Genomic DNA, 144,179 nt, shown 5'->3' with positions numbered 1-144,179 from the left:
GTTTGGTGGTGATGAACTCCTTTAGCTTTTCCTTATCTGTGAAGCTCTTTATCTGACCTTCAATTCTGAATGATAGCTTTGCTGGATAAAGTAATCTTGGTTGTAGGTTCTTGGTATTCATCACTTGGAATATTTCTTGCCACTCCCTTCTGGCCTGCAAAGTTTCTGTTGAGAAATCAGCTGACAGTCGTATGGGTATTCCCTTGTAGGTAACTGAGTTTCTTTCTCTTGCTGTTTTTAAGATTCTCTCTTTATCTTTTGCTCTTGGCATTTTAATTATGATGTGTCTTGGTGTGGTCCTCTTTGGATTCCTTTTGTTTGGGGTTCTCCGCGCTTCTTGGACCTGTAAGTCCATTTCTTTCACCAGGTGGGGGAAGTTTTCTGTCATTATTTCTTCAAATAGGTTTTCAATATCTTGCTCTCTCTCATCTTCTGGCACCCCTATAATTCTGATGTTGGTACGCTTGAAGCTGTCCCAGAGGCTCCTTACACTATCCTCGCATTTTTGGATTCTTTTTTCATTTTGCTTTTCCGGTTGGATGTTTTTTGCTTCCTCGCATTTCAAATCATTGACTTGATTCTTGCGCTCCTCTGGTCTGCTGTCGGGCGTCTGTATAATATTTGTTATTTCAGTCCGTGTGTGCTTAATTTCTAGTTGGTTCCCCAATATAAGATCGAGGGTCTTATTAGTTTTCGTGTAGATCTCATTAAGTTTATCGGCAGCTTCTAAACAGTTCTTGAGAGACCTTAAAAGTGTGGTTCTGAACTCTATTTCTTCCATTGACAATTTTGTCCTGTTTCTTTGTCTCCGCATTTTGTTACACTTCCTTGGTGCACCCCCTAGTGGTCTTTGTTCGCAGTCTTATAGATAAATCTTGATTGTTGTAGCTAATTCCAGGGAGGGTTTGACCTCCAGGCCAAGTGGCTATGAGAATCAGCTGTGTCAGCAGTGAGAGAACTTCTGTCCTCTAGGGAGGTGCTAATCTAGCCTTTGCCTGAGGCTATCCGGCAAATGCCTCTGTGCAGGGCTTGGGCGGGGCGGGTCACACAGGATCAACAGGGTGGGCCGGAGAGAGCAGTTATGGCGGCTCTCAGTCCTGTCCCAAGGGGCTCTGCCTCTCTGAGTCCCAGCACCCGCTGCAAAGCTCGGAGAGAAAGCTGCACTCACTCTGACCGAAGCCAGACAGTCCCACTTCTCCCGTTTGAGTCTGGGTCCCTAAAGACTCGCCCGGATCTGGTGCTCAGAGTCTGTGACTCCCTCCCGATTGAAAACAACAACCGCGCCCTCGGCCGCCAGCCCGCTCCGCGCACTCCGCGCCTCAGAATTTGACTTCAGCACTGCGCCTCCTCTGAGTGTCCGTATGCGTTTCTCTTTCCTCCTAGTTGTAGGACTTCCACTCAGCCAGCGTTCCTGTGGTTCTGGGTGATGTCCCTTCCGTTTTTTGGTTTCACTTTTGAAGTAGTTGTTCAAAGCAGCAAACTCCGGCGTTAACCTATGCCGCCATCTTGGTTCTCCTGTCCTGATTATTTCTGAATGGATGAGGGAACAAGAGAATATACTAAAAGTGACACAGAAAGTAGTAAAAAGTTTATGAAAAAAAGAATCTTGAGAAAAAATGTTATGTGTGAGAAAAAATGTTACCTGAATAAGACTGAAATGTAATCAAGTAAGTTTAAATATCAAAAGTAAGCTGATACAAAATTAGAATCTGGTTCTCTGTCTGCTAAAAGGACTATTGGTCTGCTAGTGATACAATGTAAAGGTTTTTCTGCCTAGAAAGCAAAGATTTTGTGTTTTATCAAAATAATTGTGTTTTATGTTGTCAATAATGTGATTACTTAATACAGCTGTATCTCTTCAATAGTAAGAACTAAGCTTTGCTAACAATTATGTAAACTTCTGTATTTATGTTTGAAATCTCCCAATGTCACTTTGTTTAAAAAGATAATTAAGTATAGCTTCATAATGATTATTTAGTCAAATGTCCAAACCTTTTGATACATTTTTACAAACTTCCCAAAATTTAAATGACTAATAATCTCGACTTGGGAATGACTGTTGGGTATTCTAGAAAAGCCCTTAAAACACCTCAAAACATTTGTTTTCTCTTTTTACCAAAGAGAAATATTTAACTAGAGGCCTGGTGCACAAAATTCTGGCACTCGTGGGGGGGGGGGTCCCTCAGCCTGGTCTGCGCACTCTCACAGTCTGGGAGCCCTTGGGGCATGTCCAACTGATGGCTTAGGCCCGCCTCCTGCATTCAGACATCCTTAGCACTGCCGTGGAGGCAGGAGAGGCTCCCTCCACCACACTGTGCTCGCCAACCATGAGCCCAGCTCAGGGCTTCTGGCTGAGGAGCACACCCCCTGTGGGAGCACATTGACCACCAGGGGGCAGCTCCTGCATTAAGCATCTTCCTCCCTGGTGGTCAGTGCACATGATAGTGACTGGTCGACCAGTCGACCCTCTGCCCCCTGGTGGTCAGTGCACGAGCAGTTGTGTGGCCTTAGTATATCATTAGCATATTACTCCTTGACTGGTTGAATGGCCGACTGGATGACCAGACACTTAGCATACTAGTATTAGGCTTTTATTATATAGGACTAGTAGCCCAGTGCACGAAATTCGTGCACTGGGGTGGGGTGGGGGAAGGACCCCTCAGTCTGGCCTTCACCCTCTCCAATCTGAGACCCCTCAGGGAATGTCCAACTACTTGTTTGTGCCCACACTTTTAGCAGATAACAGCTCCATTGTTGTTTCTTTCTTATGCTTAAAAACCATTGGAATTAGTAGGTATTCAAACTGTGTATACATTTTGGGGGGACACCCTGTATATCTCTAGTCAGTGGTGAAAGAAACCAACAGCAGATTTGGAACCCCCAGATAGGGAACCTCACCACATGTCTCCCCACTTCACTTTTCACCATCGTGGGCAGCAGGAGAATCAGCGTTTTCTCTCATTAATAAGCATGTCCTGTCACCCGCTGCCCGGCAGGAGTGCACTAGGCCCCAAGCAAGCAAGGCTCAGTCAGGGCAGCCTTCGCTCATGGGTGCTGGCATCCAAAGTGCACATTCCTCCTCTACAGTTGCCCCGACTATCCCACTGTTTCACTGAGAGGACGGAATTCCTCTCCACCTCTGGGTTCTTGATCTTAAACGCCGACCAAAGGCACCTCAGCGAGGGCTGCCCGCGCCCACCAGGTGTGTCTGTCTGCATCTGCTCCCGCCTCAGCCCCTGCATTAACCCCCTAGAGATGATCTCGTAGCTACACTGGCCTCCGTGGGAACAGGGCATCACCACTCCGCCCTCTCACTGTCATCTCACAGGCACCCAACCTCAGCACCCAGAACATCCAGACACTCTCCAAAGGACGTGAGCGCATCAGAGGGGATGTGTGCACATCCTGTGGGGGTGTTAGGCATGCTGGGTTGATGGAATTGCGGTGGAGAGGCAGGGTGGGAGCTTGTTCACACCTTGGTTTGCAACTGTTGCAGGCGGGGGAGGGTGACAGTGTGCTGGGGGATGTTCACACGCCGGGGGTGATGTGCACACCAGAGGCCTCTGGCTTTGCAGATCTGCAAACCCCCATGGTGTGGCCAGGAGAATGTCAGTCTGGCCCACCACGGTGGCTGTCCCTGCGATCCTGCACCTTCTGGGCCAGGAGGTGGATCTTGCGCAGCCACTCCTGGGCGCTGATGGCCTGCAGGTGCTACTTCAGCTCAGCCTGCAGGCTCCGCTTGGTGCACTCACAGCTGTCACCACCGCCATGTGGGGAGTACAGGCCGCCCTGCGCCAGCCTGCCTCCCCTGTCCAGAAGCTCTCTGAGCTGCTCACCTTCCCAGAGTGACTGGGGCTGGGTGGAAGCCAGGCGTCCTGCCCTGCCCATCCCCGGCCGATCTGCCTCTGTGCGAGCTGCCGCCCTGCCAGGAAGGGTCACGGATCTGGGTCCCGGGACTGCGGACAGGCTCAAGTGCTGCCCCCCACCTGGCAGGGTCACAGATCCGGGTCCCAGGACAGCGGACAGCCTCAAGCACTGCCCCCGCCTGCCAGGTCACAGATCCGGTCCCAGACTGCGGACAACCTTGCCTGCTGCCGCCCACCTTCCGTGTGCAAATTAGCCGCCATCTCATTGCTTAGGGTGGGGGTCCCCATTGGGGTGCCTGGACAGTCTGGGTGAGGGGCTAAGGGCTGTTTTCAGGCTGGCGGGCAACTAAAGCTCTCAACCTCTCCTTTTTTTCTTTTTCTTTTTTATTCTGGGATTTATTTACCTTCTATGGCTGTCACTGGAGCTGAGAGCCGGCTTTAGCTCTGAGGCCCGGCTGCAGCTCTAAGACCTTGGCTGCTGAAAGCAGGGATCTGGGTTTGTTTGGATTCTATAATTGAAACACTGTTGTGATCCTGCTGGCTGAAGCCCAGCTGGCCAAAAGCAGGTTTCTGGGTTTTGTTTAGGTTCTATAATTGTAACATTGTTTCTTAGAGTGCAAGCTCAGAGGCTGGCAGCAGCAGGCGGGGAACCTTGGCTTCCTTCATCACTGGAGCAAGCAAGCCTCCTGTTCACTTCAGCTGCCTGGCTGCTGGCCGCCATCTTGGTTGGCAGTTAATTTGCATATTGCCCTGATTAGCCAGTGGGAAGCGTGTCAGAGCTATGGTTAATTACCAAGTTTGTCTATTATTATATAGGATTAGGTCTATTTGTAACCGGACAATCAATGGGTCCATGCTGCCTGTCACTACTTGAGCCAATTAAGCAGAGACAGGGTTGAATCATATATGAGCGTTTATTCCAGTACTGCTGGAAGTATGGGAGAGCAGCAGGTCATCCACAGAAATCTGTTCTACAGCCCCCCATAAGCAAGATGCTTATATAGGGTAAGACAAAAATTACATGGGGAAATACGAATTATAGGTATGGGGAAGTAGGGATTACTGGCATGGAGAAGTAGGAGGTTGTGGTAGGATATATTTTTCTACCAAACATATCCTATGTTCCTTGTATGCCCATTGTTTGAGCAACAAAGTTGTTAATCTTTCCATGAGAATGGATCACATTCCAAGGTTGACTCCCAGGTCCAAGGTCGACTCCCAGGTCCCAGGGGCATACAACTCCCAGCCAGGTCAGAATGTCCTTTCTTTAACCAACACAAGGCAAACATGATTAACAGAGCATGATTAATATTTCCCATAACTATAGCTAGTCCCCAATATTCTATTTTTGCCCCTAAGATATTGATATATGAAAATTACATAGAAAAGTTTTACAACTAAAGAAATAATTATGTTGTACTTGTATATGTTACAAATGTTTTAGAAATATATGTGAATTGCTGGAAATCTTGAGATGTTCTGACATATGATGTCTGTCATCAAGATTGAGGGACACACTAAAACAAATGAACCTTTTGGCACATGTGAATGAACTCTATTTTGTTTTTGCAAAAATGACCCCATATTGCCAGACTTTTGTCATCCTGATGTCCCAACATGGCCACAATCTGCTCCTAAATCAGAGAAATTAAGATGGATAAACAGTGACTATAAACTACCCGAAGAGTTGAGACTATTGGAAACCAAAAAGGCTGCTTGGTTCTTCCAAGTTCCCTAGCATGTTCTCAGTTTTGGCATTTCTTCATCCACCATAGTATACCAGGACTGGTCTTCATTCAACTGTCACTTAGTTTAGATTTTTAATATGTTCTTGTTGTGTATACGTTTTCTGGGTGAGCTGAAGCTTTCCCCTGTCACAAGGCTGATGTCCTTATAATGGCGAAGAAACTGTTAGAAAGTGTTTCCCACTTGGGGTATACTTTCCAAAATATCTAGTGATAGAGGCACCCATTTCACTGAGCCTTGATGGAGATAGCCTTGCAAACTTCTTGGAATTATCACTGACCCTATTTTCCTCAATCATCAGGCAAGGTTGAGAGAACTACTGGGAAAACTGGATTCAAATAGAACAAGTTTAATTACACAGGACTGAATAAAATAATAAGAAGGGTTATAATTCTATGATTTTTAAATTTGAAATATTGCTTATCTCTAAAATCTTTTTGTTTTCCAGATATAAGGATTTTTTCTTTCTCTTAAAATACCTGTGACTTAGAGCAAGTTGGTAAATTACACCTTTGTAAGCAGTATTAAAGTATTTATTTGTTTCTCTCTAATTGATCCCTTCAGATTTTGTAAGTTCTCAATGCATGATTATTTTTTTGTTTCCTGGCAATCTGTTTGTTTGCATAAGTTCAATAAGAATCTTTTCTCTATATTATCAGGACACTAGTAGCCCAGTGCACAAAATTAGTGCACATTAAAAGCGAATTAATTGCCCTAACTGGTTCGGCTCAGTGGATAGAGCATCGGTCTGCAGACTCAAGGGTCCCAGGTTCAATTCCGGTCAAGGGCATGTACCTTGGTTGCGGGCACATCCCCAGTGGGGAGTGTGCAGGAGGCAGCTGATCGATGTTTCTAACTCTCTATCGCTCTCCCTTCCTCTTTGTAAAAAAATCAATAAAATATATATTTTTTTAAAAGGGAATTAATTAGCAGAGATATTTTAATATTGCTACTTGCCCTTTCTCTATAATGGAAGTGTGAGAGATGAAAGGAAATTAGTAAAATGTATATGAAAATAATATATAAATTAATTAATAAATAAACAGTAACAAAAGGATATAACAACAACAGAGGCATGATATAAAAACGACAAAAACATGATATGAAAACAACAAAAGCATGATATAAAAACAACAGTGATGCAAACAATGACTGATAAAGTGATTAAACTTATTCTAATATCTCCCTGTACACCACATTAAGAGTGAAAACACTTTCAGAGTGCTTGGCTAATTTCCCTTGTGATGAAGTACTTAGAACTTTAACTGTAACATCGCATGCTCTTCAAACTCAAGAGAAAGCAACATATAACTGATCATGTGCAAAAACGGGTTCAGGTAGGAACATGCCTATTCTGTCTAGAGTTTGTCCTTGTGATTTGTTAATAGTCATCACAAATGCTGGCATCACGGGAAACTGTCATCAAATCAACTTAAATGGGAGGCCAGTGTCAGATGGGGACAAATTAATTCTTGGAATCAGAACAGCCTCTCCTTCTGCAGATCTTGTTAATACTTCAGCTTTGATCATGTTAGGTCGTAATCTTTTGATAATAAATCTGGTACCATTACAAAGACCCCATTTACTATTGAGATTTCTCAATAGCATGATGATTGCACCCACTTTCAATTTTAATTTATGACACGGCATTCCCAAAGGAGTAATACTACTCAGAAATTCGATGGGGAAATTTTCCTTTGTTTCTTTGTTATGGGGTGGGGCCACAACGTTAGTAACAAAGAAACAGAATAAAAACTTTATTATGGGGAGCCGCTACAGTGTTTTGGACAGGTTCAAGCCTTGGACTGATGAGAGGGCACAGTCCTCTCATTGCCACGTGCAAGTCCCAGCTTGGAGGGCAAGGCCCTCCCAGCACCATTATAGCCAACAGCTGTAGTTGTAAGCTTGAACCTGAGTGATGTGGGCTTGATAGAGTTCAGGTGCATGTAGTTGAGTAGGATTGAAACCCAGGAGAATGTAAACATCTTGGTCACGCCCTTACTTTGCTTCGTAGCATCTCCTATAAACTAAAGGCATGGCTGTGGGTGTGGTCGCTGTCTCTCAGAGAAGCAGCGTCCCACCGAGACCTGGCTTTCATTCTCTTGTCTGTCTTTTCTAAGCCTTTCAGCCGCCCCACTCAGGTTCACCTCATGCTGGCGCGGCACACTTTAGAAAGATCTGCCTCCATGGTCCCAGGGCGGGTTCCTGCCTCAAACTCCGCCCTTACAGGAAACAGCTCCGGGAAACAGCTTGGGGGAGGGCGCAGCCATTGCCAAGACAACCCCTGTAGGACTGACTTCCTTCCCCTTGGTCGCTGTTCGTCTGTATGTGATGAACACCACCCATGGTTTTTATATAAGTAGATAAATGGAAAATAGCTATACTCCAAGGCTTTGACTGGAATATCGTATTTGAGATGCAGATACATAGATTCAGATATAATCAAAAACCTTTAAGGAATTAAGATTGACTTTGAAATTTACACAACAAAAAGATTGACTTGAAAACCAATAAAAACCCCTTGAAAAAACAGCCTGGTACCATACCAGTTGGCACATGGTTCAGAGCAGTCTTTCCAGGTAAGGAACAAAGCTTACTTACTGGGAGATGCAAAGAAAGAATTTCAGAATATGTTGGGGGACCTCAAGAAGAGAGGGATTAACCCCAAATTTATAGCAAAGTCTGATGGTAAGTATTCAGCTTAGCTTTTAGCCTCAAGAGTCTTTAAAGTTCAATCTGAAGATTCCTTATTAAAAAATTTCAACAAAGCAAACTTAAAAGCCTATGTGGCTAATTACCTTTCTTGCTGGACTTATACAAATAATCAGGCCATGTTTACAGAAACTAGACTTATTTTACAAATAAATTCATCTTAAGTTGAGTATCTTTGGTAAAAAAAATAGGGGTGATTTCAGGGAGAAAATTTGTTTTGATAGAAACCATAGTATACCCTGGTGGATATTAAATTCTAGTGCTGTTCATTGTTTTTTGAGTTTTAAATTTTTCTACCTATAAACTGGACTGGATCCTGAAATTTTCTAGTTTTCTTAAATATTTGACTGCAACCCTCAAAACTAAAATTTTCATTTTCCCATTGTTTGACTTAAAATTACTGAGAACTGAAAGTGCCCATTTCCCCAAGTTAAAGCAGGACAATCCTATCTAATAAAAGAGAAACATGGTAGTTAGCGTACGACCACTACCCTTCCCATTGGCTAATCAGGGCAATATGCAAATTAACTGCCAGCCAAGATGGCGGCCAGCAGCCAGGCAGCTTAAAGCGAACATGAGGCTTGCGTGCTTCAGTGATGGAGAACTCCAACGTTCCCCGCCTGCCACTGCTGGCCTCTGAGCTGCAACTCTAAGCAACTATGTTACAAATATAGAAGATAAACAAAACCCCAGAAACCTGCTTTAGTCCGCCAGGCTTCAGCCAGCAGGATCGCAACATGGTTTCAAATACAGAAGGTAAACAAAGGCCAGAAACCTGCTTTCAGCAGCGGAGTCCTAAGAGCTGGAGCCAAGCCTCAAAGCTAAAGCTGGCCCAGAATTAAAAAAAAGAAAAAAGGAGCAGTTGGGAGCTACAGTCACCCGCCAGCCTGAAAACAGCCCTCAGCCCCTCACCCAGACTGACCAGGCACCCCAGTCCCCAGTGGGGACCCCCACCCTGAAGGGTGTGTGACCAGCTGCAAACAGCCATCATCCCCTCACCCAGACTGGCCAGGCACCCCAGTGGGGACCCCCACCGTGATCCAGGACACCCTTCAGGGCAAACCAGCTGGCCCCACCTGTGCACCAGGCCTCTATCCTATATAGTAAAAGGGTAATATGCCTCCCAGCACCGGGATCAGCGGAGCCGAGAGGCTTCCCGGCACCGGGATCAGTGTGACAGGGGACAGCGCCCAAACCCCCTGATTGCCCTGTGGCTCTGTGTGTGACAGGGGGCAGGGCCACAACCTCCCTATCCGCCCTGCTCTGTTCGTGACAGGGGAAGATGCCCCAACCCCCTGATCAGCCCTGCTCAGTGCCTATAGGGGGAGCTCTCCAACCCCCCGATTGCCCCTCGGCTCTGTGTGTGACATGGTGCAGCGCCCAACCCCCTGATCGGCCCTGCTCTGTGTGTGACAGGGTAGAGCCATAACCTCCCCATTGGCCCTGCCCTGAGTGTGACAGTGGTGGCGCCCCAACCCCCGATCCACCCTGCTCTGTGTGTGACAGGAGGCAATGCCCCAACTCCCCTATCGGCCCTACTCTGTGCATGACAGGGGGCAGCGCCCCAACTCCCCAATCGGCCCTGCTCTGAGCCCGACCAGGGGCTGCACCTAGGGATTGGGCCTGCCTTCTGCCACCCAGGAGCAGGCCTAAGCCAGCAGGTCGTTATCTCCCGAGGGGTCCCAGACTGCGAGAGGGCACAGGCCAGGCTGAGGGACCCCCCCCCCCCCGTGCACAAATTTTTGTGCTTCGAGAAGGCACAGGCCAGGCTGAGGGACCCCCCCCCCCCCGTGCACAAATTTTTGTGCACCGGGCCTCTAGTTTAGTATAAACTTCAGAAAAATCACCACAACAGCTCATCTATGAACAATCTTCATGCCTGCTACAAAAAAGATGTCTAGAGACATTCAAGCTGCAGATCAGGAGAATCTATCAGACCATCACTGCCTGCTTTCACACCATTTCACTCCATCTGAAAATGATTTGAGACAGGCTTCTAGAAATCTTTTTGACTGCCTGCCTTCATAACTCAGAAACCAAGATTATTGTTTGCTCCAATTTTCTTCTATTTCCATATAAATAACTGATTACTTGCACCATAAGCTTAACTTTGGGATCCCACTGACATCACAGCCTCCTGAAATGAGACAACTGTTTAACTAGACTTTTCTCAAGACTAAAACTGGTTTAATGATAAAATGATCTATCAGCCCAACTTCTATAATGTGAAACTTCCAGGGAAGTTTCAGAGGAGGGAACTGTGGGGGTTCAGAATGAGCCACCCAAAGATGTGCCTCAGAAGTATACAGATTGTTTTGAGATCAAGCCAATTTAAGCTGCAGGCTAAAGAGAAACTTCTGCCCCTCCCTTTGCCTATAGCTTGAATTAGGGGCCTTGCCTATGATAAGAGATTACCAGTGATAACCTTTTTGACCTAGCTATATGGCAGGGATAACTTTTATATACTAAACATCTGATATTCTTCTCATCTTGCAATGAACCTTTAAAGCCTCCAAAGCACCAACCTCATCTCTGGCTCAGGATGTCCTATATATTCATATCCCCTTTCTATCTCTGAAGCTCTACCTGTGGGGTAGCTGACTCTCTCATATATGCAGGGTTCCCATACGTATGTATGTATAAAATTTGGTTATTTTCTCTGGCTAATCTGTTTTATATCAATTTGATTATTAGACCAGCCAGAAGAACAGTGTGAGGGTAGTTTGTTTTTCCCCCACAGTGGTAACAACATATCACCAGAAATGACAGGAGACACTTTTGGAGACATAAGCCAGACATGATGGAATAGTCCTTTGTACCTTGCTAAAGAGAGTGAAAAGGGAGAATAAAATGGAAAACACATTGATCCATCTGCTGTGGGTTTTATAGTGTAAGAGAGATGTGAGTTCAAACCCTATTTTCCCAAGGTGTAATAGCTATGTGGCCTTGGGTCCTTTACCTAGCAAGTCTAATTTTATCTCTAAATTAGGAGGATAATATTTATCAGATAGAATTATCACAAGGCGTAAATAAGATAATAAAAGTAAAAGCAATTACCAGAACAATTATTTAAAATAGAGTGACATTTGTAAGATTAAATTTGAATTTAAAAAGATCACTCATGTAGTGGTATGCAGGACAGATAGACGGATGCTGGGGTGGGGACAATGGTTCACCAGAGGTACAAGGGCAATTAAGAGCTACTATAGAACTAATTCATAAAGAAGAAAACCAATGAGCTATTGTGGGAGCCCAGAGAGAGCTGAATGTTAATGATTACAGAGGCCAGGCCTAGGGATGGTTGAAGGGGGGCCGAGGGCAGGGGAGTGGTGTTCATGGGGGGATGAGGGAAGAACAGTAGGGGGAACAAGGTGAAGACTGAGGGAGAAGTGTGTGAAATTATTTTAGGTTCTCCTTTTTGAGTATATATGTTCTTTTTTAAATTTATTTTTATTGATTTCAGAGAGGAAGGGAGAGGGAGAGAGGGATAGAAACATCAAGATGAGAGAGAATCATTGATTAGCTGCCTCCTGCACGCCCCACATTGGGGATCGAGCCGACAACCTGGGCATGTGCCCTGACCGGGAATTGAACCATGATCTCCTCCTGATTTATAGGTCAATGCTCAACCACTGAGCAACGCTGGCCAGGCATAGAGATCTTAACTGAGTTGGCAGATACAGAAGAAAATATGGGTTTGAGGAAATTGTCTTTAAATTTGGCCAAAGGAGTTTGAGGGTTCTGCAGAATGCCACAGGAAGAAGGCCTAAGGGAACTGGAGAGACATCAGTAACTCCAGAGAAGGGGTCTGGATATTCAGAACTGAACTGTGGACATGCAGGAGGGGAGCCTAGTTCTTAGAGACCAAGCTAAGTCTGTCAATGGAGGTGAGAGGGTTAATTTGAAATACAGACAGATAGGCAGGAGTCTAGTGGAAAATAAAGGCAGGTGGAACATACGCAGGGGCAGACACAACCATTTGAGCAGCCTAATCACAGGAACCAACCAAGCTGAAATAATAAAATGTTTCTGGACTTAAAGTGGGAGGGATAGGAAAACAAGGGAGGGCCTGGGGCAACAAGGTGTACGAATGCATAGAAAAAGAGGAAGTTCACCATAGGAACAGAGAGAAAATACATAGAAACAGGGAAAGTTCAAGAACAATTGAGGGAATCAATCAGGTGATGACACAGGTAGACATGGAGCAGACTTGTAGCAAATATATACCCCTGGACTACAAGGCTTGAGTGGAGAAGCCCATTATTTGGCTCCACCTCCCCGTGAAGGGAGTCTGAATCTGCTTGTAATAAATTTTCCACACTTTTGCTTAAATCTTCTGGTCTGCGGAGCTCATTCTTTGGAATCATGAGACACAAGCCCGGGGTGCAAAATCTCGGCTTGCCATTCCAGTTATCAGCTTTGGGGGCTCTGTCCAGGATCCAAGCTCTCCACATCAAATGGTAAGCCTATGGGCCCTATCGCTTCTTTTGATGTTTCCTTTGTAATTTTGGAGACATTGCCAGGTGCCCGTTAGCCACTTAATCAGGCATTTTTCTCTTTCACTTTCCAAATGCGGTCTCCGACCTTTGGGCCATTTAAAAGCGGGCATGGTCAGAACTGGTTGTCGGACTGAGTTAGACAGCAGTAGGCTTCCTGCCAGTTGCAAGATAAAGTCTGACCAAGGACTAAATGGGTGCTTGAATCCCTACCCAGGCTCCAGAGATCAAAGAGGCAAATTCCTTCCTCTGGTTTAAGAATATCAAATGTCCTTACGTGAGTAAGGACCTCACAGAGATGTCTTGGGTTGAACCCTAAGATGTGCAGGTGCCTCATAGGGACTCCAGAATGCAATGTAATTAAACTCTGACCCATCCAGGGAGTGCACATAAGAGCTGGTCAATCAGTGCTCCGGGTCCTTTCAGCTATTATAGATAGTTGGGGAGAGAAACTGAGGCACATAAGAAGAGGAAAATGACCAGCGGTTTCACCGCCTCTGGGAGTTCCTTCCACAAGCAGCACACTTTGACCCACTATATACAGCCCAATCCCAGCCTATTCCCTTATTAGGATTTCTATTACCAGAGATTTGCTCAAACTCCCCTGCCTTTTCCTCCTGCCTGAGGTTGGGAGTAGATAGAAGCTAAGTTTTTCAGATCCTGGCCCAGCTTGGTTAATCTGCCATTCTTGGTGTCCCTACCCACAGATGGACACAGCCATGTGTGAGTGGAGGATTCCCTCATCCCTCAATAACTACCTGGACCTGACCCCCTCAGACCTGATTTCTTCCAGCTCCTTGGAGTGGCCTTGTGGAAATCAGAGGGGATTTGAGTCTTCAATATAATGTTAGGGGAGCCAGAGAGGGAATGCCCTTGCCTGGGGTGTACATCCTGCCCCTGGTGTTCACACCACATCATGTGCTGGCAAGCATTTAAAGTAGGATGGGGATGTAGATCAGAGCATTTTCAATACATTAGGGCATTAGATCACCAGACAGAATGGAGGGGGGAAGGAGAAAGGCAAAAAGGGTGGGGAGCTGTTTTACTCCCTAGGCAGAGAGGCTAGCAGTCTCAAGGCTTGGCAAGGTAAAGTTGCCAGGTGCTTCTCATGAGTTCTGAAAAGACTACAACAAAATAACAAGAAATCTTAAGAATTGATCTGTACCAGAATATCCAAAAGAGCAATTTTAGGATCTACAGCCCAGAGTCTGTATAATAAATAGCCTTGGACCCCCACCCAGACTGCTCTTTGGATTGGCTGGGGGCCCACCTATACTTCATGAACAAGATGTATAGGTTTACTTGCTTTGCTTTTTCAATGGTGATACATACTTTAATTTCTTGGCTTTTCACAATACAGTCAAGGTCTCCCATATAAATTCACTTATGTGAGAAGACAAAATTCAGGTTTTGTGACTTGTGTTAAAAAGTATTCCTAATGGAGATCCAAGATGGTGGCCGATGGGACAGCAGGCTGCAAGATAGTATGTGAGTAAGAGAGCTAAAGGAAAGTGTGTGGACATTCAGGGAGTGTCTATATTTGTGAGTGAGGGAGAGTTATATTCCACAGGATTGTTGGGAACTGGTGGACCAGGCTCACCTGGCTGGGCAGCCTCTACTACTGCTGAAATCTCTCCCAGAGCAGCTGGCTCTACCACAGAGATTGTGACATCTTGAAGGGGAGAGCGGCTGTGATTGGAAGCCCAGCCTTACCTGAAAACCGGGAAGTCCTTGGATACCTCCTGGGTCCCTACAACCACAACATCCAGGAACCAGCTGCCTCGGCTGCAAACCCACAATCACTGAGATTCCAGCCTCCACTCCCGCAGGCACCTAAAAGGTTTTTCAAGGGGGAGACAAGATGGAGGCTGAATATATGGACAGGTCCTGTGCCTTCTCACAGAGAAGATAGAAGGAACAGCTGAATCAAATAACACCCACCCGGAATTGATGAATTAAACACAGCTGGTGAGGCAATCCATGGATGGGAAGGTTAGAGATCACCTAGAGCAGCAGTTCTCAACCTGTGGGTCGCGACCCCTGTGGCGGTCGAACGACCCTTTCACAGGGGTCGCCTAAGACCATCCTGCACATCAGATATTTACATTACGATTCATAACAGTAGCAACATTGCAGTTATGAAGTAGCAACAAAATAATTTTATGGTTGGGTCACAACATGAGGAACTGTATTCAAAGGGCCAGAAGGTTGAGAACCACTAGCCTAGAGAGACGTGAGATCTTGGATCCAGGCTGGAGGGAGAAACACATGCAGCAGGGACTAGAGTCTCAGAGGTAGACTGCGCTCTACCAAATCCGCGGCCTTTGGGGTCAGTGTAGCCTTCAAATGTGGAAGGGGGTCCACAGGCCTGCTGGCAGAGGGGGACTCTAGATCTAAGCCCATAGCCATGGGAGACTGTGCCCAAAAAGGCAGCCTGAAGTTCTATACTGGTCACGCAGTGCTGAGGGGGAGGAGGGGGCGGTGAGAAAGATGTGAGTCGGCATGGTTGCTTTCTTTTACTTACATCCTTTTGCTTGCTAAGCCCAGTAAATAAGATCCTCCAATTAAAAACACTCACCGACACTGCAGGGGAAAGTTGTTGTGGAAACTGGGGATCAGAATAAGGAGAGACAAGCAGGAAACCACCTCTGGCTCAGTCTGTCCCTCCAACCCAGTATTAAGTGCAGCAGGGAAAGAAAAGTCTAAACCCTGGGTTGAGGGGCCATTTGGTCCCAGAAACTAATACAGAAACACTGCCACCCAGGGGTTGTATCAAAAATTGACTCTTGTGAAACTAGAACTGAAGGCACGGAGAGAAACAAAGTGAGCAGAAAAATCCCGACTGCTTGAAAACAAAGTTGTGGCTTATGACATAGAGGAGCTTCATTGTGCTTACTACCTGGCAGGAAATAGACATACCAGTCAGAACAGTAGAGAGGGGTCTTAAACCAGACCCCAATGGGTCATTGAAGCCCCAGTGAAGTGAACGACCTTCACTACTTCACTTTTTTATTTTTTATCGTTTACTTAAGAAACTAAAATTTTTTCTCACTTTATTATTATATTTTTATTTTTTATTACTATTATTATTATTTTACCTTTTGTTTTAAAGTTTTATTTTTTTATTTATTTTATTTTAGTTTAGTTTTGGATTAGTGTTCTACATTATATTTTTATTTTTATTTTAGCATTATTTTACTCTATCTCAATTTTTCCTTTGTGCCAACACTCTCTTCCCCACTCTTCCCCTTTTTCATCCTGTTTTTCTTACCCTGTTCCTGCTTTAGTTTTTCTCTATGCTTTCTTTTGACTCGCTGTTAAAAATTGATTTTACTCATATATCTAGTTTCCTCTCCCCTGCTCCAAGCCCATGCACATTTCTCTCTTCTCTTTCTTCACTAGCCAATTTTTTTCTTTCCCTTTTTCCCTTTTTCTTTATTGCTGTCTTCTTGTTGTTTGTTTGTTTGACTGTTAGTTGTTTTTTTTTAAGTTGTTTATTTTTTTTTTTTTTTGCTTCTATTTTTCCTCTCCTCACTTGTTCTCTTCTTCTAATAGCCTAATTAGTTTCAATCACCAACTCAGGCTTATCTACTCTCTATTCTCCTTTTTCAAAAATAGTTGAATACATAGATAGACTAAAGAAAGGGATAGGATTTTCTTACATATAAATTTTCTTTTATAAATATATTTTTAATATATATATATATTTTCTCTTTTTTGTATTTTGTTTTTTACTTTTCTTCTTATACACTCATTCTCTTTCTCTCTCCTCTATACTGAATTGTGGCCATTTCCTCATTCATTCAATTCCTTTCCTTACCTTCTAGAAATAAGCTCTGCCTCTTCAAATTCATCTAAATCAGTGATGGTGAACCTATGACACGCATGTCAGAGGTGACATGCGAACTCAGTTTTTTGGTTGATTTTTCTTTGTTAAATGGCATTTAAATATATAAAATAAATATCAAAAATATAAGTCTTTGTTTTACTATGGTTGCAAATATCAAAAAATTTCTATATTTGACATGGCACCAGAGTTAAGTTAGGGTTTTACAAAATGCTGACACGCCGAGCTCAAAATGTTCACCATCACTGATCTAGATATTTGTTGTTTGGGTGTTTGTTGCTTTCATTTTTTGGATTAGTTATTGTTTGTTGTTTGCATCCTTCTCTGGGCATTTGTTGTTGCATTTTTTGGATTGGTTGATGGTTTTTTGGAGTTTTTCACCATATACATACATTTTCCCCCTTCCTTTTTCTTCTCTTTCTTTCCTCCCTTACATTTTTTCCTTTCCTCAATGTAATTTTTCAGTCTTTTTCTCCCCTAATTCTCTTTTCTCTGGTGGTCACCTCTATTTGGGGTTATTGGTATTGTGAATACATTTGTGTTTGGTGCCCTCTGTGTTGTGTCTTGTTGTGTTGTATTTTGTGCCCTTAAGTCAATGCAGTAGAGAGAGAGCTACATAACCAGACACCCTGAGAGTAGTGAACATGGGGAGACAAAGAAACAGCTCCCATATGAAAGAAATGAAGTAAAGAAAATGGAGGCAAGCAATTTGTCACAGGAAGAATTCAGAGCAATGGTCATAGGACACTGAAAAGGATGGAAGACAAATTCAACAATATGTGTAAGAACCAAGAGAAAATGAAGAAGAACCAAGAAGAATGACATCACTGCAATAAAGAACACAATAGAAAGCATCAACAGTAGACTAAAAGAAGCAGAGGACCACATCAGTGAGCTAGAAGACAAGGTAGGGAAAAACACCCAAGCAGAGCAGCAACTGGAGAAAAAAAACCAAAAAACAGGAGAAGAGCCTAAGGGAATTTTGGAACAACAGGAAACAAAACAACATCCGCATAATAGGGGAGCCAGAAGAAGAGGAAACTGAGCAAGGGATAGAAAACCTGTTTGAAGAAGTAATGACAGAAAGCTTCCCTGATATTGGGAAGAAAAAACTCACACAAGTCCAAGAAGCTCGCAGAGTCCCAAACAAGATGAACTCAATAAGACCAATACCAAGACACATTATCATTAAACTAGAGGCCTGATGCACCAAATTGATGCAAGAGTACACCTTCTTTCCCTGGGCTGTCGAAACAAGCTTCCCTCTGGCACCCAGGACCTGAGCTTCCCTTTGGCCGCCAGCAGGCACTTGGGACCCGGGCTTCCCTCACAGCCCTGGCTTTGTCTGGAAGGATGTCCGGTCTAATTAGCAGACTATGCTTTTATTATTATAGACTAGAGGCCTGGTGCACAAATTTCATGCAGGGGTGGGGGTACCTCAGTCCAGCCTGCACCCTCTCCAATCTGAAGAGAGGAATGTCCCTTAAGGAATGTCTGACTGCTGGTTTGTGCCTGTTCTTTTAACAGATAACAGCTCCATTGTTGTTTCTTTCTTCTCATGATTAAACCCACTGGAATTAGTGGGTGTTCAAAGTGTGTATACATTTGGCGGGGGGGGGGGGAACACCCTGTATATCTCTAGTAATCAGTGAAAGGAACCAATGGCAGATTTGGAACCCTCAGACAGGGAACCTCGCTCACTCCCCACATGTCTCCCCACTCCACTTTCCGCCTTCGTGGGCAGCAGGAGAATCAATGTTTTCTCTCATTAACTGGGAAAAGCAAGTCCTGTCACCCACTACCTGGCAGGAGTGTGCTAGGCCCCAAGCGAGCAAGGCTCAGTCAGGGCAGCCTTTGCTCATGGGTGCCAGCACCCAAAGTGCACATTCCTCCTCTGGAATTACCCTGACTATCCCACTGTTTCACTGAGAGGATGGAACTCCTCACCTCTTCTGGATTCCCGATCTTGAACACTGACCAAGGGCACCTCAGTGAGGGGTGCCCGTGCCCACCAGGTATATCTGTCTGCACCTGCTCTCACCTCAGCACCTGCATTAGCCCCACAAAGGTGATCTCGTCGCTGCAGTGGCCTCAGCGGGAACAGGGCATCATCACTCCACTCTCTCACTGTCATCTCACAGGCACCCACCCGCAGCATCCAGAACACCCAGACACTCTCCAAAGGACGTGAGCACATGTCCTGTAGGGGATGTAGGCATGCTGGGATTGATGGAAGTGCAGTGGCAGGGTGGGGAGGAACTTGTGCATGCCATGGTCTGGGACTTTTGCAGGCACGTGTGGGTGACAGCATGCTGGGGGACAACCGCATGCCAGGGAGGGAGGAGAGGATGTGCACACCGGAGGCCTGCAGCTATGCAGATCTGCAAACCCCCGTGGCACCTCCAGGACCCACCATCGTAGTTGTCCCTGCGATCATGCACCTTCTGGGCCAGGAGGTGGGACTTGCACAGCCACTCCTCAGCACTGATGGCCTGATGGCGCTACTTCAGCTTGGCCTGCAGGCTCCACTTGGTGCACTCATGGCTGCCACCACCACCATATCGGGAGTACAGGCCGCCCTCCACTGGTGTGCCTCCCATGCTCAGAGGCTCTCCACACCTGCTGAGCACCAGCCCGGAGCATGTTGCCCACCAGCCACTCCGCACCTGTGCATGCTGCCCACCAGCTGCTCCATGCCTGTGTGCACTGCCCACCAGCTGCTCCATGCCTGTGCACTGCCCTCTGGCCCAGAGCGGCTGGGGCAGGGTGGGACACCTGCCTTCATCACCTTGGCGATCAATCCAGGTATCCCGCCTTACCCCAGCCACTCCGCACCTACACGCCTGTGTGCTTCCCACAGACCCTCCATGGACGGGGTGGGGTAGGGTGGAACGCCTGCATCGTCACCGTGGTGACCATGCAAGCGTCCTGGCCTGGCCGCCACCATCTTTGTCACTGAGTGACCCTCAATTTGCATATTCCCTCCTTATTGTCTGTGGGCGCCACCATCATTTGTCACAGGGTGATGGTCAATTTGCATATTACTCTTTTATTAGATAGGATTGTCAAACACCAAAGACAAAGTAAGTGCTGGAAACTACCCATTGTCTACACTCCTGGTCGGCAAACTGCGGCTCACGAGCCACATGCAGCTCTTTGGCCCCTTGAGTGTGGCTCTTCCACAAAATACCACGTGCAGGCTCGCACATACAGTGTGATTGAAACTTCGTGGTCCATGCGCAGAAGTCGGTATTTTCTAGAAGAGCCACACTCAAAGGGACAAAGAGCTGCATGTGGCTCGCGAACTGCAGTTTGCCGACCACTGGTCTACACTATCATGAAAGTGCAGCAGGGAACACAGAAGGCTGGTGGACCTTGGGCATTAGCAAGGGCTAAAAGCTATGCACCAATTGTTCTGTCGAGACAATGGTGGCTCAAGGCAATCCCCTTACCTGCTAATCTTTTTCCGTTTTACCAAACCTTACTTTTGATATGCATGTTTGGTTTGCTAAAGGGCAAGTGTATATTCTAGTAAATAAAAAGCTATGGGTCCAGAGATTTGAAGAGCCACTCCACTAGAGAGTAGGTATCTGCCTGCTTCCCCCATGCCTTCAAAATTTATATTTCTTGTCTAGTATATCTATTTGTGCATGCCCCTTCTCCAGATCCTGAATCCTCACTGCAAAAGGTTACAGCAAGTAAGAATCTTAAAGGCTGCCAGAGAGAGACACAAAATTACCTACAAGGAATCTTCCATGAGACTATTGATGGATTACTCAACAGAAACACATCAGGCCAGAAGGGAATGGAATGAAATATACAAAGTCATTCAAAACAAGGGTCTGAATCCAAGAATACTGTACCCAGCAAGGCTATCAATCAAAGTTGAGGGTGAAAACAGGAGCTTTGAAGACAAAAAAAGAACCAAGGGAGTTTATTAACACCAAACCAGGAATGAAAGAAATACTAAAGGGTCTGCTGTAAAAAGAAGAAATTAGGAATGGAAGAAGGAACACAAGCATAAAAATTAAAAATGGCAGCAAAAAAGTACCTATCAATAATAACTTTAAATGTAAATGGATTAAATGCCCCAATCCTATCTAATAATAGACAAACATGGTAATTGACCATACCTTTGCTACACCTCCCATTGGCTAATCAGCACAATATGCAAATTAACCGCCAACAAAGATGGCAGCTAATTTGCATACTGCAGGTAAGGTGGGACAGCATGAGCCCCCAGCACGAGCCACCATCCAGGCCCTTGTATGTGACCCCAGAAGCCGCCTGCCTGCCGCCCGTGACCGGATCCAATCCCAGGCCGCAAGCTGGCCCCGGAAGCCCCAGAAGCCGCCTGCCTGATGCCCATGATTGGATCTGATCCTGGGCTGCAGGCTGCCCCCAGAAGCCCCAGAAGCCGCCTGCCTGCTGCCCATGACTGGATCTGATCCCAGGCAGCAAACCAGCCCCAGAAGCCCCAGAATCCACCTGGTATGGTAGTAACTCTATCAGTAAGCACTCTGAAAGTCAGTGGCATAAATGTACTAATTAAAAGACAGATTATGAGGGTGAATCAAAAACAAAACCCACTTTAAATATAAAGAGACATATAGATGAAAAGTAAATGAATTAAGCTGCAGCCTGTTTTGCTCAGTGGATAGAGCATTAGCCCATGGACTGAAGGGTCCCAGGTTCAATTCTAATCAAGAGCATGTACCTCAGTTGCTGGCTTGATCCCCAGTCCCTATCAGAGCATGTGCAGGAGGCAACCAATCAATGTGTCTCTTCTTTTCCCTTCACTCTCTCTAAAATTTAATGGAAAAATATCCTTGGGTGAAGATTAACAAAAACAAAGTAAATGGATTAAGAAACATTAAAGAGATTATAAGAAAAATATATTCCAAATTTTGTTAGTTGTATAATGGTTATGTTTAAATCATTAACACCTAAGAAATTGGGTGAAGGGTACATATAATATGCTGTAGTATTTTACAGATTTTTTTTACATGTATGAGATTATTTCAACTTAAAATATTAAAAAATTAAAAATTAAGAAAATATTAATTGAAATGTATCTGCATTACATGAAAAATCTCCTAATTGCTTCTAGCATAATTTATTAAATTGTGCTACAATTTACAGGGGTTCGATTAAAAAATATCTTAATTCTAAATGATATAATACAAAATATATAATAGTGCAGTTATAAGCACTAATCTGAAAATAAAAATTTAAAGAAGTGAATTTAAAGAAGGGATTAGCCAAAGAAAATATATGCACAACCCATGGACACAGACAACAGTATGGTGATGGCCAGAGAGAAGTCAGGGGGCAAGAGCTGGGTAGAGGGGGCAAAGGGGGGAAATAGGGACATCCTATATAATAATAATAAAAGGCTAATATGCACATTGACTGAACGGCAGAATGACCAGTAGCTATGATGCGCACTGGCCACCAGGGGGTAGATGCTCAATGCAGGAGCTGCCCCCTGGTGGTCAGTGCACTTCCATATGGGGAGTGCCACTCAGCCAGAACCTGGCTCATGGCTGGCCAGTGCAGTGGTGGTGGCAGAAGCCTCTCCCACCTCCGTGGCAGCACTAAGAATGTCCAACTAATGGTTTAGTCCCAATCCCTTGGGGGCCTAAGCCTTTAGTCGGACATTCCCCGAGGGCTCCCTGGCTGCCAGAAGGATGTCTGACTGTAAGCTTAGGCCTGATACCCCGGGGAGTGGGCCTAAGTCGACAGGTGGACATCCCTCAAGGGGTTCTGGACTGCAAATGGGTGCAGGCCAGGCTGAGGGACCCCCTCCACCCCCCGCTGAGTGCACAAATTTTTGAGCACCAGGCCTCTAGTCAAAAGACATAGGGTAGCAGAGTGGATAAGAAAACATGACCCATATATCTGCTATCTACAGGATACCCACCTCAGAAAAAAGGACTCATACTGACTGATGGTGAAGGGATGGAAAAATACCTTTCAGGCAAATGGAAATGAAAAAAAAAAAGCTGAAGTAGCAATACTTATATCTGACAAATTAGACCCCAAAACGAAGGTCATAACAAGAGATAAGGAAGGCCACTTCATAATACTAAAGGGAGCAATTCAACGAGAAGATATAACTCTGATAAACATATATACATCCAATACAGGAGCAGCCAAATACATTAAAAAAAAAACTTCTGGAAGATATCAATGGAGAGATTGACAGCAATACAGTCATAGTAGGGGACTTCACTACCCCACTAACACCACTAAACAAAATCTCTAAACAAAATATCAGCAAAGAAACATCAATCCTAAATTATTCACTAGGCCAGATGGAATTAATTGACGTCTTCAGAATATTTCAATCCAGAGTCACAAAATATATATTCTTCTCAAGTGCACATGGGACATTTTCAAAGAGAGACCAAATATTGGGGCACAGGCAAATACTCTTCAAATTTAAGAATATAGAAACCATATCAAGCATCTTCTCAGATCACAATGGCATAATACTAGAAATCAACTACAATAAAAACAATGAAAAAAATCAAATATCTGGAAGCTAAATAGCATGCTATGAAACAATGATTGGGTTATCAAAGAGATCAAAGGAGAAATAAAAAGCATCATGTCAACAAACGACAATAAAAACACCACAACCCAAAATCTATGAGACACAGGGAAAGCAGTCTTCAGAGAGAAGTTCATAGCTCTACAGGTCTACCTCAAAAGGAAAAAGAAAAAATTGTAATAAATTGTCTAACCCTACAACTCAAAGAGTTAGAAAGGGAGAAACAAGAAAAGCCCAGCATAAGCAGAAGGAAGGAGATAATAAAGATCAGAGCAGAAAAAAATGACATAGAAACCAAAAAAAAAAAATCAACAAAACCAAGAGCTGGTTATTTGAAAGTATAAACAAGATTGATGAACCTCTAGCCAGGCTCACCAAGAAGCAAAGAGAGAGGAACCAAATATATAAAATCAGAAATGAAAGAGGTGAAGTAACAACTGATCCCACAGAAACACAAAGGAGTATGAAAAAAATACCATGAACAACTCTATTCCAAGTAAAGGGACAACCTAGATGAAATGGACACATTCTTAGAAAAAGACAAGCTTACAAAACTCAATCAGGAAGAATCAAAAAATCTGAATAGGCCGATAACCACCAAAGAAATTGAAGCAGTGATAAAAAACCTTCCAGAAAACAAAAGCCCTGGTTTGAACGGCTTTACAGGGGAGTTCTACCAAGAAATCAAAGAACTAAAACCTATCCTCCTCAGACTATTCCAAAAAATTCAAAAGTAAGTCAGATTTCCAAGCTATGAAGCCAACATTACCCTAATTCCAAAACCAAATAAAGACACCAAAAAAAAAAAAAGAGAGAATTATAGGCCAATATCCTTGATGAACATAGATGCTAAAACCCTCAACAAAATTCTAGCAAATCGGACCCAGCATTGCATTAGAAATATAATACACCATGACCAAGTGAGATTTATTCCGGAGATGCAAGGATTGTACAATAACCAGAAATCAATAAATGTGATACATCACATAAACAAATTAAGAGACAAAAATCACATAATCATATAATCAATGCAGAAAAAACATTTGACAAAATCCAACACCCATTCTTGATAAAAACTCTCAGCAAAGTAGGAATAGAGGGATCATATCTCCACATAATAAAAACCTCACATGAAAAACCTACAGCCAACATCATACTCAACTGGAAAAAACTAAACTCATTTCCCCTAAGACCGGATACAAGATAGGGATGTCCACTTTCACCACTCCTGTTTGATATAGTACTGGAAGTGATAGCCATAGCAATCAGACAAGAAGGAGAAATAAAAGGCATCCAAATTGGAAAAGAAGAAGTAAAACTGTCCTTATTCGCAGATGACATGACACTGTACATAGAAATGCCAAAGAATCCAGCAAAAAACTACTAGAGCTAATAAGTGAATTCAGCAACGTAGTAGAATACAAAATTAACACCCAGAAATATATGGCCAATAATGAACTCACAGAAAGAGAAACTTAAAAAAACCCAATCCATTTACCATTGCACCAAAAAAAAAAAAAAAATGAAGATACCCAGGAATAAACTTAACTAAGGAGGTAAAAGACCTGTACTCAGAAAATTATAGGACATTGAAAAAAGACATAGAAGAAGACATAAACAAATGGAAGAACATACCATGTTTGTGGATTGGTCGAATCAACATCATTAAAATGTCCATACTACCCAAAGCAATCTAGAGATTCAATGCAATCCCCATTAAAATACCAACAGCATATTTCAAAGATATAGAACAAACTCTCCAAAAATTCATCTGAAATAAAAAAAGACCCCGTATAGGCACAGAAATCCTGAGAAAGAAGAACAAAGTTGGAGGGATCACAATACCAGATATCAAGCTATATTACCAAGCCACGGTTCTTAAAACTGCCTGGTACTGGCACAAGAACAGACCTATAGACCAATGGAACAGAACAGAGACTCAGAAATCAACCCAACCCATCACACGCAATTAATATTTCACAAAGAAGGCAAGAGGATACAATGGAGACAAGACAGTCTCTTCAATAAATGGTGCTGAGAAATTTGGTCACATACATGCAAAAAAAAAATGAAACTAGATCACCAACTTACACCATACACAAAAACAAACTCAAAATGGCTAAAGGACTTAAATTTAAGATGGGAAACCATAAAAATCCTACAAGAATCCGTAGGCACCAAAACAGCAGACATATGTCAAAGCAATCCTTTTTTTAAAAAAAAAAAAAATTACATCTTTACTGTTCAGATTATTACAGTTGTTCCTCCTTTTTCCCCCCATAGCTCTCCTCCACCCAGTTCCCGCCCTACCCTCTGCCCTTACCCCTCCCACTGTCCTCATCCATAGGTGTACAATTTTTGTTCAGCCTCTTCCTGCACCCCACACCCCTTTCCCCCCAAGAATTGTCAGTCCACTCCCGTTCTATGCCCCTGGTTCTATTATATTCACCAGTTTACTCTGTTCATCAGATTTTTTATTCACTTGATTTTTAGATTCACTTGTTGATAGATATGTATTTGCTGTTCATAATTTTTATCTTTACCTTTTTCTTCTTCCTCTTCTTAAAGAATACCTTTCAGCATTTCATATAATGCTGGTTTGGTGGTGATTAACTCCTTTAGCTTTTTCTTATCTGTGAAGCTCTTTATCTGACCTTCAATTCTGAATGATAGCTTTGCTGGATAAAGTAATCTTGGTTGTAGGTTCTTGGTATTCATCACTTTGAATATTTCTTGCTCAATTAATATTTGAACATACAATGGAGCCAAGATAGTCTCTTCAATAAATGGTGTTGGGAAAATTAGACAGATATATGCAAGAAAATGAAACCAGACCACCAACTTACACCATACACAAAAATAAACTCAAAATGGATAAAGGACTTAAATGTACGACAGGAAACCATATAAATTCTAGAAGAATCCAAAGGCAACAAAATCTCAGACATATGCCGAAGCAATTTCTTCACCGATACAGCTCCTAGGGCATTGGCAACTAAAGAGAAAATAAACAAATGGGACTACATCAAAATAAAAAGCTTCTGCACAGCAAAAGAAACCATCAACAAAACAACGAGAAAACCCACTGTGTGGGAAAACATATTTGCCAATGTCATATCTGATAAGGGCCTAATCTCCAAAATTTATAGGGAACTCATACAACTTAACAAAAGGAAGATAAACAATCCAATCAAAAAATGGGCAAAGGACCTAAATAGACACCTTTCAAAAGAGGACATTCAGAAAGCCAAGAGACATATGAAAACATGCTCAAAGTCACTAATCATCTGAGAAATGCAAATCAAAACAACAATGAGGTATCATCTCACACCTGTCAGAATGGTTGTCATCAACAAATCAACGAACGACAAGTGCTGGAGAGGATGTGGAGAAAAGGGAACACTCGTGCACTGCTGGTGAGAATGCAGACTGGTGCAGCCACTATGGAAGACAGTATGGAGTGTCCTCAAAAAGTTAAAAATGGAACTCCCATTTGCCCCACTGATCCCACTTCTAGGAATATATCCCAAGAAACCAGAAACACCAATCAGAAAGGATATATGCACCCCTATGTTCATAGCAGCACAATTCACCATAGCTAAGATCTGGAAACAGCCTAAGTGCCCATCAGTAGATGAATGGATTAGAAAACTGTGGTACATCTACACGATGGAATACTATGCTACTGTAAAAAAGAAGGAACTCTTACCATTTGTAACGGCATGGATGGAACTGGAGAGCATTATGCTAAGTGAAATAAGCCAGTCAATGAAAGAAAAATACCACATGATTTCACTCATTCATGAATAATAGAGACCATTATAAACTTTTGAACAATAATAGATACAGAGGCAGAGCTGCCTCAAACAGATTGTCAAACTTCAGCGGGAAGGCCAGGGAAGTTTGGGGGGCAGGGGGGAGGGGGGTAAGAGATCAAGTGAAGGACTTCAATGCATGCATATAAGCATAGCCAATGGACATAAGACCCTGGGGTTTAGGGGAGGCCAGGGTATTGTCAAGGGCGGGGGAAAAAAAAGGACACATATGTAATACCCTTTGTAATACTTTTAGCAATAAAAAATAAAAATAAAAAATAAAATAAAATAAGAAATAAAGTGAGGAAGGTAAATATGGCAGGCACCTGGGGGTTTGAGGATAGGCAGGGAGAGGGGAAAGCTATCAGTGTGCTCCCAGGAGGGAGAACATGATGGGTTCTTGTCTTAGGGGTTTTAAGGTTGGAGAGCCCAGAGGAAAATCTAAATAAAATAATCAGGAGCTTCCCCGATGTGTCCTTTCAGGGTTCCCAGTCTTCACTGATTATTTGGTCGGTGCCAGGGCAGGTGGTCATTCATCAATGTAGCTGGCCTGAGGTCACAGTGACACTTGTCTGGTTTTGCTGCTTTTCTGGGCCTAGAGCTAAAATACAATTGAGGCCTAGGTGTTATCTCTAGGGAGGAAAGGTCAGGTGGTCTAAACTGAATAACCATCAATATGAAAGGTCAAGGAATCCAAACCTCATGACCAGCGATATACTAGGGGGGAAAGGTCACCCTGGGGATGAGATCCCACCATACTTTTGTCCATTACTAGGCACCTGGGTCTTTCTGCCCTGATGACCTTCGGTACTTGGCCCATGGTCCTTTGTCTGCTCCTGTCTGCCTATCTGCCTACCATTAGTCCAGATGGTGCTTGAGTGGTGGGCACTCTGGAAGGTCCCTAAGGATCCAGTTTTTAGATCAGGTGGGGATTATCCAAGACATTAATCACACAGAACTTTAGAGTTTATTAGAAACCACATATGTTTTAGTTATTTTGATCCAGACCCAGAGATTCTGAGCTAGAAGAGATTATCTAGTTTTTGCTTTATTCAGCACCTTGTAGGCCTGGCACTGTGAATAGATATGAGAACAGAAGAGAAAGCTTCTTCCTGAGAGCAGAATGCCCATTAATAAATGTAGAAGGAATGACAAAATTATAAAATCACAGCAGCACAGTGAGGACACAATCAATCCACACTTGTCCCCCTTCCTCTCCCATCCTCCTGCCATTTTCAGTGGTAAGATGGTGGTCTAGAGACATTAAATGGTTTAGAAGGTGATGCAGAAGAGATTGGCTGGAAAAAATAGAATAGAATGGGGGTTTTCATAGAACCCAGACAAAATTTTTTCTGTATGAGATTATTGTATGTCAACATCCTTTTGAGGTGTATATAGGGCAGATTAAAATCCCTGTTATTTTTTTATTTGATTTTTTTTATTGCTTATAGTATTACAAAGAGTATTACATATGTGTCCATTTTTCCCCCCCGCCCTAGACAGTCCCCTAGCCTCCCCTATCCCCCGGTGTCTTATGTCCATTGGTTATGCTTATATGCATACATACAAGTCCTTTAGTTGATCTCTTACCCCCCTACCTCCTGCCCCACAACCCGCCCCAGCCTTCCCGCTGCAGTTTGACAATCTGTTTGAGGCAGCTCTGCCTCTGTATCTATTATTGTTCAAAAGTTTATAATGGTCTCTATTATCCATGAATGAGTGAGATCATGTGGTATTTTTCTTTCATTGACTGGCTTATTTCACTTAGCATAATGCTCTCCAGTTCCATCCATGCCATTGCAAATGGTAAGAGTTCCTTCCTTTTTAGAGCAGCATAGTATTCCGTCGTGTAGATGTTCCACAGTTTTCTAATCCATTCATCTACTGATGGGCACTTAGGCTGTTTCCAGATCTTAGCTATGGTGAATTGTGCTGCTATGAACATAGGGGTGCATATATCCTTTCTGATTGGTGTTTCTGGTTTCTTGGGATATATTCCGTGAAGTGGGATCACAGGGTCAAATGGGAGTTCCATTTTCAGTTTTTTGAGGAAAATCCATACTGTCTTCCATAGTGGCTGCACCAGTCTGCATTCCCACCAGCAGTGCACAAGTGTTCCTTTTTCTCCACATCCTCTCCAGCACTTGTCATTTGTTGATTTGTTGATAATAGCCAGTCTGACAGGTGTGAGATGGTACATCATTGTTGTTTTGATTTGCATCTCTTGGATGATTAGTGACTTTGAGCATGTTTTCATATGTCTCTTGGCTTTCTGAATGTCCTCTTTTGAAAGGTGTCTATTTAGGTCCTTTGCCCATTTTTTGATTGGATTGTTTATCTTCCTTTTGTTAAGTTGTATGAGTTCCCTATAAATTTTGGAGATTAGGCCCTTATCAGATATGACATTGGCAAATATGTTTTCCCACACAGTGGGTTTTCTCGTTGTTTTGTTGATGGTTTCTTTTGCTGTGCAGAAGCTTTTTATTTTGATGTAGTCCCATTTGTTCATTTTTTCTTTAGTTTCAAGTGCCCTAGGAGCTGTATCAGTGAAGAAATTGCTTCGGCATATGTCTGAGATTTTCTTGCCTTTGGATTCTTCTAGAATTTTTATGGTTTCCTGTCGTACATTTAAGTCCTTTATCCATTTTGAGTTTATTTTTGTGTATGGTGTAAGTTGGTGGTCTAGTTTCATTTTCTTGCATATATCTGTCCAATTTTCCCAACACCATTTATTGAAGAGACTATCTTGGCTCCATTGTATGTTCTTGCCTCCTTTGTCAAATATTAACTGAGCATATTGGTTCAGGCCGATTTCTGGGCTCTCTATTCTATTCCATTGATCTATATGCCTATTCTTGTGCCAGTACCAGGCAGTTTTGAGAACAGTGGCTTTGTAATACATCTTGATATCTGGTAGTGAGATCCCACCTACTTTGTTCTTTTTCAGGATTGCTGCAGCTATTCGGGGTCTTTTTTTATTCCAGATGAATTTTTGGAGAGTTCGTTCTAGATCTCTGAAGTATGCTGTTGGTATTTTAATGGGAAGTGCGTTGAATTTATAGATTGCTTTGGGTAGTATGGACATTTTAATGATGTTGATTCTACCAATCTATGAACACGGTATGTTCTTCCATCTGTTTATGTCTTCCTCTATATCTTTTTTCAACGTCCTGTAGTTTTCTGAGTAGAGGTCTTTTACCTCTTTAGTTAAGTTTATTCCTAGGTAGCTTAATTTTTTTGGTGCGATGGTAAACGGGATTGTTTTTATAATCTCTCTTTCTGAAAGTTCACTATTGGTGTATAGAAATGCCTCAGATTTCTTGGGGTTAATTTTGTATCCTGCTACATTGCCAAATTCATGTATTAAGTCTAGTAGCTTTTTGATGGAGTCTCTAGGGTTTTGTATGTATAATATCATGTCATCTGCAAATAAGGACAGTTTTACTTCCTCTTTTCCAATTTAGATGCCTTTTATTTCTTCTTCTTGCCGAATTGCAATGGCTAACACTTCCAGTACTATGTTGAACAGGAGTGGTGAGAGGGGGCATCCCTGTCTTGTTCCTGTTCTTAGGGGAAATGGTGTTAGTTTTTGTCCGTTGAGTATGATGCTGGCTGTGGGCCTGTCATATATGGCTTTTATTATGTTGAGGTATGACCCTTCTACTCCCACCTTGGTGAGGGTTTTTATCAAAAATGGGTGTTGAATTTTGTCAAATGCTTTCTCTGCATCAATTGATATGACCATGTGGTTTTTTTCTTTCAATTTGTTTATGTGATGTATCACGTTTATTGATTTGCGGATATTGTACCATCCTTGCATCCCTGGGATAAATCCTACTTGGTCATGGTGTATGATCTTTCTGATGTACTGCTGGATCCGATTTGCTAAGATTTTGTTGAGGATTTTGGCATCTATGTTCATGAGGGATATTGGCCTGTAATTCTCTTTCATTGTATTGTCTTTACCTGGTTTTGGTATTAGGGTGATGCTGGCTTCATAGAATGAGCTTGGAAGTGTTCCTTCCTCTTGAATTTTTTGTAGTAGTCTAAGGAGGATAGGTTTTAGTTCTTCCTTGAATGTTTGGTAAAACTCCCCTGTGAAGCCGTCTGGTCCGGGGCTTTTGTTTGCTGGAAGCTTTTTGATGACTGCTTCAATTTCTTCCATAGTTATTGGCCTATTGAGATTTTTAGATTCTTCCTGATTGAGTTTTGGAATGTTGTATTTTTCTAGGAATTTGTGCATTTCCTCCAGGTTGTCTAGTTTGGTGGAGTAGAGCTGTCCATAGTCTATTTTAACAATCATTTGTATTTCTGTGGGGTCTGTTGTTATTTCGCCTCTATCGTTTCTGATTTTGTTGATTTGGGTCCTTTCTCTTTGCTTCTTGGTGAGTCTGGCTAGAGGTTTGTCAATCTTGTTTATCCTTTCAGAGAACCAGCTCTTGGTTTCATTGATTTTCTGTATTTTTTTTTGGTCTCTATGTCATTTATTTCTGCTCTAATCTTTATTATCTCCTTTCTTCTGCTCACTCTGGGGTTTTCTTGTTGCTCTCTTTCTAAATCTTTTAGTTGTAGAGATAGATGATTTACTACCATTTTTTCTTGTTTTTTGAGATAGGCCTGTAGCTCTATAAACTTCCCTCTCAGGACTGCTTTCATTGTGTCCCATAGGTTTTGGATTGTTGTGTTTTCATTGTCATTAGTTTCCAGGATGTTTTTAATTTCTTCTTTGATCTCATTGGTAACCCAGTCAATATTTAATAGCATGCTATTCAGCTTCCAGGTGTTTGAGTATTTTGGGTTGTTTTTATTGTAGTTTATTTCTAGTATTATGCCATCGTGGTCTGCGAAGACGCTTGGTATGATTTCAATCTTCTTGAATTTGGGGATACTTTTCTTGTGACCCAATATGTGGTCTATTTTTGAAGATGTCCCATGAGCACCTGAGAAGAACGTATATTCCCTGGCTTTGGGGTGAAGTGTTCTGAAGATGTCTATTAAGTCCATCTGATCTAGTGATTCATTTAGGATTGCTGTATCTTTGCTGATTGTTTGTCTATAGGACTTATCCAGTGCTGTCAATGGTGTATTAAAGTCCCCTACTATGATTGTATTGTTGTCGATCTCTCCTTTGATATCTTCCAGGAGTTTTTTTTATGAATTTGGGTGCTCCTGCATTGGGTGCATATATGTTTACCAGGGTTATATCTTCTTGTTGTATTGATCCCTTTAGTATTATGAAGTGGCCTTCCTTATCTCTTGTTAAGGCCTTCACTTAGAGGTCTATTTTGTCCGATATAAGTATTGCTACCCCAGCTTTCTTTTCCTTTCCATTTGCCTGAAAGATATTTTTCCATCCTTTCACTTTCAGTCTGTGTGAGTCCCTTCTAATGAGGTGGGTTTCTTGTAGACAGCAGATGTATGGGTCATGTTTTTTTATCCATTCAGCCACTTGATGTCTTTTGGTTGGAGCATTTAGTCCATTTACGTTTAAAGTTATTATTGAAAGGTACTTGTTTGTAGCCATTTCTTTTTGTGTGTGTGTGGCTGTTTTCTTTCTGAGCTTTATATTTCTTCTTTTATACCAGTCCCTTTAGCATTCCTTGCATTGCTGGCTTGGTGGTGATAAACTCCCTTAGCCTTTTTTTGTCTGTGAAGCTTCTTATTTCCCCTTCAAGTTTGAATGATAGCCTTGCTGGATAGAGTATTCTTGGATTCAGTCCTTTGCTTTGCATCACTTTGTAAATTTCCATCCATTCTTTTCTGGCCTGATGTGTTTCTGTTGAGAAATCATTTGACAATCTAATGGGAGATCCCTTGTATGTAACTTTCCGTCTCTGTCTTGCAGCCTGTAAGATTCTCTCTTTGTCCTGAACATTTGCCATGGTAATTATGATGTGTCTTGTTGTGGGTCTTTTCGGGTTCACCTTGTTTGGGACTCTCTGGGCTTGTGTGACTTTTTTCTTCCCCACCTCAGGGAAGTTTTCTGATATTATTTCTTCTATTAGGTTTTCTAATCCTTGTTCATCTTTCTCTTGTTCTGGCACCCCTATTATTTGTATGTTGTTTCATTTCATGTTGTCCCAAAGCTCTCTTAGGCTCTCCTCCTGTCTTTTAATTTTTTTCTGCAATTGCAGTACAGTTTGGGTGTGTTTTGCTTCCTTGTCTTCTAATTCACTAATTCAGTCCTCCGCTTCTCCTAGTCTACTGTTGATACTTTCAATGGTGTTTTTTATTGCAGCTATATCACTCTTCATTTCTTCTTGGGTCTTACTTAAGTTGTTGATTTTTTCATCTGTTTCTTCTAGCTTCTTCCATATGTTATTGATTTTTTCATCTGTTTCTTCTTGCTTCTTGCATAAGTTGTCGATTTTTTCCTCCATCGGGTTTATGCACTCCAGGACCCTTATTCTGAATTCTTTTTCTGTCATGTTGCATGCCTCTGTATTACTTAGCTGCTTTTCTGGAGAGTCCTCCTTCTCTTTCCTTTGGGGGTTTCTTTGTCTACCCATGTTTGATCTCACTGACATATCTAGACGTTGAGTCGTTCAGTGGCTGCTCCCTGGGTGGCAGTGACTCCTTGGTCTGTGGTTGCTCTTCGGGCGGTTGCGGTAGCAGCTGCTCTTCAGTTGGCAGCAGCTCCTCTGGTGGGTGCTGTTCACAGCTGTGGTGGCTCTTCTGGCTGGTGGGGGGCGGTTTCACGTACAGCTGCTGTTCCTTAGCAGATGGTGTGGTGCTCAGTAGGCTGCTATTGCTCGGATCTGCTGCATTGATTTAAGGGCACAAAATACAAGACAACAAGGCACCACGTACCAGGTACTAAACACAAATATATTCACAATATTAATAACCCCAAATAAAGGTGACCACCCGAATAAAGAGAATTAGGGTATAAGGAAGAAGGAAGAGATAAAGAGAAAATAGAAAAAAGAAAAGAAAAGTAGGGATCAAAAAAAGGGAGTGCAAAAATGAAATTGGGAAAAAGAAGGGGGGAAAATAAAAGCTAGAAAAGAAAAGAAAAAAAAAGAGCGAAAAAAGAGAATGAAGTGGAAGAGGGGAAGAGACTTTTTATATGAGGAGAATACTCCTATAGAACCGCCACTAATCCCAGCAAATTCCAGCAACAGTTCCCTGGAGATGAATGCAAACTAGAAACAACCAATAATATAACGATGAAAATAGAATGGAGAACACTAATCCCAAAATAAAATAATGAGAAAATAAAATGGCACTTTAAAAGATGGTAAAATGGTAGCAGTAATAATGCTGGTTAAAAATAAGAAGGTAGTAATTAAAAGGGTAAAATCAGGAAAAAGAAGATGGAAAAAGAAGAAAAAAAAAAGAAGAAGAAAAAAAAGGAGAAAAAAAATAAAAAAGAAAAAAAATTGGTTTCTTAGTTAAAAGGTGAAAAAAGAAAAAAAAAATGCAGTAGTGAAGGTCCTTCGGTTCTTCTATTCTTCAGTCTGGCTCGCCTTTAGTCCTGCCAGGTATTCAGGAGAGTGTTGAGTTTCCCTGTGATACAATGTTCCTCTGTGTTGTAAACCACAGTCCTTATTTTAAAGCAGGCCTTATTTGTTTCTCAGACTGCCTTATTTTGTGTTTAGCAAAGAGTCAGTTTGTGGCTCAGCCTCTGGGTGGCAGTGTTCTGGGGTTGGCCTCTGAGGCTATGCGGCATTGAAAATCCTTCTATAGGCCAGACCCTGTTAACTCCCAGGGACTGATCAGATTATTTTAATCCTTGATCTTGTTCAGGGTGGAATCTGGGTGTGGCTGTGCTCCTTGCCTGGGGGCTGGGGGGAGGAGTCTCACTCTCTGGAGAGAATGGCTGCCCCAGTCCTGGGCTAAGGGGTGCCTCAGCACTCAACACTCAATTCGCTGCCACCTCTCCTGGCCCCCCTTTTCTCCTCAGTCTCTCCCCAGATTCCACTCCTCCGCACCCTCTCCCTCTCTTCAGCACAGGTGAGTGTCTGTATCCAAAATGTCCCATGAACAGGATTCGGTGAGAACAAACAAACAAACGCCGGCCGCGGAAACGGGGAAGGCTTAGGTTCTTTAAGCTCCTCTTTTACTGGCACTGCATGGTCAGGTCAGCTCTTCAGGCTGCCCCCTTTAGGCTCAGTCCTCCGTGGTCACAGAACCCAGTTCTCAAATCCCCTGGCAGCGCCAGGAATCCCGCAGATCTCCTTTCCCCCGTCAGGGGCTGTGCCTGTCTCAGGGGATGCGGCTATCTGCCATGCGGTCTCCCTCTGATCCTCTGGGCTCAGAGGTCTGGCAAACTTTCCTGCCCAAATCCCTGGTTTGTTTTTTTTTTTACCTTTCCAGAGGAGTTCTGCCCTTCCCGGCTGCAAACCATCTCACCAGCTGAGCAATTTCGCCAATTCGGGGTGGGTGTTACTAGTTTCAGCTGCTCGCTCCATTTGCTCCAGGACACAACCTGGGATGCGTCTGCCTATATCGCCACCATCTTCTTTCTCCCCTCTATTTTTTTTTCTTGCTAGAGAAAATTTATTTGAGCAGGCAAAGAGAAAGTACAGTCAAAGAGAAATTTCGAACAAGTGGCTCAAAGAGCTGCCTAAATTCCTATTTGACAGATGAGAAAAATTAGTCTCCAAGAGATGTAGAAAACTTTCCCCCCTCCCCTCCAGTTGCACCAATGCTAGCAAGGGACAGTGATGGGAGTGAATCTCGAGTTTCCTGGCTCCAACAACATGGAGGTCTTCTTTGGCCACAAAAGCTGGAGGAATGCTACAAGTCAGGGCTAGAAATTCCTAGGGAATGAGGCCACTGGGGTGTGAATGGGAAGAAAGACACACTACTTCAGGTTAAAATTGCTAGTTTTGCAGCGTGTAAAATTACTGCACAAGTCCCAGAGAACAAACAGTTAATACGTCATTAGATACAAAGGACTTTCATAATGATAACTGGAATGGTGAGCCGAGGGTTCCCCCCCGCCCCCCCGCCCTCGTGGTTGTGTCTCTCGATGCCTAAGAATGAGCTATATGGATCAGAAGATATAAGCAAAAGTGTGGAAATTTTATTACAAGCAGATTCAGACTCCCCCCACAGAGAGAGGGGCCTAATAATGGGCTGCTAGGAAGATGTGTAGCCCAGGGATATATATTTGCTACAAGCCTGCTCTATGTCCACCCCTGTTGACATCTGATTGATTCCATCATTGTTCTTGCTCAGAAATGGACCTGAACTTTCCCTGTTTCTATGTGTTCTTTCTCTGTTCTTATGCTGAACTTTCTCTGTTTCTATGCATTGGCACACCTTGTTTTCCCTTGCCTCCCGCTTTGAGTCCAGAAACATTTTATTATTTCTGGTTGGTTGGTTCCTGTGATTAGCCTGCTCAGACTGCCATGTCTGCCCCTTCCTATGTTACACCTGCTTTTGTTTTCCACTCAACCCTGCCCAATCTGCCTGCATTTCAAGCTAACTTCTCTCAATAGTGAGCTCTGGATGTGCCTAGATTGAAACCAGTTGAGCAGAAACTGGCCCATGAGTAAAACATACCACACACACTGCCTTAATGCTTCCAAAACAGAAAAATACAAGTCAGGAAGAAGGCACCAGCAGCAACACTGTGGGCTCAGGGCTGAGAATTGGGTAAGGAAGTTTTTCTGGAAGCTAAGAGGTCTGTGTGCTGTGTGCTATTTTTAAACATGCTGGAACAGCACATGCATTCTTGCCCTGTGTACTTTATCCAACAGAGGAAGGGCCCAGGGGAATGCAGTCAGGAATTTAGATATTATTTATTGTATTTCCTTTTATCAGTCAAATGATTTTCCTATTTCCCACATAGATAAAAAAATCTTTCATTTATAGCTCCAGCTTGTTGACCTTGTCAAGACTGCTGGTGTAAACGGTTTTGTTTGGTGAATTGGGTTCTTCTTCTCTCAACAGAGAGGAGATTGCTTTAAAGAAAACTTCAACTTAAAAACTTCCCCCAGGAGAACCAAGATGGTGGCATAAGGTAGAGACCTGTGCGTGCTGCCTCCCACAACAACATTGAAAATACCAACTATAAGACAAAACAGCTATCATTCAGAACCATGGGAAAGCTGGCCCAGTGGAAGCTCTACAACTGGAAGGAAAGAAAGAAGAGCATTGAGACTGAGTAGGATATGCAGAGGCGCCAAGAACAGAGGTACGGAGTCGCGTGGCAGGCAGGCTGCAACTGGATGCACGGTTTTTTTCAATTGAAAGGGGTTACAAACTCTCAAATCCACTGAGTTTGTTTGGGGTGGGATTCTGAGGTCCAAGACCCCTACGGGGAGAGGCGGGAGGGCCTTGCAGTGGGTCGGAAAGCGAGGGCAGCTCTCTCGTGGAGCTGCTCGCCGGCACTCGGGGACACGGAGATGGAGATGCGGAGTCGTAGAGAGGCGAGGAGTCCTGGAGACGCCATTGCTGTTTTCTCCACCCTGGTGACTCCCTGAGATCCCGCCCTACTCAATTTACATCCCGTCCAAGCTGTGCCAGAGGCACAAAAGTAACCACCGGCACTTTTACAGCATAACCCAACAAACTGCAGATTTCAACTCCCTGGGCCGGCAACATGGAACTGCTGTACCAGCAAACACACAAACAGGTCCACCAAATCCAGTCTCACAAGGACACCAAGAGATGGCAGACAAGCAGTCTGTGCACTTAGTAGAAAACGAAATCCAAGCAAGCATACAAGATATTCAGCCAACAAGAATGCCTGGAGATTTTTTCCAGCAAGGAGCCGCCCAACAAAAGACAGAATACCAAACTTCATGTTGACCAGTTAAAGTATGATGTCCAGCACCTGCAGACTGCTCTCAGAAACTTCCTTTATTATTATTATTATTATTATTATTATTATTATTATTATTATTATTTTATTGCTTAAAGTATTACAAAGGGTATTACATATGTGTCCATTTTTTCCCCCCACCCTAGACAGTCCCCTAGCCTCCCCTATCCCCCGGTGTCTTATGTCCATTGGTTATGCTTATATGCATGCATACAAGTCCTTTAGTTGATCTCTTACCCCCCTACCTCCTGCCCCACAACCCGCCCCAGCCTTCCCGCTGCAGTTTGACAATCTGTTTGAGGCAGCTCTGCCTCTGTATCTATTATTGTTCAAAAGTTTATAATGGTCTCTATTATCCATGAATGAGTGAGATCATGTGATATTTTTCCTTCATTGACTGGCTTATTTCACTTAGCATAATGCTCTCCATTTCCATCCATGCCGTTGCAAATGGTAAGAGTTCCTTCCTTTTTAGAGCAGCATAGTATTCCATCGTGTAGATGTACCACAGTTTTCTAATCCATTCATCTACTGATGGGCACTTAGGCTGTTTCCAGATCTTAGCTATGGTGAATTGTGCTGCTATGAACATAGGGGTGCATATATCCTTTCTCTCAGAAACTTCCAGCATTGGAGATAAGTAAGGGAGCAGCAGGAGAGATAGCGAGAGGAGCTTCTGTCTCACACCTTCACCCCCAACGTGGGATGCGGCGCCCCCTGCGAGGCTGCGCCGGTCCCTGCGAGGATGAGAAGGCCCCTGTGAGCCTGAGACGGTTCCTGTGTGGCTGAGACGGCCCTTGTGAGGCTGAGACGGTCCCTGTGAGGCTGAGACAGTCCCTGTGAGGCTGAGACGGTCCCTGTGTGGCCGAACACAGGGACACGTCGTGGATGGAAATAGCTACATTTTCCATGTGTATGACCCGGCAACAAAAAGCATACAACTATGGATGAGGACAGTGGGGGGGTTGGGGGTAAGGGCAGAGGGTGGGGTGGGAACTGGGTGGAGAGGAGCTATGGGGGATAAAGGGGGAACAACTGTAATAATCTGAACAATAAAGATTTATTTAAAAAAAAAAAACTTCCCCCAAAACAAAAACTGATCATTGTATGCATTTTTGTAAAACTGCAAGGTTGTCCAAGTTTGGTTTACCAGTCTACCCCACCCCTACCTGAATATCTCTACCCCATTCTTTACCAACTCTCTCCCTTTCTCTTTCTCCCCCCACCCTCCACTGCATCAGTAAACCCAGGCACAGAACCCACTGCTGTGCAGGCAGTGGGGCAGAGGGGGGTGGCAGCTCCATCTCAGTTTTTTAAGCTGAGCTAGTCTCTTAGTTATGCCACCTCCAGAGGCCAGGGACTGTCGGTGTGCCTGAGTGGGACATCTGAGTGGGAGCAGTGGCTTCTTTCCCTGCAGCGCCTCCAGAACTGCATTTCCAAGAAGGGTGTGGCCCAAGTGCTTCAAATCAGGAGAAGGTCTCCTCTTGGGCCAGCTGACATCATTGTCTTGCTGGCCTGCGCCTGCTGGACAGGTTCAGGAAAAGGAGAAAGCACCATTCTTCCTCACCTGCTTGGGAAAGGGACCAGTGGATTCTGTAGGAGGTTGGGGTTTTATTATAAACTAGAGGCCCGGCGCATGAAATTCGTGCGCAGGTACAGTCTCGAATTCATGAGCAGGTATGGTCCCTAGGCCTGGCCTGCAATCAGGGCCATCTTCCCTAGCTGTCCGCAGCCGGCCCTGCCCCCCATCACCACCCACCCCCCATTCTCCATTCACCATCAGATGATTGGTGCCTGAAAGCCAGGGGAAGGGACCAAGAGGTGTTCAGTGCACCTCATAGTGACTGGTCCAGCAGTAGTTCTGGTTGTTCTGCTGTTAGGGTCAATTTGCATATTACCCTTTTATTATATAGGATAGAAGCCTGGTGTATGGATGGGGGCTGACTGGCCTGCACTGAATGGGGTCCCAGATCTGGGTGGGGGGGTCCCCACTCAGGGCTGGAGCTGGCCTGGGTAAGGGGCCTGGGGCAGTTTGCAGGTTGACCACGGCCCTGATAAGGGTGGAGGTACCCACTGAGGGGCAGTACCAGCCTGGGCTAGGGGCCTGGGGCAGTTTTCAGGCCAGCCATGCCCCCGATTGGGGTGGGGGTCCCCACTGGAGGGTGGGACCAGACTGGGTGAGGGGCTGAGGGTGGTTTGCAGGCTGGCCATGCCCTTAGTTTTGTCAGAAAGGATGTCCAGAAGATGTCTGGTCTAATTAGCATATTACCCTTTTATTAATATAGACTAGAGGCCCAGTGCATGAAATTTATGCACAGGTAGAGTCCCTAGGCCTGGTCAGTGATCAGTGCCGATCTGTTGGGCAACTGGCAGGGCGATCATGGGGCCCCCACTGGCACCTATCTTGGCCAGCCTGGCACCACCCACTCTCCGGACCTGCCCCCCTCCCACCACTGCTGGTCACCTCCCTCTGCAGGGCAACCTGTCGGACAATTGGGGTCCCCCGCTGGCACCTGCCTTGACTGGCCTGGGGCCTGAGGGCTGGGGCAGCTGCTGCATTGAGCATCTGCCTACTGGTGGTCAGTGCGATCGTTCTACCAGTAGTTCCACCATTCAGTCAATTTGCATATTAGGCTTTTATTATATAGGATTCTCTTCATTTCTTGCTTGTTCACAACCACCAATCATAAAAGAGAGCCAGCTAGATGGAGGGAATCCAGCCCCTTAAAGATTCAACTTGTGAATAGCAAGGAGCTACAGACCTCTCCACACAGGCATGGGTCTGTGTTGGATTTTGAGAGAGCCATCAGCTTTCATGAATGAACCCCTGGGTTTTTCATCACCATCATGCTGCTTCCTGACTGGCACAGCAGAGGGAACTGGCTCTCCTGACAGTACTTCTGTCACAGGGGCACTCCCACAGATCTATAAATGAGCTAGACCTCTCTTATGAAACACTGGACCAGGATATGTCTGTGTGAGATGTTCTGGCACCATGTTAGCACACATACACATCAAGAATTCTACTCTCATTAGTTACATTTCCCCTTCAAGAGCACTTGTGGAATTTGTTTCTCCAGGGCAGCCAGCACATCTGAGTCTTGGGTTGGGTCCAGCCTGGATGGAATGCTCTTTTTCTGCCCTTTTGTCCCAAATGGAGGAGGGAGGGTGGTGGTGGAAGAAAACAGAAAAGCAGAGCCCCTTAGATCTTTCCCTCAGGAGAAGAAAGCTAAAAATGTTTGGCCCTGCCATTCCAGGACCTCCTAAAGAGTGTCAATGCCTATATTTCTAAGTCCTTAAAAAAAAAAAAGATTTATTTCTAAGAAAGTATCTTTCTAATGTTATTGGAGAATTGCACAGGTGGAATTTCTCTGATGATAGTGGGAGTGGGGTTCTTATGATATCGTGAGAAAAAGAATTTTCTAAGACTTGCACAGAAGAATGAGTGACTTTTATTTGCATGTGTTATATTCCTCTGTTTCCAACGTCTCATTTCCCATAAACCAGTCCTGTAAAATGTGCAGCTTTGGAGGTTTAGCAGAGCTAGAAGCAAAGCCAGTGTCCAGAGTTTCCGTTCCATGGTAGAGCTGGGTCTGATGTAGCATTAGGTTAGATGTAGTCCATTAGTCCATTGTGTGTGGGGTCCACATGGCTGTGGGCCAAGTGGGTGAGTGCTGAGCATGTGTCTATTGTCCAGGCCTTTCCCCCAGCAATCTGTGGGGAATATACCTGGAGAGTGTTAAACTGAAGCTTCCTGGCAAAGTTGTACAAATGGCATGCCTATATCTAGTCTTCCCTTTGTTCCTTTCCTGTTATTAATGACAAAGTTATTACAATGATATCACTAAATCCAGGTGATTAGAAATGCCAATGTGAACAAAGGAGTTGGGAAAGGAAAAACTGGATGGAGAGGGCAAAGCTGGAGCCAGAAAAGAAGCCTGTTTGTTATTTCAAGACTGCTCCCTAGACTTCTGAAAGCTGCATGCATTTAAATATCCACATTTTCTGGCAGAAGACAGAAATCTGTACTTCTCTTGACCAAAACACAAATCAGTCTAATATGGTGTGGGATAAATATGAACAGAATGTTAACACCACCTAGAATTAATATTTATGTCCAAGAACACAACAAAATGGCTTGTTTGGTGCTAGCAAAAGTGTCTTTTTTTTTTTTTAATCCTCATCCAAGAATATGTTTCTATTGATTTTTTTAGAGAGAGAAGAGAAGGGGTGGAGAGAGAGAGACATCAGTGTGTGAGAGAAACATTGATCAGTTGCCTCCTTTATGTGATCCACTGGGCATCAAACCTGTAACTTTTTTGGTGTATGGGGCAATGCTCCAACCAATTGAGCTATGCAGCCAGAGCTGTGCTGTCAAAAGTTTTAAAAATGAATATTTGGAGGGAGATGGGAGGTTCCCCTTCCTCCTACCAAAAAAGGCAGGCCAGTGGTAAACCAGCTGGAGCTCAGGCATCTAAAGAGTTTCAGCCTCAGGCACTGCTTGGATCCCTTCCTGCCCCTGCTGCCCTCTGCCTCTTATGATTGTAAGAGGAAGCCAGAAACAGTCAATGTTGCATGTCAACGTAAGAAACTTTCAACCTGTTGAGAACTTTTATGAGTTTATTTGAGCCAAACTGACAATTGCCAGGAAGCAAAACCTTAATGGATTGAGAAAATACTCCAGAAAAATGGTAGTTTTGCACCTTATCCTATCTAATAAAAGAGAAACATGGTAATTCGCGTACAACCGCTACCCTTCCCATTGGCTAATCAGCGAGATATGCAAATTATCTGCCAGCCAAGATGGTGGCCGGCAGCCAGGCAGCTTGAAACTAACATGAGGCTTGCTTGCTTCAGTGACAGAGGACTCCAACATTCCCCGCCTGCCTTGCCGGCCTCTGAACCTGCAGTTTCAAACATTGTAACAAAAATAGAAGCTAAACAAAACCCCAGAAACCAGCTTTCAGCCGGCTGGGATCTCAGAGCTGGAGTTGATACAGAGTTTCGATTATAGGACCTAAACAAACCAGTTACCTGTTTTCAGCAGCTGAGGCCTCAGAGCTGGAGTCAAGCCTCAGAGCTAAAGCTGGACCAGAATAAATAAATAAATAAATAAATAAATAAATAAATAAATAAATAAATAAATAAATAAATAAATAAATAAAGGAGCAGTTGGGAGCTTCAGTCCCAGCCTGAAAACAGCCCTTAGCCCCTCACCCAGGCTGGCCAGGCACCCCAGTGGGGACCCCCACCCTGAAGGGTGTGTGACCAGCTGCAAACAGCCATCATCCCCTCATCCAGGCTGGCCAGGCACCCCAGTGGGGACCCCCACTCTGATCCAGGACACCCTTCAGGGCAAACCAGCCAGCCCCCACCCATGCACCAGGCCTCTATTCTATATAGTAAAAGGGTAATATGCCTCCCAGCACTGGGATCAGCAGAGCTGAGAGGCCTCCTGGCACCGGGATCAGTGTGACAGGGGGCAGCGCCCAAACCCCCTGATCGCCCTGCGGCTCTGTGTGTGACAGGGGGCAGGGCCGCAACCTCCCTATCAGCCCTGCTCTGTTCATGACAGGTGAAGGCACCCCAACCCCCTGATCGGCCCTGCTCTGTGCCTGATAGGGGGGAGCTCCCCAACCCCATGATCACCCTGCGGCTCTGTGTGTGACAGGGTGCGGTGCCCCAACCCCCCCACCCCATGGGCCCTACTCTGTGTGTGACGGGATAGAGCCATAACTTCCCCATCGGCCCTGCCCTGAGTGTGACAGGGTGCGGCGCCCCAACCCCCTGATCGGCCCTGCTCTGTGGGTGACAGGGGGCGGTGCGCCAACTCCCCTATAGGCACTACTTTGTGAGTGACAGGGGGGAGCTCCCCAACCTCCTGATGGGCCCTGCTCTGTGCGTGACAGGGGGGAGCTCCCCAACCCCCTGATTGGCCCTGCTCTGTGCGTGACAGGGGGGAGCGCCCCAACCCCCTGATTGGCCCTGCTCTGTGCGTGACAGGGGGTGGCGCCACAACCTCCCCATCAACCCTGTCTTGAGTGTGACAGGGGGTGGTGTCCCAACCCCCCAATCAGCCCTACCCTGAGCGTGACTGAGGGTGGCATCGCAACCTCCCAATCTGCCCTGCTCTGTGCATGACAGGGGGTGGCGCCCCAACTCCCCAATCAGCCCTGCTCTGAGCCCGACCAGGGGCTGCACCTAGGGATTGGGCCTGCCCTCTGCCACCTGGGAGCAAGCCTAAGCCAGCAGGTCGTTATCTCCCGAGGGGTCCCAGACTGCGAGAGGGCACAGGCTGGGCTGAGGGACCCCCACGCCCCCCCGAGTGCACAAATTTTTGTGCACTGGGCCTCTAGTCCTATATAATAAAAACCTAAAATGCTAAACGTCTGTTCATCCAGTAGGCCATTCAGCCAATCAAAGCGTAATATGCTAATTATATGCTAAGGCAGCTCAACCGCTTGCTATGATGTACACTGACCACCAGGGGGCAGGCACTGCTACTAGTAGGTTAGCTTGCTTCTGGGGTCCAGCCAATCGGGACTGAGCAAGATGGGCCGGACATGCCCTGGAGCTCTCCCATGGTCCCTCCCTGCTGGCCAATCTCCCATGTCCCTCCCCGGCCCTGATCTTGCACTCGTGGGGTCCCTCAATCCAGGCTGAGGGACCCCTGAGTGTATGAATTTCATGCACCAGGCCTCTAGTTTTATATATTACAATCAAAAGAGAAGGCATATGTTGGTTACATGAAGTTCATTGGTGATAGATTAGAGAGGTGGGGGAAAACAAAACAGGGAAACCTCTGGGATTGAAGAAAAAGTAAAATGATCAGCACAGATTTCCTTTATGTAGGTAGGTATGAAGTATGGTAGCAATCATCTCAGGTAGAAACTATAGTTTAACTTTAACCCTGCTGTTTGGCTTCTGTACTTATTTGCTTTGTTTAACAATAGAAAAGTTATTTTGATTTTCTGAATTATATAAATCATCCCAATCGATTAATACCCTATTGATTGTAATGTGAATACCTCATTGGTTGTGGTCATACTGGTTATCGAAGCACATTCTTCTGTACCTGGGAACCAGGACAGCACAATTATCCTAAATTGCCTCAGTGGCCACAGATAATGCATTCTGGTTGACTCAGTGGTCCCAAGACCAGGACAGCACAATTACTCTAAATTGCCGCAATGACTCTAGATAATGTGTTCCTGTCAACTCAGTGACCCCAAGACCCGATGGCTCCAGATAATGTGTTTCTGTTGATTCAGTGATCCGGAGACCCAAAACTATAATTAACATGCTTTAGTCTGCTTCTGTAAACTGCTTTATTTTTGCAAACTAGGTTCCTCATTCCAAACCCTGGGATGTAATCGATACCTTTGTGATCTTTGCCTATATAAATCTGGTGGTGGGCCTGGGGAGGGCACTGTGAGATTTGGAGTGCATGGCCCCCTCGTAGTCCCAGATTGCAATAAATGTGACTCTTTAATTCGACTTCTTCAGGCGTCCTTCTGTGATTCGCGGGGTACATTACAACAGGTACAGGATAGTTAACAGTCAAAAATTAACATGATAACAATAACAATGAGGAGATTTGTTCCTGGTGCCTTTGCTTTGAGGGGTCCTGGAAAAGGGGAATTTTTTATTGCAAAGGCATATTTATCAAGTATGTTATTCTAGATGCAGAAAGACAATAGACAGGCTTGGTTAAGGTAAATATATTGACCTTTGTTAGGGAAAAATGCTACCTTAGAATGTGACTACCCACCTTTAGTTAAAAACGTTCAATTTCAGACCATCCTATGCAGTTACTTTAAGTCTGTAAGGCCACCACAAGGCCTCCCCTGAACTTGTTAGGTTTAGTATGTAGCCCATTTTCATCCACAAGCAGGAATTTGCAGAGAGGCCCAGGACATGAGGCAGATCCTGTCTGCAGGACTGGGGTCAGTTAGTGAGAACCCCCAGTGGGGGAAGAAGGGGCAGGCTTGTATCCTGGCACTTCCTATGGCATACCAAAGTAGGAGCTGACACAACATAAATCCTTTGATAAGAGACACTAGGGGCTGAGAAACAAGGAACAGTGTGGGATGACATTTTACCCTTCATGCTGGTAATGTTGTGTGTGTGTGTGTGTGTGTGTGTGTGTGTGTGTGTGTGTGTGTGTGTGTGTGTGTTTCCAGGCAATTACCCTAATCCTAGACAGCTATTGTGACAGAGATAGAAGCTAAATCCCCTGGTCTGAGATTTAGGTATATTTCTCCAGAGGCTTTTGGGGAAACTCCATCAAACTCCTTAGGCTGGTTTGTTCCTTAATGCTGTTTTTATTTTACTGCCTTTAGAAGCTTCTGGGCCTGCAACCTGGAGTCAGCAGCTTGCTCTGTGCAATTAAAATCCTTACCTAATTATAAACAAACAAATAAAAACATTTATCCCTTTTCCAAAAGATTTAAGTTGCTTCTTATTTTAATCATTGAGAGAGAGAGGGAAGAGAGAGAGAGAGAGAGAGAGAGAGAGAGAGAGAGAGAGAGAGAGAGAGAAACATTGATTTATTGTTCTTATTTATGCATTCATTGGTTGATTTTTCTATGTGCCCTGACTGGGGATTGAACCCACAAATTTGGTGTATTGGATGAAGCAGATTAAAGTTTTGCCTGTGCCAGAGCATCTAAGTGTAAGAATCCTCTTTATCTGGTTGACATTTTAGAGCAAACAGGCCTATTTCGTTTTCAGATTAGATGATGAAGGTTACTGCAACAGTAGTGTTTCTCTCTCTCATTAAGCACCTGGAGCTCATTATGGTAAAACTTGCAGACAAGTATTTATGCTTTAATAAGCATTATCTTTAGAAAAGATCCTTTTGATACCATTTTAATTAAATAATTATAAAAGATAGAAAAGAAGAAAAGGGAAGGCCAGACATTATAGGCATGTTCACTACAAAACACTAGGGAAAAGGGGACTGGACAAAGGGAAGATAGATGCATGCCCAGTAGAGTTGGATGACGAGGGAAGGTGCTCGCTGTCAGTCCACCTGGGAACAGATGTTATTGGCCAGATTGTGTGTGGCCACTGCAAGGGGGTGTAGAGATTTGGGATTCATAATCCCCTAAACAAAGGAGTTCACTTTCTTATGCTCTTGGCTCTCTTGGGGCTCCTGCTTCCCTGCACTCACCCACATGGCCCATAGCGATGTGGACCCCACACACAATGGAGTAATGGGCTGCAGCTAGCCTGATGCTGTACTTGGCCTGACTCCAACATGGAAAGAAAACTCTGGACACTTCTAACTCTATGCTTCTTCTATGACTGGACTAAGGGAAATGGGAATTTGGAAACACAGGGATGTAATTTCACTGAAATAAAATTTTCTACCATATCTCATTCACCCATGGGGGTTTCCTGAGATGTTTATTCCATCAGTACACCTAAACACCACTTCCACCTATTAGAGATGGTGCCCAAAGCAAGACACACACCAGGAGAATCGGCTTGTGGAAAGTGTGAAAAGCATCCCTTCTCTACTCCTTACTGTAAAAATAAACAAATCTTCTCTGTCAAAGAAGAGAGTTTAGGCAGCTGCCATTTTGGCTCACATGACTTGCAGCTCCCCTGCAGGCCACCATTTTGAAATGGCAAAGGTCAACCCCTTTCTTTAAATTAGCCAATCGCATAAGATTGTGAACCTAAGCTCTTCCAATCTAGAGCGAGGGACAGCCCTAGGTGGTTTGGTTTAGTGGATAAAGCATCAGCCTGTGGACCGAAGGGTCCTGGGTTCAATAACCTATCAGGGCACGTGCCCAGGTTATGGGCTCGATCCCCAGTGTGGGGTGAGCAGGAGGTAGCCGATCAATGATTCTCTCATCATTGATGTTTCTCTCTCTCCCTCTCCCTTACTCTCTGAAATCAATAAAAATTATATTTTAAAATTGATAATAAAATAAAATAAGAGAGTGAGGGACAGACCACCTGCGTTAGGAATAAAAACCTGAGTGGACCACCCGCTCAATGTATGTGCTACCAGACTCTGTGCTGGTACACACCTTTCTGCAGAAGTAAAGATATTTGCCTTGCTGTCGGGATTCTGAGTATGCTTTGTGTATTACCAAGACCCTTAATTTTGGGGGCTTTCCTAATTTCTATCAATTTGGAGCTCATCTGGGATTCCATTGATCACTATTGGGGACAATTGGACCCCTCTCTTGAGGAGGTGTGCCCCGCTGCCAAGTTGTGGCGGTCTCGGTGAAGAGGGACAGCCATTGCCCCCCAGGCTGACTATGAACTCAGGATCGAAAGTCAGCCAGCAATGCGGGAAGATGCCCAAGCAAGCAAGAACCACAGCAATCAAGTAACTCATGCATGAGTCAAGGAGGGGAACTGGACTGGGTACTACTTTGGTGATTAGGTATCCTTGGAGGTCAGGTATATGTGACTGGAATGTATCTTGGACATAAAGTGAGTGAGGAGTTCTGATCTGCAGTTCCATTCTCCCAAGAGAGAAGAGGCCAGAGAGGGATGAAGCAGATCTTGGGGAGTGCGAGAAATCTCCAACATGGGAGGATTGAGCACAGTGCAAGAAATCTCCAGTATGGGAGGTTGAGCACATAGTCCAAGGGACTTACCGAGGATGGGTAAAATTCTAGGCCTAGGGAATACATTTCCAAAAGAGTCCATTGGGAGAATGTTAAGGTTCTGGGGAAGGGCAGTCCCTGAACCAGGGAAACTCTGCTCTGCTTTGGTGTTCGTTTGTTTTTTTAATGCAGGGCATTGTGTGATGTCTGTAGGTCTGTAAAGAGTGTTTCTATTGATGTTTTGTCTCTCTTTGTTGTTTGGTTTAATGTGTTTAAAGATAGGGCATATCCCACTTTGGGGAAGCCCAGTTATGTGGTGACGTTGAACACGTGGCAGAGATGCCAGGAGCTGCTGAGAATTCTTAATCCTGGGGACTCTTCCTGTTTTCCCTCTCAGGGCATCAGACACCAGAAACTCTTACCTAGTGAGGTTTTTGTTTGTGTGTCTATAATGTAATTTTGGTTACTGATTTACTTTGCTTTCTTTCTATATTTTGTGGGACTTAGTTTGATATGGGGAAGTAGGGATTACAGGCATGGGAAGGTAAGAAATGTGGGCTAGGGTGGGACTCCATTGTTTGGCCAACAAGTGTAATGTTTCCATGATGGTGGGCAGCTCTTGAATGAGAGTCCAAGGTTGACTTCCAGGTCCCAGGGGGGAGTGGGGATAACTTAAAACTTTGAGTTTGCTGGGTTAAATGATAAAATATTTAGGTATTTTGAGATAAAAGTATACCAAAATATTAATCTGAATTTGCCTTGTGTGGAGAAACTAGAGGATGGATTTGATTCTGTTAATGAATATCTTGTATTTTATTTTAAAAATCTCTTAAAAATGTGAATATGTTGCTAATCTGAGGAATGTTAATTACTTACATGTCACCTAAAAAAAAATAAGATTTGTAAGGGTTAAGAATTCTGATTGGAAAGAAATTATGGTTTTGGTGTCATTTTGAAGGAAAAGGGAAGTGGGTTCTGAAAAGGTAATGTCTGTAAAGAGAAATGTTGAAAGGAAGTTACATAAATGACACAGGCCAGTAAGCTTGGATGAGTAGACTAGGGAAACTGAGATGGGTAAATAGCAATTTGGAGCCATCTAGTAAATCTCATCTTCCCTAAACCAAGGACACTTAAGAGTAAATGCTTTGCACTTTGCCTCCGTAACCAGAGGGCAAATAGCTTATATCAACCTACTCAGGGAGTAGTATACTAGTATAGCAGAAATCCAATTAGTGTCATTTGCTTGCTACACCCAAGGACAAATGAAGTTACACTTTTTTTTCTCGACCTAGAATTGGCTTTAGGTGATTCCAATAGGCCTTGGAAAGCCTCAAGATCTTCCTACAATGAAGACTAGGGACCAATTTCTTCAGAATTATGTACTAGGTATGTCTTCTACTTTAATCCCTCTCAGGTTAGAAGGCTTCCTAACCTAAGGCCCTCCTTTTGAGTTCCTGGCTCATGGCCATCAACTGGGAGACTATGTTCTGGTCAAGACCTGGAGGGAAACAAGTTGGAACCCTCTGGGAAAGACCCTACCTTGTCTTGCTTACTATAGAGGCTTCTGTTCAAACTGCAGAGTGAAGTTGGACTCATCACACACAGAACAGACCACCAGCTCCTTTGGGTGGAGACACCTCAACTTGGACAGCCATAACAGGATATAGCCCCTTGAAATTAATGCTAAAGAAACTGTAAGTTGTCTATTTGCTTTAGAGCGCTGGAAAATTGCATGGGCTTACAATGTGGGCTGGGAAATGTGTACAATTCAGATCATGCTTACCCAGTTAATATTGATTATAGATAACTTGAGTGACTTGGATATTTCAGCCTTTAGGCCAAAAGGACTAGACTAGATTTAGGAGTAGATGTCACAGGACAAGATCCCTTAGGCCAATGCCACAACCATGCAAATAGAAGTAAGATATAAGGAAACGAGTGCCTGGGGGGAATGGATGAAATATTCTGTACAGGCTCTAAATAAAAGTGACTGTTATGCTTGGGCGGCAGGAAGACTAGAGGCCCAAGAGGCCTCATTTCCATTCAGATGGACCTCAGACAGTAACAGGATGGAATGTGTACTTGGCCTGAATCAGGAGGAAACTGCCTGGGGAAATGCTTTCTGTAAGACTCTCTTCCTGTTGTTCCCATCGAACGCCCCATCGTTTGATGTAAACTATACCTCCTGCCTCTCAAGGGGGAGGAGGGGACCAGTACTTGAAGTTTATGGAAAATTTATCCAGATGCATAAATGGTCGAGTGTCCTCAGAAACCAATCATGCTGCACTGTTGATATTCTGTGCTGATGTCTGGTGGTGTTATGGGGGACTCTTACTTGCAGCCTTGCCCAGCAGTTGGAGCAGAACTTGCTCTCTGATACAATTGGTTATCCCTTTCACTTTGGCATATTGTAAAATTTTTTCAATGGACAGACAGACTATGAAGAAGAGAGTTCAGGGGGCTCCTTTGATCGCCATATTTACACAGATCCCATTGGGGTTCCAGGAGGAGTGCCAAAGGAGTTTAAGGCTAGAAATCAGATTGGTCCAGGATTTGAATTTGTCTTGTTCTCGTGGTCCACTGTAAACAAGAATGTGGGTTGGATTAATTACCCTATATAATAAAAGGCTAATATGCAAATTGTCCCCTCGACCAGGAGTTTGACCAGGGGGCAGAACTGGCTGGCCAACTGCCCAGAACCCCTCCCTGCAGCTGGCCCTGCCCCTGATTGCTCCCCACCCCAATTAGGGGTGGGGCCGGCCTGCCAACAGCCTGCAGCCCCTCCCCCTGGCCGGCCAACCTCCCATGTCCCCTCCCTATGGCTGGCCCAGCCCAATTGGCCAGACCCCACCTGTGCACAAATTTGTGCACCGGGCCTCTAGTATATATTATAATTAACCAGCAAGGGATGTTAACTATACTTGCGATGCAGGTAAAGTTATAGCTGAACAATTAGATGCCACCAGCAGGCTGATGTGGGGGAACAGGTTGGCCTTGGACATGTTTCTGGTAGAAAAAGGAGGAGTTTGTGTAATCTTGAGGGCCAGTGTTGTACTTTCATCCCTGACAACACAGCTCCAGATGGAACCATCACTAAGGCCCTACAGGAATGAATAACTTTAGCTAATGAGTTAGCTGAGAATCCTGGAATTGAGGATCCTTTCTCCGATTTACTAAAACAATGGTTCAGAAATTGGAAGGTAATGATGGTATCTATATTCACCTCCCTGATTAGGAGTTACAATGATGGGATGTTATATCATTGCATGTATGAGAGGTCTTATCCAAAAGTTAATTGAAACCACATTGACCAAACAGCAAAATAATCTCCTAGACACTGCAGAGCATGAAAGTCAATGAATGTTAGCTGAGTTTGAAAAAAGGAGTTTAAATAAAGAAAAGAGGGGAATTGTGAGACTCCTATATAATAAAAGGCTAACATGCAAATCAACTGAACAGCAGAACAACTGGTTGCCATGACATGCACTGACCACCAGGGGGCAGATGCTCAACGCAGGAGCTGCCCCTGGTGGTCAGTGTGCTTCCACGGAGGAGTGCCACTCAGCCAAAAGCTGGGCTCACAGCTGGCGAGCGCAGCGGTGGTGGCAGGTGCCTCTCCTGCTTCCGCAGCAGCACTAAGGATGTCTGACTGCTGGCTTAGGACATCCCCCAAGGGGTCCCAGACTGCAAGAGGGTGCAGGTCGGGCTGAGGTACCCCCCTGCTGAGTGCACAAATTTTGTTCACCAGGCCTCTAGTCCTATATAATAAAAGCCTAATATGCAAATTGTCCCCTCAGGTGGTCATTCAACTGGGAGACTGGGAGTTCAACTGCTTGCTATGATGTGCTGACCACCAGGAAGAAGTGCAGAACATGGTGGGCACTGGTGATGCAGTACTGGCAGCGGGTGGCAGTGAAGGTGCTGCTGGCCCCAATGGGCCCCTATAAGAGCAGGATCATGGCGGGATGGTGGAGTAGGTGAGTGGGCAGTGCCAGGCCAAAGCAGGGGCTAGTGGGGGCCCAATTGCCCCATTGATCACCCCACAGATGGCAACCAGTGGCGGCAGTGAGGAGCGGGGGGGCCACCCAGCTCCCAGGCACTGAGGGAGCTGGGTGGGAGGCCTGGCCCCAATTGATCTCCTCTGAGATGTTGACCAGCGGCCGCTAGGCCCTGATTGCCTGATCAGGGCCAGGCCCCAGGCAGGGATGGGGGATCTGGGGGTGGCTGGTGGTGTCAACCTCCTGTGGTGCCTGGGCAGGGAACTGCAACCTCTTGCCAGCTACCTGGGGGCAGGGGTTACTGGCATGGAGGTATGGTGAGAATGCGGGGTGTCCGCTGAGCTCACTTTCCCTCCCCCTCTATTCTCCCCTAGGACACCAGGGCTCCTGTGCCAGGGAAGTTCCACACTCAGGTGCTGGGTGCCTGCAAGGAGCCTGCCCTGCACCCACACAGCCTCTTCTGGGTGAGCTGGGCCACAGCTGCCGGGACTGCAGGGGCCAGTTAGGCTCCCCATGGGTTCGCGCAGGAGCTGGTCTGTGAGGCTGGCGGGAGAGAGTGCACTGCCTGCCTGGCTTCCATGTGATGCTGCTGGGTGGCCCAGAGGCCCACGTTGCACCCCAGCCTGCGGTGTCTGGCCGTGCTCACTGAATCTCCGCATGGGGACTTAGGATCTGTGACTCAGGCTGAGGACAGCGCATGGGGGCCTTGGGGACCCAGGTGCTGCCCAGGACCCAGAGGTTAGCTGGGACCTGCCCTTCCATGCCAGATGCTCATGCTTCGATCATTGGCCAGGCCTAGGGACTGCACCCGTTCACAAATTTTGTGCACAGGGCCTCTAGTAAACAAATAATCTTTTTTGTCAAATAAGGGAATTTAGGCAGCTGCTGTTTTGGCCAAGGTGACTTGCAGCTCCCCTGGGGGCCGTCATTTTGAAATGGCAAAGGTAAACCCCTTCCTTTAAATTAGCCAATTGTACAAGATTGTGAGCCTAAGCTCTTCCAATCAAGAGTAAGGGACAAGTTATGTGTCACGATTAAAAATTTGAGCAGTCCACCCACATAGTGTGTGCATGCTCCCGGACCCTGTGTGTGCGCACCTTCCTGCAGGAGTAAGAAGATATTTGCCTTGCTGTCTGGCTCCCGAGTATGCTTTGTGCTTTACCAGGACCCCTGATTTTGGGGCTTGCCTTATTTCTAACATTATCTACAAATGCGCCTACAGCTTTCAAACCTGCCATTCTGGCCAGCATCTGACCTGCACTGAAAAGGACAAAAATCTGATATGAATTCCGGTGAAATAAATATTGCCTCCCTAAACTGGGGGTTTTTATCACTCATTGCCTCTCTCTCTTTGGTCCTGCTTCATTTCCTTATCACAGTCCTGCACTGCCTCTGACACTGCCAGTTCAGGTGCACCCAGCTCAGCTTCAATAGCCCTGGCACACAGAATCAGACAGTGTGAGGTGGGAGGGGATAGCCACAAGAGATGCCTTCACAGGTGGCCCCAGAGTGATCTCATGCTGCTGAGCCCTGGGGCAGGGTAGTTTAAGGGATGACTCCCAGCCCAGTGCAGCTCCCAGCCAAGGAACCCCCAGCCCAACTGAGTTGTGAGCACACAACTCCCTTCCCAATCCCCTCAATGTGCCTGAGGCCCAGACTGTAGCTTGGGTCAATGTGAAGATTGGTGCCACAGACAAAGAACCTGGAAAGCCTTGAAATTTACTCTGACCCCAACCTCCACCACCCCCAGGCGCCCCTAGCCTGGGGCTTAAGGTGCTGCCCCCCCCCCCCACCCCAATACCCCTGGACCTCTCTGTTTCTGCCCTGACAATGCTTGGCAGGCTTGAATTTTGAGCTCACACAGTGCCAAGGGGGAGGGATCACAGGGAGATACACTGACTGAAGCTGCCCCAGGAGCATGGAGTTTCACCTCCTGGCCCTGCTCCCCAGCCAGAGTTCCTCAGACCTTGGGGCTAAGTGCTGGGGTGAGGGAGGGTGTGGCAAAAAAGACCAGGCAAAAAGCTATTGCCATGGCCCCACCCCCTCTGCTTGCTGATTTGGCATGTTACTAAGTCAAAGAAGTCTGCCTTGGCAGCCATGTTGTTTAAAGGCAAAAGTTACAACCAGGCAACAGGACTAAAGACACAACAGCTTTTACTGATACTGTGTTTCTATTTGTTAACGTAAAAAAACCATTGAAACCTGTAAAGAATTTTTGTGAGTTTATTTGAGTCAAACTATTGACATATGCCAGGAAGCAGAACTTCAAAGAATTGAGACAATGCTCCAGAGAATGGCGGGTTACATTTGTATTTATACATTGCAATCAAAGGAGTGACGTAGGTGGGGTACATGAAACCCACTGGTGATAGACCAGAGAGGCGGGAGAAAGCAAAGTGGGAAAACCCCTGGGATTGGCTATAAAGTAAAATGATAGACACATACTTAGGTGGGTGCAGGAACAATTAACATGATAACAATGAAGGAATTTGTGGTATCTGTCCTGGCGCCTAGCACAATAGGTTGTGCCCCAAAGGGTCCAGAAAAAGGGAAGTTACAAGTTACCCGGGACATTTCAAGGGTATGTTATCATAGATGCAAAAAGACAGATAGGCTCAGTTAAGGTAAAGGTTGACCTTGTCAGTGAAGATAATGGCCTAGGATGTAACTACCCACCATAAATCCTGGAGTCATTCCAGGCCCAAAGCTATCTTTCGGTTAAAGTCTTGAAATTTAACTTGGAAAGATTGTCAAATATACACAATCCAAAGATTATATCACACACTCTTTGTAATTATTCTAAAAGACATCCATGAAGCTTAAACTAGTTTTAATATTAAAAATTTGGTTTGGATTATAGATTAATCCTTTTTTTTTAAATAGGCCAATAAAATATTATATCCTAGGTTGAAATTTTACAACACATAGTATACATAAACATAAAGACTATAATATATTTTGAACTACTAATTTTTCCAGAGAAAACACAGGAATTATTTTCCTCAAAAATGAATTTCCATACTTCATGCATTCTATTATCACAACTATATAATTTCTCCAACTTATTTTAAACTTTTAACTCTTAGAAGCCACAAATTTTTAGCTGGCAAGTTAAATACTTACCATTTCTCAGATTAGTAATACTTTCATATTTTTAAGGATATATTTCAAATAAAATACAAGACTTATTCATTAACTAGAGGCCTGATGCATGAAATTTGTGCAAGAGGCTCAGCCCTCACAGCTGCTGTGGCTTGCCTTGGCCCTCACAGCCCCGACTTCGTTTGGAAGGTCGTCTGGAAGGATATCAGGAAGGTCGTTTGGCTGTCTGATCTAATTAGCATATCAAGCTTTTATAATTATAGGCTAGAGGCCCAGTGCCTGAAATTCTTGCAGGGGGGGAGGGGGCTCAGACCGGCCTGCACCCTTTTGCAATATGGGACCCCTCGGGGGACATCCCTCTCGCAATCCAAGATAACTGGCTCCTAACCACTCGCCTGCCTGCCTGATTGCCTCTAACCACTCTGCCTGCCTGCCTGATCACCTCTAACCACTCTGCCTGCCTGCCTGATCACCTCTAACCACTCTGCCTGCCTGATTGCCCCTAACCAACTCTTCCTTGGCCCCCCGCTGCTATGGCTTCATCCAGAAGGACATCTGAAATGATATCCAGAAGGTCGTTCGGCTGTCTGGTCTAATTAGCATATTACACTGTTGTTATTATAGATAGATTCAAATCCATCCTCTACATTTTCCCTAAGAGACAAACTCAAATTAATTAATGTTTCAGTATCCTGTTACTTCAAAATATTTAGATGTTTATTGTTTAACCCAGCAATGCTCCAAAGCCTTTAAGTTATCAAAGACTTTGGAAAGTTAGATATAGGCCAATGAGGCTGGAGGAAAGGGTGGAGGGGAAAGGGAGCTGGCCCCGCAGTCAGTTCCCAGACCTCTAGTTGCTAGGATTCAAAACTGCCATATTTTTCCTTAGAGATAACATGCTAAGGTTTGGGTAATACTGTTGTGGATTCTGTTCCTGGACCAATGGACCAGCCCTTCCCTGGGACACTTGTTCTGCCTTATGAAAATTATGTTGATTCGAAAATGGTGACGAGCAGGAAGGTAAGGAGGGAGAGAGTGTGAGAGCGCAAGGAAGTGATAGAGGAGTGTGTGGACGCGTGTGGTGTGTGTGTATGAGCTAGGGACAGTTAGATTCTGCCGGTCTTCTAAGGGGCTGCTAAACCAGGCAGTCTTAGGCGGCGGAGTCCCGCTCCCTGTGCGGACACTCCTGGGCGGCCAGCACAGGCACTGCGACCACGCCAACTTGGGAAACAGAGCTGCTTGAGAGTACGATCCTCGCCTCAGCACCACCTAGTCTGATCTCAGATGCATACCAGGACCCTGCAGCCACTGGGGACAGAGACCTGCGACCACAGCTACAGACCTGCAGACACCAAAAGTTCAGAAATCCCCGCGGCAGATCCATGAGTAACAGAGCCCATCCCCCCTTCCCGCAGGCTTGCAGGCAGCACCAGAGTAACTAACTGATAGACACACCCCGTGCCTGGGCCTCAGAGCTCCAGGAATTTAGCCTGGAAGTGCTCCAGCACCTAGGAACTGAACCTACTCGCACTGCCAGCTTCTGAGCCCTAGGCTGGGAGCAAACTCACGAAACCCAGGAACTGAGCCTAGGCGCACTGCCGGCTTCTGAGCCCTGGGCTGGGAGCAATCTCGTGAACACCGGGAATTTGTCCCGCTTATCACAAGCCCAGGGACCCCGATTCTCTGGGCAGGAGGCAGCACCAAGCACCAGTGACTTGACTGTGTTTCTTTTCACCTGCATCTGAGACCCTGATTGCCTGTGCATTCATACTAAGAGCCAGTGACTCCAATTCCTGGTGCAAGGGCACACAGGGACCCTGATTCTCAAGGCAAGGTCGCGCGAAGCAACAGAGACTCTGATACTGGATTCTGGGGAACTCTGACTCCTGGAGCACGCTAGGGGGCTCTGGTTTTCAACATGCTTCAGGGGGGTCTCTGTTTCAGCACAGTGCAGGCAGGGTCCCTGATTCTAAGGGCGCGTACAAGGCCACATTGAGCACTGACAACACTGACTCTGAGCGAGCCTGGTTCCCACCAACCCACAACAACCACACATCTTAGTGTCAGAGCTCTTCAGTGACACTAGGGTGGTGGGAGGCTCCCACTGCACACAGCCCAGGCCCATGCTACTCAACGTTTGAACCATCGGGAGATAATCAAAATGAAGAGACAAAACAACACCCAGAGGAAAGACAATGAGGAGTCACCAAGAAAGGACATTAATGAAGTTGAAGCATGCAACATGACAGAAAAAGAATTCAGAATAATGGTTCTACAATTCATTCACCGGATGGATGAGAAAATCAACAACCTATGCAAGAATCAGGAAGAAATGAAAAGTGATATAACTACAATCAAAAACACCATGGAAAGTTTCAACAGCAGACTTGAAGAAGCAGATGACCAAATTAGTGAATTGGAAGATAAGGCAGAGAAAGAAGCTCAATCTGAACAGCAACTGGAGAAAAAAATTAAAAAGCAGGAGGAGAGCCTAAGGGAGCTTCGGGACAACATGAAATGAAGTAACATATGCATAATAGGGCTGCAAGAAGGACAAGAAGAGCAGCAAGGATTAGAAAATCTATTTGAAGAAATAATGTCAGAAAACTTCCCAGATATGGAAAAGAAAAAAGTTACACAAGTACAGAGAGTCCCAGGAAAGATAAACCCCAAAAGACCCACACCAAGACACGTGATAATAATGATGGCAAATATACAAGAAAAAGACAGAATATTAAAGGCTGCAAGAGAGAAACAGAGAGTTACCTACAAAGGATCCCCTATCAGATTATCAAATGATTTCTCAACAGAAACACATCAGGCCAGAAAAGAATGGACAGAAATTTACAAAGTGATGCAAAGCAAAGGGCTGAATCCAAGAATACTCTATCCAGCAAGGCTATCATTCAAAATTGAAGGGGAAAGAAGAAGCTTCACAGACAAAAAAAGGCTAAGGGAGTTTATCACCATCAAGCCAGCAATGCAAGAAATGCTAACGGGACTGGTGTAAAAAGAAGAACTAAAAAGCCCAGAAAGAAAGCAGCCACAAAAAAAATAGAAATGGCTACCAAAAAGTACCTTTCAATAATAACTTTAAACGTAAATGGACTAAATGGTCCAATCAAAAGACATCAAGTGGCTGAATGGATAAAAAAACATGACCCATATATTTGCTGTCTACAAGAGACCCACCTCATTAGAAGGGACTCACACAGACTGAAAGTGAAGGGATGGAAAAATATCTTTCAGGCCAATGGAAATGAAAAAAAAGCTGGGGTACCAATACTTATATCGGACAAAATAGACCTCAAAGTGAAGGCCATAACAAGAGATAAGAAAGGCCACTTCATAATACTAAAGGGATCAATACAACAAGAGGATATAACCCTGCTAACATATATGCACCCAATGCAGGAGCACCCACATACATAAGAAAACTCCTGGAAGATATCAGGGGAGACATCGAGAACAATACAATCATAGTAGGGGACTTTAATACACCACTGACATCACTGGATAAATCCGCTAGACAAAAACTCAGCAAAGAAACAGCAATCCTAAATGACTCACTAGATCAGATGGACTTAATTGACATCTTCAGAACACTTCACCCCCAAGCCACAAAATATACGTTCTTCTCAGGTGCTCATGGGACATCTTCAAAAATCGACCACATATTGGGTCACAAACAAAGTCTCCCCAAATTCAAGAAGATTGAAATCATACCAAGCATCTTCTCAGACCACAAGGCCATAATATTAGAAATATACTACAATAAAAACAACTCAACATACTCAAAAAATTGGAAGCTGAATAGCACGTTATTAAATATTGATTGGGTTACCAATGAGATCAAAGAAGAAATTAAAAACATCCTGGAAAGAAATGACAAGGAAAACACAACAATCCAAAACCTTTGGGACGCAATGAAAGCAGTCCTGAGAGGGAAGTTTATAGCTCTACAGGCCTATCTCAACAAATAAGAAAAAATGGTAGTAAATCATCTAAATCTACAGCTCAAAGAATTAGAAAGAGAGCAACAAGAAAAGCCCAGAGTGAGCATAAGGAAGGAGATAATAAAGATTAGAGCAGAAATAAATCACAAAGAGACCAAAAAAACAATACAGAAAATCAATGAAACAAAGAGCTGGTTCTTTGAAAGGATAAACAAGATTGACAAACCTCTAGCCAGGCTCACCAAGAAGCAAAGAGAAAGGACCCAAATCAACAAAATCAGAAATGATAGAGGCGAAATAACAACAGGTCCCACAGAAATACAAATGATTGTTAAAAAATACTATGGACAACTCCACCAAACTAGACAACCTGGAGGAAATAGACATATTCCTAGAAAAATACAACATTCCAAAACTTAATCAGGAAGAATCTAAAAATCTCAATATGCCAATAACTATGGAAGAAATTGAAGCAGTCATCAAAAAGCTTCCAGCAAACAAAAGCCCAGGAACAGATGGCTTCACAGGGGAGTTCTACCAAACATTCAAGGAAGAACTAAAACCTATCCTCCTCAGACTACTACAAAAAATCCAAGAGGAAGGGACACTTCCAAGCTCATTCTATGAAGCCAGCATCACCCTAATACCAAAACCATGTAAAGACAGCACAATGAAAGAGAATTACAGGCCAATATCCCTCATGAACATAGATGCCAAAATCCTCAACAAAATCTTAGCAAATCAGATCCAGCAGTACATCAGAAAGATCATACACCATGGCCAATTAGGATTTATCCCAGGGATGCAAGGATGGTACAATATCCACAAATCAATAAACGTGATACATCACATAAACAAATTGAAAGAAAAAAACACATAGTCATATCAATTGATGCAGAAATAGCGTTTGACAAAATTCAACACCCATTTTTGATAAAAACTCTCAGCAAGGTGGGAATAGAAGGATCATACCTCAACATAATAAAAGCCATATATGACAGGCCAACAGCCGACATCATACTCAATGGACAAAAACTAACACCATTTCCCCTAAGAACAGGAACAAGACAGGGATGCCCACTCTCACCACTCCTGTTCAACATAGTACTGGAAGTATTACCCATTGCAATTAGACAAGAAGGAGAAATAAAAGGCATCCAAATTGAAAAAGAAGAAGTAAAACTGTCCTTATTGGCAGATGACACGATATTATACTTAAAAAACCCTAAACACTCCATCAATAAACTGTTAGACTTAATAAAAGAATTTGGCAATGTAGCAGGATACAAAATTAACCCCAAGAAATCTATGGCATTTCTATACACCAATAGTGAATGTGCAGAAAGAGAGACTAAAAAAGCAATCCCATTTACCATCGCACCAAAAAAATTAAGCTACCTAGGAATAAACTTAACTAAAGAGGTAAAAGACCTCTACTCAGAAAACTACAGGACGTTGAAAAAAGACATAGAGGAAGACATAAACAGATGGAAGAACATACCATGTTCTTGGATTGGTAGAATCAACATCATTAAAATGTCCATACTGCCCAAAGCAATCTATAAATTCAACGCACTTCCCATTAAAATACCAATGGCATATTTCACAGACCTAGAACGTACTCTCCAAAAATTCATCTGGAATAAAAAACGACCCCCTAATAGCTACAGCGATCCTGAGAAAGAACAAAGTTGGTGGGATCTCAATACCAGATATCAAGCTGTATTACAAAGCCACTGTTCTCAAAACTGCCTGGTACCGGCACAAGAACAGACATATAGATCAATGGAATAGAATGGAGAGCCCAGAAAGCAGCCCCAACCAATATGCTCAATTAATATTTGACAAAGGAGGCAAGAACATACAATGGAGTCAAGATAGTCTCTTCAATAAATGGTGTTGGGAAAATTGGACAGATACATTCAAGAAAATGAAAATAGACCACCAACTTACACCATACACAAAAATAAACTCAAAATGCATAAAGGACTTAAATATACGACGGGAAACCATACAAATACTAGAAGAATCCAAAGGCAACAAAATCTAAGACATATGCCGAAGCAATTTCTTCACCGATACAGCTCCTAGGGCATTGGCAACTAAAGAGAAAATAAACAAATGGGACTACATCAAAATAAAAAGCTTCTGCACAGCAAAAGAAACCATCAACAAAACAACAAGAAAACCCACTGTGTGGGAAAACATATTTGCCAATGTCATATCTGATAAGGGCCTAATCTCCAAAATTTATAGGGAACTCATACAACTTAACAAAAGGAAGATAAACAATCCAATCAAAAAATGGGCAAAGGACCTAAATAGACACCTTTCAAAAGAGGACATTCAGAAAGCCAAGAGACATATGAAAACATGCTCAAAGTCACTAATCATCTGAGAGATGCAAATCAAAACAACAATGAGGTACCATCTCACACCTGTCAGACTGGCTATTATCAACAAATCAACAAACGACAAGTGCTGGAGAGGATGTGGAGAAAAAGGAACACTTGTGCACTGCTGGTGGGAATGCAGACTGGTGCAGCCACTATGGAAGACAGTATGGAGTTTCCTCAATAAACTACAAATGGAACTCCCATTTGACCCTGTGATCCCACTTCTAGGAATATATCCCAGGAAACCAGAAACACCAATCAGAAAGGATATATGCACTCCTATGTTCATAGCAGCACAATTCACCATAGCTAAGATCTGGAAACAGCCTAAGTGCCCATCTGTAGATGATGGATTAGAAAACTGTGGTACATCTACACGATGGAATACTATGCTGCTGTAAAAAAGAAGGAACTCTTACCATTTTCAACAGCATGGATGGAACTGGAGAGCATTATGCTAAGTGAAATAAGCCAGTCAATGAAGGAAAAATACCACATGATGTCACTCATTTCTGGATAATAAAGACCATTATAAACTTATGAACAAAAATAGATACAGAGGCAGAGCTGCCTCGAACAGACTGTCAATCTACAGCAGGAAGGCTGGGGAGGGTGGGAGGGTAGGAGGCGGCAGGTAAGATATCAACCAAAGGACTTGTATGCATGCATATAAGCATAACCAATGGACATAAGACACTGGGGGGTAGGGGAGTCCATGGGATTGTCAAGGGCAGGGGGAAAAAAAGGAGACATATGTAATATTCATTGTAATACTTTAATCAATAAAAAAAAGAAAATTATGTTAGCTTTCTGTTTCTACCTTTCTTATCTTTATGTACATAGACCTTCTGAGCCTCTTTTAACAGCTCTTCTGCACTTCTATCCTTCCAGTTCGCTAACTTTGCAGTTTTCTTGAGATGTCAGGTCAACTATTGGTGACAAAATGTAATTTTTAATATTTCTCGGCCCAAAAGGTCCTTGCAGTCTGGCCAAGATTACTTTCTCATTTGATCTTTTAATCTTGGTAAAATTCAGAAGGCCCTTGTTGTTTGCCTTGCTGAATATTGAAGGTTTTATTTAGGTTCTGAGTCCCACTGGGCTCGTGGTTTTGGAAATTTTACATCTGCTGCATGCATACCAGGGCCAGCCAGGTGTTCCCTTTCCCAGATAGCCATAGCTGACCTTAAAATCATTCCTCCATCTTTTCCTCAGAATAGTTTTCCCAAGATAGACATTAACTCAGGTCTACATATACACTTGTGGGCTCCCAAATGGGTCTAGCTGGTCAGCTAAGCCACATGTGCTTCCAGCAGAGGTTTTAACTCTTTTTTTTTTACAGTGCTCCAACTCCTTTTGCAACCTAAAAAAGCTGGCTCCTGATGACGCAGAAACCCTGAGAGGGAGAACAAGAAGAGCCCCCCAAATTAAGAATTCCTGGCAGCTGCTGGGACATTCCTGCAATCTCTCTCACGTTTTCAACCTCACCACGCGTAACTGGGCTTCCCCAAAGTGGGACTCGCGTCCTCTTTAAATAAATTAAACAAACAACAAAGAGACACAAAACATCAACACTCTTATACAGGCGCTCACAACATACTAAAAGTTTACACCACAGTATGTCTGGCATTAAAAACCACCAAAGCAATGTCTTTTGTCCCCAGTTTTAGAACTGCCCCTCTCTAGAACCTCAGCATTCTCCCAATAGACTATTTAAAAAATGGGCTGGGACCTTTTCTAGTTGCCTCTAACTCCCTTTGTCTAAGGGAATCTTCTTAGGACATGTGCCATAGGCCATGTGTACCACTCATACCCTCTTCTCTTCCCAACCCCACATCCTGCTTGTTTTGGGGAAATTCAGTAAAGGCCTGGCCACCTATTGTTTCTTTTCTATGGAGATAAATCAGAGACATGCTTCCTACAGGGAGGAAAAAGGGGTGTAGGCATTTATTAACTTCAGAATAGTTCTGAGACAGTCTCTAAAATTTCTTATTAATTTCCATCTTTTGGGAAGAATGTTTTTCTATGCTTTTCCTTAGAAGCTTCTCATTTCCAAATCAAGCTATGCTTCCGATATAGTCATTCAGTTTAATTTCATAGTTGGCATTTTTCTAATTTCTGCATGCAAAATATTAATATAGGTACCCCCAAACTGCATTTTGGCCATTTCTAAGTTAATATTTTCTAGTTAAATCTTCTAATTTCTGTATAGCATTTGCAAGTAAAGGCTTCCTATCAGGAGTATTACGTGAGGGCTGGGGTTTGGGAGCTTCTGGCTTTGGAGGCACAATTTCCCATGTTATTTTATTTATTTATTTATTTATTTATTTATTTATTTATTTATTTAATATCTGTAGTCTGAGCAAATTTTCTAGACATGTTATGCAGTGGGTCAAGTGTGGTCTCAGTTTCACTCCTGGGTATCTAAAACCACAGGAAAGGTTCAGGGGCCGGGCAGACCAAGCCTTATGGTGGCCCCCTAGATGAGCCATTTAGTTAATTACAGCTGAGTTGGGACTTCCCTATGGGGCTCCTGCATTTCTGACACCTCCACAAAGGTCTTAGTCACCCAAGAACACCACAGAATCGGACTGGAGGGAGGATGTGCCCCTTTACCTTCGAAGCTGAATGAGTTCAGTTCATTTATACTGTGAAGGTTTTTTTTGTTTGTTTTTTGTTTGTTTGTTGTTGTTTTTTTGCTTAGACTCTCAGCAATTCCAATTGAAAAGCCAAAATCAAAACCAGCCACCCATTCTTCCTCCAGTCCCGCCTTAGCCTGGGTTCTATCAACCCTTAACCTGGGTTCTGTCAACCCTGGTTCCACCTCGAGGATTTTAAAACACAGCTCAAATAAATTCAGACCCTCTATCAAAGCAAGGGAAGATCCTGGATCCAAGAGACAACTCACCCAAGTTCACCCAATGGGCAGAGAACCGGTGGGCTCAATGGGCCCTTTGCTGGATCCTAGCACCAAGTCTGAGTCCAAGGGATGGTCCTGGGTGACCTTATTTGGAATCTTGCCAATTATATCAAGTAATGTTAATATAAAAGAACCATTGAAACCTGCAAAGAATTTTTGTGAGTTTATTTGAGCCAAACTGTTGACATATGCCGGGAAGCAGAACCTCAAAGAATTGAGACAATGCTCCAGAGAATGGCAGGTTACATTTGTATTTATACATTGCAATCAAAGGAAGGGACATATGTGGGTTACATGAAACCCACTGGTGATAGACCAGAGAGGCGGGAGAAAGCAAAGTGGGAAAACCCCTGGGATTGGCTATAAAGTAAAATGATAGACACATACTTAGGTGGGTGCAGGAACAATTAACATGATAACAGTGAAGGAATTTGTGGTATCTGTCCTGGCGCCCAGCACATTTGGTTGTGTCCCAAGGGGTCCAGAAAAAGGGAAGTTACAAGTTACTCAGACATTTCAAGGGTATGTTATTATAGATGCAAAAAGACAGATAGGCTCAGTTAAGGTAAAGGTTGACCTTCACCTTGTCAGTGAAGATACCAGCCTGGGATGTAACTATCCACCATAACTGTTTTTAAAGTTTTATTTCAGACCATCCTTTGTGGCTTCTTTAGGTCTCTGAGTTTGCAAGACTGCCATGCAGGCCTTCCCTGAGCTTGTCAGATTGGCATGTGACCCCTTTCATCCACATATTACAGACATAAGTGCTATGTTCTAATTCATGCAAATGATCCTACTTGTCATAAAATGCTGCTTCCACAGGTAGTAGCCTCATATATACAAATGCTCAAACAAATATATATATATATATATATGGGTTTTTTTGTTACCTAATCTTGAAAATTAACTGAAAACAGAATTTAAACCCAGGGCAAGATTAAATCTCTGTCCAATCAGATCAACAGAAAATACTCTGTTCTTAAGGGAAGCTGTCTCACACTACCAATCCTCTTGAGGGTCCAAGACTGTTAGAAATATGAGATAACAACAAATTACTAGCCCAGCTATTAAAGGCCAGTTAAAAGGATTAAAGTTTTTCTAAATCAAAGAGTAAAAACAATACACATCCCTTATGTAGACAGGCACAGGGATAAAGACCTCCATTAAAGTCAGAGGCCTTTAGAGTCTTTTGTGTGGAGTTAAGGGCCCCATACCTGGGCAATTGTATTATTTCAGGAAGGATCTCTATCCCACGTATGAGAAGTGGTTCAGACTGTGGGCAAATGGAATCCCCCAATGGACTTATATAGGACAGCTATGGGACAACACAGTGGCTAAGATGTCAGAGACCACTTGAATTCTGATCTGTGACAGAAAACTAGGGAACATAATAACAAGACAGACAAACAAACAAAAAACCATTCATGCCTCCCTCAGCTATAGAATCTCTCTCTTTTAAGAGAATAAAAGAGGATGAAAGGTTGTTATTTTAGGTTTCTCCCTCTTAAGCCAATAGTAATAGTCTCTTTAAAGGACTGTCTGCCTTTAAAACACGAATACCTGGTCTCTAAGAATTCTTATACAAGTCATTTGTTAAAATACAAACTCTAAAAATAACCTTTTCTAAACCAAATGAATTTAATTCAGCTCACCTGTGATTTTCTGAATCAATAAGTTTTGCTATATACCTGTTTCCCTGAAAATGTCTCATAAAGTTACAATGTGTTTGCCAATAAAAAAAGCCTATGTCTCTAAAAGTTATAAAATGTGGTTGCCAATCTAAAAAATACTAATTTCTCACTTTTAGCTTTTTCTCCCTATCTTATCCCTCCAGAATTTGGCAATTCTTTTCTTTATTTTTATTGATTTCAGAGAGGAAGGGAGAGGTAGAGAGAGACATCAATGATGAGAGAGAATAATTGATTGGCTGCCTCTATTGGGGACTGAGCCAGCAACCCGGGCATATGCCCTAACTGGGAATGGAACTGTGATCTCCTGGTTCATAGATCAATGCTCAACCACTGAGCCACACCAGCTGGGCACTTGGCAATTCTTAATGAGAAAATCATGGCAATACATTTCTTTCTTTCTTTTTTTTTAAATCCTCACCTGAGGATATTTTTTTCCATCCATTTTTAGAGAGTGGAAGAGAGAGGGGCAGGGAAAGAGAGAGGAACTTGGATGTCAGGGACACATTGATTGGTTGCCTCCTGCATGTGCCCTGACTGGGGCTAGGGATTGAACCTACAATCAAGGTATGTGCCCTTGACTGGGAATCAAACCCTCCACTCTTCCATCTGTGGGCTGATATTCTAACCACTGAGCAAAAATTGCTAGGGTGGCAATCCATTTCTTTGCATAAATCCAATAAGAGCAGTTCCAAACTATGTGGTCTTATTAACCAAGACTTTGATTGGAATGCCATGTCTAAAAGGGACATGCCTAAATTTTAACTATATCCAAAAAAAACCTTAAGGAATTGAAATTGACTCTCTATTGACTCTCTAAACTAATCAAAGCCAATGAAAGCCACTTACAAAAAATGGCCTATTACTTTGCTTGGTCAAGTGATTCATGACAGTCTTTCCAGATAAGGAACAAAAGTTGCTCTCCTGAAAGATGGCAAAAGAGGAATCTCAAGACACCTTTGGGGACCTCAAGGACTTGAGAACTTGACCCAGCTTGCAGGTATTGGAGGCCAAGTCTGATGCTGACTGTGGCTTAGCTTCTCCACCTTGAGGGGCTGACCCTTCACCAAAGGTCAATCTAAAGGTTACTTATAAAAGATCCTAGCAAAGCAAATTTAAAAGAGCCTGTTTAATCAATTTAAGCAATTACTATTCTTGTGATTATATAAATAATCAGGCCAAACTAAAACTAAACTTAATATAATTTCTTAAAAATGAGAATAGCCATGGCTGGTGTGGCTCAGTTGGTTGAACATTGTCCCAGGCACCTACAGGTTGCTGGTTCACTTCCCAGTAGGGGTTCATGCCCAGGTTTTAGACTCAATCTCCAGTAAAGGGTGTGTGGTGTTTCTCTCCCTCTGCCTTCTACTCTCTCTCTAAAATCAATAAAAACATATTTACAAATAAATAAATAAAATGAATATACTCTTAGGAGAAAAAATTGTGTTTCAATAAAAATCACCATATCCAATTGTGGATATTAGACACCAGTATAATTAACAGTCCTCAAAGTTTTATTTTTAAGACTATGCCTGTGTATGCCATACAGGCCTCAGCAAATGACATTAGCAAAAAATATTTTAACTGCAGACATTTCAGATTGTCAGTGTGTGATTTCATTCCAGCAAAAGCCTTGCATATGAAAGTCTCCTCAATTGGTTTATTATTTGTTGTATGCATTATCCTTTGTACTTTATTCCCTTCTGTTTTCATAACATATGTGCCTATATCCTTATTTACTAGTACCTAATTGCTTGTACACACAACATAGGCCTCATTATAAAAGCTATCTACACCATTGTCTCCTGAAATATGCGATTCAATGGTTTGAACTTATAGTTGAGTCAATAAAACATGAATGGTCTATCGGCTTCACTTGAAACTACTTTCTCTTTTCTGCCCAAATAATTAGACAAAAAAGTTCTCAATTTTAAATGTATCTTAGTTTAATTTGGGATAAATATAGTGGACAAAAGGGCTTCAGACAGTACAACACACCTATCTCCAGAGAAGCCAATCCTCCAACCTAATTGGGGACACTGTAAGTGAATCTTTCCCTTTATCACAGAAGTTTTTACCTCTCACCAGATCTTAAGGTACTATAAATCTCCTCACTTTTAAATTTTGCCTTTTAACCTTCTTGTCAAGTTTGTTATTTTTATTTTTTTTTTTGCACCCCTATGTTCATAGCAGCACAATTCACCATAGCTAAGATCTGGAAACAGCCTAAGTGCCCATCAGTAGATGAATGGATTAGAAAACTGTGGTACATCTACACGATGGAATACTATGCTGCTGTAAAAAGGAAGGAACTCTTACCATTTGCAACGTCATGGATGGAACTGGAGAGCATTATGCTAAGTGAAATAAGCCAGTCAATAAAGGAAGTTTGTTATTTTTAAAATAAAAGAATGCTGACCTGGCTGGTGTGGCTAAGTGATCAGAGCATTGGTCTGCGCACCAAAGGGTTTTGGGCTTGATTTCTGGTCAAGGGCACATACCTGGGTTTCAGGTTTTATCCCTGGCCCCAGTTTTGGTGTGTGCAGAAGGCAACCAATCAATGTGTCTCTCTAACATTGATGTTTCTCTTTCTCTCACTATCCCTCCCTCCCTTCCACTCTAAAAATCAATGGAAAAATATCCTATAGTGAGGATTAACAAAACAACAACAACAAAACACACACACAAAAATGCCAACTTGTCCAATGTGCCATCCTCCTGAACATTGTCTATGTGACCTCCCAGGGACACCAAATGACCTAGATTCTGAAAAATCCCTCTTCCCTACATAAAGATTCCCCTTCCCTTTTGCTCCTCTTTCCTCTTTCATACAGAGAAAACGTCTGAACCTTGGGATAAACAGAACTACATCCCTCTGATAGCAGAAAATAATTACAAAAAAGTGAAGACCTTTGCCCATTGTAAGATTTTAAAGAGGTTCCTTCTCTCTAAGAGGAGAATGATACTGTTATAATGAACTAATCCTATATAATAAAAGCCTAATATGAAAATTGACCAAACGGCAAAATGACTGGTGGAACAACTGGTTGCTATGATGTGCAATAACCACCAGGGAGCAGACACTCAATGCAGGAGCTATCCCTAGCCTGCAGGCCCCAGGCCAGCAAAGGCAGGTGCCAGCAGGGTCCCCAATTGTCCCGCCGGTCGCCCCACAGAGGGAGGCAACTGGAAGCTGTGGCAGGGTGAGGGAGCCAGCTGGTGAGTGGGCAGTGCCACCCCTTGATTCACCTACCACAAAGCGAGGTGACCAGTGGTGGTGGTGGTGGGGGGTGGGGCCAGCGAGCATGTGGCACCAGGCCAGCCATGGCAGGTGCCAGCGGGGCCCCCCCGATTGCCCTGCTGGCCACCCCACAGATTGGCCCTAATCGCTGGCCAGGCCTAGTGACCCTATCCAAGCACGAATTTCATGCACTGGGCCTCTAGTCTATATATGTAAAAGGCTAATATGCTAAGTGTTCCTCCGCCTGTCTGACCAGTCGCTATAACTCACACTGACCACCAGGGGGCAAACACTTAACACAGGAGCTGCTAAGCTGCAGTGACTTGGCAGCGGTGGTTCTCAGGTGATGCACCCTGAAACCAGAGAGGAGGGAGCCTGATTCCTTGCGGGGCCACGTGATTCCACCTTTGGCCATGGGTTATGTTGTTGCTGGGGTACTGTTGGCCCTGAATCTGGTTTACTGCACACTTGCATTTGCATTACATACCTTGTACAACAAAAACTTTGTAGAGTGCCCTCTTGCACTCCAGGACCACTCGGTGGATGTTTCAGCCTGATCCCCGCTGGCCAGGCTGAGGGATCCCACCTGCTGGAGGGACCCTACTCACTCTGAAAAAACCCTTCAAGCCATGGCACCACCCCAGGTGTGGCTAACTGGGAAGGGACCAAGGGAGGTTGGCTCCAGAGAGTGTCTGGTCCATCTCCCCTAGTCCCACCCCGCCAGCCACCTTCTAATTAATTTTCTTTCAATGTGCATGAATCCATGCTCTGGGTCACTAGTTATTAATAACAGAAAAAAAAGCAAAGGGAAGGCAAGACATTATAGGACTGTTCACTACATAACATTAGGGGAAGGGAACGGAACAAAGGGAAGATAGACATATGCCCAGTAGAGTTGGATGACAAGGGAAGGTGCTTGCTGTCAGTCTACCTGGTAACAGAGGTTACTGGCCAGAATGGGCATGGACACTGCAAGGGGGTGCAGAGATTTGGGATACATAACCCCTTAAACAAAGGAGTTTACTTTCTATGCTCTTGGCTCTCTTTGGGGCTCCTGCTTCCCTGCACTCACCCACATGGCCCATGGCAATGTGGACCCCACACACAATGGAATAATAGGTTGCAGCTAGCCTGATGCTGTACTTGGCCTGACTCCAACATGGAAGAACACTCTAGACCAGTGGTCGGCAAACTGCGGCTCATGAGCCAAATGTGGCTCTTTGGCCCTTGAGTGTGGCTCTTCCACAAAACACCGACTTCTGCGCATGGGCCATGAAGTTTCAATCGCACTGTACGTGTGCGTCCCCATGTGGTATTTTGTGGAAGAGCCACACTCAAGGGGCCAAAGAGCCGCATGTGGCTTGCGAGCTACAGTTTGCCAACCACTGCCTATAGACACTGGCTTTACTTTTAGTTTTACTGAAACCCCAGCTACACTTCTTCTATGACTGGACTAAGGGAAATGGGACTTTGGAAACCCAGGGATGTAATTCCATGGAAACAAAACTTTCTACCATATCTCATCTTCTTATGGGGGCCTCCAGAAATGCTTATTCCAGTGGTACCCCAAGAACCTCACTTCCACCGATAATACTTCAGCTTATGTATCAGATCAAGATGTGATTAACATTGACTCCATTTAGCTGAGTCAGCTCTTCATGATACACTCAAACTACTTCTTTGCATGATCACAATGTACATTTTTCTATAATCTATATCCCTATATTCACATATTTAGTTGCTGCAATACATTCATCCAGTTCTAAGAAACAATTATTAAGTACCCTAATCATATTTGCTATAATGATAAATATATATTATTTCACTATAAGCCACCAGGATGTTTAGCATCTTCTTTACAGATACAAAGCTCCCCCTGTGGAAAACCTAGGCAAGAAACTGTGAACTCTGAGAAAGATCCTTATTAAGAAGGGCTTCTGGTGTCTAACTGAGCTAAAAAAAAAAAAAAAAAAAAAAAAAAAAAGCCTGGCAGCCATTTTTACACAGATGCCTTTGATGAAAACAGAACTTCAGAGAGAAGCCTGCCTTTGCACTGAACTGCCTGCCTGTACTGTGTTTCTGCCATCTGAGCCAGCCCCTATAAAGGAGTTCCTGGAATCTTATTTCAACCCAAGGAATGAGGCTCTCCCCACCCAATTGAAGATGTGCAGCTATATCTGGCCAAAGCAGCTACATTCTGACCAAACAGGATAGTGCCATATGGACCAATCAAAATGGGAGGATCAGGGGGTCATGGGCAGGGACTTAGGTCTATGGAAGCCAGCTCCCCTCTGGTTCTGGTAGCACACTTTTCCTTTCCATCAAAGATTCCTGACTGAGCAGAAATACTAAAATGTCATGCTGGAGCAGAGCAGTGCAGGCCTGAGCAGACTGGCACAGAATGGAGCAGACCATGGAGAAACATAGCAGGCTTGCACAGAGCAGAGCAGAACAGACGAGTGAAGTACAGAGCAGAGCTATTTAGCTGGAGAACGGCCTGGCCCCAGTGCTAACTCACAGCCATGCTGTATCACAATTAAGCTGTTTTGCATGAAATAGTTTCCTTCTTCACTGCATCCTTAATTGAGGATTCCTGATGATGTTGAATTGGTAAACCAAATCACCTGCAGACAAAAACTATGTTAAGTTTAATGCTCTGAACATCTTTAGAAAGACTGTTTGATATGCCAACAAAAAATGTCACCTGGTCCAGATGCTGTTCTGGTGTCAAGGAAAGGAAAAAGAATAGTCAGAGTAGGTAGTAGGGCCAAAGATTAAGCAGTGAAATCCTGAGTCACAATGGTAGAGGTTGGTGGGGTCTGAATTTCTGCATACAGAACAGTGCCAGCATCTGAAAGGGCTTTGTCAGCCCAAGTCCAGACCTATCTTTTAAGCTTTAGAATTGTTAATTTATGTGCTAATTTAATACCTACCCTCTATGTCTCAAATAAACTTGCTTACAAGGCTCTCGAATTTCTAGCTACTTGCTTACCTCAGTATGATCCTCCTCTAGGCTTCTTATCTCAAAAAATGATACCCTTGTGCATCTACTTGAAGCCCAAGATTCATCCACAGCTGCTCTCTCTCTCCCTCCTTCCTTCCTACCTCCACCCCATCAATCATCTGATTCATTTTACCACCCAAATAGCTTTATTCCATCCTCTTCTCCCTTTCATTCTTCTCTGCTACAGCCTTCATCTGAGCTCCCCCCATCTTTTTCAGGGATTATAGTCACACCACAACTTACCTCCTTATTTCAATGCTTGTTCCCCAGGGTCTACTCTTCAGAGGAGCCAGAATTTCTAAAAACACAAATTAGATATCACTTCCCTCTTTGAAACCTTCAATAGTTTCCCCCTTATACTTCATGTCCAAAATTTTTTATGATGGTTGGTAAGAACTCATATGGTCAAACTCCTGTTTGCCTTTCCCCTCACTTTCTCTGCTCCACTCCCTTGATTTTCATTCAGCTTCTCTAATGCACCAACAAAAGCTGGCTTTCAGAGTCTTTTCCTAAGTCCTACTTGATTTTCAAGTCATTTTTTGAAGCGGCCTTCCCTGGTCCCACAATCTAAATATGTCCTTGCTCCCTGCCAACATTCTTTGGAGTACCACCACTCTTTTCCTGCATTTGATCCCAAATGTTAATATTCTATTCACTTAGCTTTGTATAATCATGTTTCTCCCACTAGACAGTAAGCTCCATGAAAGCAAGACCTAGGTCTGTTTTGTTGTATTTCTCTTGCCTGCCAGAGGGTAATAAACATTACTTGAACAAATTAATGAAACTACACTGCAATATGAAGAGCTGCCATTCTGGTGTACCTGACTAGCTAGACCACATATTACCCAAATTTCTCCTTTTATATATATAGATACTGTGAGCTTCTCGAGTAGGATATCCTCAACTTTATACACAAAACACATAGTAAGTACCAAGAACATGTTCTTGTGTGTGTGTATGTGTTAATCTTCACATGAGGATATTTTTCCACTGATTTTTAGGGAAAGTGGAAGAGAAAGGGAAAGACAGAGAGAAACACTGATGTTAGGGAAACACATCGACTGGTCGCCTCATTCATGAGCCCCTACCAGGGCCCAGGCTGGGGAAGAACCTGTAATCAAGGTACATGCCCTTGACCTGAGACCCTTTAGTCTGTAGGCTGACACTCTATCCACTGAGCCAAACCAGCTAGGGCAGTACTATGAAAATGTTTGAATTAATGAATCCAAAATATTCATTCTCCTAAGAGATGAATAAAATCTATGATGGCCACATTTATCCTTAGAAAACAAGAACCTCTTTTAAAACATAAGTTTACTTTAAAAATCCACCAGCCCCAAGAAAAATAGGTTATCATCTTATATTACACTCTCTGGACCCAGCTGCCTTGTAACTTTCTATCCTTGAAGATAGCAAAAGCACCCCTTGAAGAAACCCATTTGCTGAGTCCACAAACATTTTGGCCCCATCACTGATGTCTTCTCATATTACAACCTTCTTTGAATGATGCCAAATATATTTTTGGTCAGTCTCCTTCAAGCAGACACTTTACATTACTTGCCCAAGTATTTTCTAACCATCAGGGGATGGTATGATTTTTATATTGTAGAACATTTAGCTGCTTTATGCCAATCTTAAATGCAGATGCAAGGATTTTTGAAAATTCCTTCTTAAGGAGCTTGAAGAATTAAAAAGGAAACAATTTCTTAATTTCATAATTCAACAAAGAGCTTAACTGTATCTATGTGTGTGTGCACATGCTGAGAGTGGAAGGAATGTTAGCAAACACTGACCTGAAGTTTAAATCTCATGGAACCACAGCATTTAAGAGCAGAAAGGATTCTTTTAATGGATAACAGAGAGATGTACCTTCCCTGGGGGTTAATCTGCTGATTGAATCTCAAATTTAGAAAGTTCAAAACAGAATTCTTTTTTTTTTTATTTTGTAATCAGTGTATTAAGGAGATATTCATACATTTCAAGAATTGCTTAAATTCTGGTAGCCAGATTTAAGCTTGTGAACATATGACTTTAAACATACAATAAAGCTATTCATAATTTGCTATACTACCAACATTAAATTACAGTTACTTTGGAGCATAAGTTAAATGGTTTAAAGTAAGCCGGTAACATACCTAAAACACACCTTCCCATCTCATACATGCAAATTACTTCTCCATGTAAAGGTTTCATCACTCAACTTCTAAGTTAGCCTACTCCAGAAGTCACTACTCTAAGGCTTATGGTCCAAAGAGAAGGGGGAAAAAATGTAACCAAGGACTGATATATAGTTATATATAATAATTTTAAAAAAGATGGCATCACAGAAGGGAATGCAATTCTACAGATGCAAGCCCTCAAGAAGCAGATTATGATAAACCCCTTCTTTGGAAAGGTATCATTTCTATCACTGATACCACAGGTTAAATTATATGGCATGCCACCTTCAAGTAACAGTTGAGGCAACAGAATAAATGCAGAGGCATCACAATGAATCCCACTTAATACAACTATACAAACTACCACTTCTCTACAAATTCAGTTCTTTGTCTGACTGTCAGTGAAATACAGAATTGTAACTTCGTAGCTTAACAATTAAGGGTCACACACCAAAGTCAATACATATATCTAGCAATTCAGTCTAAGCTATTCCATGTACATAGCTGAAATTAATTACAAAGTATGGCCTAGCAAATGCTAGGGGAATTTTTTTTACAGGTATTAAACTTATCTTGCAAACAAGTCATCATAAATATAGGGCAAAGTCAGAGCTTTTATACTTGAGTTTATTCTTCATTTAACTTTTAAAACACTACTATACTTGAATATTAAAACAAAAACAATAGAAAGTAGTGAGCATATTATGGTTACAGTCCTTCACTCATTCACTACTGTATATAAAATGCCAGCAGTGAGTGTTATTCACTGGCCCCATTAAGAGGTCTGACACTGAACACCACCCCTAGGATGATATTCATCATCCTCGTATGCTTCTCCATTGTAATGGCGCTGTCTTTCTTGATTTGGATCAAAGTCCACCAGTTCTACCTGGTCCATTTCATCAGTCTCTTCTACTTCCTTCCTTTCAGGTAGGAGTTTTTCCAGCAAAGAGAGATTATCAGGAGAGAGAAAGCCATTCTCAGGAAAGTTTACCTTAAATTTGATGATTAGGCGATCCTTTTCATATGGTCTATGGTAAACTGGCATGCCTTCATTTAATACACACTTGATATCTCCATTCTTGACAATCTGACCTGGATGAGAGGTGATGACTATGGTTTGGTTGTCAAGAGTAGCTATTGGATTTTGGAAGCCACACAAAACTTCAACCAGCTGTATGTCCAATGTCCATACACATGAAAAGGTCTTCTCCTTGTTGAGTGAAAACAGCATGGTCCTTCCAATCTAAAACAATGATAATATCTCCTGGCTCCAGTCCTCGTTCCTGGTCTCCTTCACCATGGAATGTTATCTTCTGGCCATCTTTCATGCCTTTATCAATATGAACTTCTAGAATCTTCTTCTCTTGAACTATCTTCCTTCCGTTGCAGCTTTTACATCTGTCTTTAGGACTGATCCTTTCCCCATGGCCCTGACACTCCATGCACACAGACTGAATTTGCTAAACCATTCCAGGGCCTTTCTGATGAATTCTTTTTTGCATTCCAGTACCTCGGCAATTGGGACAGCACTCTACTGCTCCTTTCTTACCACCTTGGCCTTCACATTTGTCACAAATCACATTCTTTTGTAGAGCTAGTTTTCTCATTGCACCATTATATAAGTCTTCTAAGGTTACAGAGAGCTGATGCACAACATTTTTACCTCTCCTTTCTCTCTGCATCCTTCCTCCTCCTCCAAAAAACATATCAAAGATGTCCGTGGGGGAACCAAAACCACCACCTGTTCCACATTCCTTAATTGCTTGTTCTCCTCCTTTGTCATTTAATTTCCTTTTCTTTGCATCAGAGAGCACTTCCTAAGCTTGAGGAATCTGTTTAAACTTCTCTTCTTCATTTGGATTCTTAACAGGGTGGTACTTCAAGGCCAGCTTCCTATAAGCCTTTTTCAGTTCTTCCTGGGTGGCATTGGGTTTGACCCCTAAAACATCATAGTAAGTGGTTTCTTTCACCATTTTTGACAGCCGGTGAGTAGGCCGAGGCAGGTGTGGAGGAGCTGGAAAGAGTGCGTTGCTGCATGCACCTCAGGAGGCCGCCGCTCCTTCACCTCTCACCAAGCATTCTGGAAAGTTCTACCCAAAACAGAATTCCTGAATTTTTCTTCCATAATGTTTCATCTTTAAGTTCAGGCCATCTCAAGCAGTGGAACCTTTTGTAGAGAGTGCCTGGGAAAGGCCCCTGAGCTGATTGTCACCTGAATCCAGTGGTGCCTGGCAGAGCCTTGCCCTGGAAACATACCTTGCCAGAGGCAGGTGTATTGTAGCCTGACCTTCAGCTCATGTGTCAGGGGGGTGGGTTTCATTATCTAAATCCAGCCAAGCATCAGAAACAAACACAATTATCTGGGCCCACCCAGAAGTGACGATTACAAAGAAGCTACAAGAATGCACATAATCTCCTTTGTCTTCAGCTTCAGTAAAACTTCCTGGTATTTTGCTGTATAAAATAAATGTGCTGATCGGCTCTGGGTCACTGTCTCTCCATCAGAGGACAGCTGTCCCACCTGGCCCCAGCTTTTTCTTTCTATTTCTGTGTCTCTTTCTTTCATTTTTTCAATCTCCAGCCACCCCTACTCAGGAACCAGACCGCTGTCTAGCCATACTGGATGCAGAAAAGAGAGAAATATTTATAACCTTTATCCACCACCAAGTTGCTCAAGCCAAAAAACCTAGTTGTTCTTTATTATTTTTCTTTCATTTTCTTACACTCCCTCAGCAACTTCTGTCAATTATCACCTGAACTGATTCCTCTTGCCTCCCTGCAATTCTCTACACATCAGCCAGTGATCTTTAATATAAATCGCATCTTGTCACTTGTGTAAGCATCCTTTTCACACCACACTTACAATACCATTGAAACTCTTTACCACACCTTATAAGACTCTACATGATTTTTTTATTGCCTACTTGGTCATTTCAAAACTGCTCTAACCTCTCATTACTCTCTCCAGCTGCACCATTTTTGTTGGTTTGTTGTTGTTCCTTGAAATACCAGAGCTCATTCCTATCTCAGGGCTTTGGCTTTTCTATCTTCCAAGTCCTTACAGGGCTGGCTCCTCCCCAACAAGCTGGTCTTCCTTCAAGTTACTTTTTCAGAGAGGACATTCCTCTTTCCTAGTTAGCTTGTATCTGAAAGGGCGAGGACTACACCCTCCATCTTGCCCCAGGGTAAGGGCTACGCCCTCCATCTTACCTTGGATCTTCCATTTTTGGGCAGCCATGTGCTTGGCAAGGCTTCTTACCATAGTCCAAGCCTCTGCTAGCCACACCCAGGACTTCTTTAAACTAACCAATGACAATCAAGGGAAGTGTGCGCCATAGATATGACCACATCCTGTGTAACAAGACACAGACTTGTGCCGGGCCAATCGGCAGGGCCCACAGTCCTTTCTCCTCCCCTTACTCTAACCCCCTATAAAACCTCTCTCCACACAGAGTTCTCCCTCTCTGCCACTTGGCTTGCCGTTGCGTCAGTGAGTGTGGTTGGGAAGCTGAGCTAGCTCGAATAAAGACTCTTTGCTTTTGCATTGGACTCGGCTGGCTCCCTGGTGGGCTTTTGGGGGTCTTGAAATCTGGTCATAACATTTGGGGGCTCGTCCGGGATCCCCAAGACCCTCAAGGGACCCCGATCTGGAGAGTCTGACTGGCCGCGGTAGGTGTCTGTGTGTTGTGTATTCTGTTATGTGTGTTATATGTTCTGTCCTGTCTGAGCTCACTTCTGAAATTCTGTAGTTCTCGAAGCGGTCTAGGTGGACGCACTGCTGAAGGACCATGGGTGGAGAGAGTCGGAAGACATTCTGCTCCCCAGGAGGGATGCATATTCCCCTCATGAGGGATGTGTATTCCCCTCACGTATTTGAGACGAGGCGGGTCGCTCCCGCCGGTTTGGTGTAAGGCCATCATCTAGTTGCTTCCATGGAGTTGGAAGGCTGTTCTTTGGGCCCCTCTGTTTGTCTGTGTCTGTGTTTTTCTGTTTTCTGTGGACTTACTGGACGAACATTATGAGATGGACTCAGACTGCTCCTTTGGGTATTGTGATTGATCATTTCAAGGAGATTGGGGGAGGCTGTAGAGCTCCCTCAGGAGTTTCAAAGTTTTTATTGTTTAAACTCTGAATGAATGTCTGGTGAAAGTGTGTGAGTGTGGAGGGAGGGGGCCTGCCCTCTCCACTCCTTTGTGTGGCTCCATGACTTCGGTCGGGCAGGCGTCTGAGTGAGGATATGTGAAAACAGGTCACCCCCTCCCCAAGTAAATGCGCCTGGGATTTCTGTGCACGTGTAAAGAGAAAAGCTGGCTTAAAATGAATGCGCACATAGTCCGATTTTGGATAGAGTTTTGAGCTGGAGTCTCTTTGCAAATGTGCAGGATGGAACCGAAGACTGATTATTTACCCAAAGGAAAAAATAATGATGCTAGATTCTAGCAGAAAGATTGGCATTTCCATAATAAAGAACAGTTTTTATTTATTTTGTTTTTTTAAAATATATTTTATTGATTTTTTACAGAGAGGAAGGGAGAGAGATAGAGAGTTAGAAACATCGATGAGAGAGAAACACCAATCAGCTGTCTCCTGCACATCTCCCACTGGGGATATGCCCGCAACCCAGGTACATGCCCTTGACCGGAATCGAACCTGGGACCTTTCAGTCCGCAGGCCGACGCTCTATCCACTGAGCCAAACCGGTTTCGGCAAGAACAGTTTTTAAATGCTAGCGAAGGGTGTTCAGTCTGGCTCCCCAAGGCAATTTCTAATGAAGGAAGGGGCTAGCTGCTTCCCACCTGTAGCAAAATCTTAAAAGAAAGAATGTGGTCAATTTACATCTGAAAATACCAGGTAGGCCAGAACCTGTTTTGCAAGGCTCAAATGTGGTTTTCCAGAGCCGCTTGAAAGTAAAAAGTAAAGTTTACTCTAATTTGCCTCATGAAAAATCTAGAGGACAGAATTAAATCTGTTGGTTGAGTACTGAGAAATGCCGAATATTTAACTTGCCAGCTAAAAGTTTAAGGTTCGGATTGAATTGGGAAAAATTGTGTAATTGTGGTAACTAAATGCCTTTGCTTATTGGTCTGATTGAGAAGGGAGAATTGATTTTGTGACCTCAACTGAAGATTTTGATGCAAGGACCAATTTAAATTTAATTGATATTCTTTAAGATAATTATAAAAGGTATAAACAGCTAATGAGATTTCAGTTTGTCTGCAATATAATGTTGGCCATCTATCTTTTAGGGATCCTGATTTGCAAAAAACAGTGTAGACAGCCACCATTTTGGGCTACATGACTTGGCAGCTGCCATGTCAGCCACATGGCTTGCCGCTCCCCTGGGGTCCGCCATCTTGAAACAGCAAAGGCCCCTCCCTCTGATTTAGTCAATCAGTGTCTGCTCACTGAGGCAGGCTGGGATTTCAGGGGTGGAGTTTTAAGGCTGAGCTTTACTGCTAATCTCTTAAATCTAGAAAACCCTGCTTTCCTTAAACTAAGGACAATTAAAGGTTATGTCAAGGTCTTTAAAAGGGACTGATAGCAGTAATACAATTTCTAAAGTAAAGTATGATGACAATTATTTCAGGTAGAAACTGTGGTTTAGATAACATGCCTAAGTTTAACCTAGGTTACCCAAGGACTCTAGATAATGCGTTTACCCAAAACTGTAATTTAGATTGCATGCTGTCTCTGCTTCTGTAAATTGCTTTTTTTGAAAACTAGGTTCCTCATTCCAAACCTTGGGGTGTGGTCAATACCTTTGTGATTTTTTGACTGCCTCTGTTCAGGGACTTGTTGTGGCTCAAAGTTTTTAATGGGAAATGTTATAAAATTGTTTAGCTAGTAAAATTTCTGTTTATGTCTCTTAAAAATATGAATGTATTGCTAATTTGAGGCTATTTGTTCATGTAAATGTGGAAGTCTGCAGAAGAAAAAAAAACAAACCACACACTTGATTTCCTTGAGGCTGAGTGCTCTGACCAATAGCAAAACGCCCTGAGCGGCCACTAGGATCTTTCCCCAAGGGCGCTTGCTCTCTGTCAGAGGTGGAATTGGCCCGCCTAACTAGTAAACATCTCTGTCTGTTTGTTTGCTGGGAACTTTGATTTGCTATGTGATATTCTGTTCTGGGTTGGGATTTTTGAATTCTGGGGTAGATTTAAAAGGTATTTGTAACTTTTCTAGTCTGATTGGGACATTTAGGGGTATGGCTCACAATTCCTCAGGGCAGAGATTTTATGGGCCCCCCTGCCTGTGCTGTATTAAATAATACAGGCCAGTGTCATTTGGCTTGCTGGTTAAAGGAAGGCAACGGGCCCTAGAATCTGTAAAAATGGCTGGGAATAAAGCTGGTTAAATGTATTGACAGGGTTCGATACCTGTTGCTGCTAGCAAAGGAGAGGCTGATATCTCCTTCTAGCACACTCCCTTGAAAGAGGCCTGGTTGTTGCTCTGCCACAAAGAGAACTGGTAGAAAGGCAAGAAATCAGAGCGCTGTAACTAAAGATTTAAAAGATGCCTTCTTCAGTCTACCGCTAGCACCTCAAAGTCAGCCCCTGTTTGCCTTTGAGTGGCATGACCCAGAGGAGGGCTTCAGCGGACAGCTAACTTGGACACGCCTACCCCAGGGGTTCAAAAACTCGCCCACCATCTTCAACAAGGCGCTTCATGAAGACTTGGGTGAGTACAGAAGGGAACACCCTGACCTCACCCTCCTCCAGTATGTAGATGCAGCCAACATGGCCAAGGACTGTGAGTCGGGGACCCGAGATCTACTGGCCACCCTGGGGGCCTTAGGGTACCGGGCATCCACGAGGAAGGCTCAGTTATGCAGAGAAAGGATCCTCCTACTCAAGCCTCCAAGCGTGCGGTTCTGCCCCAGTGCGGCCCTCAATCCTGCTACTTTGCTGCCCGACCCTCACTTAGATGCCCCACTACACGACTGTGTGGGAATACATGGACTCCGGAAGGACTTGACCAACCGGCCCCTCCCTGATGCAGAGGCCACCTGGTTCATGGATGGAAGCGGCTTCGTGTGGGACAGGTGCAGGTACGTAGGTGCAGTGGTGGTCACTGAAATGGACACTGTGTGGGCAGAGACCCTGCCCTCTGGGACGTCAGCCCAGCGAGCAGAACTCATCGCCCTTATTAAGGCACTGACGCTGGGGGCTGGGAAGCGGCTTAGACCAGCCCAACACCAACTCCTCATCAGCACAGACCAGGAGATTGGGTCTACGTCAGAAGGCACCACCGGGAGACCCTCGAGCCACGTTGGAAGGGTCGCTACACTGTGGTGCCTGACGACCCCCAGCACTCTCAAGGTAGACGGCATCACGACCTGGGTCCATCACACTCACGTCCGGTCAGCAGACCCATCTGTGATCCGGGAAGACTTCGTCACCAAATGGAGCATCGATTGAGATCAACGCAACCCGCTCAAGGTCAAGAACATTGCTTGCGATCACTCCTGCTACCGGGAGCCCCCACAATACCGTATAATAGACTTAGATGATGCCTGCATCTTCATGGACATGGCTCCAAAGAGACAAGGACAATTTATAGGAAGGTCAAGAATAGACTTTAGTCATTGTATCGATATGTTATATTGACCTTTGATTCTCTTGCAGGTTTGAATGTATGTTGGCTATCCTGGAAGAGGACTGTGTGGGGTGAACCCCAAAAGTAAAGGGTGTCTAGCTGCCAAGAGGGCAGAGGCCCAACTGGGCAGGGAAGAGTGCCCATCAGGTTTTGGTCTCTGTTGAGACAGTTGACGGTTGGCAGCCTATATACTGTCTTGCAGGCCTGCGTAACCATGCCCATGTCACGGATAGTACAAACCTCAACTGTAGAAAGCTGGGAAAGGCCTGTTTGGAATAGAAGGTCTGAGGCATGGTTATGCATAGAAAGAAGGTTTGATGCCAACAGTTACTGTTTTGTTATAACTCTGAAGAATCCATGAAAAGGAATAGGCAAGGAAAGTCAGAAAATCTTAGAGCAGATCAGTATGTTTTTCTCCTTATATAATTCCTCTGAAATATTGGCAATGCTAAATAAGTCATGGCAATACATTTCTTTGCATATATTCAATAAGACTAGTTCCTAAAAAAAAAAAAAAAAAAAAAAAAAGACTAGTTCCTAATAGTGGTTTTATTAACGGAAAACTTTGACTGGAATATCATGTTTTAAAGAGACCCGTCTGGACTTTAAAGACTTGAAGCCAGTAAGAATGCCACAAAGAAAGCCTGGTATCCTGCTTGGGAGCCCTGAAGATGGCTGGCGCTGGAGCGTCAGGCCCATGCCCTACCATCACTGGCGGTTGGTCAGAGTAGAAGGGGAGCAATAAGGGTGCCTCTGCATCCCTGCGGAACCCCCAATCACTCTGGGCCGCAATGAGTAGGAGGGCTACTGGGATGGGCCTTAAAGCCTAGAGCAGCCATGGGCAAACTATGGCCCGTTTGGAATGAATAAAACTAAAAAAAAAAAAGGACCGTACCCTTTTATGTAATGGTGTTTACTTTGAATTTATATTAGTTCACACAAACACTCCATCCATGCTTTTGTTCCGGCCCTCCGGTCCAGTTTAAGAACCCATGTGGCCCTCGAGTCAAAAAGTTTGCCCACCCCTGGCCTAGAGCGTAGGCTCAGGTGGAGTTGCTACAGGTGAGGGTTTCACCTAACTCAGCAAATACTGCAGGCAGGCCTGATGGCAGCTGGATGGCTTGGCTTCCTGGCCCTACGGGGCACATTAAGATTCAACAATGAGATTCCAGCAAAGGTGGTCGGTTACCATTCTTGTTGTGTTTATGCAAACATCAAGCCAAATTGAATACAGCCATGGAGGAATTTTAAGAAGAAAAATCCTATTTCAATAGAAGTTGTTAAAGCTAAAATGGTTTCTTTCCCTTCCACTGGACCATTTGTTAAGCATATAGGGATAGTTCAGTTGATAGTTCTGTGTGCCCAGTACGGGCCTCTAGCAATAATGGAATAGAAATGCAGTCCATCTCATGATTGAGCCGGAAGTTCCAAGACAAAGGGGGGAATGAAAGGGCGAGGACTACGCCCTCCATCTTGCCCCAGGGTAAGGGCTACGCCCTCCATCTTACCCTGGATCTTCCGTTTTTGGGCAGCCATGTGCTCGGCAAGGCTTCTTCCTGGAAGTCCAAGCCTCTGCTAGCCACACCCAGGACTTCTTTAAACTAACCAATGACAATCAAGGGAAGTGTGCGCCATAGATATGACCACATCCTGTGTAACAAGACACAGACTTGTGCCTGGCCAATCGGCAGGGCCCACAGTCCTTTCTCCTCCCCTTACTCCAACCCCTTATAAAACCTCTCTCCACACAGAGTTCTCCCTCTCTGCCGCTTGGCTTGCCATTGCGTCGGTGAGTGGGTCGGGGAGCCAAGCTAGCTCGAATAAAGACTCTTTGCTTTTGCATTGGACTCAGCTGGCTCCCTGGTGGGCTTTTGGGGATCTTTATATCTGGGCATAACGGTATCATTTCATCTTGTCTTGACTATCTGAGATGACTTTGTTAGGTTACTTGTTTAGTCTCTTTTCCTCCAGCAGAATATAAGAGATTCATGGGTATAGGGGCTTAGAATATATCCCAACATAAGAAAGATATTCAACAAATATGAATGATTAGGTCTAATTTTGATGCTTTCCCTTTGAACTCATGTCAGTCTCATTAAATATCTCTAAGGCAGTATGGTACAGTGGAATGTGGACTCAGAACTGAGTATAAATCCTTTCTTTGCCACTTCCCAATTGTATAACTGTACAAGTTACTTATCACCTTTAAGTCTTAATTTACTTCTTTAAAATTGGTATAATAGTCCTACTCTATAAAGTTGAGGTAGGAGTTTTTAACACATTGTTTGCGGGTAGTTTTTATCGCGCGCTAACAGGTGGCGCGGGCCATTTTTGCTAATTTTTTGCGCAAATGGCAACGTTCAGTAAAATTACGATAACTTTAGTTTACGTATTTATACGTTACCCGCATTCTACCGCTAGTCTATAAAAAACGTATTAATACGTGTCCTGCGCTCTACTACACTGGTAGAACGTATAAATACGTAAGACGTGTAAACACGTTTCACGCATACAATGTGTTAAATTACATAATTTACATAAAAAGCAAAGCAGACTGCTTGGCCTATACTAGGTGTACTGGTTGATAATGCAGATTTTTTTTCAATAGATGGAGTTACACATATGTTGATATATATGCGATTTGATATGTATGCTATTTTGTTGTATTGACAGCAAGCTTCAAAACTTCACATATCAAATTTTTTGAAGGTGTTCACATCATAGATATTTTTACGCTTAAAAATGTCAAATTTCGTACCAAAAAAAAGCATTTGCGGGAAGTTTTAATTCATCACTTTATTTTGAAGAAAAAAATTATCGTATACTTCGGGAAGCTTATGGTGAACATGCTCCATTACAAGATACTTGTGAACGCTAGTTTAAACACGTTAAAAGTGATGATTTTGATGTGAAAGACAAAGAACGTTTAAGTCAACCAAAAAAGTTTGAAGACCAACAATTACAAGCATGGTTGGATTAAGATGCATGTCAAACTAAAAAACAACTTGCAGAAAGCTTAAATGTTGCTCAGCAAACAATTTCCGATCACTTACAAGCAATGGGAAGGATTTTAAAGGAAGGAAAATGGGTGCCACATCAACTGAATGAAAGACAAATGGAAGACCGAAAAGTCATCAGTAAAATGTAACTACAGTGGGAAGGCCTGGGAAGGTTGGTTGGGGAGGGGGTAAGAGATCAACTGAAGGACTTGTATGCATGCATATAAGCATAACTAATGGACACAAGACACTGCGGGGTAGGGGAGGCCAGGGGAAGGTCAAGGGGAGAAAAAAAAAGAGACATATATAATACTCTTTGTAATGCTTTAAGCAATAAAACAAGATTTAAAAAAATAAAAAAATAAAATGCAAAAAACAATGTTGCTTCAGTGGCATGAAAGAGTCTTTTTTTGCATCGAATTGTGACTGGCAATGAAAAGTAGATTTATTTTGAGAATCCCAAACACACAAAATCATGGGTTGATCCAGGTCAACCATCATTGACTGCAAGGTCAAATCGCTTTGGGAAGAAGACTCTGTGTTTGGTGGGATCAGGAAGGTGTGGTGTATTATGAGCTTCTAAAACCAGGTGAAACCATTAATACTGATCGCTACTGACAACAAATAATCAATTTGAACCATGCTTTGATTGTGAAACGACCAGAATTTGCCAGAAGACACGGCAAAGTAATTTTGCTTCATGACGACACACCATCACACACTTCAAAACCAGTTAAAGACATGTTAAAAGATCTTGCCTGGGAAGTATTAACCTACCCACCATATTCACCAGACCTTGCTCCTTCAGATTACCACTTGTTCCGATTGATGGCACATGCACTTTCTGAGCAGCACTTCAAAACGTACGAAGAAGTGGGAAATTGGGTCTCTGAATGGTTTGCCTCCAAACAAGAAAAGTTCTATTGGGACAGTATCCACAAATTACCTAAAGGATGGGGGAAATGTGTAGCTAGCATTGGACATTACTTTGAATAAAGCACTTCTGATGTTTCTCATGAAATTATCATGTTTTCTTTGGTTACAAAATCTGCATTATTAACCGGCACAGCTAGTAATATGTGTCTATTATCTTTTCCTTTGACTCTTTTGTGAATTATAATAGCTAATATTTTTAGGTGTGTTTTGTGACAGTATTCTTTTTTTTTAAAATATATTTTATTGATTCTCTACAGAGAGGAAGGGAGAGGGATAGAGAGCCAGAAACATCGATGAGAGAGAAACATTGACCAGCTGCCTCCTGCACACACCCCACTGGGGATGTGCTCGCAACCCAGGTACATGCCCTTGACCGGAATCGGACCTGGGACCTTTCAGTCCGCAGGCCGATGCTCCATCCACTGAGCCAAACCGGCCAGGGCTGTGACACTATTCTAAGTGTTTTACATGGGTTAATTAATTTAATCCATATGAAAACTCTGTACAATACGAACTATAAGTATCTGGTACAGATGAGAAAACTGAGCCCCAGTGATTTTAGCAACCTGCCTAAGATTACACAAGTAGAAAACTGCAGAGCCCAAACTTGAACCCAGCAGTTCCATCCAATTTCAGAGGCAGTGAAATAGTCACTGACTGTCTTTATTTTGACCCCAGGATGAGAAATAAATTTTACATTGTAATCCATCACATGTGCATGAAAGTTTTACAATTTAATACTTACCCTTATTATATGTAGCATATTTTGATAATTTTTCAATTTAATTAAACAATTTTTAACAACTTATTTAATGATCTATTAAGTCAAAAGCATACTTTGAAAAACCATTTATTTAAATTACAATTAATCTAACTACTCTTATCTCCAGATACCTCAACTTTTACTAGAAAAACTCTAATGGTTATCAGTTTAGACTTTTATATTTCATTTAAATTTCAGATAAAGTCCTTATTAGTTAAGATGCTGATCACCCAAGACTCTGCTCTATTCCCCACTGCAAACTCTTTTGCAATTACGGAAAATCCATCTGTTATCAAGTGAGATTCAAGCAATTCTTTCACTTTCCAAAAATCATTTTCCTCTATTAAAGCTCTTAATACAGGGTGCTCTGTGCTGGAACTATTTATGCACATCTCTATCCTTCCCACTAGACTGTAACACCCTAGCGGCAGAAACCATGTTTTAGAAACACTTTTGTAGTCCCAAATAGTGAATGGAATCAGAGAACACAGGAGCTAGTGATAAATAATTCTGACTTTTGCCCAGCCGGCCATGGCTCAGTTGTTACTCTCAATCCTGACCTCTATGAGCTCACATGTGAGCCAAGTGTTTATTTCTGTAGATAAGGTATATTTCTGAGTGCAGACTATGTGTGAAAAGCTAAATAAATAAAACAAAGAAAAAGCCCTTGACTCAGAAGTGTCAGTTGCATGAAATCCTTTTAGAGGGCAAGAGGCTGTTCTGCACTTTTCTACCAAGCAACACTTCACTTTCTCCACCCTCAGGGAAAGATTATCCTGGTGTTGTCTTAATCTAGCAGATGCTGAACATTTAGAAAATGGGGGAAATATTACCACCTGTTTATGCTGACTTTTTAAAAAATATATATTTTATTGATTTTTTACAGAGAGGAAGGGAAAGGGAGAGAAACATCCATCAGCCGCCTCCTGCACACCCCCTACTGGGGATATGTCCGCAACCAAAGTACATGCCCTTGACTGGAATCAAACCTGGGACCTTTGAGTCTGCAGGCCGACGCTCTATCCACTGAGCCAAACCGGTCAGGGACTGTTTATGCTGACTTTTAATAAAAAAGACTGGTCAACAGCTGATGAGGGGTTGTAGAGAAGCTAAGGTGGGGACAGGAAATGCTGATTCAGAATGCAGCTAGTTTTCAACTGTTTTTTGGGGGAAAGTGCCAAAGAAGTATATGATGGCATGAACGGCTTTGGGGGTGGGGGGAATTGGGGAACAAGGACACAAATGTAATACCTTCATCAATAAAGAAAAAAAAAGAGAAGTATATGATCATTCCCAGATGGCCAAGAGGCAAAAGCAAGATAATGTATCCTGCTCACTAATACAACATGCCTTGCCTTAGTGCATGCACATGGAGTCAGAAATATGAATCATGAATTGAGCTGTCAGTTGCCTACTCTATAGTCATTTTCTCCTTCTTTATCAACTAAAACCGCTTATTATTGGGGGCAGTAATATCCAAGGAAAGATGACATTTCTTGACCTCCATTATAGCTAGCTGTTAGTCATGTGACAGTTCTGGAAGGGGTGAATGTGATTTCCAGAAAGACTCTTTACAGTATGCTGACTCAGCTAGATTTTCCCATTTTGTCCTTGCCCTCTTCTTTATGCTGCCAAGAATTTCAAATGATGACTGATGGACAAGTGGCTATTTTGGACCATGAGGTGACGTTGAAAATGGAACCATGTTTTGGGGCAGAGGAGCTCTATACTGATCTTGGATTGCCAACCTCTGGAATAATTTTCTGAGAGACACATTTCTTGTTTAACCTTTTGCTGTTTTGGGTTTGTTAAATTGTTGTCAAGTCCAATCCTGAGTTACCTCAATAGTTTTTGGTATTCATTTAGCAAAGTCTTCATGTCCTCCCAAGTAGGGTCAATTCTGTTAAGCCAATTCTATCTTTCTAACAACAGTGTAAAATTGCTGAGGCCTATGTTAGGTCAGAAGAGAAAACTAGCCCTGGCCAGTGTGGCTCTATGATTAGAGTGTTGGCCTGCACACCGAAGGGTCATGGGTTAGAATCTTGGTCAAAGGCGCATGTTCCTGGATTGCAGGTTCAATCCGTGGCCTGGGTCGGAGCACGTGCAGGAGGCAATCAATCAATGCCTCTCCCCCTCTCTCCCTGCCTTCCACTCTCTCTAAAAATCAATGGAAACAAATATCCTCCAATGAGGATTAATCAAAAACACAAAAACCAACTAAAAAAAAAAAGAAGAGGAAATTAGTGTTGGAACAAAGCAAATCTTGCCCAATGCCACACAACTGTTTTCTTGGACAGCATCAGGCTGAGGAAGCCAGGTTACCTCACCCTAGGATTTTAAAAGCATGGTGGCACCCTGGCCCTGTGGCTCAGTTGACTGGAGCGTTATCCCATACACTGAAAGGTCGTAGGTTCAATTCCCAGTGAGGGCACATACCCAGGTGGCAGGTTCAATTCTGGGTCAGTCAGGGCTGCCTCCCCCATGCACCTCTGACTGGGGATTGAACCCTCCGCCTTTCAGTGTATGGGATATGACACTCCAATGACAACGCTCCAACCAACTGAGCCACACTGCCAGACTTCTACCCTGGCCGGTGTTGGTCAGTGGTTAAGAGTGTCAGCTTGTGGACAAAAGGGTCTCGGGTTCAAATTCCAGTCAAGGGCACATACCTGGGTTTGCGGGTTTGATACCTGGGCCAGTTGGGATGCATGTGGTATGCAACCACCAATCAATGTATCTCTCTCACCCACTCTCTCTCTCTCTCTCACTCTCTTTCTCTCTCCTCTTTTTCTCTCTTCTTCTCTCTCCCCCTCCCTCCCTTCCACTCTCTCTAAATCAATGGAAAAATATCCTCAGGTAAGGATTAACAAAAAACAACAACAAAGAAAAATCAGACTTCTTTTAAGTTGCCTCCAGAATACTAGTGCTATATTAAAATGTATTACAGCTCATGGTATTGTTATAAAATACTTTAAAAGAGCTGAATTCTCAAACAGGCTGAGATACATTTTGAATAAGAAATTAGTAAAATGAATGTGTTACTGTTTTAAAAGCATAACAGACAATAATTAATGTAGGGTTGACAATCTTTAAGATGAAAAGGCAGAGGTAGGAGTTTTTTCATTACAATGCAGATAAAATTGAATAGGATGGATTCAACATAAAAGTTTTAATAAGGCAGATGTCAAGCAAGCATATTGACTTCTTAAAAAAACAAAAAAAAATACAAAAGTTTAATTACAAAAACATTTGTACAGAAAACTTGGCAATTCAACAGTTCCAAATATATGTACACATATTTTTTCTAAAATTTAATTTTGTTAGAAATAAAACACTTTGTCTCACTTTCCTTAGCTGCCCCTTGTGTTTTAATTAAAAAAAAAAATCTGTAACATTGAATAGGAAACAACTGATTTCTTGAGAAGACCATAAATGCAGTAATATCGATAAGGTTATCGGAAAGCATGAATTAGGTATCATGTTAGTCTGAAACCTCATTTGCTACCTCCTGGTTGGTCACAGAGGAGAGAGGAGGCAACACAGACGTGCTTTATGGGACCTGATGGTATTGTGGCAGTTGAATCCCAGTCACCAGTGAGTTAGGGATATAGGTGCTGGGAGAGCCAACATTTCAAAAGCAGGCTGCTTATTTTGTGAAAATGATTTCAGACTGTAGGCTTTTTCAAGATCTCATGCATTCCTGAATATGCAGATGTTTTAAGTCAATGTCAGGTGTTCTATATCTAGAGTCAGGAAAATGATGATCTTGGACTAAGTTATAGCCTTTCCTGGTTAAGAGCACTCTAACATAGCAGCACAAAACTAACAGGAGGAAGAAACAAGAGAAATATCAGGAGGAAGGAAAATCAGAAGGTATCTGGCAGAGGGCAGTCACAAATTCCCAGAACTGGCTTGGATGTCCTTCTGCTATAGACAGTGTGTTCTAGGTTGGATTTAGTAGGCAAGGAATCTGAGAGAAGTGACAGCACCAGCAGTGACAGGTGAGAACAGAATAGAAAAATATGGAAAAAAGCAGATTAGTAGGCTAGGATTATAGCAATAAGCCATAGATAATGATGGGCTCTTATTCTAAAATATTGCCAAGTGGTGATATGTGGGCTTCAGTGAATGGAAATTTGATGTGTGCTCATATCAGACATTAAAAAAGGCTGTCCTACCTGGCTGGTGTGGCTCAGTGGTTGAGTGTCAACCTATGAACCAGGAGATCATGGTTCAATTCCCAGTAGGGACACTTGCCTGGGTTTCACGCTCAATCCCCAGTGTAGAGCATGCAGGAGTCAGCTGATCAGTGATTCTGTCTCATCATTGATGTTTCTGTCTCTCTCCCCCTCTCTGAAATCAATAATAAAAATACATTTAAAAATTAAATTAAAAAGGCTATCTCACCACATCTTTGGGCTATTGAAGAAATCAGATAAAAAGACAGGATGGTACAGCAATGTTAAAAAGACAGGATGGTACAGCAATGTCACCAGGGGGTTTCCGACTTGCACCCTGATTTGTGAGAATGTTGTGAGGAGACCACACGTCCACCTGCTTTAGTAGTGTGGTGCCTGGACAATGGGCTGAGCATGCCTGGCTTTGGTTCCAAAGACCAGAGCTGCAACACACAGTCTGTGCTGTAGAGCATCAAGACAAAAACCAAACCTTTAGGTGTGAATCAGGAACCCCTCTTTTCTTTTGGTGTTTTTTAAAAAAATGTATTTACTAAAGGGGGAAAAGGAAGGAAAGCCTGTCCTTTTGCAATAGATTTTACAGTATGGTTATAGAAGGAAGACAAAGGACATGGGAATTCCTCTGTGTCCTTTCTTGTCAGCTCAAGAGACTATTGTGATGATATCTCTGCCTATCCACATCCACGAATCAGTGTACCTAAAGCATAGTCAGTTTTACTTATGATAAACCTTTTTTTCCCCCCAATGCCAAATGAGAGACTACTTTTCCTGTTCTCTCCTAATTACCAATGACTTTTTCCACAGCAAAAAATGCTCCAGAAGACATTGTAGACAGATGGGAACAGAAGAACCTGGGCTGGAATGCAGGGTATGTGTAGGAGTTAAGCTCAGAAAACAGCAGGCAGTACTGAGGAGGAAGGAAAGCTTATTCTCAGGGTAGCAATCACAAAGCCTCCACGAGGGCTGGCACCCACTGCACACTGTGTGGGACAGGAAACAGTCTCCACCACAGAACCTAGTTAAAAAGAAGATCCTTTCTTTGGAGTCAAGTAGGCTAAAGATAGAAGATTGGGCCTGTCCAATAAGAGAAACTCTCCTTCAGAACCCTGCTGAGCAACAAAGCCCAGAGGTCAGAAAATGGAGATGTGTAACTTGCTGGGGGTTAAGGGAATAAAAAGAACAACCAAAGGCATTAAAAAAGTGACAGGTAGATAAGAAAACCAGAGTGCCACTAATAAAAGGGTCCAAATCTGTAGAACAATGAGAAGGCTTCCTTTATACTGCAGAAGATGACAACAGATTATATACAGATCCAATTTAACAGAAAAGCAGATGATAGAAAACTGAAGACTTGGGAGAGTGGCTGCACACTTTCAAAGCTTCGCGAAGAGGATTCCATAGGAAGCTCATAAACATGTTCTTTTTGCCGCTCCCTCATATGGCTTTCTGGGTGAAGGCATTTAACTCACAGCTGATAGTTCCTTCACAAGCAGAGTCATCTGTACTCCTCTGCTTCTACTCAGTTCAAATTTTCAGAGATGGCTTCTCCTTCCTCACATCTTGGAGCTCTAATACCTGTAGGTGTGGTGGAGGGGGAGGAAAGGGGGGGAGAGAGAGAGAAAAATGGGGATGTAGGAAAATTGTTTAGCTGAACACAGATAAGCAACTATCAGGGACAAATCTGATGAAAGAAAATTAGTACTCTACTTTAGTCCAAAGAGTAGATGGTCAATTAAAATCATTTTTCTTTAAGTATAAGTCTAAGAATCTCTGCATGTGCATATATTATGTGCATATGATCAATAAATCTTGTTACACTGATAAAAATGCAATCACTTAAGTTTTTTTTCCCAACCCTCAAACAGCCAGATATTTATCATTCAGTTAGACTGAAATCAAGCAACATATGGATTTTGATAGTTTGTATATAAAGTGGTCACTTGTCAACATGAAATCACCTCCGAGGCCTCTCAGAGCCATTTTTTTTTCTAGGTACAGGTTAGCCACAAAGAAAGATGCCAACTGGGATAATTCTTCCATTGCAAATCTATAAAAATAACTTTTTACTTGGTTGACCAAAATTTTATAACATTATAATTACTATATTGTAATTTTTTTCTATTTACCTCTTATTTATCTTAATGCTTTCATTCTAAAAATTTTTAGTGCTTTCCCCTTACACATCTCCCACCTCTCCTAACGTTTTAGAAACTCCACTAATCCAGAGTTTTGATATATGTGTTCTATACCTGGATTCTGCAGTCATTTACATAGCTATTTCCAGGTAAGACATTTCGCCTCTTTGGAACTCAGTTTCTTTATATGTAAAAATATTAGAATTTCTAAAGGTCCCTTCTAGTGCTAATTTGCTCCTCTAATACGGGAGACCATTAGCTTCCCTTCACTCACTGGCTCCTGACAGTGGAACCACAAATGCTGAGGACATCAGGCCTAGGTGTCTGTACGTATTTGTATAATGAAGCCAAGCTAGTATTAATTGTAGTATTTATAACGTTTTGTTTGACAGTTTTGAGGGTCTGGGGTATCCAGTTTTAGTTATGATTGCATGGCTAGACTGTAAGAACCTGTAAGTAATAAAATAATTCATTTTCAGGTATTACTTTTTCAAGGGCAAAATATTTGTAGTTTAAAATAAAGAATAATAACATTCTAGGTTTTCAAAGACACTTTGGCCCTGGCCAGTGTGGCTCAGTGGTTGAGCATTGTCCCGTGCACCAAAAGGTTACTGGTCCCAGTTGGGGTACGTGTGGGAGGCAGCAGATCGATGTTTCTCTCTGTCTCTTGGTCTCTCTGTCTCTCTCTCTCCTCTCTCAAAAACAAACAAAAAAAATTGGTAAAGACATTAAAAAAAAAAGATACTTCAGAAAAGATACTATAGTTTATATCCCTAAGACTGGTAAAGTATTAGGACCATCTTATTATTAGCAAAATGCTCAAAACAGAAAACCACTTTTGGCTCAAAAATAACTGCCCTATACCTATGTGAGGCGACACCATGTTATCTGTTATTGTGTTCTTTCACAATCTCCTCAACTGTTTCTCCCAGCTTTCTTCTCTCTTTTCAAGCCCACAAGAAAACAATATGTGAAAATGAGAAAGATGATGAGCTCCTCAAAAATCCCAGGCCTAGATTTACAAGCTGTTCCCTTCACAAAAAGCAGCAGTAATGCTAGTGCTTTATTCTGCAGGCAGTACGGCCATATCTTATAAGTATAGTCCCTTCCATCTAACCACTTACTAGAAAAACAGTAGTTCTTTCTCCATCAGAGCATGGCTGAGGCTAAAGTATAATGAATTGCCTTGTATGGTTATCATCCAAAGGCATGGCCAAGAAGGATAAAGACTACTGCTTTTGTTTTTGCTAGCAGATACTGCCTAATTAGATAAAGAATCATGGGAGCCCTAGCCTGGTGCTAGTTTGAGCATTGTCCCAATACACCAAAATTGTGGGTTCGATCCCCAGTCAGGGTACATACAAGAATCAACCAATGAATGCATAAATAAGTGGAATAGCAAATTTCTCTCTCCAATCAATGAAATTTTTAAAAAAAGAATCACTGATTTTATTTATTTGTATAAATAAATAAATACTGAAAATGAATATGAATATGTATATGAGTGTGCTCACATACCTGCAGGACAAAAATATAAAAGATTCAAACCCAGGTTTGGCCATTTTAAGGAGCATATCCTGCTACCCACTCTTGTTTTAGTATCCACATATTAGGATTTCCACACAGCTTGTATGTCTGTGGGCACAGAACAATTTAATTGACAAAGGACTGTCAATTTTGTGGGATGGCATACTAAAGGGTACTCTATCTATAGGAATTTGAGTGTATAAATACATGTTCCATTTAAAAAATGATACCCGATGACTGACCATTGGTACCAAAATGTTTACATGGGCAGATCCCTTCTGGAAATGTACTTTTTGTCTCCTCTGAAAGGACATAACACATACCATTAGTAATTTGTTGAATATACATATATTTTATCCTCACCCAAGGATATGTTTATTGATTTTTTACAGAGAGAGGAAGGGAGAGAGAAAGAGAAACATTGATGTGAGAGACACACATAGATTGGCTGCCTCCCATATGCATAGGGGATTGAACCTCACAATCTAGGTATTTGCCCTGACTGGGAACCAAACCTGCAACTTTTTGGTGTATGGGATGACGTTCAAACCAATTGAGCCACCTGGCCAGAGCTGTTAAATATATTTTTAAAAAGCTAATTTTCTCTCTCCTCTCATTTTTGCTTATTGAAAATTTATATTTTAATTAATTTAATCAAGGCACTAACTGTTTCACCGTAAGGTTAGTCCACATTAACTCTTAATATACAACTGTCACTCTAATATTCAATGGTGAATAAAAAGCTTCTTATATATGTAGGTTTATATACATACAATGTCTTGTTGACTACTAAATGTAAATTACCATTAATATTTCCCAGGGGAAAGGAAGCTTAAAAATTAAGTGATACTTATTTTGTTCTCGTATTTAAGTGCTGTTTTGGGGGTGATTTCCTCAAAGTTTCTCACTCACTCTTCAAAACTCTTTGGGAAGTTAGCACTCGAGAATACGGAGGATGAGTGACAAAGCTATAATGAAGGTCCAACCAGAAAAATCATGCTCTTTCCATTAAACTATGCTGAAGCATACATAAGTAAAACTGTTTTGATTCTGTTTTCCAACATTATTTACTACAGTTAGCCAGTATGCAACAGGAATCTTGAATCAAATCTCCAACTCATTTATTCAGTATAATTCTAAAAGTTTTAGTAGTACTGATAAAGTCAAAGGCCATTTTATTTTTGAAGTTGTGCTGGCATATAAGTGTATCAGTGAGCACTCACCATTCCTTAACGATCAAGTCTGTTTACAACTTCTCGAACAGTAGCTATGAAGTTTTCATTGTCTTGGGGATTAGCTAAAATAATACTGTGCAGTCTGTTCATATATGAGTCAATGGTGTCCAGGGTAGGTGTCTCTCCACTTCCTGACATAAGATAAGAAGAAAAAGTCAGAAAATCCTCCCTATTTGGTTCGACCATAACACAACTGAATCCACAGCAGAAGAAATTATGCCTCTAAATCAGTGGTTCTCAATCTTCCTAATGCCACGACCCTTTAATACAGTTACTCATGTTGTGGTGACCCCCAAACATAAAATTATTTTCTTTACTACTTCATAACTGTAATTTTGCTACTGTTATGAATCATAATGTAAATATCTGATATGCAGGATGTATTTTCATTGTTACAAATTGAACATAATTAAAGCAGAGTGATTAATCACAAAAATAATATGTAATTATATATGTGTTTTCCGATGGTCTTAGGCGACCCCTGTGAAAGGGTCGGTCGACCCCCAAAGGGGTCGCGACCCACAGGTTGAGAACCACTGCTTTAAATGGTCTCCTTCACAGACAAAATTTTAATTTCAGAGGAGAGATTTTTTTAGACCTCAAAGAAATGAAATCTACATACTCTAAATAGATGGGTATATAATTGCTCTATTTTGTGTATGATTAGCTGCATTAACAAAAGGTTAGAGACTTGCCCAGTTTTCTTCTGTGACTTACCTCAACATGAAAAGATATATAAGAAATACTAGTGTTTGTTTTCTTCTTCCTTTCCATTAAAACAAAATTACAAAGCAAGCAAGTACACTTTTCTTATTCTTAAATCAGTATTACTCAGTTTCCATTGTTCTAAATATCAAATTAAACCTAATAGAAAGTAAGCCATATTAAAATATAGCTGGAAAAATTTTAAATGACCAGAGAACCTGAGATTTTGGGTAATTTGTAGCCAATACTGAGATTTTATTGCATGATGCACAAAAAACCCTGAGGGTGAAAACACCCTTATTTTATGGATTTTTCTCTTTGGGGGAGACTTCAGCCTCACCATGCCAATCCTATTTAATAAAGAGGTAATATGCAAATTGACCATCACTCAAACACACAAGATGGCCACCCCATGTGGACACAAGATGGACGCCACAAGATGGCCAGCAGGGGAGGGCATTGGGAGAAACCAGTCCTGCAAGGGAGGGTAGTTAGGGGTGATTAGGTCTGCAGGAGAGGGCAGTTGGGAGTGACCAGACCTGCAGGGGAGGGCAGTTTGGAGTGACCAGGCCTGCAGGGGAGGGCAGTTGGGGGCGACCAGGCCTGCAGGGGAGGGCAGTTGGGAGCAACCGGGCCTGCAGGCGAGAGCAGTTGGGAGCGACCAGGCCTGCAGAGAAGAGCACTTAGGGGAGACCAGGCCAGCGGGGGGGGGTGGGGGGGGGCAGTTAGGGGAGACCAGGCCTGCAGGGGAGGGGAATTGGGGGTGACCAGGCCAGCAGGGGAGGGCAGTTGGGGGTGGCCAGACCGGTAGGGGAGGGCAGTTGGGGGTGACCAGGCCGACAGGGGAGGGCAATTAGGAGTGACAGGGCCAGCAGGGGAGGACAGTTAGGGGTGACCAGGCCAGCAGGGGAGGGCAGTTAGGGGCAACCAAGCCTGCAGGGGAGGGCAGTTGGGAGGGACAAGGTCTGCAAGGGAGGGCAGTTGGGGGGGGGACCATACCTTCAGGGGAAGGCAGTTGGGGGCAACCAGGCCTGTAGGGGAGGACAGTTAGGGGTGACCAGGCCAGCAGGGGAGGGCAGTTAGGGGCAATCAGGCCGACAGGGGAGCAGTTAGGCGTCAATTGGGCTGGCAGTGGAATGGTTAGGGGGTGATCAGGCTGGCAGGCAGGTAAGTAGTTGAGAGCCAGCAGTCCTGGATTGTGATAGGGATGTCCGACTTCCTGTTTAGGCCTGATCCCACCAGGATAGGGCTTAAACGAGCAGTCGGACATCCCTCGAGGGGTCCCTGATTGGAGCAGTTGCAGGCTGGGCTGAGGGACACACCCCCCCCGCCCGTGCACAAATTTCGTGCACTGGGACTCTAGTATCAATATAAACAGCACCTCCAACTTTCTGAAGTGCTCAGGTAAGGATGGCATTACCAGGTAAGGGCATGCTGGCAAAGCTGCTGGTCAACACCTGTCGCAGGGTCTCTAGGTGCTGTTGTAAGACAGTATTGCGGCTTCGCTCCTGGATCACATCCACTTCCAGCTTCTCCACTGCTGTGCGCATGCTCTCCACGTGCTTCTGCAGGGCTGCATTCCTCTCTTCAAACTCCATGTTGGATTTGCGAAGCTGGCGAAGCTCTGCCTCCCGAGCTGAGGACATCCCCCAGACACACACAGAACACATGGAGCGCTAGGAATCTCTGAGGAGGCCAAGTAATTTTTCCAAGGACGTTCTGCTTAGCTTTCTCTAATTTAGCCCACCTCATTACTCTATTCTCATTGTAGCCCTCCAAATAGCAATTTGGAATGAAACGCCTGACTCCCCAGAGCTAATTTAATTCTTAAAGCTGGTCATATTCTATACGTAAATTTACAAGGAACAGTTGCAATTCCAAGTATTTTTGTTTGTCTGTTTGTTTTAAACTATGAAATGAAAAGCCTGAGGGGTTCCACAGGGGAACAGTGGGACAATGGGTAACCACGGCTTTGGGTTCCCATCTTTACTACAATGAGGTCAAATTTTGCTCTTATATTACATTTGGGACACCGATGTAGGCTTTCATTTGTATAAATGGTTCCAGGTTAATAGTTCAAAAGCAACTGAATTAGTGATGTACATTTATTTGCTTTGATCCGGAGACTAAAGCAGTTTTGACAACACTGGGCTAGTTTTCCTTCACTGGTCTTTGAGTAGTTACCTTTACTAGAGAGTAAAATACAAACAATTTTCTTCTTCCAGACCAGTCCTAGGATTTGGAATATCACTATCATTGCTTTTGATCAATGTATTCCTCCTGAGAACAAAATTCCCTGTCACAGACATGAGTAACACAGAATGATACTTTGGTAATCACCTTTGCTGTGGTTCAGGAATTCCTCTGTAAATATAGGGATGTCAAAAACAGATCGTTCCTTTATTTCTGTTTCTTTCTGTGAAGCAAGAGAAACAAAACAATTCTGGTCAAGATGGCTGAATACATAAACATTGAGCTTGCCTCTTCCCATGACGACATTAAATTACAATGTAATTATAGAACCACCACTCTTGAGAACCCCTTGTAGACTAGCTGAACACAAGTCCTATAAATAAGGATATAAAGAAGAAGCCACGTTAAGCCTGGTAGGAGGGACAAAGACACAGAACAGGCAGATCCCACATGCATGTGTGGTGGTTAAGAACTGGGAGAGATATCTCAACTTTAGAGGTCCAGACATGGATCAAGGGGACCTAGCCCCACACCTGGTAACCCAGCCCAGGTCTCCAGTGCTGGGGAGAGAAGTTCCATAATTTCTGGCTGTGAAGACCAACACAGATTGTGGCTGAGTGAGTTGGAGGTCGCTGGAGTCCCCGGGGTTCTGCTTAAAGAGCCCGCACACAGACTTACACAGACTCACTTGCTGAATTTCAGTACTAGGGCAGCAGCTCGAAATTGCCAGGGACATACAGGGAGGAATTGAATTGCCTACCTCAATGGCAAGGTCTGCATGGGCATCTTTCTCCCAGACAGATATGCTGTCAGAGGCCATTGTTCCTTTGCAGAGTGCCCCTCTGCCCCTCACAGAGTCAGCAGATGGGCCCCATTTTGTTCCTCTGCTGAGCCCTTCCCCATCTAGTATGCAGATACAGGCAAGCACCAAATATGAGTCTCCATCCAACTCACCCTACCCTAGGGATTCCCTGAGAACCTGCACAACCCAACTCACACACAGGCCTGAACCCCTTACAGAGGGTATTCCTCACATGTGGCTGGTCTTGGCCAGTGCTGCGGATTTCCCTAAAACTCTCTGAAAAGTCCAAAACCCCCCAAAAGCAGCAGCTGGCCTTGGCATACCATATACCAGTAATGGCGAACCTTTTGAGCTCGGTGTGTCAGCATTTTGAAATACCCTAACTTAACTCTGGTGCCGTGTCACATATAGAAATTTTTTGATATTTGCAACCATAGTAAAACAAAGACTTATATTTTTGATATTTATTTTATATATTTAAATGCCATTTAACAAAGAAAAATCAACCAAAAAAATGAGTTCGTGTGTCACCTCTGACACGCGTGTCATAGGTTCACCATCCACTGCCCTATACCCATACTAAGTGTCTCCCAGACTGGCACTAGTGGCAGTCAGCCTCATTTCATAGTGTGGCTTCTCCCAGGTACCTCCTGGAAGTCCAGTATAGACAGCTATCAACCTCAGATAATTCTGTAGCTCTTGGTAGGTAGGTCTAGGTCAGGCACAGGGAGCAGCTTACCTAGGACTGCACCTGAACTCCTCCCAAGAGGCCCAGGCCCAACACACCCAGTGGCTGGCTTCAGACCACACTAGAGCACCACCTCAATTCTCTCCGAAAATGATACAACAAAAGGGTGGAGTCAGCAGGCACTAGAGCCCTGCTACAGTGAATCTCCCTTTAAGAAGTCAACCCTGCATAACAGCTTGTCTGTCATAGTCAGGGCCAGTCCTCATAGCCAGTCAGGCTAAGGGCCAATCCAAACCACTGATGTGCTCAAATCCACAGGAGAGTACACAACCCACTCAAGGAACACTGCTGGAGCACCCAACTCAGGTGAACAGGGAAACTGCATCACTGGGTCCTACAGGACACCTACTAAATAAGGCCACCTGCAAAGATTGGAAGACACAGCATATCTACCTATTGTGTAGAAGCAAACACACGGAGGCAACCAAAATGAGGAGATAAAGAAACATGTCCCAAATGAAAGAACAGGAGAAATCTCCAGAAAAAGAACTAAACAAATGGAGGAAAGCAATCTACTAGATACAGAGGTCAAAACGCTGGTTATAAAATGATGATCAATGAAATCAGAACAATTCTCAGGGGGAAAGGGGTGTGGGGGGGTGTGGGAAGAGACTAGAAAAAAATTGTACACCTATGGATGAGGACAGTGGGTGGGGGGGAGGTAAGGGCAGAGGATGGGTTGGGAACCGGGTGGAGGGGAGCTATGGGGGGAAAAAAGAGGAACAACTGTAATAATCTGAACAATAAAGATTTAATTAAAAAAAAGAATAGATGAACTCATTAAGAACTTACACAAAGAGATAAAAACCATAAAAAAGATCCAGTCAGAAATGAAGAATACATTAGACAGAAAAATTGGCAGATTAGATGAAGCAGAGGTTCGAATCAGCAATTTGGAAGACGAAGTGGTACAAAAACAATCAAAACAGAAAAAAAAGAATAAAATTAAATAAGGATAGTTTAGGGAACTCTGGGACATCAACACTCATAGCGCAGGAGTACCAGGAGAAGAGGAGAGCAAGGAATTGATAACCTATTTGAAGAGACAATGACAGAAAATTTCCCTAAAAAGGCAAAAAAAAAAAAAAATAGACATACAAGTCCAGGAAGTGCAGAGTCCTAAATAAGATGAACCCAAAGAGGCCCACAGCAAAACACTTCATAATTAAATTGCCAAAGGTTAAAGACAAAAAGAAAATCTTAAAAGCAGCAAGAGAAAAGTAAGTTAGTTAGGTACAAGGGAGAACCCATATAACTGTCAGCTGATTTCTCAGCAGAAAATTTGGGGGCCAGAAGAAATAGGCAGGAAATATTCAAAGTAATGAAAAGCAATGGTAAACAAGCAAAATTACTCTACTAGCAAGGCTATGATTTAGAATAGAAGGAGCGATAGAGAACTCAGACAAGAAAATGATAAAGGAGTTCACCATCATCAAACTAGTATCACAAGAAATGTTAAAAGAGGGAGGAGGAGGGAGTAGAGGGGGATAAGATAAGAAATGAACGAGGAGAAAAAGATGATGATAGAAATATGATTAACAAAATGGCAATAACTACATACCTATTACTTTAAAGTAAACAGATTAAATGCTTCAATGAAAAGACACAGAAAACAAGACCCATACATATGCTGCCTACAAGAGACCCACTTTAGATAGAAAGACACACACAGATTGAACTAAAGGGAGGGAAAAAGATATTTCATGCAAATGAAAATGAAAAATAAAAAGCTGGAGTAGCAATACTTATATAAAATAAAAACAGACTTGAAAACAAAGGCTATAATAACAGATAAAGAAGGACAGTAAATATAAAGGGATCAATCCCAAAAGAGGATATAGCCCTTGTAAACACTTAAGCACCTAAAGTAGGAGCACCTAAATTTATAAAGCAAGTATTATTGGACAGAAAAAGAGAGATCAACAGTAATACAACCATAGTGGGAGAACTTAACAACCCATCGACACCAATGGATAGCTCATCCAGGCAGAAAATCAACAAGGAAACAGTAGCCTTAAATGATAGACCAGATATTTAATTTATATTCCTAGAACTTTTCAACCCAAAGCAACAGAATATACATTCTTTTCAAGTGAACATGGAACATTTCTATGATAGACCACATGTTAAATCACAAAACAAGTCTCAATGAATATAAGATTGAAATATTATTAAGCATCTTTTTTTAAAAAAAGGATTTTCTTTTTTTAAAAAATAAATATATTTTTATTGATTTCAGAGAGGAAGGGAGAGGGAGAGAGAGTCAGAAACATCAATGATGAGAGAGAATCATTGATCGGCTGCTTCCTGCATACCCCCTACTGGGGATCAAGCTGGCAACCTGGGCATGTGTCCTTGACTGGAATTGAACCCGGGACCCTTCAGCCCAAAGACTGATGTTCATCCACTGAGAAAACTGGCTAGGGCTCAAGCATCTTTTCTTATTCCAATGGTATGAAACTAGAAATCAATTTCAAAAAGATAACTAATAAACATATAAAAACATAGAGGCTAAATAACATAGTATTAAACAGTAAATAAGTTAACAATGAGATTAAGGAAGAAATAAAAAGATTCCTTGAGACAAATGAAAATAAAAACACCACCACCCAAAATATGGGACACAACCAAAGAAGCTCTAAGAAAGGAAATTTATATCAATATAGGACTATCTCAAAAAAAAAGAAAAAAAAAGAAAAGGAAATATCAAATAAATAATTTAATCTTATACCTACAGGAACTAGAAAAGGAACAACAAACAGCCCATAGTAAGTAGAAAAAAGGAACTAATAAAGATCAGAGTGGAAATAAATGAAATAGAGTCTACAAAAGCAATACAAAAGATCAATAAAACCAAGACCTGGTTCTTAGAAAAGATAAAATTAATAAACCTATAACTAAGTCATAAAGAGAAAAAGAGACAGGGCTAAAAAATAAATAAAACCATAAATGAAAGAGGAAAAATGACAACTGACACTACAGAAACACAAAGGATTAAAAGTAAATATAAACAATTATATGCTAACAAATTGGACAACCAGGAAGAAATGGATAAATACCCAGAAACACATAATCTTCCAAGACTGAATCAAGAAGAAACAGAAAATTCGAACAGACTGATAATTACTAACAAAATAGAATCAATAATCAAAAACTCACAAGAGAACTAAGATGGATGTGTAGGTAAACTCCTGTACTTACTGCCTCCCACAACCACAATAAAATTACAACTAAAATACAGACAACCATCACCCAGAACTGCCTGAAAGCTGGCTGCCTGGAAGTCCTACAACTAGAGAAGTAAAGAAGAAAGCACACAGAGGCTGGTAGGAGTAAAGGCACAGAACGGGCTGGTCCAACACGTGTGGTGTTTTCTTAATTGGGAGGGAGATTTTCTCTGCGGGGGCAACTCATGAGGAGCAAGGGATCCCAGCCACATACCAGACCCCCAGCCCAGGCTCCCAGAGCTGGGAAGAGAACTCTCCACAACTACAGGCTGTAAAAACCAGCGGGGATTGTAGCTGAGTGACACAGAGGCTGCTCAAGACTCAGGTGTTCCATTTAAAGGGCTGGCAAACGAACTTACTCAGACTGCCAGGACCGGGCAGCTTTGGGGGACCCAGATACATAGAGGGAGGAAATGGATTGTCTGGCATCTGGGCAGGACTTGGGGATGGCTTTTTCCCAGACAGGGATTCCTGTGCTGGGACATCCCCTGTCGCAGAGCAGGCAGCCATATCAGCCTGGACCACACTGTTTGCTCCAGCCTGGTGATTACTTGAGACACCGTCCCATCCAATTTGCAGCCCCACCCAACCTGTTTGCAGCAGCTTTTCCATATGAATGTCCTGTCCTGGCTCAGGCTTCAGACTTTGCTAAAATCTCTCAAACAAGCGGTAGCTGTTGACAGTGTGCCCCAAACCTATCATTAAAAGGCAAAAGATCCAGCACTTTGCCTTACTTCACAGCTGGGCCTCACCTGAGAATCTCCAAGCCCACTACCAACAGCAAATAGCAGCTGTATGCAGATCCTTCTGTAGCTCCTGCTGTGTGGCCCCAGGCAGTGGCTAACTTTGCTCCTCCCTGAAGGTCTGAGAGCCAGTGCACCCAGTGGACAGCTTCAGACCATTGCAGATTACAATTCTACACATCCACAAGTGACACACTCCAGAAGCAAACTCAGTGACCACCAGATCCTCACTGAAGCAAGTCCTGCTCCATAGGGGTGTTTCCTGCATAGCAGCTCTCCCACTATATTTGCAGCTGGTCCTCACAGTCAATTGGCCTGGAGGCCAACTCCTCCCAGTGATGCCAACAGCGATCAAGGCTCAAGAACAAGATTTTGCACATAGCCCACATAGGAGTCCACCTACACAAGGCCACTCTACCAATTCCAGGAGACATAGCAGCTCTACCTAATACTAAGAAACAAACACAGGGAAGCAGCCAAAATGTGAAAACCAAAAAACATGTCACAAATGAAAAAAATGGAAGCCAGCAAACTACTGGATACAGAGTTCAAAATCACCGTCATAAAGTTACCCAAGGATCTTCATGAGACTTTCAAGGATCTTAGTGAGAATTTCAAAGACATGGAAAGGGACCAGTCAGAAATTAAGCATACACTAACTGAAATAAAGAATAATTTACAGTATTCAACAGTAGAGTAGAGGATACTGAGAATCAAAGAAATGAGATTTGAAATATGAGGAAGCAAAAAATACCCAACCAGAAGAGAAAAAAGAAAAAAGAATTAAAAAATATGAAGATAGTTGTAAGGAGCCTCTGGGACAACTTCAAGAGTACCAACATTTGCATCACGGCAGTGCCAGGAGGAGAAGAGAGAGACAGCAAGATATTGAAAACCTATTTGAAGAAATGACAGAAAACTTCCCCTACCTGGAGAAAGAAATACACTTACAAGTCCAGGAAGTGCAGAGTCCCAAACAAGAGGAACCCAAAGAGGCCCACACCAAGACACATCATAATTAAAATACCATGGGTTAAAGATAAAGAGAGAATCTTAAAAGCAACAAGAGAAAAACAGTTAGTTCCCTACAAGGGAGTGCCCATACGAATGTTGGCTGATTTCTCAGCAGAAACTTTGCAGGCCAGCGGGGAGTGGCAAGAAATATTCAAAGTGAACAACCAGGAAGATTAGTAAGGACCTACAACCAAGATTACTTTACCCAGCAAAGCTCTCATTTAGAATTGAGGGTCAGATAAAGAGCTTCACAAATAAGAAAAAGCTAAAGGAGTTCATCACCATCAAACCAGTATTACATGAAATGTTGAAGGGTATTCTTTAAGAAGGGGAGGAATAGGAGGAGAAGGAGGAGGAAGGAGGAGGAGGAGCTGGAGGAGGAAGAAGGAGGAAAAAGGAAGAAGGAGGAGAAAGAGGAAGGAGGATAGAGGAAGAGGGAGGAGGAGAAGGAGGAGGATGGAGGAGGAAGAAGGGGAGGAGGAGGGGAAAAGGGAGGAGAAGGAGAAGGAGAACATGGAGAGATAAAAAATATGAACAATAAAACAGCAACACATATATATTTACCAATAATTGAATCTAAAATTAAAGAAATCTAATGAACAAAATAAACTGGTGAATAAAACAGAATCAGAGGCAGGAGTGATGTCTCCTAGGACCCAGCTAGAGGAAAGATGGTGGGCTCGCAATGAGCAGCTGTAGAGGGATTAAAAACAGGTATGCCTAGAAGCAAATTTTAAAAGCATATTCTCTTCAAATCTTTTTCCATACCATCTGATAAGCATCTTGATTCACCATGGACGTATCAGCAGTGAAATGGGCAATATCAAACAGAACTGTCTTGAAATATTTATTTCCAATCCAAAATGGACCTTTATATTGTGTTTGTCATAAATCCACATACTCTTCTCTTCCAGATGACTATAATTGCAAAGTAGAACTTGCTTTGACATCTGATGGCACGACAATAGTTTACTACCATCCTTCTGTGAAGGATGACACTAAGCCTATCCCTTGGCCAGATCTTGTGCATAATTATGGAGAAACACAGGATCAAACACCAAAAACCAGATTAGAAGAAAAAGATGAACACTTTGAGCAAGGATCCATGATAGAACAACTTAGCAAAATGTTCTTTACTACTAAGTACCATTGGTATCCTTGTGGACAGTATCATACACGTCGTAGGAAACTGAATCCTCCAAAAGACAGATGATATTGAGGTTTTCAGTAAAATGCTGTCCCATTTCTCATTTGCCATTTGAGAAAATGCAATCAGGTATATTCACTACTATGTTATATAGTAAAACAATAAAAAAATGTCTTTTCATGTATGAAACAAAACAAACAAACTAACAAACAAAAAAACAGAATCAGAGGCATGGAAGTGTGGAATAGACTGATGAATCTCAGAGGGAAGAGGGGACGGCGGGGGGGGGGGGGGGGGTGGGGAGGCAGGAAGAGATTAACCAAAGATGTTACCTATGGACACAGACAAAAAGGTGGTGAAGGCCTGGGGTGGGGTAGGAACCAGGTGGAGGGGGGCAACAGGGGAAAAAAGGAGGGCATCTGTAATCCTTCCTATACAATAAGAGCCTAATATGTAAATTGTCCCCTCGACCAGGAGTTCGACCTGTTCACTATGATGTGTGCTGACCACCAGGGGGCGGCACAGAACATGCGGGCGCCAGCTACATGATGCTGGGGCGGCAGTGGAGGTGCTGCCAGCCCCACGGGCCCTGAGGAGAGCGGGAGCACAGTGGGATGGTGGAGCAGGTGAGCAGGCCGTGCCAGGCCAAGGCAGGTGTGAGAGGGGGCCTGATCGCCCCGCTGACTGCCCCGCTGACTGCCCCGCAGACGGTGACCAGTGGCAGCAGCAGGGCTGCTGCCCTGTTCCCAGGTGCTGAAGTAGCTGGGCAGGGATCCCAGCCCCGACTGACTGCCCAGCAGACCAGCAACAGGCAGGCCCTGATCGCCCGATGGGGGCCTGGCCCCAGGCTGGGATGGGGAACTGGGGGTGGGTGGTGGTAACCAACCTCCCATGGTGCCTGGGAGGGGGGGCTGTGACCTCTCGCTGGCTACCTGGAGAGAGGCTGACAGGGACAGAGGTGTGGTGAGAATGCAGGGTGTCCGCTGAGCTTACTCTCACTCCTCCGCTACCCTCTTCCAGGACACAAGGGCTTGCATGCTGGAGAAGCCCCTGCACTCAGGTGCCGGGCGCCCATGAGGAGCCTCCCCGACACCCGAACAGCCTCTTCTGGGAGAGCCAGACCACAGCCGCTGGGACCACAGGGGCAGATAGGGTTCCCCATGGGTTAGTGCAGGAGCTGGTCTGCGAGGCCGGTGGGAGAAAGCGCGCTGCCTGCCTGGCTTCCATGAGGCGCCACTGTGCAGCCCAGAGGCCCATGCTGTGCCCAGGCCCGCAGAGTCGGGCTGCGCTCACTGCATCTCCGCGTGGGGACTCAGGCGCCCTGACTCAGGCGGAGGGGGGCGCGTGGAGGCTCTGGGTCCCAGGTGCTGCTACGGCCCAGAGGTCAGCTAGGACCTACCCTTCCACGCCAGACACTCGTGCTTTGATTGCTGCTGAATTTAGTGCACCGGGCCTCTAGTATTCTCAATAATAAAAGTTAAAAAAGAAAATAAAAAAACTCACAACATCCCAGCTGGTATGGCTCAGTGGTTGAGTGCTGACCTATGAACCAGGAGGTAATGGTTGGATTCCTGGTCAGGGCACAAAGTCCCAAGCAGATGGCATCACAGGTGTATTTTACTAAACATTCAAAGAGAAATTAACACTGATCCTCTTCAAATTATTCCAAAAATTTCAAGATGAAGGAAGACTCCCAAGCTCATTTTATGAGGGGCCAGCATTACCCTGATTCCAACAAAGACATTACAAAAAAAGAAAATTATAAGGCAATATCCCTGATGAACACAGACACACAAGTCCTCAATAAAATATTAGCAAATCGGACCCAGCAATATTTTAAAAAGATCATACACCATGATCAAGTAGCATTTACTTCTGGGATGCAAGGTTGCTTCAATATCCACAAATCAATTAACATGATACACCACTTGAACAAAATGAAGGATATGCCCTGGCTGATGTGCACCAAAAGGTCGCTGGTTCAATTCCCAATCAGGGCACATGATTGGGCTGTAGGTTCAATTCCCAGTAAGGAGTGTGTAGGATGCAGACAACTGATGTTTCACTCTCACTTCACATCAATTTCTTTCTTTTCTCTCTCTCTCTCTCCCCCCCCAAGAATCAATAAAAACATGTTTTAAAAGGATAAAAATAATATAATCATATCAAAAGGCGCTTAAAGAGTATTTGACATAATCTAGCATCCATTTATGATATAAATTCTCAGCAAAGTGGGACTACAGGATATATGTCTCAACATAATAAAGGCCATATATGACAAACCCACAGGTGATATCATATTCAACAGTGAAAGGCTAAATGCATTTTTCTTAAAGATCAGTAATAAGATATGGGTGTCCACTTTCACCACTTCTATTCAACACAGTATTGAAAGTCCTAGCCACAGCAATCAGGCAAAAAGAAAAGAAATAAAATGCATCCAATTGGAAAGGAAGAACACTGTCATTATTTGCAGATGACATATCATATATAGAGACCCCTATAAGATTCCACCAAAAACTCTTAGAACTAATAAACTAATTCATCAAAGTAGGATAAAAAAGAAATATTCAGAAATTTGGTAGCATTTTATAAACCAATAACAAATTATCAGAAAAAGAAATTATATAAACAATCCCATTTACAATTGTATAAAAAAAATACCGAGGAATAAATTCAAGCAGGAAGGTAAAAGATCTGTACTCAAAAAATTATAAGACATTGAAGAAAGAAATTGAAGAAGACACAAATAAATAAAAAGCATATACAGTGCTTATGGATAAAAATAACTTTTTTTTTTATTGTCTAAAGTTTTACATGATGTCTTCTTTTTCCCCAACTGACCCCTCCACCCCCAGCCATTCCCACCCCGGACAGCCCCCACCGCCCCAGTGTCTGTGTCCATTGGTTATGCTAATACGCATGCATACAAGTCCTTTGGTTGCTCTCTAAACACCCTCCCCCCCGCCATTTGTCTCTAGATCTATTCTTTTTTTTAAAAAAAATTTATTTTTTATTTTTTTTTAATTTTATTTTATTGCTTACAGTCTTACAAAGGGTCTAGATCTATTCTTGTTCATCAAATTATGTTCATCATTATATTCCACATATGAATGAAATCATGTGATACTTATCTTTCTCCGACTGGCTTATTTCACTTAGCATGATGCTCTCCAGTTCTACCCATGCAGATACAAATGGTAAGAGTTCCTTCTTTTTTATAGCAGCATAGTATTCCATTGTGTAGATGTACCACAGTTTTTCAATCCACTCAACTGCTGATGGGCACTTAGGCTGTTTCTAAATCTTAGCTATTGTAAATTGTGCTATGAACATAGGGGTGCATATATCCTTTCTGATTGGTTTTTCTGGTTTCTTGGGATATAGTCCTAGAAGTGGGATTACTGGGTCGAATGGGAGCACCATTTTTAACTTTTTGAAGTAACTCCATACCAGTGGTTCTCAACCTTTCTAATGTCGCGGCCCTTTAATACAGTTCCTCATGCTGTGGTGACCCACAATTTCATTGTTACAAATTGAACATAATTAAAGCATAGTGATTAATCACAAAAACAATATGTAATGATATATGTGTTTTCCAATGGTCTTAGGCGACCACTGTGAAAGGTCATTCGACCCCCAAAGGGGTCGCAACCCACAGGTTGAGAACCGCTGCTCCATACTGTCTTCCATAGTGGCTGCACCAGTCTGCATTCCAACCAGCACTGCAAGAGGGTTCCCTTTTCTCCACATCCTCACCAGCACTTGTCATTTGTTGATTTGTTGATGACAGACATTCTGACAGGTGTGAGATGGTATCTCATTGTTGTTTTAATTGGCATCTCTTGGATGATTAGTGACTTTGAGCATGTTTTCATATGTCTCCTGGCCTTCTGTATGTCGTCTTTCAAAGAGTGTCTATTTAGATCCTTTGCCCATTTTTTGATTGGATCATTTATCTTCCTTTTGTTGAGTTGTATGAGTTCTCTGTAAATTTTGGAGATTAAACTCTTACCTGAAATAGCATTGGCAAATATGTTCTCCCATGTAGTGGGCTTTCTTGTTTTGTTTTGTTTTTATTGTTTCTTTTGCTCTGCAGAAGCTTTTTATTTTGATGTAGTCCCATTTCTTTATTTTCTCCTTAGTCTCCATTGCCCTAGGAGCTGTGTCTGTAAAGATATTGCTATGACATATGTCTGCTATTTTGCTGCCTATGGTGTCTTGTAGGATTTTTGTGGTTTCCCATCTTACATTTAAGTTCTCTAGCCACTTGGAGTTTGTTTTTGTGTATGGTGTAAGTTAGTGATCTAGTTTCATTTTTTTTGCATGTATCTGACCAAATTTCTCAGCACCATTTATTGAAGAGACTGTCTTGACTCCATTGCATGCTCTTGCCTATTTTGTCAAATATTAATTGAGTGTAATGGCTTGGGTAGATTTCTGGGTTCTCTGTTCTGTTCCATTGGTCTATAGGTCTGTTCTTGTGCCAGTACCAGGCAGTTTGAGAACTGTGGCTTGGTAATATAGCTTGATATCTGGTATTGTAATCCCTCCAACTTTGTTCTTCTTTCTCAGGATTTCTGTGGCTATTCAGGGTCTTTTTTTAAAAAATGTTTTATTCCAGATGAATTTTTGGAGAGTTTGTTTTAGATCTTTGAAATACGCTGTTGGTATTTTAATGGAGATTGCACTGAATCTATAGATTGCTTTGGGTAGTATGAACATTTAAATGATGTTGATTCTACCAATCCATGAACATGGTATGTTCTTCCATTTGTTTATGTCTTCCTCTATCTCTTTTTTCAATATCCTGTAGTTTTCTGAGTACAGATCTTTTACGACTTTAGTTAAGTTTATTACTAGGTATCTTAATTTTTCTGGTGCAATGGAAAATGGATTTTTTTTTTTTTTTTTGCTTCTCTTTCTGTGAGTTCATTATTGGTGTATAAAAAGGCAATAGATTTCTGGGTATTAATTTTGTATCCTGCTACATTGCCAAAGTTATTTATCAAGTCTAATAATTTTTTGATGGAGTCTTTAGGCGTTTCTTTGTATAGTATCATGTCATCTGTGAAAAATGACAGTTTTACGTTTTCTTTTCCAATTTGGATATCTTTTATTTCTTCTTCTTGTCTAATTGCTATTGCTAGCACTTCCAAAACTGTCCAACAGGAGCAGTGAAAGTGGGCATCCCTATCTTGTTCCTGTTCTTAGGGGAAATGAGTTTAGTTTTTGCCCATTGAGTATGATGCTGGCTGTAGGTTTGTCATATAGGGCTTTTATTATGTTGAGGTATGATCCCTCTATTCCCACTTTGCTGAGAGTTTTAACCAAGAAAGGGTGTTGGATTTTGACAAATGCTTTTTCTGTATCAATTGATATGATTATGTGATTTTTGTCTCTTAGTTTGTTTATGTGATGTATGACAATTATTGATTTATCGATATTATATCATCCTTGCATCCCCAGAATAAATCCCACTTGGTCATGGTGTATATTCTTTCTAATGTAATGCTGAATCCTATTTGCTAGAATTTTGTTGAGGATTTTAGCATCTATGTTCATCAAGGATATTGGCCTGTAGTTCTCTTTTTTGTGGTGTCTTTATCTGGTTTTGGGATTAGGGTAATATTGGCTTCATAGAAGTAGCTTTGAAGTGTGCTTTCCTCTTTAATTTTTTGGAATAGTCTGAGTAGGATAGGTTTGAATGCTTGGTAGAACTCACCTGTAAAGCCATCTGGACCAGGGCTTTTGTATGCAGGAAGATTTTTGATCACTGCTTCAATTTCTTCAGTAGTTATCAGCCTATTCAGGTTTTTTGATTCTTCTTGGTTGAATTTTGGGAGATTGTATTTTTCTAAGAATATGTCCATTTCACCTAGGATGTCCATTTTGTTGGAATAGAGTTGTTTATAGTACTTTTTCATAATCGTTTGTATTTCTTTGGGATCGGTTGTTACTTCACCTCTTTCATTTCTGATTTTGTTTATTTGGGTCCTCTCTCTTTGCTTCTTGGTGAGTCTGGCTAGAGGTTCATCAATCTTGTTTATCCTTTCAAAGAACCAGCTTTTAGTTTTGTTCAACTTTTGTACTGTACTTTTAGGCTATGTAATTTATCTCCGCTCTGATCTTTATTATCTCCTTCCTTCTGCTTATGCTGGGCTTTTCTTGTTGCTCTCTAACTCTTTGAGTTGTAGGGTTAGATAAATTATTACCATTTTTTCTTGTTTTTTTGAGATAGGCCTGTAGAGCTATGAACTTCCCTCTCAAGACTGCTTTCACTATGTCCCATAGATTTTGGATTGTTGTGTTTTCACTGTCATTTGTTGCCATGATTCTTTTTATTTCTTTTTTCATCTCTTTGGTAACCTAATCATTGTTTAGCATGCTATTTAGCCTCCAGGTGCTGAACTTTAAAATTTTTTTTATTGTAATTGATTTCTAGTATTATGCCATTGTGATCTGAGAAGATGCTTGATATGATTTCTATCTTCTTGAATTTGAAGAGACTTTGCCTGTCACCGAATAGGTGGTGTATCTTTGAAAATGGCCCATGTGCACTTGAGAAGAATGTATATTCTGTGGCTCTGGATTGAAATATTCTGAAGATGTCAATTAATTCTATCTGATCTGGTGACTCATTTAGGATTGATGTTTCTTTGCTGATTTTTTGTTTAGAGGATTTGTCCAATGGTGATAGAGGGGTATTAAAATGTGCAATGACTCTATTGCTGTCAATCTCTCCCTTGATATCCTCCAGAAGTTTTTTTATGTATTTGGGTGCTCCTGTATTGGGTGCATATATGTTTATCAGAGTTATTTCTTCTTGTTGGATTGCTCCCTTTAGTATTATGAAGTGGCCTTTATCTGTTGTTATGTCCTTCACTTTGAGATCTAATTTGTCTGATAAAAGTATTGCAACCCCAGCTTTTTTTTTCATTTCCATTCGCCTGAAAAACCTTTCACTATCCCTTCACCATCAGTCTGTGTGATTCCTTTTTTCTGAGGTGGGTTTCCTATAGACAGCAGATATAGGGGTCATGTTTTCTTATCCACTCAGCTCCCCTATGTCTTTTGATTGGGGCATTTAATCCATTTACATTTAAAGTTATTATTGATAGGTGTTTGTTGCCATTTTTATTCTTTATGCCCATTTTCCTTCTTCTCTTCTTCTTTCTTCTTTTTACAGCAAACCCTTTAGCATTTCTTGCATTGTTGGTTTGGTGGTAATAAACTCCCTTAGTCCTTTTTGATTGATAGCCTTGCTGGGTAAAGTATTCTTGGATTCAGAACGTTGCTTTGCATGACTTTGTATATTTCATTCCATTCACGTCTGGCCTGATATGTTTCTGTTGAGAAATCAGTTGATAATCTGATGGGACATCCTTTGTATGCACCTTTGTAACTCTTTATCTCTCTCTGGCAGCCTTTAAAATTCTTACTTTGTCATTGGTGTTTTCCAATTTAATTATAATGTGTCTTGGTGTTGGTCTTTTGGGGTTTATCTTGTTTGGAACTCTGTGAGCCTCTTAGAGTTGTGTGTGTTTTTTCATCCTGGTATCAGGGAAGTTTTCTGTCATTATTTCTTCAAACAGGTTTTCTATTCCTTGTTCACTTTCCAATCTTCTGGCACCCCTATTATGCAGATGTTGGTTTGTTTCATTTTGTCCCAAAGTTCCCTTAGGCTCTCCTGTTTGTAAAGTTTTTTTTCTAGATGCTGCTCTGCTTGGGTATTTTTTCCTACCTTGTGTTTTAGCTCACTGATATGGTTCTCCGCTTCTTCTAGTCTACTGTTGATTCTTTTTATTGAGTTCTTTATAGCAGTGATGTAATTTTTCATTTCTGCTTGGATCTGTTTTCATTCCCTCTTGGTGCTTACACATATTGTTGAATTTGTCTTCCATCCTTTTCAGTGACCTTCTGACCATTTATCTGAATTCTTTCTCTGTCATATTGCTTGCCTCGATTTAATTTACTTCCTTTTCTGGTCATTCCTCCTTTCCTCTTGTATGCGGGCTGTTTCTTCGTCTCCCCACAATTGTTCCTCTCAAGGTGTTTGGTTATGTAGTCCTTTCTCTCCTTGCTTGACTTAAAGGCACAAAATGCAACACAAGAAGACAAAACCCACAGGGCACCAAACACAAATGTATTCACGATACTAAAAGTCCCAAATAAAGTTGACCTCCAGAGAAATGAGAATTAGGGAATAGAAAAGAGTGCAAAGATGATATTGAGAAAAAGAAAAAAATGTAAGAGAGAAAAGAGAAGAAAAAACTAGGAGAAAAAAAAAATATGTATATGGGGAGAAAATTCCAATAAAACAACAACTAATCAAAAAAGTGAAAACAACAAATACCCTGGGTTGGGGAGGCTGGAGTCCCAGCATTTGTGGGTTTGCAGCTGAGGTAGCTGGTCCCTGGGCATTGTAGCTGTAAAGTCCTGGGAGGTTCCTAGTTCTCCCCGGTTGAAAGTAAGGCTGGGGTTCTGATCACAGCTGGTCTACTGATCACCGCAGGTCTCCCCTTCAAGATGGAGAGGCCTCTGTGGCAGAGCTTGCCACTGCGGGAGAGATTTCAGCAGCAGTAGAGGCTGCCCGGTCAGGGGGACTTGGTCTGCCAGCCCCCCAAAGTCCCTTGGAATCTAGCTGTCCCTGATTCATGAATACAGACACTCTCCACAGGTCCACGCACTCTCCTTTCATTCTATCACTCACACACTATCTTGCAGTCTGCCATCCAATCGGCAGCCATCTTGGATCCTTTTCTTTCTTTTGTGAATTAATATTGTTAAAATGTCCACACTACCCAAAGGAATCCACAGATTCAATGCAATCCTTATCAAAATACCAATGGTATTTTTTCACAGCAGTGGGACAAATACTCCTAAAATTTGTATGAAACAACAAAAGAATCTGAATAGCCACAGCAATCTTGAGGAGGAAGAACAAAGTTGGAGGTACCATGCTACCTGATATCTATACTGCAAGGCTACAGTAATAAAAACAACATGGTACTGGCATAAAACAGATAGACAGATTAATGGAACAAATAGAGAGCCCAGAAATAAACCCATGCTTATGTGGTCAATTAATCTATAACAAAGGAGGCAAGAATATGGTAAAGATAGTCTAGTCAACAAATAGTGTCAGGAAAACTGGACAGATACATGCAAAGGAATAAAACTAGAGTACCTTCTTACACCATATATAAGAATAAACTCAAAATGGATTAGAGACCTAAATGTAAGACCTGAAACCAAAAACTCCTATAAGAAAATATAGGCAGTAACCTCTTTGACATTGCTCTTGGTAATACTTCTTTTGGATATGTCACTTTGGCAAAGGAAAACAAGAAAAATAAACAAGCCCTGGACAGTGGCTCAGTTGTTGAAGCGTTGTCCCATATACCAAAAGGTTGCGGGTTCGATTCCCATACTATGTTGTGGGTGTGATCCCAGGTCAGGACACGTATGGGAGGCAACCAACCGATGTTTCTCTCACACTGATGTGTTTACCCCCCTCTAAAAACCCCTGAAATATAACAAAACAAAACAAATAAAAACATATCCTTGAGTGAGGATTTAAAAATAATAATAATTAAAAAAATAATGTTTTTTTTTTACAAACCAAAACCTTTATAAACTAAAAAGTTTTTGCACAGCCGAAACCGGTTTGGCTCAGTGGATAGAGCGTCGGCCTGCGGACTGAAAGGTCCTAGGTTCGATTCCAGTCAAGGGCATGTACCTGGGTTGCGGGCACATCCCCAGTAAGAGATGTGTAGGAGGTGGCTGATCGATGTTTCTCTCTCATCGATGTTTCTAACTCTCTACCTCTCTCCCTTCCTCTCTGTAAAAAATCAATAAAATATATTTAAAAAAATAAAAAATAAATAAAAAATAAAAAGTTTTTGCACAGCAAATGAAATCATCAATAAAATGAGAAGTCAAGCAAGCTACTGACTGGGAGAAGATATTCATCAATGATATACTGGATAAGACAGTAATATCCAAAATTTATAAAGAACACATACAATGTTCTGGCCAGTGTGGTTCAGGTGGTGGGAGTGTTGTCCTGTACACTGAAAGGCAGTGGGTTTGATCCCCAGTTGGGGTGCAGATAGGAGGCAGCCAATTGATGTTTTTCTCCCCCCTTGACTCCTTTCTCTCTTAAAAAAAAAAATCAATAAAAACCATATCCTCAGGTTAGGATTAAAAAAAGGAACCCATACAACTTACACACACACACACACACACACACACACACACACACACACACACACTCTCTCTCTGATTAAAAAGTGTAGATGACCTGAATAGACATTTCTCAAAGGGCATAGAGATGACCAATAGACATAGGAAAAGATGCTCAGTGTCACTAATCATCAGAGAAAAATGCAAATTAAAACCACAAGAAAATATCACCTCACACCTGTCAGACTGACTATCATCAATAAATCAATAAAAAAGTCCTGCCAATAAGACTGAGTTGGTTGAGTGTCGTCCCATATACTAATAGGTTGCCAATTCAATTCCCTTTTGAAACATGTGCCCGAATTTTGGGCCCCACCCCCAGTAAGGGGTGTGCAGGAGGCAGCCCATTGATGTTGCTCCCTCATCGATGTTTATATCTCTCAGTCCCTTCTCCCTCTGCTTTCCTCTCTCTCTAAAAATCAATACAAAATATATATAAAAATATAAGAATAAAGTCAATTTCAAGATGTTTGGTTGAGATTTTTACAATGAATTTGAGGTTCAAAGCATCCTAGCTAATAAAAGAGAAACATGGTAATTAGCGTACGACCGCTACCCTTCCCATTGGCTAATCAGGGTGATACGCAAATTAACTGCCAGCCAAGATGGCGGCCAGCAGCCAGGCAGCTGACGCGAATAGGGAGGCTTGCTTGCAGGCCTCTCAGCTGCACTCTAAGCAACATTGTAACAAATACAGAAGCTAAAAAAACCCCAGGGCTTCAGCCAGCAGGACCGCAACATTGTTTCAAATACAGAAGGTAAACAAAGGCCAGACCTGCTTTCAGCAGTGGAGGTCTCATAGCTGGAGCCGAGCCTCAGAACAAAAGCTGGCCCAGAACAAAAAAAAAAGGAAAAAAGGACAGGTTGGGAGCTTCAGTCACCTGCCAGCCTGAAAACGGCCCTCAGCCCCTCACCCAGGCTGGCCAGGCACCCCAGTAGGGACCCACACCCTAAAGGGTGTGTGACCAGATGCAAACAGCCATCATCCCCTCACCCAGGCTGGCCAGGCACCCAAGTGGGACCTCCACCCTGAAGGGGGTGTGACCAGATGCAAACAGCCATCATCCCCTCACCCAGGCTGGCCAGGCACCCCAGTGGGGACCCCCACCCTGATCCAGGACACCCTTCAGGGCAAACCAGCCAGCCCCCACCCATGCACCAGGCCTCTATCCTATATAGTAAAAGGGTAATATGCCTCCCAGCACCGGGATCAGCGGAACCGAAGGACTCCTGAACCCGGGATCAGCGGAGCTGCAAGGCCTCCTGGCACTGCAATCAGCGGAGCCACGAGGCCTCCTAGCACTGGATCAGCGGAGCCTCCCAGCACCAGGATCAGTGAAGCAGCAAGGCCTCCCAGCACCGGGATCAGAGGAGCAGCGAGGCCTCACTGCCCCTGTGTCAAGCGCAGCCGCAAGGCCTCCCAGCACTGGGATCAGCGGAGCAATGAGGCCTTCTAGCACCGGGATCAGCGGAGCAGCAAGGCCTCACTGCCCCTGTGTCAAGCAGAGCCGCGAGGCCTCCTGGCCCCTGGAGCAGCGTGACAGGGGTCAGCGCCCAAACCCCATGATTGCCCTGCGGTTGTGTGTGACAGGGGGTGGGGCCACAACCTCCCTATCCGCCCTGCTCTGTTCGTGACAGGGGAAGGCGCCCCAACCTCCTGATCAGCCCTGCTCTGTGGGTGACAGGGTACAGCGCCCCAACCCCCTGATCGGCCCTGCTCTGTGTGTGACAGGGTGTGGCGCCCCAACCCCCCCTGCCCCCACAGGCCCTGCTCTGTGTGTGACAGTGTAGAGCCATAACCTCCCCATCGGCCCTGCCCTGAGTGTGAGAGTGGCGGTGCCCCAACGCCCTGATCGGCCCTGCTGTGTGTGACAGGTTGCGGTGCCACAAGGCCCCCCCCACCCCCACGGGCCCTGATCTGTGTGTGATGGGGTAGAGCCATAACCTCCCCATCGGCCCTGAGTGTGACAGTGGCGGCATCCCAAACCCTGATCGGCCCTGCTATGTGGGTAATAGAGGGCAGCGCCCCAACACCCTGATCCGCCCTGCTCTGTGTGTGACAAGAGGTGGTGCCCCAACTCCCCTATTGGCCCTACTCTCTGAGTGGCAGGGGGGAGCTCCCCAACCCCCTGATCGACCCTACTCTGTGCGTTGAGAGGGTAAGGAGCCCCAACCCCCCTGATGGGCCCTGCTCTGTGTGTGACAGGGGGCAGCGCCCCAACCCCAGGATTGGCCTTGCTCTGTGCGTGACAGGGGGTGGCGCCACAACCTCCCCATCGACCCTGCCTTGAGTGTGACAGGGGCCGGTGCCCCAACCCCCCAATCGGCCCTACCCTGAGCGTGACTGGGGGTGGCATCGCAACCTCCTGATCCGCCCTGCTCTGTGCATGATGGGGCGGTGCCCCAACTCCCCAATCGGCCCTGCTCTGAGCCCGACCAGGGGCTGCACCTAGGGATTGGGCCTGCCCTCTGCCACCCGGGAGCGGGCCTAAGCCAGAAGGTCCTTATCTCCCGAGGGGTCCCAGACTGCGAGAGGGCACAGGCCGGGCTGAGGGACCTCCCCCTTCCCCCTGAGTGCACAAATTTTTGTGCACCGGGCCTCTAGTCAAATATAAAAGACTAATGGTGGCAGAATAAGAAAGATATATTCTATCTCTGGCTTAAAACATGTTTTTATAAGAATGATTTCTAGATTTTATTTAACTGTTCTTTATTTTGTAAAGGTTTTGGAATCCAGGTTTCACTAGCAATTTTCTTCAGTTTGCATTTCCCACTGTTCTCTTTACCATCTTACATTATGTAAGATTTTAAACATAGTGCAAAACACTTATAATTTATATTTATAACTAGAGGCCCGATGCACAAAATTCATGCAAGGGCTCGGCCCTCACAACCCCGGCTGCCTCGGCCAGCCCTTGAAGCCCGGGCTTTGTCTGGAAGGTCATCCGGATGGTCATTCTGCTATTAAGTCTAATTAGCATATTGGCTCTTTATTATATAGGACTAGAGGCCCAGTGCACAAAAATTTGTGCACTGGCAGTGGGGGCGGGGTGTCCCTCAGCCCCACTTGTGCCCTCTCACAGTCTTGGACCCCTCGGGAGATAAGGACCTTCTGGCTTAGGCCCGCTCCCGGGTGGCAGAGGGCAGGCCCAATCCCTAGGTGCAGCCCCTGGTCGGGCTCAGAGCAGGGCCGATTGGGGAGTTGGGGCACCGCCCCGTCATGCACAGAGCAGGGCGGATCAGGAGGTTGCGATGCCACCCCCAGTCACGCTCAGGGTAGGGCCGATTGGGGGGTTGGGGCACCGGCCCCTGTCACACTCAAGGCAGGGTCGATGGGGAGGTTGTGGCGCCACCCCCTGTCATGCACAGAGCAGGGCCGATCAGGGGGTTGGGGCACTCCCCCCGTCACACTCAGGGCAGGGCCGATGGGGAGGTTGCGGCTCCACCCTGCCACACACAGAGCAGGGCCCATGGGAGGGTTGGGGCGCCGCACCCTGTCACACACAGAGCAGGGCCGATCGGGGTTGGGGAGCTCCCCCCTATCAGGCACAGAGCAGGGCCAATCAGGAGGTTGGGGCGCCTTCCCCTGTCACGAACAGAGCAGGCGGATAGGGAGGTTGTGGCCCCTCCACCTGTCACACACAGAGCTGCAGGGCGATCAGGGGGTTTGGGCGCTGGCCCCTGTCACGCTGCTCCAGGGGCCAGGAGGCCTCGCGGCTCTGCTTGACACAGGGGCAGTGAGGCCTTGCTGCTCCGCTGAACCCGGTGCTAGAAGGCCTCATTGCTCCGCTGATCCCAGTGCTGGGAGGCCTTGCGGCTGCGCTTGACACAGGGGCAGTGAGGCCTTGCTGCTCCTCTGATCCCGGTGCTGGGAGGCCTCGCTTCTTCGCTGATCCCACTGGGGTACCTGGCCAGCCTGGGTGCAGGGCTGAGGGCTGTCTGCAGCTGGTCACACACCCTTCAGGGTGGGGGTTTCCACTGGGGTGCCTGGCCAGTCTGGGTGAGGGGCTGAGGGCTGTTTTCAGGCTGGCGGGGACGGAAGCTCCCAACCGCTCCTTTTTTTCTTTTCCTGTTTTTATTCTGGGCCAGCTTTAGCTCTGAGGCTCCAGCTCTTATGCCTCCACCGCTGAAAGTAGGTGTCTTGTTTGTTTCGGTTCGAAACAATGTATAACTCCAGCTCTGACTCCAGCTCTGAGATCACAGCTTGCTGAAAGCTGGTTTCTGGTTTTTTTTTTTTTAGCTTCTATGTTTGTTACAATGTTCAAACTGCAGGCTCAGAGGCCAGCAAGGCAGGCGGGGAACGTTGGTTTCCTCCGTCACTGAAGCAAGCAAGCCTCATGTTAGTTTCAAGCTGCCTGGCTGCCGCCGCCATCTTGGCTGGCAGTTAATTTGCATATCACCCTGATTAGCCAATGGGAAGGGTAGAGGTCGTACGCCAATTACCATGTTTCTCTTTTATTAGTGTAGATCATAAATATGATTGGTGCCCAGTAGGGAAGCTAAGTAGTTAACAGCCTATGGGGGAATTCTGACAGCCAAGCTTCTGTTTTCATACTGGTGCCCACTTTATAAGGGGGCTGGGAATATGAACTTCCTGACAATGGCAGCTGATCAAGAGAGGCATCTAAACAGAAGTCTGAAAAACAACTGGGGAAATTTTCAGAGCACTGATTTTTACCCTTTTACCTATTAAAGCAAGCAAGCAAAGTTTCCCATAAAAATTTAAAAACAGCAAAAGTATCATAGAAATCCCCCATTTTGCCTGGCTACTGTAGGTCAGTGGTTGAGCACTGACTTATGAACCAGGAAGTCCTGGTTTGATTCCAGGTCAGTGCACATGCTGGGGTTGCAGGCTTGATCCCTAGTGGGGGGGCATGTAGGAGGCAGCTAGCAAATAATTCTCTCCCATCATAGATGTTTCTCTCTCTCTTCCCCTCTCCTTCCTCTCTGAAATCAATAAAAATATACTAAAGAAAAAAAGAAATAAAGAAAGAAAGAACCCCCCAGTTTCAATCTGCAAAGCTCTACTTCAAGCCAATTCCTAATGAATTTCAAAGAGAACTAATGTATGGGCAAGAAAGGCTGATTCCAGAAGGGATCTTATACATATTTCACAGTGTCTTTCTCTTGACTTTGCTGTTTTTCCATATGCTTTAACTCTGTTAGTGGGTTGCTGGAAGTAAACAGAAAACTTATGGAATTCACAATTCTAACATGTTCAAGGCAGAACAGATAAAGCATAAGTCCAAAAATGAGTTAGGATAAAGTTTTAGGACTTTATTGTCTGACCTTGTTCATTTTTCTACTTAACTGCACAGGCTTATATCAGTTACTTAGACTTAAGTCTAAATATCTGCTAGTTAGATGGGTAGGTGAGGATGCTTGGCTCCCATTGCCATGGTAACAGAGCTTCTCAAGTCCTTGAGTTTTCTCAGAAAGTTAACTATTTTCTTTTTGCCATAAAGGTTCAAAGCAAGCTAACTACATAAGGGCAAAGGACAGCACCAGGTAGGGGCATTAACACGTTCCTCTTGATACAGATTCTTAGAGTGCAAAATAAGAAATACTGAAGTAATTAAATGAAACTATTCAGTCTCTGAATGGCAATAGAGAAATTCTAACTAAACAGTGGTAATAAAAAGCATCAGCATTTTTCCATTACTGAATACATTACTCAGCATGAAGAGGTCCTCCTGGGGCTCAGATATACTTAAACTGCTCCAAGGACTGCTCAAGGGATTAAAATCATAAAGATTTTATTACCTCTTCATTAAAAGAGTCTAATTTTTTCAGGCTGTCATTTTGTCATTTCTCATAAATTAAAGGAGAAAGAAAATTATTGTCTCTATCTTGGTCCTTACATGAGATGTAGACACTTTCTTGAATAACACTGTACTGACTTCTGGGTCTAGCTGCCTGGTTTTGGATTTGAGAGGAGCAAGAATGCCCTTTCCTTTGACTTTTAATTCTATATATTGTGCAGAGAGTGAGAGAACAGAGGTCCTTCTAAACTGAACCTATTTTGCTGTGACCGAGGCTCAGGGCCAGAATTTCATGTGATAGGCTTCTCGTAAGTGCCCTTTGCTCTATCTAGAAAATGGGCTCAATATTGTGTGCCGGGCTATAGTGTCCCACTGCTATACAGAATGGCTTGAATGGCTTTCAGGTCAGGAATTCTTTAGCTTTCTTTAGTATCTGCCTTGGTAACAATTTCTTAGGAATCCAAGTTCCATTTAGAAATACAATAGGTTTCTTACTATACACAAACCATATCCTTTCTGTCTTAACTGGCAACAAATTTTGCTGACATCTCAGATAACCCGGCACATTTTAGCTTTCAACACTGTCTAGTTTATTTCATAGTAGAGGCCCGATGGACAAAATTCTTGCAAGAGTAGGCCTTCCTTCCCCCGGCTGCTGGCACTGGCTTCTCTCTGGCACCTGGGACCCAGGCTGCTTCCTTCCTCTGGCTACCTGCAGGCACCTGGGACCTGAGATGGCTTCCCTTGGGCCAACCACAGGCACCCGGGACCCAGGCTGGCTTCCCTCAGGCCCACCCGCAGGCACCAAAGACTCAGGCTGACTTCCCTCCAGCTCCCACTTTGCCAGGAAGGACGTCCGGAAGACGTCCAGTCTAATTAGCATATTACCCTTTTATTGTTATAGATAGTTTGGCATGTGCTGCCAAGAATGCTAGACTGGGATACAGAGGCCTGGATTTCATTCCTGCCTCTAATCCAGTGGTGATTCTGGGGAAGTTCTTTCCTGTCTTAAGCAAGTCACTTTCCTCACCAACAAAATGAGGTCAGTTGAGGGATTTTGAGATCTTAGTATTTTTAAGTAAGTTCAAAGAATATTCTATTAACATTTATCATTTTACTCCTAATAATCATGTATTTAGAATCTATGATTTTTTAGGCACTTAACAAGATACGTGCTGGTTTATAGCTTACTCATAGCTCTCTGCTCAACCCATTTTACCCACACTGAAGTGCTCCCATAAAACTTGGGTCATCTTTAAGTCCTGATTCATTTCCTCTTTCCATGGGGCCTTCTGTGGCTGCTTTTTACTCATAGTACTTTCTTATTTTTCTGAACTCCTATTATACTAAACTAAAGGCCCGGTGCATGGATTCGTGTACATTGAAAGGAAATTAATTAAAAGAAGGATTTTGAAGGCCAGCTGGAGGGGAGAGGGGGGACCACAGAAGGTTGGCTCCAGGGTGTGTCTGGCCCATCTCGCCAGTCCCAATTGGCCGGACCCCAGCAGCAAGCTAACCTTCTGGTCAGAGCGTCTCCCCCCTGGTGGTCAGAGCGTGTCAGTGCAGTCGAACAGTCAGACACTTGGCTTTTATATATATAGACTAGAGGCCCGGTGCACAAAAATTTGTGCACTGGCGGGGGCGGGGTATCCCTCAGCCCCACTTGTGCCCTCTCACAGTCTGGGACCCCTCGGGAGATAATGACCTGCTGGCTTAGGCCTGCTCCCGGGTGGCAGAGGGCAGGCCCAATCCCTAGGTGCCTGCCCCGCAGCCCCTGGTCGGGCTCAGAGCAGGGCCGATTGGGGGGTTGGGGTGCCGCTCCCTGTCACACTCAAAGCAGGGTCGATGGAGAGGTTGGGGCGCTGCCCCGTCACCCACAGAGCAGGGCAGATCAGGGGGTTGGGGTGCTGCCGCCTGCCACACACAGAGCAGGGCCCATCAGGCGGGTTGGGGCTCTGTACACTGTCACACACAGAGCAGGGTCGAACAAGGGGTTGGGGAGCTTCCCCCTGTCACCCACAGAGCAGGGCCAATCACGGGGTTGGGGAGATCCCCCCTGCCATGCACAGAGCAAGACGGATCAGGAAGTTGCGATGCCACCCTAAGTCACGCTCAGGGTAGGGCCGATTGGGGGGTTGGGTGCCACTCCCTGTCACACTCAAGGCAGGGCCGATGGGGAGGTTGCGGCTCCACCCTGTCACACACAGAGCAGGGCCGATCAGGGGGTTTGGGGAGCTCCCCCCATCAGGCACAGAGCAGGGCCGATCAGGGGGTTGGGGCACCTTCTCCTGTCATGAACAGAGCAGGGCGGATTGGGAGGTTGTGACCCTGCCCTCTGTCACACACAGGGCCGCAGGGCAATCAGGGGGTTTGGGTGCTGCCCCCTGTCACGCTGCTCCAGGGGCCAGGAGGCCTTGCTGCTCTGCTGATCCCGGTGCTTGGAGGCCTTGCGGCTCCGCTGATTCTGGTGCCGGGAGGCCTCGCAGCTCCGCTGACCCCCGGTTCGGGAGGCCTCGTGACTCCGCTGATGCCAGGCTGGGAGGCCTCGCAGCTTCACTGATCCCAGTGCCGGCAGGCCTTGTGGCTCCGCTGATCACAGGCCGGCAGGCCTTGCGGCTCCTCTGATCCCAGTGTTGGGAGGCCTTGCGGCTCCGCTGATCCCAGTGCCGGGAGGCCTCGCGGCTCTGCTTGACACCGGGGCAGTGAGGCCTGGCTGCTCAGCTGATCCCAGTGCTGGGAGGCCTCGCAGCTCCACTGATCCCAGTGCCGGCAGGCCTTGTGGCTCCGCTGATCCCAGTGCCGGGAGGCCTTGCGGCTCCGCTGATCCCAGTGCCGGGAGGCATCGTGGCTCTGCTTGACACCGGGGCAGTGAGGCCTGGCTGCTCAGCTGATTCCAGTGCTGGGAGGCCTCGCAGCTCCACTGATCCCAGTGCCGGCAGGCCTTGCGGCTCCGCTGATCCCAGTGCCGGGAGGCCTCGCGGCTCTGCTTGACACCGGGGCAGTGAAGCCTGGCTGCTCAGCTGATCACAGTGCCGGCAGGCCTTGCGGCTCCGCTGATTCTGGTGCCTGGAGGCCTCGTGGCTCTGCTGATCCCGGGTTCGGGAGGCCTTGTGGCTCTTCTGATCACAGGCCAGGAGGCCTCGTGGCTCCACTGATCCCAGTGCCGGGAGGCCTCACGGCTCCGCTGATCCCGGTGATGGGAGGCATATTACCCTTTTACTATATAGGATAGAGGCCTGGTGCACGTGTGGGGGTTGGCTGGTTTTCCCTGAAGGGTGTCCCGGATCAGGGTGGGGGTCCCGCTTGGGTGCCTGGCCAGCCTGGATGAGGGGATGATGGCTGTTTTCAGCTGGTCGCACCCCCTTCAGGGTGGGGGTCCCCACTGGGGTGCCTGGCCAGTCTGGGTGAGGGGCTGAGGGCTGTTTTCAGGCTGGCGGGTGACTGAAGCTCCTATCCTCTCCTTTTTTTCCTTTCTTTTTTAATTCTGGGACTTATTTACGTTCTATGGCTGTCACTGGAGCTGAGAGCCAGCTTTAGCTCAGACCTCGGCTGCTGAAAGCAGGTTTCTGGACTTTGTTTACCTTCTGTATTTGAAACTTTGTTGTGACTCCAGCTCTGAGATCCCGGCTGACTGAAAGCAGGTTTCTGGGGTTTTGTTTAGCTTCTATATTTGTAACAATGTTTCTCAGAGAGCAGCTGAGAGGCCGGCAGTGTGTGGCGTCAGGTGGGGAACCTGGCTTCCTCCATCACTGGAGCAAGCAAGCCTCCCTCACTGCCTGGCTGCCGGCCGCCATCTTGGTTGGCAGTTAATTTGCATATCTCTCTGATTAGCCAATGGGAAGGGTAGTGAAGTTACGGCTAATTACCATGTTTCTCTTTTATTAGATAGGACTAGAGGCCCGGTGCACGAAATTTGTGTGGGGGAGGGAGGGTTGTCCCCCAGCTCAGCCTGCACCCTCTCCAACCTGGGACCCCTTTGGGGATTTCCTACTGCTGGTTTAGGTCCGATCCCTGTGGGAACAGGCCTAAACCGGCAGTCGGACAGCTCTATCATAATCTGGGATTGCTGGCTCCCAACCACTCGCCTGCCTGCCTGCCTGATTGCTCCTAAAAGCTCCTGCCTGCCAGCCTGATCACTCCCTAACCACCCCCCTGCCAGCCTGATCAATGCCTAACTGCTCCCCTGCTGGCCCGGTACGCCCCAACTGCCCTCCCCTGCTGGCCTGGTCACCCCTAACTACCCTTCCCTGCCAGCTTGGTTGCCCCTAACTGCCCTCCCCTGCTGGCCTGGTTGCCCCCAACTGCCCTCTCCTGCTGGCCTGGTCACTCTTAACTGCCCTCCCCTGCTGGCCTGATTGCCCACAACTGCCCTCTCCTGCCAGCCATCGTGTGGCTCTGGGTGCTGCCATCTTTGAGGGTGTGATAGTCAATTAGCATATTCCCTCCTTATTGGCTGTGGGCACAACCATCTTTGAGGACAGGGCAGTCAATTAGCATATTCCCTGTTTATTGGGTGTGGGTGCTGCCATCTTTGAGGGAAGGGCAGTCAATTAGCATAGTCCCTCCTTATTGGCTGTGGATGCCGCCATCTTTGTGACAGTGTGAGGGTTAATTAGCATATTCCCTCTTTATTAGCTAGGATGCTATATGTAAGTAAATCAGTGTGTAATGTGAGCCCTGAGGAAAAAAGACACCGACTAAGTAGGGCTCTTGGGTTTAACTGGGCTAAAATTTTAGTAAAAGGTTAAAGATTTATATGCTCTGAAGAGAAGCCAGAGTATGGGCTCAAATTAAAAACACACACAGATTATAGCAGCCATTTCTACACGGAGGCCCTCTCATGCAAACCTCTCTTCAGGGAGAAGCCTGCACTTAACTGCCTGTCTGCACTTTCTTGATCTAAGCCAGCCCTTATAAAGGAGTTCTTGAAATCCTATTTCAACCAATAGGACTGAGGTTTCCCCCATCCAATCGGACTTCAACAGCTTCGACCAATCAGAGTGGCTGTAGTCTGACCATTCAGGAAATGCCTTTTGGAGCAATCAAACTGCAAGGATTTGGAGTCCTCAATGCATGGGGATGGACCAACAGAGACCAGGAGCACATACTACTGTCCATATAAGACAACTCCACTCTGGCTCTGGAGGCTCATTTTCCTTTTCACCAAAGATTGAAGACTGCATTTCTCTGGCTAAACTGAAACACTGAAAATGTCTCACTGGCACAGAACAGAACAGACCAAAGCACAGTAGAGCAGATCAGTGCAGTAGAAAACAGATCAGCAAGGAGCAGAATGAAGCTGTGTAGCCGGAGAGGGGCCTGGCTGTATCACAACTGAGCTGTTTTCTACTAAATAAAGTTTCCTTCTTCACCTCATCCCAAATTAGGAATTCTTGTTGGTGCTAAATTGGCACCAAACATCAGTTACCAGTAACTATGTTTAATAACTGTCAAATCAGTTTTTTATTACAACTGTTTTGAAATTACCTAGTTTACTGAAGATATTATTCAGTGAAAAATAAAAACAGAAAAAGTGAAGGTCATTAATTGGGTCAATAACCTTACTAAGAGAGCTTTATCCTGATGTAGGGTCTATAAATCTATTCATTTGAGAAACTACTCTGGCTCTCCACCTACTCCTTCCCACCCCCCATTCTTTTTTGTGTGTGTGTTTTTTTTTTTTTATTAACATATGTCTATTCCTCAAACAGGGAAATCACAGAGAGACTTATTCCTTTTCATAAATGATAGAAATTCATACCATACTAAAGAATGTATTTTAATAAAAAGCTTCATTTCTCAAATCATCAGCAGCTTCTATGAGTGACTAAATCTACTAAATCTTTATGGACTGCAACTATCAACGTTAGTGAAGACAAAAATGTCAAATATGGTTTGGCCAGCAAAATCCATAGTGATGAAAGAAGCCAGTAATTGATGAGAAAGTGTTATAGATTACTGTCTGAATCCTCTTTTTAACCATTAGGAATAAAGAAGCTAGAAAGAATGCTTTATAGGAAAAAAAGAAGTAGAGAAATGCCATGACACTGGTGGGGGGGGGGCACACGGAAAAAGAGAGAATAAATAATCATACAAGTATGCGGCAATATGGAAAACTTCCAACACAACACAATTATGATTCAAAATATAAAGCATACAGAGACCTCTGGTCAAGTTGGTAGTATAAGTAAGTACAGTACTTTTAACCTCCCACAACCACATAAAAATTTCACCTAAACTGCAGAACAACCATCATTCAGAACCGCCTAAAGTCTAGCTGAATATCAACACTAATAAAAGAGAAAAATGGTAATTGGCGTACGACGATACCCTTTTCATTGGCTAATCAGGGCTATATGCAAATTAACTGCCAACTAAGATTGGCAGTTAACTGCCAACAAGATGGCGGTTAATTTGCATATATAGGCACAATGCAGGGAGGCGAAAGGGAAAGCAGGAAGAAGCCCCCTGCCACTGACAGTGATCGGAAACCCAGGGGGGAGCTAAGAGCTGGGGGGCAGGGCAAAGGTGGCCCTGGGGCCGCCTTTGCCCTGCCCCCCAGCCATGATCGGAGAATCAAGTGCCTTTTCCGCCCTGGCCAGTGATAGCAGGAAGTAGGGGTGGAGCCAGCGATGGGAGCTGGGCACGGTCGAAGCTGGCAGTCCCAGGAGCTAGGGGCCCCTTGCCTAGGCCTAAAACGAAGCCCACGATTGCGGGGCCGCTGCAGCTGTGGGTCCCCGCTGCCCGGGCCGGACGCCTCAGCCAGAGGCTTCCTGCAGGGGTGGAGCCACGCAATCGCGGCGCCCCCCGCTGCCACTGCAGGTCCCTGCTGCCCGGGCCGGACGCCTAGGCCAGAGGCGTCAGGCCTGGGCAAGGGGCCAATCCTGCGACTGGAGGGTGATGGGGGTCAACGCCTGAGGGCTCCCAGTATGTGAGAGGGGGCAGGCTGGGCTGAGGGACACTACCCCCCACACACACACCCAGTGCACGAATTTCGTGCACCGGGCCCCTAGTAATTCCTATAACTAAGGAAATAAGAAATAAGCCACATCTAGACTAGTAGGAGGGGTGAAGATGAGGAAGGGGCCGGTCCCATTCTGAAGTTCAGTGCTGGAGCAGCAGCTTGAAAGGCACCAAGGGACATATGGGGAGGAAATGAATTGTCTGGCTTCACGATGAGGGCTGGGGAGGCAGTTTCTCTAAGACAAAAGTACTGGTAAAGACCATTGTTCCTTTGCTGAGCTCTGCCCCCACAGAGCTAGTAGGGTGAGCACTATATATGATTCTCCATCAACCTGGCTAACACTATTTGTCCTGCCCTGGTAATTTCCTGAGATTCTGCCCCACCCAATTTGCAGGCCCACCCAAATCATTCCCAGTGACTTTTTCATACAAATGGCCTCTCTTGGCTCATGTTTGGGACTTTCCTAAAATCTCTTTAAAAAGCAGCATCTGGTCTCTGCATACCCCATACCTCTTGCTAAGTGGCCCCAGGACTGTCACTAGCAGTAGACAGCCCTGGTTCGCAGCTTTACCTTTCGCAGGCACCTTCAAGTCCAACACAAGTAGCAGCCATCTGCAGATTACTCTGTAGTTCATGCCAGGTGGCTCTGGGCAGGGTACAGGCAGTGGCTGACCTTGGCTCAAGTGTCCATTTGGTGGAGAGCTTGAGGCCATACTGATTACAGTCCGATTATCTCTATGAGCTACATACTTGGTGAGGTCCAAAGCCCCACTGGAAGCCTGCTCTGTGGTGCTGATATCTGCACAGCAGCTCCTCTACTATAGTTACAGCTGGTCCTTGCAGCCCATTGGCCTGCAAGGATGTTCCAAAAGCAATCAAGGCTCAACTACAACAGGAGGGTGCACAGAGCTCACATGTGGGGGTAGGGGGCACCTGGAAAGCCTGGCTCAGGTGACTGGGAAGACTGTGCTGCTAAGGCTTAGCAGCTAAGCCCTATAGGACACCTACTACATAAGGCCACTCTACCAATACTGAGATGTAGTAGCTCTATCTAATACATAGAAGCAAACATAGGGAAGCAGCCAAAATGAAGACACAAAGAACCATGTCCCAAATGAAAGAGAACAGAACTCCAGAAGAAGAACTAAATGAAATGGAGGCAAGCAAATGACCAGATATAGTGTTCAAAACAATGGTTATAAGGATGCTCAAAGAACTTAGTGAGAACTTCAACAGCATAAAAAAAAGGATATGGGAACCATACCAAAAAAAGCACACAAATAGTCAGAAATGAAGAATACATTAACTGAAATAAAGACTACATTACAGGGAATCAACAGTAGAGTAGATAAAGCAGAGGATCAAATCAGCAATTTGGAAGTAAGAAAGCAGAAAACACCCAATCAGAACAGCAAAATGAAAAGAGAATTTTAAAAGAATGAGAATAGTGTAAGGAGCCTCTGGGACAACTTAAAGCATACCAACATTCAAATCATGTTGATGCTGGAAGAAGAGAGAGCAAGAAATTGAAAACGCATTTGAAAAAAATGATGGAAAACATCACAAACATGGTGAAAGAAATAGACATACAAGTCCAGGAAGTGCAGAGAGCCCCAAACAAGATAAGCCCAAAGAGGCCCACCCCAACACATGCTAATTAAAATGCCAAAGGTTAAAGACAAAGAGAAATTCTTAAAAGCACCAAGAGAAATGCAGTTAGTTACCTACAAGGGAGTGCCCATATAACTGTCATCTGATTTCTCAACAGAAACTTCTCAGGCCAGAAGGAACTGGCATAAAATACTCAAAATGATTAAAAACAGGAACCTATAACCAAGATTACTCTACCCAGCCAAGCTACATTTACAATAGAAAGACAACTAAAGAGCTTCCCAGACAAGAAAAAGTAAAGGACTTCATCGCCACCAAACCAGTATTACAAGAAATATTAAAGGCTCTTCTTTAAGAAAAAGAAGAAAAAGAGATCAAAATTATGAGTATTAAAATGACAATAAATACATAATTATCAACAATTGCTTTAAATGCAAATGGATTAAATGCTTCCATTAAAAGATATACAGTTACAGAATGGATAACATAACAAGACCCTTATGTATGCTGTCTACAAGAGACTCCAGACCAAAAGACAAACACAGATTGAAAGGGATGAAAAAAGATATTTCATGAAAATGGAAACAAACAAAAAAGCTGGGGTAGCAATATTTATACTAGACAAAACAGACTTTAAAACAAAGACAACGAAGTAACCAGTAACTCCACTCGGAATATTTATCTGAAGACCCCAAAACATTAAACTGAAAGACATATATATCCCTATCTTTACTGTAGTACTATTTACAATGGCCAAGATATGAAAGCAACTTGGGTGCCCATCAACAGATGAATGAAGAAGTGGCATATGTGTACAATGGAATATGATTTAACCATAAAAAAAGAATGAAATCTTGCCATCTGCAACAACATAGATGGAATCTAAAGGTTATTATACTAAGTGAAATAAGTCAGACAAAAACAAAAGCCAGATGATTTCATTTACATGTGGAATGTAAAGAACAAAATAAATGAATAAGCAGAACAGAAACAGACTCATAGATACAGAGGAAATTTTGATGGTTGTCAGATAGGAGGGGAGTTCAGATGGGTGAAAAAGGTGAAGGGATTTAGAAGTACAAATTGGTAGTTACAGAACAGTAACAGGGATGTAAAGTACAGCAAAAAGAAATCCTATATAATAAAAGAGTAATATGCAAATTAACCATCACTCCATCACGAAGATTGTGGCGGCCATGGAGCTGGAGTGAGCAGGAGGCTTGAGTTGCCCCGGCGATGGAGGAAGCCAAGCTTCCTGCCTGCCCTGAGCTCTGCTTAAGGCTACAAAGTTTTAATTATAGAAAATAAATAAATCCCAGATACCTGCTTCCAGCCAGCATGGCCTCTGCTCAAGGAGGGGCTGGGAACCTGGGTTGCCAGGGGCAACCCGGCTTCGAGCAGGACCAAGGCAACAAAGTTTCAATTATAGAAGTTAAATAAATCCCAGATACCTGCCTACAGCCTGCGGGCGTGGCCACCCTGAAAACGGCCCTCAGCCCCTCACCCAGGCTGGCCACACTCCCATGGGGTGAGGGTCCCCACTGCAAACAGCCATCAGCCCCCTCACCCAGACTGGCCAGGCACCCCAGTGGGGACCACCACCCTGAAGGGGGTGTGGCCAGCCTGAAAACGGCCCTTAGCCCCTCACCCAGGCTGGCCAGGCACCCCAGTAGGGACTCCCACACTGATGGGGGTGTGACCAGCCTGAAAACAACCTCAGCCCCTCACCCAGGCTGGCCAGGCACCCCAGCGGGTCCCCCAACCTGTTCCAGGACACCCTTCAGGGCAAACCAGCCGGCCCTCACCCGTGCACCAGGCCTCTATCTACACTAATAAAAGACAAAGATGCTAATTCACTGTACTTTCGCTACACCCCCCAGCCAAACAAAGAGTATGCAAATTAACCCAAGAAAGATGGCCATTAAATTTGCATACTGCAGGTGAGGCGGGCAGTGCCAGACACCACCTGTGGGACCGGGCCACAGATCGGGGACCAGGGAGGCGGGGTGGCCAGCGACAGAAGCCACCTGTGGGATCCGGTCCACAGATCGGGGACCGGGGAAGTGGGGCGGTCAGCGCCAGACGCCACCCGGGGAGGCGGAGCTGGCGATAGCCCCGGCCAGAAGCCTGAAACCTGGGCAGGGCCAGAGCTGTTGATTGCACAGGGCTGGGGGTCCCCTGCCCAGTCCAAACACCCCGGCCAGAGGCCTGAGGCCTGGGCAGGGGCAGAGCGGGCCAACGGAGGGGGCTGGGGGTCCTCTGCCCAGGCATAATGCCCGGCCAGAGGCCTGAAGCCTGGGAAGGGGCAGAGCCTGTGATTGGAGCAGGCTGGGGGTCCCTTGCCCAGGCCTAAGGCCCCAGCGAGAGGCCTGAGGCCTGGCTAGGCGATCGGAGCAGGCTGGGGGTCCCCTGTCCAGGCCTAATGCCCTGGCCAGAGGCCTGAGGCCTGGGTAGGGGCAGAGCTGGCGATCGCCTGGGGTTAGGGGTCCCCTGCCCAGGCCTAACACCCCGGCCAGAAGCCTGAGGCCTGGGCAGGGGTGGAGCCTGTGATCAGAGCAGGCTGCAGATCCCCTGCCCAGGCCTAAGGCCCTGGCCAGAGGTCTTAGGCCTGGGCAAGCGATCGTAGCAGACTGGGGGTCCCCTGCCCAGGCCTAACGCCCGGCCTAAGGCCATAGGCCTGGGCAGGGGCCAAGCCGGGGATTGGTGTGAACTACAAAGGAAACACATTTTCTGACCGCTCATTGGCTAAGCTCCCTGTATGCCACTGGTAATATTCTTAGTAACTTGGGTAATAAGAATCCAAGAAGGTGATGTAGGGTTTTTCCACCTCAGTCCTGGAGAAAAATTGAAGGTTTGCTGCTGGAGGGGCTAAGAAATATCATATCCTGCCCTAGCTGGTTTGGATCAGTAGATAATGCCTCAGCCAGCCTATCACAGGGTCTGGGTTCAATTCTGACCAAGGGCATGTACCTAGGTTGCAGTCTCTTCCCTGGCTGGGGCCCAGGTCAGCGCTCATGCAGGAGGCAACCAATCAAAGTGTTCCTCTCACTTTGATGTTTCTCTCTGTCTTTCCCTTTCTCTTTCACATTCTCTTAAAATCAATGGAAACATCCTCAGGTGAGGATAAAAAAATAATAAAGAAATGTCATATCCTATGAAAGACACATCTTGAAAATGCCTAAAGAAAGTTGTCATTTTTTCATGGTGAAGGGACTGGAGTCTGTGTTGATGAAAACACCTTGGTGGCTGCGGTGACTGGCTTCAATAGTGGGGTGATGGGCCTGGTGCCTTCCCCTGATCAGCCCGGTCGCCTCGCACAAAGGGAGGCCAGACTGCAGCTTAGGCCTGCTCCCCAAGGGGAGCAGGGAGCAGGCCTAAGCCATCAGTAGGACATCCCCTGAAGGCTCCCAGTATGTGAGAGGGGGCAGGCTGGGCTGAAGGACCACCCCCCTAGAGCATGAATTTTGTGCACCTGGCCCCTAGTCCTATATAATAAAAGGGTGATATGCAAATTGACCCTAACAGCAGAATGACTGGTCACTATGACACACACTGACCACCAGGGGGCAGAGGCTCAATGCAGGAGCTGCCCCGTGGTGGTCAGTGCGCTCCCACAGGGGGAGCTCTGCTCAGCCACAAGCCAGGCTGAGGGCTGCCAGCACAGCGGTGGTGGTGGGAGCCTCTCCCGCCTCCTCAGCAGTGTTAAGGATGTCCAACCGCAGCTTAGGCCTGGTCCCCGCTGGCAAGTGGACATCCCCCGAGGGCTCCTGGGCAGCCAGAGTGATGTCTGACTGCCAGCTTAGGCCCGATACCCTGGAGAGCAGGCCTAAGTCAGCAGGTGGACATCCGCCGAGGGGTCCCAGACTGCGAGAGGGCACAGGCCGGGCTGAGGGACCTCCCCTCCCCCGAGTGCACAAATTTTTGTGCACCAGGCCTCTAATCTATCTAATAAAAGAGTAATATGCAAATTAGTAGGGGACGCCAGCAGGAGCCGGTGGGCTGGCTGCAGTGCCGCAAGAGGCTGGGGATGTGACGCTGAGGCTGCGTCAAATAAAATAAAATGTGTTCACCTGCCCTAAAGCACAAACATCCCAGCAGAGAACTCAATGCAGGTTAATGTGTAATCACAATGATTACACAATAAATCACAATGATCACACAGTACTGATTACACAATAAACTGATTTTCACTGGAAAAAAATAACATCTTCATTTAAAGATGCCCCAGTAAGGCTGCTGAGGCTTTCATCTGTCCCTTTCTACACCAAAGATGACAGGGTTCAAGGAGGAAGGGCTCCAGTTTCGTTTTCTGAGCATCCAGCTAGGAGGCCTCCCTGGGGCGGCTCTACCCTCTGAGACCTGCACAGGATAGGCGCTCCGCTCTGGCCTGGGAGCCCTCAAGGGAGGTGCAGTGAAGTGCTTTCCCTCCAACCCCGCTATCCTTGGGAGTTCAGCGCTGAGGGTGCTCTCCCTGGGAACCCAAAAATCCGCTTCCCGGGGTGACTGTGCAGCAGCCAGGCCTGGCGAGCCATGGAGAGGGAGACCTAACCATGCGGATGTGTACACTGGCGGAGGCCACGCAGCTGCCATAGTTGAAGTCGTCCTCGATAGATGACCAGGTAGTGGGGATTGGAGTCGGCCATGTCAGCAATGGAACCCCAGCTCCCCACCGAATGACTAGAGCACATGGACCTCAATGGTTCTCACTCACTTCCTGAGCAGCAGGTCAGCCCCCACCAGGGATCAAACCTGAAACATATGTAGGTGCCCTGACAGAATGGAACCCAAACCTTTGCTGTGGCAGAGGGGCTCCGACCCATGACAGGGGCCAGGGCACAGCAGATGGGTTTTGTTGAGGGGCCCTGACAGGTAGTGTGCAGCACTGTGGGTTAGAACCTCCTCCTGATAGAACAAGGTTGGGGGTTGGATCCCTGGTCAGGCCACAAACAAGAAGCAACCAAAGAGAGCATAATAAGTCGAACAACATACTGGTGTTTCTCTTATTCCCTTCCTCTCTCTAAAATAATCAATCAATAAAAATAAACCCTCTGGTTTGCAGAGTTGCTAAAACAGAAAGTGAAGTCTTATCCCTTCCTGTTCATCCAACAAATACTTCATATGGTCCTTCAATAATCACACTGGGGATGGGTGTTTGTTTTGGTTAATCCTCAGTGAGGACATTTTTGCATTGATTGTTTTTTTTTTTTTTTTTTTACAGAGAGTAGAAGGGAGGGAGAAAGACAGAAACTAATGTGAGACACATCAATTGGTTGCCTCTTGCTGAATCCCCGACCAGGGCCCTGGATTGAGCCTGCAACCCAGGTACGTGCCTTTGATCGGAATCCAACCCTTCAGTCTGCCTGCAGAAGCACTATCCACTGAACCAAACCAGTGTTTTTCTTCTTTTTAAGTCCTCCTCTAAGATATGTTTTTTTCATTGATTCTAGAGAGGAAGGAAGAGAGAAAGAAAGAGAAAGAGAAAGATCAATCAGTTGCCCAAGTAACCCCACAGGGATGGAACCCAGAACCTGTGTATGTGCCCACACTTGGTATCGAACCCATGATCCTTTGGTGTGTGGGAGGACACTCTAACTACTGATCCACACTGACCAGGGCCTGGAGGTACATTTAAAAAAATTTTTTTTTTCAGATCTGCCCTGGCCAGGTGTCTCAATAGTTTGGAGTCTCAAACTGTACACCAAAGGATTTCATGTTGGATTCTAGGTTAGGGCACATACTTAGGTTTAGGTTAGATCCCGGTGGGTCAGCAGGTGCAGAGGCAGGCTACCGGTATTTCTCTGTCACATGAATGTTTCTCTCTCTAAAAATCAATTTTAAAAACATCCTCAGGTGAGAATTAAAAAATATATTTATATATACATATTAAAAAATTTTTAGATCTAATATTTTATTTGGTTCTTTTTAAAATTTTATTTTTCATTTACAGTTCATACTCAATACCCTATCCTATATAATAAAACCCTAATATGCAAATCAACGAAACGGTGGAATGACTGGTCGCTATGAACTGACCACCAGGGGGCAGATGCTCAACATAGGAGCTGCCCCCTGGTGGTCAGTGCGCTCCCACAGGGGGAGCACCACTCAACTAGAAACTGGGCTCATGGCTGGTGAGCACAGCGGCAGAGGCAGCACCAAGGAGCAGCAAGCTGAGCGGTAGGGAGCAGCAAGCAGGCAGGTGGTACAGAGCGAGGGGTTCCAGACTGCAAGAGGACACAGACCGGGCTGAGAGACCCCTCCTCACCCTCAAGTTCATGAATTTCGTGCACCGGGCCTCTAGTATAAATATTATTGCATTAACTATGTATGGTATCAGATGGGTACCAGATTTATCGGGGGTGATCACTTTGCAAGTTATATAAATGTCTAATCATGAGATTGTATACCTGAAACTAATATAGTATTGTATGTCAACTGTAATTTAAAAATAAAAAAGTGAAATATAAAGCATACAATTTTTCAAGTCAAAAAAATTCATAACATCTCGTAGAGCACAGAGATGTCATATATAAGTACATTTAAATTGGATTTATATGAAGAATAAAATGCTAATATTTATTATGTTGATCATTTTATAATTCATGACAAAATCAATTTATAATAAATCTTTTTGAGTCTAAATGTTTTCCCAGTGTTCTGAAGGTCACCAATACCAAATTATGAAAACTACAACTCCAAGATAAATAAGTGAGTATTTTGATAAAATGATTTCCTTGATTTAGTAAAAAAAACCAAAAACCAAATACATATGAAAGAATACATCAGAGCCCTGGCTAAGTGACTCAGTTGGCTGGAGTGTCGTTCCATACACCAAAAAATTATGGGTTCAATTCCCAGGTAGGGCACATATCTAGGCTGTGGGTTTGATCCCCAGTCGAGGCAAGTACAGAAGGCAATTGATTGATGTTTCTCTCTCTAAAAATCAATAATCATATCCACAGGTGAGGATTAAAAATAAAAGAATACATCAGAAAATTCTTTTTGTATAAATTTCCACTGTTATTTCAATAAATCAGTTTTGTATAACAATAAATAAGTCCTTGTCCTGGCCAGTATGGCTCAATTGGTTGGGCATCTTCTTGTGCACTGAAACGTTGCCAGTTCTCGATTCTTGGTCAGGGCACATTCCTGGGTTGTGGGCTCCATCCCTGATAGAGGGCGTGCAGGAGGCAGCCGATTGATATTTCACTCTTACAATGATATTTCTCTCTCCCCCTCCCTTTCCCTTTTTCACTCTCTAAAAATCAAAGTATTTTTTTGCAATTAAAAATAAATAAATAAATAAATAAATAAATAAGTCTTTATGGATGGCCTTATGCAAGGGTGTCATGCTAGGTGATATGGGGTTGGATACAAGATGGAAACTAGACTATGCATGCCTTCAAAGAAATTACAATCCTAAAGTTTGAATAATGGAAGCACTTCAATAACCTCAATGTCAGGCCAGATTAGCTACATGCATAAGAGAAATAGAGCTGTGAGGGTTAAAGGAAATTGGAGGAAACAGGACAAACTTGAAGGAGGAAATGGAACCTTATGACCAGAATTCTGAGAGGAAGAATGGGATGATGTGGGGGAGGGATGGATGGAAAAAATGATCAAGGGAGCCCTGACTGGTTTGGCTCAGTGGATATGGCGTCGGCCTGCGGAATGAAGAATCCCAGGTTCGATTCCAGTCAAGGGCATGTACCTTGGTTGCGGGCACATCCCCAGTGGGGGGTGTGCAGGAGGCAGCTGATCGATGTTTCTCATAGATGTTTCTAACTCTCTATCCCTCTCCCTTCCTCTCTGTAAAAAATCAATAAAATATATTTTTTAAAAATGATCAAGGGAAAAATAGTATTGTCATGAAAAAAAGAATATGAGCATAGGCATGAGATAGAGAAGGATGGGGTACTTGGAGGACAATGAGTTGTAAGTAAAGGCTTTTAAGTTCATAAGATATATATGGGAAATATGGGAGCTAAGGTAGTTGAAAAGGGTAGTTGGGACTGAACCACAGAAGACCCTAACTGTTGAGTTTGAATGTGATTTGGTAAGCAATGAGGAGTCCCTAAGCATTTTAAGACATATAATTACAAATTTTATTTTCTTACCATATATAATTGTGTGCCATATAACACTGTTTTGGTAAACGAAGGACCACATATACAATGGAGGTAAACATACAGTCTAAGTGTGTGATAGGGTAAAACCTCCAGGTTTGTGTAGTATACTCTTACGATGTTCCCACAATGTGTCTAGTGACACATGTCTCAGAATGTATCCCTGTTAAGTGGCACATGGCTGTATTAACCATAGCCTATATATATATATATATATATATATATATATATATATATATATATATATATATATATTTAAAGCTCTCTATGCAGCATAGCTAACACACATAGGCCTAATTCTATATTCACACACAGGAACATAGGTCTATTGATGAGGTTGAAACAAATGGAGGGGAAAAGGCCAAGTAAACAAATGTGTGCCAGTGAGGAAAGGAGGCACAGGAATCAAATATTGTCACTTGTGTTATATTGACACTGTAGCTGAATAGTTCATTTTAACCAAGTGCTGGATTCCTTAAATAACAACTTGTTTTTGAGAGTCAGAGTAAGGTATTTGATGATGATGAACTATGGTCCAATTTTAGCTTTCAGCTATTCTTCATTTTTATATCTCACTCCAAATCCCAGCCATCTTCAGCATTTAAAGCCATTAAAATTCTTGGACCACAAGAAAAGACTGAAGTTAGGGGTTGAATAGTTCAAGAGCACACCCATGACATAAGTGTCTGTCACATACTATAATTCCCTGAGCTAAAGCAACTAACCAAATCTTAATTATGGAATAGGAAATACTGTGCCATTAATTAAAGAAAAAATAAAAGTCCAATAGCATTTCAAAATTTCAAATAACATTATATATATGTGTGTGTGTGTGTGTGTGTGTGTGTGTGTGTGTGTGTGTGTGTATACACTAGGGGCCCAGTGCACCGTGAAAAGGAACTGTAGGATGCGAGGCTGTAGTGGGCAAAGGGGCAAATCTCAGTCCATCCTCTGCGCCCCTGCCCAGCCCTTCCTGCCCTGGCCCGCTGTCCCCTGTTTGACAGCAGCTCAGCTCCCGCCACCGCTGCTGCTCCCATGTGCTGATGGCACCAGCCCCACTCGCACCCACTGACAGTGCAGAGTGATTTGGGCTGGTGCCAGCAGCGGGTAAGAGAGGTGGCTGCTGGCCGATCGCCCCTCAGGAATAGGGGGAGGTGGAGAAGCCCTGAGGGGCGATTGGGGCCAGCAGCTGCTGCTCGCATCCGCTGATGGCCCCGAGTGATCAGGGCCGGCACCAGGCGCCAGAAGCAGATGCAAATGGTGGCTCCAGTGCTGGCTGTGGGTGCGAGCGGGGCCAGCACTGGCAATGAGTACAAGCGGCGGCTCTGGTGCCGGCAGTGAGTGCGAGCACCTGGTGGGACCACGGCATGTGGGAGCAAAGAATTTTCAGTAATCACCAGAGGCTCACTCCGATGACAGCAACCGGTGCCCCGCCGTGGTCTGGCGCCCCGCTCACCTGCTCTACCATCTCGCTACATCCAATGCCTGCCATGTTCAGCACTCTGCCGCCTGCTGCAGACGCCTGCCATGTTCTGCGCGCACCTCCTGGTGCGTCATAGCAACTGGTTGTTCGGTTGTTCCATCATTTGGTCTATTTGCATATTAGGGTGTCATATATAGATAGATAGATAGATAGATAGATAGATAGATAGATAGATAGATAGATAGATAATGTAGAAAAAAAACGAATTACCTCATGATCATGAGTGGCCTGTCTGGCTGCATCTAAAAAATATGAAAGAATAAGAAAACATTAAGTTAAAAAAGCAAAATAGAGCAATAATTAGACCCAAGGAAACAACTGTGCCAAACCACAAAAACTACTGGTATATGTAGGCTAGCACAACATATGATATTTTCTCTTATGGCTTTGTTAACCAGTTAGTCAGTATTTATTGGTTACAATTAGACACAAGAGAAACAGCAGACACAGTTCTTACCATTGAGGAGAATACAGTGAGAAGGTGAATAGGAAACATATGCCAAAGGTTGTTTGCACAACATTACAGTTTTGCAAGCAAAATGCCCAAAGTGTGAGAAGATGCAATGACTAAGGAATGACAGACTAGTTGTGGGTGAGGTGTCTTTGCAGCTTTTCCTGAAGAAAGGGAACTTAAAGCAATACTTGTAAGGGTGGGAGGAACAATTTTAATGTAGAATAAAAGATCCATGATGACCAGGATCTTGTCTATCTTGTTCACTGGTGCTTTCTTAAAGGCTAGGTGAGAGGCTGATGTGTAACAGGAGGTGCTCAATACATATTTTTTGAATGCACACATACGTGAATGCATGAATGAAAAGGATGATTATCTGAGGCTGTGAGAAATGACATATAAAAGGTTTAGAGGTGTTAAGGCAAGGCAGTTATGTGGTTTAGTAGACAGACTTGTTTAGAGACAAAGAAATAACTATACTAGGAATTAGAAAAAAAGCACAGACATCTAAAAGGGGTTTTGGAGCACAAGCCAGACTGTTGATACTGATATGGAAACCAATTGGAATTTATAAATCAGAGCAATGTGATTTTAATAAAATTCCAAGATGATGCTTATAAGTGAATATAGTATAATAGAGGAATGATAAAAACATATATTTTATATTTATCACTCTAACAGTAGGCTTTGTGACGCTCATCACACATAGAAAACTACAAATATATTTGGTTCTGGTTCTGATACCTTGTCTTTGAGATTTGCCTTTCTGACGGTCCTGGGTTTTCCTACTGAAGACCTTGTAGGCCTCAGTCTTCTGATACTGCTCCAGTTCCTTCATGTAACGCTCCTTATCTCTATCTGCTTCATCAAGGTAGCGCTAGGAAAGAAATGTGGAATTATTTTAAAGAAACAGATCTTATTTAGATAAAATATCAATGAGCTATTTGAAGAACACAGAGGCTAATTAGAACATGGTAAGAAAAGTATATGGGGAATAAGCTTTAAAGGAGAATTAAAAATGTCATATAAAATAGTATAATCTCTAAATTGTAAAATAAATAGGTGATTCTGACTTTTTATAGACTATTTCCTTTGACTTAATGAAGACAAATTCTACTGAGGTAATTCTTATAACAAATTCACAAGATGATGATTATAGTTATTTTTATAAGCCTATATATATAATTCTACATGGCCTCTAGAGTCCTCAAGATGACACCACATAGACACATTTAGTGCTCCCAGGAGAAAGGATGAAATATTACTTTGTTTCTCTAATTCCCCACCCCATTCTGAGGGAATGATCTCATACATCGATTGGCCTTTTAAAAGCCAGAAGAGTGGAACACTAAAGCCAGAAGACACAAAGAACATTAAAAAGATGACCCCATTCTATGGGCCTAAAATAGACTACTGTGAGAGAGCTTATATCTACATACTTTGTGCTATTCATTATTTAAACAAAGTCCACTGATCTAGCATAATTTTGTTTAATGCCTATTCTTTTCATTCATCAATTAGGTTTAAGAAATAAAGTGTAAAAATACTGTTTCTAAATAAACATAAATTATAGTCAGAAATTATGTTAGAGAGGGAGGAACCAAGATGGCGGCATAGTTTAACGCCAGAGATTGCTGCCTTGAACAACCAAATCAAAACACACCTAAAAGACGGAACAGACATCATCCAGAACCACAGGAAGGCTGGCTGAGTGGAAATTCTACAACTAGGAGTAAAGAGAATATCATACCCAGACTCAGAGGAGGCGCAGTGCTGAAGTGAAATACTCAGGTACGGAGTGCGCGCGGAGCGGGCTGGCGGCAGAGGGCGCAGTTGGTGCTTTCAATGGGGAGGGAGTCTCAGATTCTGAGCTCCAGATCCGGGCAAGTCTCTAGGGACCCAGACTCAAACGGGAGAAGCGGGACTGTCTGGCTTCAGTCCGAACTCGAAGGCAGCTTTCTCTCCGAGGTTTGCAGTGGTTGCTGGGACTCTGTGAGGCAGAGCCCCTAGGGACGGAACTAAGAGCCGCCATAACTGTTCTCTCCGGCCCACCCTGTTGATCCCGAGCCCAAGCGACCCACCAGCCCCGCCCAAGCCCTGCACAGAGCCATTTGCCAGATAGCCTCAGGCAAAGGCTAGATTAGCACCTCCTTAGAGGACAGAAGTTTTCCCACTGCAGACACAGCTGATTCTCACAGCCAGCTGGCCTGGAGGTCAAATCCCCCTAGTATTAACTACAACAATCAAGGCTTAACTACAGGAGGACTGCACACAAAGGCCACTAGGGGGTGCACCAAGAAAGCATAAAAAATGCGGAGACAAAGAAACAGGACAAAACTGTCAATGGAGGATATTCAGTTCAGAACCACACTTTTAAGGTCTCTCAAGAACTGTTTAGAAGCCGCTGATAAACTTAATGAGATCCTCAACAAATCTAATGAGACCCTCGATGTTATGATAAAGAACCAACTAGAAATTAAACATACACGGACTGAAATAACGAATATTATACAGACTCCCAACAGCAGACCAGAGGAACACAAGAATCAAGGCAAAGATTTGAAATGCGAAGAAGCTAAAAACACCCAACCAGAAAAGCAAAATGAAAAAAGAATCCGAAAATACGAAGATAGTGTAAGGAGCCTCTGGGACAGCTTCAAGCATACCAACATCAGAATTATAGGGGTGCCAGAAGATGAGAGAGAGTAAGATATT

The 144,179-nt window shown here is 44.0% G+C and overlaps 2 protein-coding genes and 1 pseudogene across 2 annotated transcripts; 1 reads left to right on the top strand and 2 right to left on the bottom strand.

Annotated features, from left to right (window-relative positions):
- Positions 1-74,593: 74,593 nt before the first annotated feature.
- LOC132211555 (dnaJ homolog subfamily A member 1-like) lies at positions 74,594-78,021 on the bottom strand (annotated as a pseudogene).
- Positions 78,022-87,029: 9,008 nt separating this feature from the next.
- Positions 87,030-142,688, bottom strand: HMG20A (high mobility group 20A). The gene is made up of 7 exons (XM_059690403.1): positions 142,656-142,688; positions 142,209-142,341; positions 141,224-141,255; positions 99,286-99,361; positions 98,366-98,581; positions 96,229-96,371; positions 87,030-92,918 (listed from the first exon to the last, which is right to left on the bottom strand). The coding sequence occupies exons 1-6, from the start codon at positions 142,686-142,688 to the stop codon at positions 96,235-96,237; spliced, it is 627 nt and encodes a 208-aa protein (XP_059546386.1). The 3' UTR covers positions 87,030-92,918; positions 96,229-96,234.
- On the top strand, positions 106,399-106,937 carry LOC132211543 (large ribosomal subunit protein mL42-like). The gene has a single exon (XM_059656184.1). It carries the CDS (start codon positions 106,466-106,468, stop codon positions 106,883-106,885), a length of 420 nt encoding a protein of 139 aa, XP_059512167.1. The 5' UTR covers positions 106,399-106,465; the 3' UTR covers positions 106,886-106,937.
- Positions 142,689-144,179: the final 1,491 nt, after the last annotated feature.

This window comes from Myotis daubentonii, chromosome 1, assembly GCF_963259705.1.
Source record: "Myotis daubentonii chromosome 1, mMyoDau2.1, whole genome shotgun sequence".
NCBI lineage: Eukaryota > Metazoa > Chordata > Mammalia > Chiroptera > Vespertilionidae > Myotis > Myotis daubentonii.
This window is presented reverse-complemented; position numbering and strand designations above follow the sequence as displayed.

Bases quoted from the DNA above. Each gene is read 5' to 3' on its own strand.
- LOC132211543 (XM_059656184.1), top strand. From the start codon at position 106,466: ATGGACGTATCAGCAGTGAAATGGGCAATATCAAACAGAACTGTCTTG.
- HMG20A (XM_059690403.1), bottom strand. From the start codon at position 142,688: ATGTGGTGTCATCTTGAGGACTCTAGAGGCCAT. The intron at 142,342-142,655 runs GTAGAATTATAT...TTTCTTTCCTAG, and splicing joins TTGAGGACTCTAGAGGCCAT to CGCTACCTTGATGAAGCAGA. The intron at 141,256-142,208 runs GTATCAGAACCA...CATATTTTTTAG, and splicing joins AGGCAAATCTCAAAGACAAG to ATGCAGCCAGACAGGCCACT.